The sequence below is a fragment of the Caretta caretta genome, chromosome 1 (genome assembly GCF_965140235.1).
Source record: "Caretta caretta isolate rCarCar2 chromosome 1, rCarCar1.hap1, whole genome shotgun sequence".
In the NCBI taxonomy this organism is placed as follows: domain Eukaryota; kingdom Metazoa; phylum Chordata; order Testudines; family Cheloniidae; genus Caretta; species Caretta caretta.
Genome location: NC_134206.1, coordinates 267,338,661 through 267,467,528, shown reverse-complemented (window position 1 = coordinate 267,467,528; position 128,868 = coordinate 267,338,661). Strand labels below are relative to the sequence as shown.

General features: G+C 41.0%; 3 protein-coding genes across 5 annotated transcripts; 2 read left to right on the top strand and 1 right to left on the bottom strand.

The window, feature by feature from the left end:
* Positions 1-13,107: 13,107 nt before the first annotated feature.
* On the top strand, positions 13,108-36,187 carry ACTR6 (actin related protein 6). Of its 2 annotated transcripts, none has more exons than XM_048835473.2 (11): positions 13,108-13,256; positions 15,927-16,044; positions 16,568-16,636; positions 18,099-18,222; positions 20,487-20,622; positions 20,703-20,759; positions 22,136-22,234; positions 22,419-22,497; positions 25,462-25,633; positions 26,751-26,889; positions 36,082-36,187. In XM_048835473.2, exons 1-11 carry the CDS (start codon positions 13,189-13,191, stop codon positions 36,110-36,112), a joined length of 1,092 nt encoding a protein of 363 aa, XP_048691430.1. In that variant the 5' UTR covers positions 13,108-13,188; the 3' UTR covers positions 36,113-36,187. The 2 variants fall into 2 exon arrangements, with proteins under 2 accessions (XP_048691430.1, XP_048691429.1); XM_048835472.2 differs by lacking the exon at positions 36,082-36,187 and adding an exon at positions 29,505-30,671.
* DEPDC4 (DEP domain containing 4) lies at positions 34,022-55,419 on the bottom strand. Its single transcript, XM_048835471.2, is given in 10 exon segments — positions 34,022-36,194; positions 38,414-38,492; positions 42,158-42,283; positions 42,519-42,661; positions 47,395-47,621; positions 49,956-50,142; positions 51,884-52,029; positions 52,582-53,002; positions 55,217-55,382; positions 55,384-55,419. Coding segments are annotated over 10 exon segments (1,707 nt in total). The 3' UTR covers positions 34,022-36,018.
* SCYL2 (SCY1 like pseudokinase 2) lies at positions 55,303-108,578 on the top strand. Of its 2 annotated transcripts, none has more exons than XM_048835470.2 (18): positions 55,303-55,516; positions 60,725-60,929; positions 72,192-72,349; positions 76,404-76,548; positions 77,871-78,020; positions 78,998-79,219; positions 80,654-80,770; positions 81,439-81,564; positions 82,471-82,647; positions 83,916-84,038; positions 85,863-85,976; positions 89,861-89,993; positions 93,601-93,719; positions 94,909-95,009; positions 95,782-95,848; positions 95,977-96,066; positions 97,779-97,898; positions 101,172-108,578. In XM_048835470.2, the coding sequence occupies exons 2-18, from the start codon at positions 60,753-60,755 to the stop codon at positions 101,820-101,822; spliced, it is 2,790 nt and encodes a 929-aa protein (XP_048691427.1). In that variant the 5' UTR covers positions 55,303-55,516; positions 60,725-60,752; the 3' UTR covers positions 101,823-108,578. The 2 variants fall into 2 exon arrangements, with proteins under 2 accessions (XP_048691427.1, XP_048691426.1); XM_048835469.2 differs by having other exon boundaries at positions 55,303-55,520.
* The last annotated feature ends 20,290 nt before the right edge of the window (positions 108,579-128,868 follow it).

Here is a 128,868-nt window from a genome sequence, read left to right as displayed (position 1 = left end):
GGAGCTTTAACCTCCCCTCCCCAAGTTCTAATTGTCTATTGCCATGATTATATATATATTATCATGGTCATCTCCCACAAATGTCCTAATGGTTGGTCACGTGTGGAGTTGGAAAACTTTCTTTTATTTCATTCACACCAGCAATACACAGTTTTGTTATATTTCAAGGCAGCATGGAATTTCCTTATACTCCTCCAGTTCTGTTTTTAATACAGCTTATCTCAGTAATGGACCAAAATGAAGCTTTTAGACCCTTTATTTACAAACAGTACTTCTTTCCAACTGGAAACATACAAATAAAAAAGTTATCTACACCAGGAATACCATGCCAAAAGAAAAAGAAAGATATACAAGGCCCAAAGAAAGATATCATAGATATAACCTGTAAACTTGGCCCTGATAAGAACTACTGAGGAAAAACCTCTTCAGTACTTCAACACTTATAGATACTTGTGCCTCTGATAACCTGAATTTCCCAACAATTACTCAAGTCCCAGACTTTTAAAAAAATCTGCTCTTAATCTTACTGAGGCTTTACACAGGGAGATTAAATATATAGATAGATTACTTCCTTTCTTTGGAGACCAATTCACTCTGTCAACAAGCCATCTGTCAACAACCCCTATGACCTGAAAAAGAGCTCTGTGTAAGCTCCAAAGCTTGTAGCTTTCACCAACAGAAGTTGGTGCAATAAGATATTACTTCACATACCTTGTCTTTCTAACAACCCATCTTTTCATTCTAGAACTTCCCCATCAAAAAATATACAAAAAGGCATCCTGATGACCTTGGAAAACACCTTAGTTAACTAAATAAGAGTACTTCAGTACACAAATTGTCTATGGCAAAATTGGCAAGTTTTAAAAGTGCAACCACAGCACCAGTTGATGGCACTTCTAGATTACATTCTAGGAATGCAGAGATCAGTTTTATCACACATCATACTACAGTGTTCAGGAATCTCAGATTCTTGAATTATTGGAGACATTTTATTCTATTGACCGTTAGGAAATCTAGATAGAGTAACATGTTCTGGTTGAAGTAGGTGGAATTGCTGGTCTGATGCTGAAACTACATTTTTTGTATGTCCTAAAAAAGAGTGAAAATATAAGTTTGAGTTCAGTATAACACTATCAAATAAGCATGTGTGATGTGAAGTAGTGATTGAGTTGGCTGTGGTGGGAGAGGGAGGGAAACATTAACAAAACAGTCAGACCATACCAGTCTAAATTAAACTAACTAAATTGCATTTTCCCCATTTCATACAGCCTGAGCATAGAAAAGTTAGCAATAGCCATGCTGACATTTTGCCCCTCTACCACTAATCTAGGTATTGTATGTTGTCAATAAGATGTAATAATGACAAAGCTGGGAAATGATAACTTGTGTATCTGTTGTATATTAAGAACTCCAATGGGTAGCTGAAAGTTTGGACTGTAGTATAAGAATGCTAAAAACCAAAAATATGCCACAATTATAACTTCAAAAAATATTTGTGTGTTTCTGTTTTCTGTATTTTTTTAAATTAATTAATTCTGATAGCACATATTACTTTGGCAGTTGAGAGGCATGTTAGGAAATCAGCCCACATTTTAGAGTGCCTTTTATTTAATGTTAACAGAAAACCAGAAACTGCTGAACTGGAAAATAGACTTCTGATAATTCCAGTGACCTCCTTTCAAGGACCAAAAAATAGATCTGTTAGAGCAAGGATTAAGGATGCTGCCATTAAGTCACTGACCTGAGCACATAACAAGGATTGCTCTAAAACCAGAATGTCTTGCATTCTGCTGCCAATCCTGGCTTGAAAGAAGAGATCTCTGTTTGTCAATCATATGGAAACATTTTATATCAGTCATTTTCTAAGGCCAGTATTTGCAAAAAAGTCAGTTATATTAAAGAGGGATGAGAATATTATAATGCTTTTCTTACATTACTGGATAACAACAAAAATGCAAACTATGTTAAACTAGAAAAATATATATAAAATCCATCATACTGGGATTGTACTCACTTGGAGCTTGACATGGACTTCAGTGAAACAAGATCTGCTCATCCACGAGCCACAAGAAATAGCATTACCATTCTTACAGTATTTGGGGTAAATGGTCTGCTTGTAGGCACTGAAAGGTTTAATATTGTAGCTCTGTGTCACTTTTGGGTTACCAAGAACAAAGCACTTACCTCTATTAGAACTAGACATACCTCTCTGCTCCTGCTCACATCTGCACAACAGAACAAAAAGGGAAAGACAGAAAATTAAAAATGGAATTTATGCTTTTGTCTATCTCTAAACATTTATTTCTAGATATTTCTATTATAGTAGTGCGAATTCAAAGCTATAAAAATACACCCCTGTAACAACGCAGCCTTTGGCGGGACACTACTGAGAGTATCAATTTAGGACAAATTGCTTGGAGCAGGGCAGTCACAGTCCAAGGCTGAGGATCCTTTACATTTAAGGCACACCAAACAGAGAGGACTTCCATTTTACCTCACTGGCTAACCAGAATTCATACAAGCAATTCCCTCAGATACTCCAGTTCCCTTGTATCACCACCAGCGCCACTACTTATGGGGATGAATGGTTATGAAAACTAATACCCCAATAAAAGAAAAAAGGTTCTCTCGATCCCAAAGGACCAAGTCCCAGACTCAGGTCAATATACAAGTCAGATCTTACCCACAAATCACACTGTTGCCACTCCTTTAGAATCTAAAATCTAAAAGTTTATTCATAAAAAGGAACAAATATAGATGAGAGCTAAAATTGGTCAAAGTAATCAGTTACATAGAGCAATGGCAAAGTTCTTGGTTCAGGCTTGTAGCAGTGATGGAATAAACTGCAGGCCGAAATCAAGCATCTGGGGTACATCCACAGATTTGGATGGGTCATTCAGTCCATTGTTCAGAGCATCAGTTTGTAGCAAAGATCCTCCAGAGGTAAGAAGTAGTATTGAAGCCAAATGGAGGGGCTTCCAAAGTTTTTATATCCTCTGCCATGTGGAAGGACCCCTTTGTTCTTACTGTGAAAAATCATAGCAGCAAGATGGAGTTTTGAGTCACACGGGCAAGTCACATGTCCATGCATGACTCAGTTTGCAGGCAGCAGCCATTGCTCACCTGCTACCTTGAACGGCCCCATGAAGGCTCCTCAGATGTTGATTAGAGTCTCCTGAGGTCCATTGTCAGTTAAGTGTTTCTTGATTGGGTATTTACTCAGAATAGTCCTTTCTCAAGAAGCTGACCAAATGCTTCACTGATGCTACTTAGAATCAAACACATTGAGATACAAGTATATAGCCAATATTCAAAACTTCAAATACAAAAATGATACCGGATACAGTCAGCATAATCATAACCAGCAAATTACAACCTTTTCATAGACACCTCACTTGACCTCCTTTGTACAAGATTTTAATGTCAAATTTAAGTAAGTTTTTAGCCTATAAAGCACACTGAATGTTTCCATGAGCTCCCTTTTTATTAAATATTCCAGTAGAAAGATTTCTAAAAAACATTCCTCGGTTGTCATATGCCATGTGGAAGGCAATTCCCTCAGATACTCCAGTTCCCTTGTATCACCACCAGCGCCACTACTTATGGGGATGAATGGTTATGAAAACTAATACCCCAATAAAAGAAAAAAGGTTCTCTCGATCCCAAAGGACCAAGCCCCAGACTCAGGTCAATATACAAGTCAGATCTTACCCACAAATCACATCTGCACAACTGGTGGTGCAACTATTGGTGCAACTATAGGACCTTGGTTGCAACAATGATCTATACTGTTACAGTTCATGTCAATGACGTCACAGCCCACCTATGACTTGTCTAGAATGTCTGTAACTTCCTTTCAAATTTCCCAATTTACAATTACAGTTAGAAACTTCAGGCTAGACTCACAGTGACACAGGGCCAGAAGGGGTCAAGGAACTTGCAGGCTAAATGACCCAAATTCAACCTTTAAAGACATGTTAGAGAAGTATCTAAATGGTAATTAGGGCTATTCTTTATCAATAGTTAACATAGCCTTGTTAAATAGACTAGAGCTTTGAAATGCAAACCTGTATTGTTAGAGAATTAAAGGGAATACTAATTGTATGAGAAAACAAGGAGGAGTCCTTGTGACACCCATAGAGACTAACAAATTTATTTGGGCATAAGCTTTTGTGGGCTAAAACCCTCTTCATCAGATGCATAGAGTGAAAAATACAGTAAACAGTATATATATTACAGCACATGAAAAGATGGGAGTTGCCTTACCAAGTGTGGGGTCAATGCTAATGAAGCCAATTCAATTAAGGTGAAAGTGACCTATTCACAACAATTGACCAGAAGGGGTGAATATCAAGAGAGGGAAAATTACTTTTTGTAGTGCTAATGAGGCCAATGCAATCAAGGTGGACATTGCCCATTTCCAACAGTTGACAAGGTGATGTCTACCTTGATTGCATTGGCCTCATTAGCCTGCAGTGCTTGCTGATTAGGTGTTTTGCTGAAGCTGTGAATTATGTGGTGCTGTAAGGATAAGACCTTTTCCTGTAGCCATATTGTAAGGCCTAAGGTCTTTGTCTACAGCTCTAATAAGAGGTTTCAGAGTAACAGCCATGTTAGTCTGTATTTGCAAAAAGAAAAGGAGTACTTGTGGCACCTTAGAGACTAATAAATTTATTTGAGCATAAGCTTTCGTGAGCTACAGCTCACTTCATCGGATGCATACTGTGGAAAGTACAGAAGATCTTTTTATACACACAAACCATGAAAAAATGGGTATTTACCACTACAAAAGGAGCAGCAGCCATTAACTAAGAAGCAAGAAGTCACATCCTCACATTCCATCTAAATTACATTAAAACAATGTAATATCAGGCTTCTAAGAAGGTGATCCTGTCCTAATAGCACCCACTATCACCAGATAAAGAAACAGAACTTAGGATGGTTACAGAAAACTTAGTTTGATAGCATTCTATCTGGCAAAAAAATCACTTATCTTTATTGTTTTATCTTGATGGTCCCTATCGTTTGTCTGTATGATCTCTGTCTGGTTCCTTGTTTCTGTCCAATCCTAACATATTGTAAGAAAATTCTCTAGCCCGTCATACCCCACCACCTTAATTGATTTACACCTAGCAAAATTAATTATATAACAGACAAAAAATCACTTATCACAGTTGTGGTTGTGAAATCCTCATTTCTTTATTGTTTTATCTTTGTTAAGGTATATAAACTGGGGTCCAAAAGGAAGTTCTTTGGTAAAGTTAGGTGCCTTTCATCTGGAGCCCTAGGAACTGGGAAAGGGTGGGGGTGCCTAGATTAACCAGGTTATGCCTTGAGCCCTAGGAACTAGGTAGAGGTGGACATTTCAGTGCAGACCTAATCCATTGTGGCTACACATACACCAACTGTGTTTTTCACAGGTCAGTGTATATGAAGTTGTGATTTTCCTTGCTGTCCCCCAGCATGGAGTGGTAGGGGTAAGGATGCAGCCCATGATGCCACGTGGTATGGTGGGGGTGGGGAGGAAGAAGTGACCATGGAATTCTCCAAGGACTGCAAAGCATTTGGAATTTTTGGACCTGCAGGTTAGCCAGGACATGCAGCTTTTGGGATTGCTGCATGAGAAGACCCATTGTGTCCTGATGCATGTATGTCCTCTCCTTGTTTTATTGGGACTCCTGGGCCTTTCTACTGTCTGCTCTTTCCTTTTTCATGCTCTTGACATATTGAAGATGTGTCTAGGCCCTCTAGGCCCTTTGTTCATGGTCCAATGCAGCACTGCCTTGAAGGATCTTGCTGAACATGTCCTCCCTACTATTTCTACTTCTTTCTCCTCCTCATAATGGTCAGATTTTCTGCAGGTATGAAAGGGGCACCCCTCAAAGCCAGGATGCCAAAAACTGTTGGTAAAAATAGACAGATGTACCACTGGATTTATAATCCCAACAGAAGGAGAAAGATAAGTTTCAAAACTCCATCTCCTTATTCCCACGAACATGTTTAACAGGAAATGTTTATTGACACTTCAGCCTTGGAGCACCTTGGCACAGGACCACTCTCTAACCCCAGCCATGGTGAGTATGGTCCACCAGGGGTAAGGAGGGTGAAATGATTTTCTATTGTATGCAGCAATAAAATTTCAATCCCTATTCCACGGATAAGAGTATAGGGAAATGGCACTGGACACTGGCACTGTTTTCCACAGGTGGTGGCCATTTTTGCTGATATCTCACTCCTGAGGGTAACAAATTTACAGAGACCACAGCTGTTATTTGTGTCCTGAAGCAGCCCAGGCCAGTATACCACTAGCCTGTTTATGGCAATGGTGCCAGCCAAAATGATCATGGAATGATGTGGGAAAGCATCCTATGCAGAGGAAGAAATAAGGCAGTCATCCGTAGAAATCTTCGGGAGAAGATTGCAGAGTATCTCTCAGCAGGATAAAAGGGACCTCCTTAAGCATATAAACAAAGTCCTCTGCATACCCCCTCCCATCCACATAACCCAACAGGGGAATGAAAAACAGATAACAACTCTACCTCTGTTTGTTGTACTTCTATCTCTTCTCATAAAACAATGAAAATTCAGTACCTGTGTCTTGTTAACTTGGGGTAGGGCTTTGCTCCATCTTCAAACGTAAATATTGTAAAGAAAACTGCATGCACACCCTTACCTGTGGCCCCTTCCTCTTCATCATGCTCGTCCATTTACTTGGCTGGTGGGACTGGCTAGACTCTGGTGGAGTCTAGAACAGGTCTGGTTCATGATATGGAAGGACGCTTCTGCTGTGTCTCCCATCTCCTCCTTCTCACTGTTCACAGCAGGGGTCTCTGTCTTGGGCTTCTCTTAGGTATCCACAGTGGTTTTGGGGGTCCTGGTGGGCTCTCTGCCAAGTATGGCTGCAGCTCATTGTAAAAGCGATAGGTCTATGGCTCAGCACTAGATCCATTGTTGGCTGCCCTGGCCTTGTGGTATGCCTGGTGAAGTTCCTTCACTTTCACGTGGCACTGTTGCTGATCCCTATCGTACCCCTTTGCCTAAATCCCCCGTGCAATCTCTTTGTAGATGTCCATGTTTTTACACCTGGTCCATAACTGTGCTTGCACAACCTCTTTCCCTCACAGGCCCAGGAGATCCAATGCCTCCTGTACACTCCAGACAGAAGCCCATTACTGCATTGAGCTGGCATGTTGGGTTGTGCAGCTGCACACAAGGGTGAGCTCACCAAGCAGGGCAATCAGGAAAAGGCTTTCAAAAATATACACAGGGTGTATGTCACTTCCGATCTTTGTGACTGTGAGGGAGTGGAGTTCACAAGTGTGAGCAGATCGGTCACTTTTGGGCACTATGGGACAGGTGCTGAAGGATTTTTAGGGTCAAAACAGGTCACAGTGTCTACGCTTGCACTGCCTTCACCTCAGTGTCAATCATGGCTCTATGCCATTCAGGGAGTTGGTTTTACTGGGTTGCCATAACAGGGCACTTACACTGACTGGAGACAAATTTGACCATAGGCACACGCACAAATAGATCAATGCAAAGCAACTTATGTTGACCTAACTGTATAGGGCAGACCAGGCCTAAGTCCAGGCTCCAGGAAGGTGTCTTCTACTGCACTCTTGGAGTTAGGCGCCTGTGCTGTTTTCAAAGAAGACTGGAAGAAGGTAGACCACCACCCTTGTAACTCTTAGTCCAGTGGTTAGGATATTCACCTGGAGTGTGGGAAACCCCCAGTTCATGTCCACTTGAGGGGGAGAAGGGATGTGTCACATGTGAGTGCTCTAACCACTGGCCTATAGGATATTCTGATGGGGGGCTCCCTCAATCTCTTCTGTGGAAGCTGTTCCACTGTGAATAAATAATTTAAAAAGTCACTGGCCCAGATAGAGAGTGAGAAACTGCAAGGAGAATGACTCTGTAGCCTAGTGGTTAGAGCACTCACATGGGAGACCCACGATCTAGTTCCCCTGCTTCAACGGCTTTTTAGTGGAACAGCTTCAACAGAAGAGACTGAAAAAGCCCCACATGAGAATATCTTACAGCCCAACATTTAGAGCACTCACCTGAGGGGTGACAGAACACTGTTCAGATCCCTTCTCCTGAGTGGGTCTTCAGCTGGGGGTATCCCTCATCCCAGATGAATGCTCTAAACACTGGGCTAAAAGTTGAGATAGGTCCTCCTCTTCCCACCCTCCTCCACTTGTTTAGTGCAATTTTATGTCTGGGACCAATCTGGTAGATGAGCTCTGAGCATGTTTAGCAGATTGGGCCCTGCAGATGAGTTAGATGGAGGAACTCCTACCTTCCCTTGGTTCATGCATTGTTCTGGGGCTTGGGCATCTGGACACCTACAGTGGGCCTGCAATGCACATGTGCAGGGCCATAAACATAAGTGCCTAGGGAACTTTTTGCTGCAGAACCTTGGGGGCTGAGCAAGTTTAGGCACCTACAGGGTTCAGTGGAAGATAAGTTGGGGTTTTATGAATCCCAGGGGGGCCTGATTTGGGGATTTAGTTGCCTAAAGTTGCAATTAGAGACGTAAGTCCTTTTGTGAATCTAGCTCCTCATGTCTGTGGTTATAACTGTATAACCAAATGGTCAAAAGCATTCATCTTCATACTCTACCTCAAAACAAGACTCTGTTTGGTTACTGTTTGCATAGCCTAATCACTCATTGTTTGATAGTTCTCTCAAGTTAATGCTTTCTAAATATTATAGGAGATACATGATTTTTAAGGTGGTTACTGAACACTACTGTTGATGAGAAAATATATTTTAAAAAAGGACCATATAAAGATCTTGATGAGCTTCAGATATAAACTATGGAAAGCGAAGTGCTATAAGGAATACACAGGTGCCATACTTTTATATATTCCTCTTTGTTTCTTTAACATTTTCATCACTGAATGTGCCAGGCAATTTAAATTTATGGGATATAAATTCTGTTTGTGGCCTAGTCTACACTAGAAAAGGTTTGCTGTTACAGCTATACAGGCAAAACCTCCTAATGTAGACAAACTTCTACTGGTTCCTCAAATGAAATAAGGTATATGTGACAAATATAATTGCATCTACATTAGGGGCTTTTGCAGATATAGAAATGTAAAAACAAAAAAATCCTAACCCTGATTCTCATTAGTGTACTGGCCACAGTTTCTAGTGCAGTCCTGGCCTTGGAGACTGTCAGGGTATGTCTACATGGCATTTTGGAGCAAGTGGAAGAGAGCCTCCCAGCCTACCCAGCCCAGGTAATCAGATTTGGGCTAACTGGGCTCATGCTAACCATCTCAAAATAGCTGTGTAGACAGTGCTTTGAAGTTATGATTCTGGCTGGAGCTTGAGCTCTGAAGCACACCTTCCCTCCCTAGATTTTAGAGCCCAAGGTGCAACTTTAAAGCACTGTATATGCAGCTATTTTTAGAGCACTAGCAGAAGCCTCACTAGCCTGTCTGTTGACCCCAGCTGGTAGGCTCGCTCCCACTCAGGAAAATATGCTGCATAGACATACCATCTTGTGTGTGCCAAGGATTGCATTACTGCACTGTATTTATCCCTTTGGTGCTATCTTAATTTTGCTGCTCTTGGCTAAATGTTAACCAAGTTGAAGGACTGTTCCATAACAGCAGAGGCCAAAGAAAACTGTACACATCCAGCACTGATAAAATAAAGCCTGTGTAATGCTGGCAGACCAGGTGCCAGCTCATGTCAAGGCCCCTAGGTCTCAGCTGAACACTGACAAATACATGACTGGAACCAATATGGCATACCTGTGTGTTAGTATTGTTAAAATAACTATTAGAGTTAGACAAATTTGCTTAGTGTTTAGACTTTATGGAATACTCGTAAATTGTATTTATGTATTTATTTCACTTATATCATCTGTATCCCATGTTATAAGGTAATAGTGTTTGTTCCATGACTATTGCTCCGTAATGGCAAACCACCAGTCAGAAGGGAAGTATTATCAAATTTGCAAACTGCATACAATTAACTTAGGCTTGAATAAAGACTGGGAGTGGATGTGTCATTACACAAAGTAAAACTATTTCCCCATGTTTATCCCCCCCCTCATTCCTCACACATTCTTGTCAACTGCTGGAAATGGCCCACCTTGATTATCACTACAATAGGTTCCACCACCACTCCTGCTGGTAATAGCTCTCTTTACCTGATCACTCTTGTTACAGTCTGTATGGTAACACCCATTCTTTCATGTTCTCTGTGTATATAAAATCTCCCCACTGTATTTTCCACTGTATGCATCCGATGAACCGATCTGTAGCTCATGAAAGCTTATGCTCAAATAAATTTGTTAGTCTCTAAGGTGCCACAAGTACTCCTTTTCTTTTTGCGGATACAGACTAACATGGCTGCTACTCTGAAACCTGTCATTATCAAGTGTGAAATACTAGTTTGCCACAGGAGGCGTTATCTCTTATTCAAGAAAAAAAGACCCATCAACAGCAGATGAACCACTGTGGAACATCAGAGGACAAAAGACTTTGCTGATTGCTTCCCTCACTGCCCAAAGAAGAGGTAAGGACGGAGCAACTGAATTCCTCCCAGAAACTGAGCTCGCAACATGAAGCGGAAGAATCGAAGGAATAAAAGGCCCTAACAAGCAGTAACTATCTTGTATGCTGCTTGAACTCTAAGGGGCCAGGATTACTAAGCACAAGCAAAAGGATATATAGAGCTTACTCAGAGAAGTATCTATTACTTTTTGTATTTATATATGTTTTCCTTCTTTAACCTTGTAAATAAGTTATCTTATTTTCTTTTCCTAGTTAATAAAACTTTAGATCGCCAATCCTATAATAAACTACAGGCACGGTTTTTGGTGTGAGATCTCAGGTGCAGTTAACCTGGGGTAAGTGACTGGTCCTTTGGGACTGGAAGTAACCTGAATATTTACTGTGATTTTTGGTGTAAGGGACCATCTATCACAAAGACACTTACCTGGGTGGCAAAATAGATCAGAGTACCCAAGGGAAACTATCTGTGACTCCATGTTAAGGCTGTTATAGTGCTTAAAGAGTTTACGGTTGATAATTTGTTGGTGAAGTCTAAGTATAGAACTCTCAACCAATTTGGGGTTTGTGTCCTGTTTCTTAAAAGTCTGCCCTGAGGTTGGAATCCATGCTCTTGTGCCACTGCAGGACAGCTTGATAACTTTTAAAGCCCAGATCCTCAAAGATATTTAGGCTCCTAACTTCCATTAAAATCAATGTTGTTTGCAGTATGTTGTAGCCATGTAGGTCCCAGGCTATTAGAGCAAGAAGGTGTGCGAGATAATATATTTTACTGGACCAACTTCTAGTCCAACAAAATATATTACAAGTTTCAGAGTAACAGCCGTGTTAGTCTGTATTTGCAAAAAGAAAAGGAGTACTTATGGCACCTTAGAGACTAACCAATTTATTTGAGCATCCGATGAAGTGAGCTGTGGCTCACGAAAGCTTATGTTCAAATAAATTGGTTAGTCTCTAAGGTGCTACAAGTACTCCTTTTCTTTTTGAAAATATATTACCTCACGCACCTTGTCTCTGTTGAAATCAAGTGGAAAGACAGAGGGATCAATCTTGACCCCACTGTACATAATAAATGGCAAAAATTCTCACTGACTTTAATAGCAGACGGCCCAAAAAGAGAAGAGTTTCATAGAACAGCAATAGTAAGGTATCCATAGTAAGGTATCCACTCAAGTGACAGAAAATCTGTAAGGGATTTTAAACTTGAGTATGTTCCTTTAAAAAAAAAAAAGGCAACAAAAAACCAGAAAGTCAAGACTGATCTTTCCTGGTTTTCCTGGATAATTTTTTGTTGTCAAAGGAGATGTATATTATGAGCAATCAGATCTTAATCTAAAGCAGAGATATTGAATCCTTTCCCCCATGAGTTACTTGAGAATATTAGTTAAACAGGTATTTAAAAGTTTGCTTCATATTTGTTTTGTTAGCAATCTGACTCAAAGTTCCTTTCTCCTTCTACTGCTCTGATCCTTGTCTCTTGATGTATCAATGTCAGTAGCACTCCACTAACCAAGATCTGCCAAGATAAAAAAAGACCTAAATTTCTCTTGTTTAAAAAAAAAGGGGGGGGGGAATTAACAGAATCCTTTCAATCATTCTTTTTTCCATTAAGAAAAAAGAATCAATAAGAGCAGAAACTCACTTTACCTTCTACAGTTCTCCTTTAAAGCTATTCTAGTTTGTAAGTTTAACTACATATTTCTTACCTTGCAGTTAGTGACAACAGTAGTTTCATTTAAGATATTAAAATCTTATCACCTGCCCTGTATCTAAACTGCTGCAGAAGCAATTTTTCCCCCTTTAAATCTTATTTTCAGAATTTCTCAAGTGCCTGCTACCCTACTCACCCCGACCTTTGGCTGAGTTGCTCAAGTGTCTTTGATGCTATACCACGGAGCAGCGAGTCTCAATTGTTTTCTCCTTAATGCAACGGATGTGGTTACTTGCTTGTGTTTCCCTAGGTTGTTTTGTGGCTGAACCAATAATATCCTCTTCGCGCTGCGGAGAGGGATTTACACCCATTAGCATCAGGCTACTTTGCAGTCTGCCTCTCCCCACCTCTCCCCCATAAAGCGTAGCACAGAGATTTCACCACAGACGCGTTTATATCAGGGACGCCCAGGGAAGAAGCGAGCGGGCTGAGGGGCGACCCGGTGCCGCTCTCGCTGCCGCTAGAAATCCCAGAACAAAGTCCCCACAAGCGGCGGCGCAGCTCGCGGGGCGCTAGCAGCGGCTGGGCGGCGAGCCCCGGGGTGGGGTGGAAAGACTCTGCACCCCCGACCCCGTTGTGCCTCCCCGCCCGTGCGGACGCAGCGCCTCCTTCCCCAGGTAAAGCTACAGCAGGTGCAGAGCCGCGCCCTCGCGCGAGACGCATCAGAACCAGAGGCGGCGACTCTTCCCCGCCTCCCCCCAGGCCGGTCCTCTCAGGGCTTTGCCTCCAGTGTCATGGCGGAAGGCGGAACTGAACACCACGTGTGATCAGTCCTCTCGCGCGAGGCGCGCGGTCTCCCCGCGGCAGCCCTAGGGCTGTGGCAGGCGCCCGCCCGGAGTCCTCCTGCTCCCCATCATGCAGAGCGCACACGGCCCGCCGCTCAGACTCTATGGTAAGGACAGATGAGCCGCCCGCCGACGAGGCGGAGGCGGGGCCGGAAAGAAGATGGCGACGCTGGTGCTGGATAACGGCGCCTACAATGCCAAGATCGGCTACAGCCACGAGCATGTCAGGTGAGACCCGGCACCCGCCGCCGAGAGCCCGGACGGCTGCGCTGCGCTGCTCGGCGCCACGCACGGAAAAGAGCCGCCGCCGCCGCCGGGTCCCTGCTCCCGAGAGAGCCTGGGAGGGCGGCCCGTGCCCCTCAGGCTCCGTTGGTCTGTCGGCTCTAGCTCCGAAAAGTGGCGAGGCGGCTCCTGCTGCAGGCCCGGGCCCGGCCTGTCCCCCTGCGCTGCGGGCTGCCGCTCGGCCCCGCAGGAGGAGCCTGTGAGCCCGGTACATCCGCCCCGGTCCTGAGGCTGCGGCCATGCCGCCTCTCCGAAATTAAGCGTGAGAGATGCGATTTCTGAGTAAAGTTGTGCCCGACTCACGGGAACATCCACGGCTGAAAATAAAAATCCTCCCAGGTCAATGTTCTGTCCCCAGACGCCCCACCGCGCGGTCGCAGACTTTTATGTTTCCCGAGCGGCAGTGGGTCCCCGAGGCCCCGCCCCACTCCGCCTCCGCCAAAGCCCTGTCCCCGCTCTGCCCCCTTCCTGGAGGCTCCCCACTCCCGCTTGCTCCTCATTGCCCTCCCCCAAGCGCCTTCCCCACCGGCCAGATAGCTGACTGGAGACCCTGCCCCCAAACAGCTGTGGCTGGTGGGTGCTGAGCACTCCCTGTTTTTTGTCCCTGAGTGCTTGAGCCTGGCTGGGGGTCAAACCTCATGATTTTTGGGCCAATCTCATTATTTTTGGGGTCCGACTCATGATTTTTGATCTCATGAAGTTGGCAATACAGCTGCTGCTGCCTGCGTCGCAAGGGGAATAAGTGCTGTGGCTGCGGGTGGGGCAGTCCAGGAGTGGGAAGGCTAGGGTGACCAGGTGTCTGGTGTTTGACTGGAACACCTGGTCGAAAAGGGACCCTGGCAGCTCTGGTCAGCATTGCTGACCGGGTTGCTAAAAATCCAGTTGGTGGTGCTGCTTAGCTAAGGCAGGCTAGACCCACTGCACAGTGCCCTGGAAGCGGACAGAAGTCCAGCTCCTAGGCGGGGGGGCATGAGGTTCCACGCGCTGCACCCGCCCCGAGCACCAGCTCCTCACTCCCATTGGCTGGCTGGCTGGCCAATGGGAGCTGGTCCCTACGGGGGAGAGCAGTGCGCGCCATGGAGACTCCTGCCTCTTCCGCCCCCCCCCCCCACCTAGGAGCTGGACCTACTGGCTACTTCCAGGACGCAGCGCAATGCCCCAGGACAGGTAGCCAGCCAGCCTGCCTTAGCCCTGCTGCGCTGCTGACTGGGAGCCACCCGAGGTAAGCCCGTGCCCCAAACTGCTGCCCCAACTCTGAGCCCCCATCCAAACCCAGAGCCCCCTCCTGCACCCCAAAACCCTCATCCCTGGCCCTACCCCAGAGCCCTCACCCCTTTGCACCCCCATCCACACCTTGAACCCCTCATCCCCAGCCCCACCTCAGAGCCCCGATCCCCCCAGTCTCAACCCACAGCCCCCTCCCGCACTCCAAATCGCTCGGCCCCACCCCCTAGCCTGCCGCCCCCTCTTGCACCCCAAACCTCTCATCCCAGCCCCAGCCCAGAGCCAGCACCCCCAGCCCAGACCCCTCACACCTCCCACATCCTAACCCCCTGCCTCAACCCACAGCCCCTTCCTACATTCTGAATCCCAAGGCCCCCAGCCTGGAGCCCCCTCTTGCACCCGAAACCCCTCACACCCAGCCCCACCCCAGAGCCCACACCCCCAGCCAGAACCCTCACCCCCCTCCTGCACCCCAATTCCCTGCCCCAGCCCAGAGCCCCCTCCTGCACCCTGAACCCTTCATTTCTGACCCCACAGCCTGCACCCCCATTTGGAGCCCTCATCCCCTCTGACACCCCAGCCCCAGACCAGTGAAAATGAGGGCGGGACGGGGAATGTAGTGAGCGGGGGACAGGGCCGTGGGGAAGAGGCAGGGCTCGGGTGTTTGGTTTTGTGCCAGTAGAAAGTTGGCAACCCCAGGGAAGGCTGAGGAAATTCTCAAAGCAGGAAGCTCCCTTCTTCTTAGGTTTCACACAAAGTGTAGCAACAGCTTTCACACCCCGGTACTGGAAAGCTTCAGTTAGTTAACCCTGTACCTTGCCAACTAAAACATATCTTCCAGAAAAAGGCATCCAGCCTTGAAGACATCAAGAGATGGAGATTCCACCATTACCTTGGCAGTTTGTTCTAATGGGTTAATCACCTAAGCTGTTTAAAAAAAATAAAGTGGAGGGAATTTATTTCTAATTTGGTTTTTTTTTCTTGCTTTAACTTCCTGTAGTTATTGAATGTGATCCTTATCTTATAGCCTTAAGTGATCTTTTCATGTATCCTAGGCTCAGACCATTGAGTGTCGGGCAACTGCCTCACGACAGTTTGCAACAAAAAAAAATGTGATTGTTAAGGAAGGAAAACGTTCTTAACCTGTGGTTGGAAGTTTCTGTAATTTCATTTAGCACCTACTGTTTGATTCTACATGTTGTCATTGGCAAGACAATTAAACAATCTTGTGGTGTTGCGGTAACCAGGGTAACTGCTACTTTCTAAAAAATACAGTTACAGAATATTATGGAAAAGGAAGTATTTATGGAAATGATGTGAAAATGCACAATATGATTTTTTTATATCATATATGATACAATGTGCAAGAAAACATTCTTAACTTTTTTTCAGTGTTATTCCCAACTGCCAGTTTAGATCAAAAACAGCACGTTTGAAAACTTTTACAGCCAATCAACTGGATGAAATTAAAGATCCCTCCGGACTCTTTTACATTCTCCCTTTTCAGAAGGTAATTAAGATGCTTTATAGTTTTAGCAATGCAGTCTGTTAAAGGCTGTGGGTTAAGCAATATTTATGTTTATTACATGCAATATGTTACAACTGTAGAGGCATAAATAATATTTAAAACAAACATCAGATACAGCAGTGTAGCTTCAGTATCAAGCATGAAGTCTGGCTTCTATAACCTGCTACCAGATACTAATTTAGGAAGCATGATTCATATTATGGTAAACTTACTATGCAATAATTTAAACTAAACGATAGAGAACAACAGAGGTACAGTATCACTTATCTTTGGATCTTCTTGCTTGTAGCTGCACAACATTTACCCCTTTAAATAGGTTTGGAAAGGCTTCCATAATCTTAAAGAAGCAGCTCTTATTTGTGAATTTTGTTAGATTATCAGTCCATCTAACAATTACTGATGGAAGCCTGAAATTTTGCAGATTTGAAGTAGTTAATAAATATGCAATGTTGTCTAATAAATAATGTCTTCCTCCCCCACCCCACCCCCCTCAAAACTTCCACAGGGTTACTTGGTGAACTGGGATGTTCAGAGACAGGTTTGGGACTACCTTTTTGGAAAGGAAATGTATCAGGTAACTAAAACATTTAAGATACAAAAATCTATAAATACAGATTCAAAACAATTAATAGAAGTAATACAAAAATATTCAAAATCACAGATATAATGGTGAATTCACCAATTTATGAATTTTGCAGGAGTATTCAACAAGGACTCACACCTAAAATTTAGAAAATTGAGTTACATATGATTTTGAGCTCAGTTCACTCAGGCCATGACTCTGCAAACTAGAGCCCATGTTTAACTTTACTCATGCAAGTAGTTTTGGTGACTTGAGTAGGACTAGTCACCTGAGTAAAGTTAAACGTGTGTTTGCAAGATTGGCGCTTCAGCTAGTAAAAGTTACTTGATAATTGTTTTCATAGACTTAATTAGTAAACTTACTTGAAGAGTCAGGTTTTGTTGCATGAAGGAGACAGTTACAAAAGTAGAAGAAGGGCTGAGATTTACATTGTGACAGTCTCTTGTAGAATCAAGTAGCCATTTTCTGCGTATTAATTTCTCATTTTTATGACGAATAAGTTGAATTTATAAAGTGTATTAATAGAATATTATTTTGCTCACCACACCAACATGGTTTAGCACGAAAAGAGTGTGAGCGACTCTAGCCTTCATTTTTTTTCATAAGAAATAAATACAATGTTGTTAACTCATAAAGCTGGTCTTTACAGTACTTAAAGGGGAAGACGTTGGGGGCGAAATAACTCCTCAAAATATCTCTTTGTATAGATTTGGGTGGGAAAATTGGGCTTGTTTAAGATTTTAAACTACTGGGTTCATTAAGGATACTCATTATTGCCATGGTTTTGGTACTGGTTTGCAGAGTGAGCACTAAAGAAAGGAACTGTTGACCTGTGTGTTCTAGTTCCCGTTATGGTGAAAGCACCTTAGTGAAGGCCTGTTTTAGAAAGTCTGAGAACTGAGTAAGTGCAGAAAGAGCAGGGGTGAAATCCTGGCCTTACTGAAGTCAGTGTGAGTTTTGCTGTTGACTTCACTGCGGCTAGGATATTACCCAGGTTACTAGAGGAGCCAAGCTTCTATACAAGTGGCAGTTCTGAAGATAAATTGTCTCCTGTAGTTAGTAGGACTAGGGTAAAGTTTCTTGTATACACTTTAAATACTCTTTTATTATTACCCATTGAAGTGCAGAAGAAAGATAAAGGTATAGGTTGTTCTTAAGAGCCACAACATTAAAAATAAGGGCACTGGACAGGGAAATGAAGGAATTCTGTCCTGCCCTGAAAAATTTTAACACGTGGTGTAGAGTGACAGTGCACATACTGTTTCTTGTTAGTTTTTTTTTTCCCCCCTCAAACCCATGTGCCACAAGCAGCAAGTAGCAATGATATCTATAATAGGCCAGGGGGCAATTTTATAGAGCATGGTGGTTGTTACATACCACAAAATGTAAGTAGTATGGATAGTGGTTTCTAAAATGTTGTTTGGGAACATAACTTTTTTTTTTTCCCCCCTAGGTGGACTTTGTAGATACAAATATTATTATTACTGAACCTTATTTTAACTTCAGTTCAATACAAGACTCTATGAATGAAATTTTATTTGAAGAATATCAGTTTCAAGCAGTTCTTAGAGTAAATGGTGAGTATATATTTTGTTGCTCTGCATTAATGTGCTCCAGACTAACTTCCCAATTTAAAAATAATCTGCCAAGAAAATTACTTCATTTATTTCCCTGACTCTGTAGAGCAGTATGTAACTTTGTATTTTTGTAACCTATATTAAATTGTGCATACACATCTAATGTTTGTTCTGTATTCCTCTATATTTGATACTTTAGTGAGAGGATTCTGATATGTAACAGCAAGAAACACAAAGTGAAATAGGGGGAAAATCAGTGTAGGTAGAAAGTCACTTTTGTGTTGCAGCTCCTTTCTGTCAGGGTTCTGTTTTTAAGTTGGCTTCTGATGACAGGAATGTTTGAGACTTCTTGAGATGAGGTAGTATGTGAAAGAGACTGCACTACTGCTTGTTTCTTGGCTAGATTTGTATGGAGTTTCTGACAGTTCTCATTCACTTTTCAAAGTGGCCCATGAAATACATTGCCACAATTATATAATACGTCCTATCCTGCAGAACACATGAAATTGGTGACATGACTCCTCATATAGTGCCCTTTCTGATGATGATATAAAAGTAGGGGAGGGATGACTTGGCAGTGCATGTGAGGAGGGTCTTTGTAAGCAATTCAGTCACGTTTTAAACAAAATTCAGTACTGGTAGTGTTATGCTGAAATTATAGGAAAGATGTGTTGCTTTCTTTTTTTAAAACTGTCCTTGAAATAATAGTCATCTATCTTAGACTTGAACATATAAAATAAATGTTTTACCTTTTTCTGAGGAATGTTTTATAGTTGCAGTTTTCTTTGTTTCTGAAAAATATTTCAAATATTCAGGGGTCACTGAACATAGACTTAATATAAACTATTCTTGTGAATTTATTACACATAGGACACTGTGGGCATGGTCATCTTTTATTGACATAAATGGGAGCAGAATAAATAAATGGGCCCTGTGTTTGTATGTTTCCTCTTTGGAAGTACAGTAGAACCTCAGAATTATGAACATCTTGGGAATGGAGGTTGTTCATAATTCTGAAATGTTTGTAACTCTGAACAAAATGTTATGGGTGTTTTTTTCAAAAGTGTACAACTGAACATTGACTTAATACAGCCTCACAGATAAGGTAAGAAAACTCCTAATGCAGAAATCACTACCAGTCAGTACCACAAATACTCAATGAAAACTTAGGGGATGGACAGTGTGGTTCCTCAGACCACTTTTAATTCTTTTTTGAAAATGTCATCTTGAGATTGTCAGTTCTTTCAAGTGGGAAAAATAATATTTTGTTTTGCATGCTCTCAAGTGGATTTCTTTACATGTATTTTAAAAAGGTAATGCAATGGAACTGTTAAGAGCTTTAAACAAGATCTTAAAATGCCAAATGGAATACCACAATTAAAAGATGGGATAGAGATTTATTTCCTTATCTTGATGCTTTTCAGTTTAAATAAATGCAAAGAAGAATCTTTTTGTATACAGAGTGAAGACCACTTGTAATCTCACTTTTTCAGAATTTTTTTAGATTAATGAGGTAAATAATTATAGCGTTCAAATATTACCTCTAACTGAAAATATAGCTTCCTGGTCAAGGAATATGTGTGGAAAGCTGTATAATTGTTGTACAACAAGCATTTTAAAAGGTATGCTTCCCTTCCAACATCCCCCATTGAGTTTGTGTAGTGTTTCTATTAGAATTGTTGTCACATTCCACCCCAGGAGTGACTGTATTTCAATGCCTGATTAAGTTACTCCTTTATATAAAGCACTGTGGGAATGAAAAAGAACCTGAAAATTGACCAGCTAGACAAATTGATACTAGAAATATGGCATACATTTTTAATAGTGAGTAATTAACCATTAGAACAGTTTACCAAATGTGGTGGATTCTCCATCATGGACAGCCTTTATATCAAGGTTTGATCTTTTTCTGAAAGATATGCTCTAGGAATTGTTTTTGGGAGGTTCTGACAGGAGGTCAGACTAGATGATCAAAACAGTCCCTTTTGGCCTTGGAATCTATGAATCACCTGGGCACACTGCAGAATCATTCTACTTGGGCTTTTGGGAAGGACAGAGCTGGATAAAGTCTGTTATATTTGAGAGAAGGTGGGGTATTATGTTTGATTAATTTTGGCAGTGGGTGAAATTACACTACTGGAGCTATTCTGTATTGAGTTACCAAAGATCTGCCAAAGGCACCTAAAATATGGGATAGGTACTATATCTATTTAGATACATTTTAGATTTATATATAAATATGGGTTGGCATTTTTGTGTTTCAGCTGGGGCTCTCAGTGCACATAGATATTTCCGGGACAATCCATCCGAACTATGTTGTATCATTGTGGACAGTGGCTACTCCTTTACACATATTGTACCTTACTGCAGAAGTAAAAAGAAGAAAGAGGCAATTATTAGGTAAATTGCCTTATTTCTTTAAGGGTGGCTTTTTTTGATACGTCTGAAGCGAATAATGACAGATTTTTATTTTTTTTTAGGATTAATGTGGGAGGAAAGCTCTTAACCAATCATCTAAAGGAGATCATTTCTTACAGGTAAAATGTGCTAACTTTAGACACTTGAGGCCTGGTCAGAAGCCAATTAAAGTCAATAGACGTCTTTTAATTAACTTAATTAGGGGTTTAGGATTAAGCCCTTTTTGAGGAAGAGGAAAGCCTGTAAAATGACATCTTGAGCTTCAGCTACCATTTTAACACCTTAAGACTCTAGTTCAGCAAAGTACTTAAAGTAGTTGCATAATATTAAGGATGTCAGTAGTCCCATTCAGTGGCATTACTTGCGTGCTTCAAGTTACACATATGCTTAAGTACATTACAGAATCAGGCCCTATGACTTTTTTTTGAGATGTCGTCATAGTAATAAAGCTGTAGCCAGATTTCCACTTAACAAATAAGATGGCCCAGCTCTGAGAAATTGACAGTTTAATTCCACCTGAACAGTGAGTAGAATTCACTAAGGCAGTGTTTGTAGGAAGGTTCTAGATGGGTTGTAGGGCCCTAGGTAAACATACACTTCCCCAGCCCAGTGTGGAGGAGATGCCCTGGGAGGAAGGGGTGCAGTCAGAGAGTGCGCCTGCCTTGCAGTCACCCCATAGTAGTGGCTTCTGTCCCACTGGGCTGGGCCTGACGCCCCGTTCTGGGTGTTGTGACCAGGTGCATGGGGTTGCAGTGCCACTCAGGTCTGGCTCTGCTGTCCCTCATCCATACCACTCGCTCAAATACCAATTGGCCAGAGTGTAGCCCAGTCTCACAAGGCAGATGCTGCTGCTGCAGAGAAAGTGTGTGGCAGGCTCATTCTCCAACCTCTCCTCTTTTGGGGTCTCTCTTCTGCACTGGGTGGGGATTAGGATTATGGTGCCAGGGTGGAGACGTTTATATGTAATGGTGAGTCGCAAAAAAAGACAAAAGGCAGTTGGTGAGTCACCTTCGTAAAAAGTTTGGGAACCACTGCACGAAGGCTTGCATCCTGTATTGGGATCTCCTGTGATGGACCCTTAAGCCTGTGCAGGCGTCTTTGCTAGGAGAACCGGATGCAAGATCGTGGCCACACTTCTTAGTGCTGATGGCTTTATGTTGTTTGGATTAAAGAGTAAACCATAAGGTCTTTACTATCCAGATGTTCAGAACATGGGACATATTATTTTTGTAGTTTTGCATTTATGGAATTGCATCGCAGCTGATTTATTAGAATACACATAACTGTCCTATAAAATTAAAAACTTTAAAGAATACCCTCTCATTTCTACATGTCAAAACTGCTTATATGTAAGTTAATGTAAACCTCTACATACTAAAATGTTAACTTCTTGCAATTTGAAAACTATAGGAACTGACCAATAGTGAAAAAGAATAATTATAAATACTATATGTTCAGGCGATCTGTTTTCTAACTCTTCTTAATTTTTTTATAGGCAGCTACACGTTATGGATGAAACTCATGTAATTAATCAAGTGAAAGAAGATGTATGTTATGTGTCTCAGGATTTTTACAAAGATATGGAGATTGCTAAGTAAGTTTACTATATTGCCAAATTTGAAAGGAGGTCCAAGTAATCTAATTGGGTAGAGCCAAATCCTACCATCCATATTCAGGTAAAACTCACCCTTAAGTCAAAGAGACTCTTACCTGAGTATGGCCTCCAGGATTTGGCACACTTTAGCTATGTTCTATTCTAAGTTTGTTGTCTTTTCCAGGTTGAAAGGGGAAGAAAATACAGTAATGATAGACTATGTTTTGCCAGACTTCAGCACAATCAAAAAAGGGTTTTGTAAGGTAATTATGACTGTCAGCCTTTTCTGAAATACTCTGTTTTCCTCTTCTTCCTTGATCGTGAGGGGGGAGGGGTGGATTTTTTTTTTTTTTTTTTGGTGGTACTGACTGGTAGTAATTTCTGCATTAGGAGTCAATGAGTAAAATTTTCCAAAAAAATGTAAGTGACATAGGGGTCCAAGTTTAACGAATTTTCAAAGTCATGTAGATATTCTCAGATATTTTATCCAACATTTGAAAATCAACTGTCATACCATAGGCTCAGTATCTCAATTTAACCCTGTATTTCTCATTCCAGTGAAAAATTTGAAGTATGTTATATCCTAATTTTGATTACCTTCTCAAAACTGTTGCTTGTTATATGGTTATGATTAAGGCTACGATTTAGTCACAGGTATTTTTAGTAAAAGTCATGGAGAGGTCATGGGCAATAAACAAAAAGTAACAGCCCCTGACCTGTCCATGACTTGTACTATATAAATACCCTTAACTAAAACTTAGGTGCTCGGGGGGAGACTCCCTCCACTGCTGCTCCGGAGGACAGGGCGGCCCGGGGACCAGCCCGGGACCAGCTGCCTGGGGCCAGCCGACCAGTGGCCGGTGTGGCTGGTCCAAAGTCTGCCTGAGCTGCTCAGGCAGCCCTGGGGACAGCCAGACTTGTCGGTGCAGAAGTCACAGAGATCACGGATTTTGTGACTTTCCATGACGTCCGTGACCTTCCTGAAAGACTTGTAGCCTTAGCTATAATTAGGCGTGGCAGAATTTGATTTTCATTTTTTTCTAATATGATTTTTAATGATATTATTTTTAACTTTTTATTTTTGCAGTTGGGAGTAGGGTTGGGGTTAGGGCAGTGCTGACAGCATGGCTGCAGGGGGCTCCCTGTGCAGCCAAAGGGCCCAAGACGCCAGAGCGCAAGGTGCAGGGGCGGGCTGTGGTCGGCCTGGCCTGATGGACCAGGGACCCCTGCCCAGAACTGTAAGCAGAAGGATGAGGCTCTGGCTGTGTGGGAGACCACCCCACTGCTGCGCAGTTCCTGCCCATATTCCTGGCTGGTGAGTGAGCAAGTGAGGCTATGACAGTGGAGCTGCAGAGGGCTCGCTGCATAGCTGTGGAGCCAGTGACATTGGATCCCTGCAGGCCCATGGTGTGGGGAAGGCTGGGGTCCTGGTGGGGCACAGCAGACACCCTGGGACAGGGCTGCAAGGAGGAGGACATGTCCCTGGCTGCTACTGAATGGCTCCTGCCTGGGGACAGAGCCATTCGAAATGACAACTCCTCCCCCTCCTCCTCCTTGCAGTCCTGGTGGGGCATCTCTGCTCTGTGGAGTCAGGACTGCAGTTTTCCCTGAACCTTGTGCCTGCAGGGATCCCTTGTCACTGGCCCCACTCACTCACTGGGCAGGAGCTGGTTCCCTGCAGCCGCCAGCTCATCCTACTCCTTGCAGTCCTAGCTAGGGGTCACTGCTTTATTGAGCCAGGACAACTGCAGCCTCCCACACACCTTGGGCATGCAGGGATCGGGTCTCACTGGCCCCACTGTTGTGCAGGGAGCCCTCTGCAGTTCTGCTGTCATGGCCCTCCTCCCTCACTCCCATGATAGTGGAGCTGCAGATCCTGGGGCCAGTGACACCCAATATCAGCAGGTGCAAAGTGTGGGGAAGGCTGCAGTCCTGGCAGGGCAGAGCAGAGACTCCCAGCTTGTAAGTGAGAGGGGTCTGTGCCATTGGGGCTGCAGAGGGCTCCTTTCATTGCCCCAGAAGCCATTCAGCAGCTGTGTGGCCTCCCACACAGCCAGGGGCTTGGGCGCCTCCTCCTTGCAGTCGTTATGGCTAGGAGCCTCTGCTCTGCCTTGCCAGGACTGCAGCCTTGCCACTGTACCTTGTGTCTGCAGCAATCAGGTGTCACCAGCCCTGAGACAACACAGGGAACCCCCTCACTCACTCCTGTAACAGCAGGGCTGCAAAAGGCTCTCCTCGTGGCTAGTGACAACCGATCTCTGCAGGTACCCCAACTGTTAGTGACTATTTTTCTTGTTGATTTCAGTATTGTTTATTTCAGTGTATCAGCTGAAATGATGTTTGCTGACAGTTATCAATTTTACAATCCAATGCTGCCAAGCTTAGTTAAATATAACTTCCTTGGCTGTAATTTAATAGTTCTATATCAAAGTGTAGTCATAAGGCACAATTCTGATTCTGATATCTTTCAGCTGTTTTCATATGCTATCCTGAGAAGTTTTGCTACTTCCTAGAACTCAGACGCTTACCTTGTAGTCAATATGTGTTTTGGATGAATTTTATTAGCATGATTACCAATAGAAATTGAGATAATTAAGGAAGGGATACTGTCTTCCATTATAGTGTCCTGTTTCTTTTGTTCATAACTCACCTTTTAGGGCTGAAATTTTCCATGCCTGTACTCCATCCTATGGCAATATATTTTTCACAAGGATCCAAATATCTTTTTTGAGTTATGAGGGTGAAAAAAATGTTCTCCTGCTAGAATAACACAAATCTAATACTTAGACTTTGCAAAATTGCTTATTAGTAGTGTCATTTAGAGAAGTAGAGTAAAATTTTCAAAAGTACCTAAGTGTGCACTAATCTTGCTTAGGCAAAACTGCAGGTGTCAGTGCAGAGGCTGGAATGGGGCTCCCTCAAAAATGCAGCACCAAAATGCTTTCATGTTGACACCACTGTCTGCTCAGTATGGCAGTAAAAAGTAAACATCGGACACAATTCTCATGCTTAAAGACTAGAGTAAGGGATTACAAAGCATTCTGGAACAGATGTCCGCTCCCAAAGACTTGTGCATGATACATGACTCAATCTATAGAAGATACTACCTTCAAAACATCCATAACAGGTGAAGAATATGTAAACTATGAGATCAGATAAAGTTGTTACTCTTGTGTATGTTCTTCCATTTTTAAGAGGTAGTTATCCTTCATGTCTGCCTAATTTAGCCAAGGGAAGAAATGGTGTTAAGTGGAAAATACAAGACTGGGGAACAAATACTTCGTCTAGCAAACGAGAGATTTGCTGTTCCAGAAATTCTCTTCCATCCTTCAGATATTGGCATTCAAGAAATGGGAATTCCTGAAGCCATTGTTTATTCAATTCAGAACTTGCCTGAAGGTATGGTGGTTGCAATGTTTTGAAATGTATTCTTGAAGTCTGAATATTTTTGTTAGAATCCAAAGTGTATCAGAAGCTTAGCATACTTTGTGCCAGGCATTAAAGAACTAAAAATTAATTAAAAGTGCAACAGTTTTAACTCCTTGTGAATGTCCAGAGCTCTTTTGCAGTTTCCTGTAGTATTTCCTGTTGTGGAAATGCTTGCTCACTCTGGTAAGCTGATTGGTTTCTGTTTGTGCTTCAGATAAAGTATAACAATATGGATGGAAACCTCATGAGTTCATTTTCCAGTACAAAACACAACCACATTGAATTCTTTCCTCTGAGGATGGAATCCTCATAGCTGCACTTGAACTTAATTTCATTTTTATTTTAAAATGCCTTTAGTGTTGGGGGAGGAGGGAATTCATGCTGGCCACAATATGCTGGCAAATGAGGCCACTGAATCTTAAAAATGAAAACTAATCACCCCTCTGGCTGTGTTGTGTCTGTGGAAGCAACAGTTGTAACGTGCATTATCATGTTAGTAGGTGTGTAGATACATTTCTAATGAATATGGCCAAACTTCTGCAGGGGAAAATGTTCATGACTATGTGGTGTCACTTCACAGCTGTAGCATCAGAGCCACAAAATTACATTCATTCTAAAAATATGAAAATTAAAATCTCTTGGACATTGATACTACTGTATTTCTTTCCCCTAAACTGGGCTGTTTGAGAGTGTTCATGAAATCCAACATTTTTTTAATAATAAATTTCTAAAAGACAAATGTTGAAAGCCACACAAAGCAGAGGGACACTAATGAAAGTTTTCTTATTTAAAAAGGGTGCAGTTCATCAAATACACCCATCACACAAGAAAACTAGTTTCACACTTGTGATTATCAGCTTATTAGTGGAGCCTCTTGATATATGCACATTCTGTGGCTTACAGTTATCCATGCAATACCCTTTCTCTAAATATAACCAGTATGTATTTAATATATGTAGAACATTATCTAAAGCATAGTTAAAAACATTAGTTTTAATTCTTGTCCACTTTAACTTAAAGTTCATGAAGAAATTAGAGAATCTTAAGCTGTTATCACTAAATACATATGTTTTGGTTTTGTTTAAAGAAATGCAGCCTCACTTCTTCAAGAATATTGTTCTGACTGGGGGAAATACCCTTTTCCCAGGCTTCAGGGATCGAGTCTACTCTGAAGTTCGATGCCTCACTCCAACTGATTATGATGTTTCTGTTGTTCTGCCAGAAAAGTAAGTCCTAAACAATATAAATAAAAATGCATCTATTTTTCTGTTTGGTTCTCCTAACAGAATAGAAATTGTAAAGTAGAATTCCTTCTGTTAATTAAAGATGCTTATCTGTGTCATCTTTATATTCCATCATTTAACTTAATCTGTTCAAGTGGCCCAAAACTGAACCAGAAGGATGTTGTAACTCAGTACTTAAAGTGCATTTGCAGAGCTATATTGTGCTTGCTGCAATCCTGCAGACACTTACTTGTGTGCTTAAGTTTACTTTTGTGAGTAGTTCCATTGAAATCAATGAAACCATCCACAGCAGCAAAGTTAACCAGTTGCATATGTGTTTGCAAGATCCGGGGGATTATTTTCACATCTCTTATTCTGAAGAATTCCTGAGTGTTATAAACATTATACATACCATATCACTGATACCTGCAGCACTTCTGGGATTTGGAGAGTAGCAACGGGGTGGATGACTGACAGTGTCAGGAGTTGCCAGGGCAGATATTCACCTCTCTTAAAATCATTATGGAAACATTAATGTCTGCGCAGAGTAGCGAGAATGTAGGTTCAAAGTCTCATCCTAAAGATTCCCCCACCAAATAAATACATTGTATGGGAATTTTATCTACTGTGGAAGGATGGAAGGCCAGCTCGAATTTGAACCTTAGTTTTGAAACATTCCTTTCAACCAAATGCTTAAACACTGTATCATACCCACTGGCTCCAAACCAGTTTTATTAGTACAAGCCATTCACCTTTAAAGAATAACTTGATCAGATTTTTTTTTTTTTTAAGTTAGCCTTGTAAATGTGAAGTGTGTTGGGTTGTTTTTTTTTTTTTTTAAGAGGAAAACATTCTCTACCCATGGAAATTAGTTATTTGGCCTCTTTGAGGAACCTTAAAACGTGATGATCAAATAACTGGTACATGTCTGATGTAATAAAACAGTTTTAAACGGAAGCCTCTGTATTTCTGCTAAACGTGTGATCACTCTCCTATACAGTAACTCCTCACTTAAAGTCATCCTGGTTAACGTTGTTTCATTGTTACGTTGCTGATCAGTTAGGGAACATGCTCATTTAAAGTTGTGCAGTGGTCCACAATTATGTTGTTTGGCTGCCTGCTTTCTCCACAGCTGGCAGCCTCCCTATGCCTCCCCGCCCCCCCCCCCCCCCCCCAGCACCTCCCACCCGCCGGCAGACCCCACGGATCAGCATCTTCACCTTCCGCCTCCTGCACACAGCAATCAGCTGGCTTGTGACATTTAGGAGGCGGGGGGGAGGGGGGGGAGAGCAAGGACTCCATGCACAGGCTCGTCCCTGCCGTGCCTCCTGAACACCGCAAACCAGCTGATTGCCCTGGGCAGCGGGCGGGAGGGAAGGGGAGCCTGCGCACCGAGTTCTCACTCCTCCTTCCTGCCTCCTAAATGCTGCAAACCACCTGATTGCCTCGGGCAGGAGGGAGGGGGGAGAAGCGAGGACTCGGCTTGCTGCGTTCAGAAGGGAGGGGGGAGGAGCAAGGACACAGTGTGCAAAGTAAAGGGGGAGGAGGTGGGGTGGGGAGGGGAGAAGAGGCGGGTCAAGGGTGAGGGCTTGGGGGAAGGGGTGAAGTGGGCGGGCTGAGGGTTGAGTGATGACAACCCTGACAGGGAACGCAGCTCTAAAGTGATTAAGGGAGTTGGTCATCTGATGACTTGCTATAAAGAAACTTACCAAGAAAAAAAAAAAAAGGAAAGCAAAACAACAATCTCTAGATATGTTTTTTCGAGTTCAGAAAGTTCAGCAAGAGGAGCAGCCGGATAATCCACCCTCTTCCACTCTCTGACTCCACCATTTCAACCAAGCTTCATACTCAGCAATGATGATTGTAGTATTAAATTGCTTGTTTAAAATTGTTTAAAACTTATACCTGTATTAAATTGCTTGTTTAAACTGTATATAATGCCTTTTGTCTGGCAAAAAAAAAATTTCCCTGGAACCTAACCCGCCCTTATTTACATTAATTCTTATGCGGAAATTGGATTCGCTTAACGACGTTTCACTTAAAGTCACATTCTTCAGGAACATAACTACAGTGTTAAGTGAGGAGTTACTGTATAGATCTGTGATCTAGCTATATAAAGGTTCTTTTGTTTAATAGAAATCCTGCTCTCGCTGTCATCTAATGAGTTCTGATACCAATTCACCACCATTCTTTGGCCCAATTAAGTTGTTCTGATTTCCTTAAATGGACACTGTCATTTTGAAAATATCACTTGGGTGAGGTATAGCACCAACAATGAACTTGTAAAAGTTTTCATCAAATATTTGCTGCTGAAGCTCAATGCAGGACTCATTCCCCTTTCCTAAAAAATACATGGTTACCAATTTAAAATTTTCATAAACCCACTAAAAAGATCTGGAATACTCTGAGTCAGGCCCCCACTGCATCTTTCTAATGAATGCAGTTTTTCAGCAGATTGTCCTGATGTATAGGCATAATGTCTTCTGGTTTTACATTTTGTTAATGGTTGTGGCTAATTTCTAAGTAAAAGCCCTAAAATGATGATCTCACTTTTTCAAATTACTACATAATTTGAAGTATTTAAAACTAACGTGTGTGGTAACTTTTTTCCCCCCCAGCCCTATTACTTATTCTTGGGAAGGTGGAAAGTTGATTTCTGAAAATGATGATTTTGAGGATATGGTAGTAACTAGAGAAGATTATGAAGAAAATGGACACTGTATTTGTGAAGAGAAATTTGATATTTAAGTGCCACATTTGGATATATAGTGATACTCCACTGTTTCACTTTGAATGGAACTTATTTGAACTACAAATTATTTTATGTAAATTAGAACTGTGTTCTAACTTTCTTTCCTATAATTAGGAATGTACAATGAATTAGTGCAAATAACTTTATTTTCACAGATTTTAAACTACCACTGAAGACTAATATGTTATATATCACCCTTTGTCATTTTATCTTTAGATTCTGTCCTTACTAAAATTTTTCAATAATTGTGTTATTTTACTTTAAAAAAGTGTTAAAAAAACTGTTAATGGCATGAAACAAAAATATTTGAAGATTAGTGTAAAACAATTGTATGGAAATGAAGCTTTAGTCTAAATTTTATTTTCTCTTCCAAGATGAATGCTATTGTCTTTTACTGAAATAGTATGCAGAATAATCTGCATCAAATACTCTTTAACCTGGAGCTCATTTTAACATGTCCTGGGAGGAAAAAATCCTATGAAAGGCTTACTTTGACTGGTTGAAATTATCTCAGTGAATGGCTAAACAATGGTTAAACTCAAAGTGTAATTATTCCAGTGTGGACTGTACCCCAACTTTCTGAATACTTTTCTTTTTTATAAGTTTAGGATAAGGCTATAGAGCAGCGATTAACCCTTTGCACAGCTCCCATATATAGTTTAGAAAAAACAATTCAGTCTCCAGATTAACTTCTTTGTTAGCCTTCCAGCACTGACTCTAACTCTGCCCTTTATTTTGACTACTGGACTCACATTTGAATATTAAATTATAAAAAAAAAGTTTGAGTTGTATATAGTTCACCAACATCTCAGGTCTCTATTTTAATCCTTGTCCTTCCATACCTCCCCCTTTGTTCTCCCTTGCTGTTGCATTTAATTTAGATAGTTAACTTTCAGATATAGACCCATCAGCTGTGTCAAGTGCCATGAATATCCGCTATAGATGTATTAAAATTAAACATACTTCCAATTGGCCTTTGCAAAACATCTTAATCTAACTTTCTCATGTAATAAATAATTTCATTAATTTGAAATGTATGTCCTGTTTCCTTTTTTTTAAAAAGAAAAAATTGCCTGGACTAGGCTACACTTTTGCATTTTGGATGCAATATATTGTAGCATTCTTTCCTTGCCGCATCTCAAGTATTGTATGTACCAGAAAGGAAGAGGATCCTTGGTTACTGAACAGAGTGCATGTGACTTTACAACAAAATACTAGAAGTGATTTATGGAACAATCCAGTAATGGTAGAGTGAGATCTACTAATTTAATTCTGTTTAAAGAACATAAATGTCACTAAGATGGACTCTGATCTTCAGAGAGATATGGTCCATTTGAGGTGGTGAAAGGGTGGGCTGGCTGTTAGTGGAAATGAGGTGGCAGAGTTTTAAGATTGGAGTGGAGGGGAAAGAGTGAGAAGGAGATAAAGTAGAGTTTTGGGGTTTTTTTAATTGAAGTGAAGATACATTTACCATTGAAATAAACTGACATTGGAGGCCAGGGCATAGGCAGTTGTGAGCCAGATCTAATGCTGGAGCAGCCAGCGTGACTACTGGAGAACCCCAGGAAAGGCACAGCACTAAGAAGTCCAGGGCAGTTCTCCCTACTTCTCATGAGGCTTGGATCAGCCAAGCACCCACGTGGGGTGCAGTAGGTGCGAACCACAGCAGCTGTGCTAGGCCTGGAGGGTTATTCCATCTCCACCTCCTGCATGGGGAGGTGCTGTTCGTTTCTCACCCACGGTACTGGCTGCTGGGCAGGTAAAAGGGAAGTAACTAAATGATTCAATAGAGCTCTGAGTAGTATCAGACTATGATTAGTGATTCAAGGCGCTATGAATGATTACCCAGTGAGGCTAGATCAGTTAGCAAAAAAAATCAAATGGGTAGGAATCAGATGGTCATATAAGCATTCAAAAAATTATACATCAATTACAAGGAAGCATGTGGCTACCATTCAATGACAGACAATTGCAAATAGGTGGATTAACAAGGCAAGCAAACCTTAAAGTCCAGAAGAGTCAGCCAAGAACTGTAACATGGGGAGAGAAGCAGGGCTTAAGTGACGGTGATTTCCTGTCAAAACTGAAAAGTCTTAAAATATTGATTCAAAGGCCAGAATTTGTCATATTTGATGCACTGCCTCTGGGTTGCAAAATGTTTTCTGGCTCTTGACCCTTTAAAGGGAGGAGGCAGGACTCTGCAGAAGATGGAAATGACATGGCAGAGCAACTTGTGGGCCACTAGCTGGGTCTGAAGATCTGGGTTAGGTATCTACATACTCTGTAGGGTTTCATTGTGCCTTCATTCAGAATTGCTACTTTATACAACTTGTAGTTAATGCTATTTAAAAGCAGGCACTTGGGGACAAAACGATGACAAGACAAGAATAGCAAAACCTCTGTTTCCCCAAGGAGTCAAAGTGGGAATCTAGGCAGGAACATCAGATTCCATTTTAAAGTGTCTTCCACAGCTCCATTTTATGTGCAGCCTAAGACTTCATTGAGTTCTGAATTAACAAATCTGGTTACAAGGTGAAGGTTAAACTGCATGTGAGAATACTTTCTTCTACCAAGTAGTTACAAAACACAGTCTCACTTAAGATCTTAAACATAGTAAGTACACTAGATATTTGACATTTTAAAGTGTGTAGTTTGTGGATATCTGGTATGATCTGCATTTGTAAGCAGATGTCAGGAGTGGCAGAAATGAGTTTTAGGTGAGACTTCTAAAAAATTAGGAAATGTAAAAATACTGTTTCCATAGCAATAGGTACTCAGCCCTCTTGCCAGCAGCAGAACGTTATCCATCACGAAGGCTAAGTTTTTGTCATGGATCTTTTTTGTAAAAGTCATGGACAGGTCATGGGAAATAAACAAAATTTATGGCAGCCTGTGACCTGTCCTTGACTAAAAAAAATATCCCTGACAGAAGTGATAGGTGGGTTCAGCAGTGCAGTGCGTGGGAGCTCTGGAGTCCCCCTACCCCTGGGCTGGGCTGCTGTGGGGATCCCCTTGTCTGGGCAGATGGTAGCTGCAGGGTCCCCCAACTGCTGGCTCTGGCTGCAGCTGGGCAGCTCTGGGGAGTCCCTGCTGCCCACTGGGAAGATGCAAGGGGTCTGCCTGCTGCTGGGCAGCTGCAACGGGTCCCCCAGCTGCCTGCTGTGGGCCATGGCTGGGCAGCTGCATGGGATCCCCCCCCCCCCAGGTTTGGGGCTGGGAACTGTGAGGGTGGGGCTGGTTGGGAGTTCCAGCTCCAGGGCAGAAAATGTCACAGAGGTCAGTGGAAGTCATGGATTCTGAGACATAATTGTAGCCTTTTCCATCAGTATTGAGAGAAGCTGTTCTTATAAGTTCTCATTCTTTCCCCAACACCACCCCAAAACTGCAAACAAGTGAAAAGTCCTGGGATAATTACTTTATTCTAATTAACATATTTGGTAGCTGCCATGGCGGGAGTACGTTCTCACTAAAAAGATGCAAAGGCAGTATTCCTTAACTAGGTAGTTCTGCCACAAATATTGGTAAAGATAGTTAAGCACTTTTAAAAGTCTAATATAGTTCCCTTGAATGCTGGTGTATGGTTGAAATTATAACTGATGGTGAAAAACTGGAAGTGTACTAACTTATTTGTTGCCTGGCTCCCTTCCCCCAATTGAACCCATCTTCCTACTTCATTTAGCAGAAAGCCTCACAGTTAACATTGGGAGACTGCTTTTTCCTCCCCCATAGAGGACATGGCTCAAATGTTGTAGGACCCTGCTAAGTGCCTAATTGGGTAAGGGCCTGATTTTCACAGGCTGAACACCAAAACTGCACTATAAAAGAATAAACAGGAGTTGTAGGAGCTCAACACCTCTGAAAAATGAGGCTCCACTAGTATAACATTCTCACTGGCCAAGATGTTACATAAGATTAGTTCACCCCACTGCTCGGTAGAAACAGTAAGTTCCTACAAAGGTAAAGCAGACCTTAATTTTGAAATTAAGTGTCAAAGCAAAGCCACTGAAATAGCTTAAGGAAAGATTTATTCCATGGGTTATTGTTTTACTGAATTAGTAAACTATAGACCCTTCAGATGTATAGTAGTAATCTTGCTCATATAATTGTAAGTGATTTAAGTAAATGGCAACTTAAATGATCTGACCCCTTTTTAAAGTAGCTTAATGTGCTTTTGGAACTTGCAGTGTCCTGGAAAGTGTACTTGAGCAGCTCTGGCAACTCTTCCTAGATTTTTTTAGCTGTAGAAAGTGTAATGCCCTGTGTAGTATGTCAACCCCTTAAATAAGTGGGATGTGCCACTTCCTCTTCCAAATGTGTCGACACTACTTGTTGGTTTGGATTTGAGTCAGCTGACAGTGTAAGCTTTTTCCAAAATCACGACTTTGTTTTGTAATTGACACTCCTTAAAATTTGTCATTTACAGAGGTTTATTTGTACTTGTATTAAGTAAGTACATCATTAAAACTTGTTTAATGTGAAATTTAAGTCATAATATAAAACACTGATCTTTTCCCAATCCTCTTACACAATTCTTTATAACAGCGATACATTGACAATTTTTAAATTCCTAATACAAGATCATTCCAGTAGATCTACCAATTTAAGGATAATTTTTTTTAAAAAGTGCACATACGCAATCTACTCAAGTTCCAAAACCTTCCTCAAAAACAGCTGTGCTGCAGCCCAAGATGTTAGGTTGTCTCTTTATAAATTTTAGCCATTCTTATAATGTATATTTCAAAGCTGGTGTCTAAATCATATTTTTTCCAAAAATTAATGTTTCATAGCATTATAGTAGAAGGTAGAGAGAAGATAAAGAACTGAAGCTATACCTCACACACTCTCCCTCCTCCCCATAGACTTTTGAGGTCATCATAGATAAAGTAATCTACTCAACTTTTACTCAACATTCTGCAAGTTTTTAAATCAGAATTTTACAAAGCACAAGCTGTGCATAAAAGGTATAAATCAGGCTATGTTTGAAGCAGCAAATACCAAGGACTCAGCTGCCATAGCCAAAACTAAAATAACTGAAGAAAGTTACTTCAGATTTTTCATCAGTTTAACAGGAATCTAACACTAAGGGTGTGTAAGACATTTCCACAGGTTGCCTCATACTTTATTGCCTCATACTAAAGTGTTTAACTGGTACATATACACTTCAAATATATCAGTTAAGGCAATTATTTAAGTCTTAATAGGACAATATAATTTAAGAATTACTCAAAGAACCATTATGGTAACACACTATACACAGCTATAATCTGGAATCAAACATTTCTGTATCAGACATTTACTACACAAACCTGCCCATACCTGTCTCTATGGTGTAGAACAGAGCCCAGCGGTGGGACTGGGATCCTATAGGTTCTGCTGCCATAATAACTTTGTCATGGGTGAGACTGGGTGGGTAAAAAAACAACAATCCACACAACTGTGGTAATTTGCAAGAAAACACTTCAAAACTTTTAATACTTAAATTTAAGTGAGGGATAGAAAGATTTGATGTCTATTATACCAGGAGTTTTTTACAAGTATTTTTTACATGGTTTAAGCAAGAGGTGTTATTCTTTTGGTGGTAAAATTGTGGCTGAATTCCATACTTTTTTATGTAATATATTTGACAGGTTTTTTCCCTTGTAGAATAGAGCAATCTGTCTCTCTTGTGAGTTCTAAGGTGGGAGTGGGATAAAAATGCAAGAAACAATGGGGGAGTGGGTGGGAGTGGGATTTAAAAAAAAAAAGTACCGTGCAGGGCTCTAGTGTACACCAACATAAGTCCGTTTTCTGCAGCACACAGTTACAGTTATATCTGTGCCCTATAGATCCCTGAGGCTTGTCCTTGTGGCAAGCTAGGATGTGAACATACAGCACACTAGATTGCTGCATATTAATTTTCCATGTGGATGCTGCTATGGTGCATTAAAAGTTCCATAGTGCACTTTGACATACTCCCCAACTAATGCACTGTATGCACACCAACTCTCCGTGTAGATAAGTCCTAGAACTAGATTAAATTTATGAACTACAGCCATACTAAATTTTAAATACTTAGAAATTTAGTAACTCAAACTTAAGTCAGAGTAAAAGTGCTTTAAATGCAGAATTTCAGTCAGACTATTAACTCAGACAGTTTTCACAACAGAAATGTCACCAGACTCTAAACTTAGAGCAGCAATAGAGGCCCAGCATGCTTACCTACTGTAGAAAAACAATGTCTAATATTGGGGTTGTTCAAAAAAATACGACCCTTTAACAATTAATGCTTATGAAAAGGAGTCCTCTTCATAAGCATTATGTCAGCATTCTAAAAACGATAGTTGATGAGGCTCATTTAAACATTCCATTACAATGCAAAACCGCATTCAGTTTCAAAATCACTACAACAGTGCTACAGAATGATGCTTTTGGAATTCTTTAAATAGCTTCTTTTTCTGCTTCAGAGAAATGGTGGGATTACTGTCCATCTCTTGAATCAACTCTTGAAGATGGTGCCTTGTTTGTTGCTTTTGGTCTTCAAATTCTTCAGGAGTCAAACGCTGACAAAAGGTGAAGCCTTAATAGGAAAAAAGGTTTGAATTATTTTACAGACATTACACTTTTATATATTTAATAGCAGAATCATATAAATGTAAGGCTGGAAGGGAGCTCAAGAGATCATCTAGTCCAACCCCTGATGCTGTGGCAGGATTAAGTAAACCAACAGGTGTTTGTCTAACCAGTTCTTAAAAACTTCCAGTGATAGGGATTTCAAAACATCCCTGTATGTTCCAGTGCTTAATCATCATTATAGTTAGAAAGTATTTCTTAATATCAAACCTGAATCTCCCTTGCTGCAAACTGAGCTGATTAGTGCTTGTTCTGCCCTTGGTGGATGTGACGAAATTGATCAGCAACCTCTTTGTAACAACCATTTGTGTATTTGAAGACCTATGCCCCCCCCCCCCAATCCCCCGACAGTATTTTCTGCTCTAGATTAAACGTGCCCAGTTTTTTCATCCATTCCTTATATTTTCTCTTATTTTTGTTGCTCTCCTCTGGATTCTTTCCAATTTGTTCACATCTTTCTTAAAGTGTGCTACTGGACACAGTACTCCACCCGAGGCCTCACTAGTGCCAAGCAGAGCTGAACAATTACCTTCTGTGTCTTACATATGATCCTCCTGTTAATACATCCCAGAATGACATTTGCCTTTTTTGCAGAAGCACCACACTGTTGACTTATATTAAATTTGTGACCCACTATAACCCCCAAATCCTTTTCTGCAGCACTAGCGGAGGAATCCTAGCTGGGACAGGTGCAGCCCCTGGGCGGTTTCGAAGCTCTTGAGGGTGGGGCCATAAGAGACCAGGAGGGGATTGGGCGCACTGCCGTGTTGGGGGGTTGCGCCACATAGGGCTGGGGTTCTGATCCTGGAAACGGTGTAGTGAAGTTGTGTCTGCGCAGTGTGGCTCTGCGGGTGCCGGAAGAGGGTGGAATTGTCAGTTGGGGGCTGGGGAGCGCCGGGCGGGCAGAGCAGGGCAAACCCCAGGCCCCGCTCCCTGGCTGGAGCAGGGCAAGCCCCCAACCCCTGGCAGGAACTCGAGGGATGGATAAAAATGTCTGATGTGCTGGAAGCAGCTCGTGGGCCATAGTTTGCCCACCCGAGAATAGGATAAGGCCAGTGCTCATCTGCTTCAAGATACTGGTTATAATCCATGGGCTGAAGTAGAGTCTGGATCTGCTGGGCGGATACTCAGAAGCCTAAGACCCACAGAAAAGGAGAGTTCCTTTTGTTCTCCCTACACAAAGTCCATTTAATTACAGCTTCATACAGGGTAAGAGGATTTGGTTAATAGTGTTAGTACAATCTAATAGTTTTATTAAATGTCTAACAAATGTATAGAACAAGATAGGGCCATGTACAGTGTTACCCAGTTCCCATAATTTGTTTCTCTTTGGTGCTTTAGTATTTAATACCTACAATGCCTGAATTTTCAATACAAAAAAAGTAAGTATAGTCAAAAGCAGTAGCTGAATAACCAGATGACCGAAATAGCAAAGTGGTTAAAGAACAATTCTGGAGGAGGACATTTTTAGAAGCAGGGTCAGAAACAAAGGAATTAACTGGAAAAAAAATATCTATTCCCTGACAAATATTAATTAAAATATTTTTTATACATACTCTAGCCTCAGTTATGCTTAGGAATTTAAGGATTCCTGCTCATCAAGAAATTGAAGGACAGTATTCTTGCAAGCAAAAAAGAATCGACTGGCCTATGCACGAGACATCTACGGGTGCAGCAAAAACCCCAAAACCTTTGAATGCTAGGATAATTTGTGCATGCCTCATGGTAGAAGCATGATAGGAACACAGTCAAATGAAATCTTCAGAGAAACCAAATTACAGGCAAGTAATTTTCCCTTTTAATAATATGCTAAGTAGAAAAGTGAACCAAACATTCTACCAAAATAATAGTTTATATGTTTTTAGCCAAATCTTATTTTACACTATTTTCTTCTGAATTTAACTTTGTGAAGGAAATTACATAATCAATTACAGGATTGAAGAGAAGTTAGAATATGGCCTCGGTCTCCATTTAATGCTATGCTTTGTTTTAGGTGGGTAATAATTAAATGAGTTAATGAATTAAACCACTTAAGGCCCTACTGTCAGTATAACAGAGAGGATGAGGAAATCAGGAAAAGCATTTTACCGTAAGTTGATATGCAGTGCATTAAACTTATTTGCATGCAACTATTCATATAAAAATGCACAATATCAGACTTTCTACCTGAACTGGCATCAGGATCTTGTCCTTCCAGCAAACTTGTAAGTTTCTTGCCAGTTAGTTCCAACAGAATTAAAGGGGTCTGCACAAGAACAGAATTTTCAGATGTTCAGTTGGTGTTTATACAGTTCATTATAAAACCATACTTACACAATAGGCAAAACCCCTTAAAGATGGAATTAAAGTTGAGTATGTAAATGGGCACTCCTGGTACATATGTTTTAAAAACCCAGAGTAAATCGTTAGAGTTTTTTTTTTAAATTCAAGAAGTAGTAATGTACAATAGAACCTCAGAGTTATGAACACCAGAGTTACGAACGGACCAGTCAACCCCACACACTTCATTTGGAACCGGAAGTACACAGTCAAGCAGCAGAGACAAAAAAAGCAAACGTACAGCAGTCGTTCTCAACCAGGGGACCGGGGCCCCCCAAGGGGCCATGGGCAGGTTTCAGGGGGTCATTCAAGCAGGGCCAGCGTTAGACTCCCTGGGGCCCAGGGCAGAAAGCCATAGCCCCACCACATGGGGCTGAACATTGGGCCCTGAGTCCTGCCACTTGGGGCTGACACCAAAGCCTGAGCTTCGCAGGGGCCCTTGTGGCATTGGGTCCCAGGCAATTGCCCTGCTTGCTACCCCCTAATGCTGGCCGTGGCTTTATATGCAGAAAATCAGTTATTGTGGCACAGCTGGGCTGTGGAATTTTTATAGCATGTTGGGGGGCCTTGGAAAGAAAAAGGTTGAGGAACCACTGCTATACAGCATAGTATTGTGTTAACTAAAAATAAAGGGACAGTGTTAAAGATTTGACAAGGTAAGGACACTGTGCTTGTTTCATTTAAATTAACATGGTTAAAAGCAGTATTTTTCTTCTGCATAGAAAAGTTTCAAAGCTGTATTTAGTCAATGTTCCGCTGTAAACTTTTGAAAGAACCACCATAACGTTTTGTTCAAAGTTACAAACCACCTCCATTCCCGAGGTGGTTCGTAACTCTGAGGTTCTACTGTACTTTTAAACAAAGTTAAAGGTCATGAAAATTAGTGACAGAAGGACCAGCGTAGTTTTGTTTTAAATGAAACCTTAGGCTCAGATCCTGCAAACATTTATATGCTTAACCTCACTGGTTTCAAGAGGTCCACTCCTTATAATAAAGTTGTGCATAAGCTTTCATGAGCTACAGCTCACTTCATCGGATGCATACTGTGGAAAATACAGAAGATGTGTTTATACACACAAACCATGAAAAAATGGGTGTTTACCACTACAAAAGGTTCTCTCTCCCCCCACCCCACTCTCTTGCTGGTAATAGCTTATCTAAAGTGATCACTTTGGATAAGCTATTACCAGCAAGAGAGTGGGGTGGGGGGAGAGAAAACCTTTTGTAGTGGTAAACACCCATTTTTTCATGGTTTGTGTGTATAAACACATCTTCTGTATTTTCCACAGTATGCATCCGATGAAGTGAGCTGTAGCTCATGAAAGCTTATGCTCAAATAAATTGGTTAGTCGCTAAGATGCCACAAGTACTCCTTTTCTTTTTGCGAATACAGACTAACACGGCTGTTACTCTGAAACCTATAATAAAGTTAAGCATGCACATAAAATGTTTTCAGGATCAGGGCCATGTGCTGTAAATTTACAACAATTTCAGAGTTTGGTTTCCTAGTAAGATGACTTGTTAGCTGGAATCATTAATAAGTGAGTCTATATTGCACTACTTAAATTTCTGGTTGTTTTAGGGGTGGTGATAAAAATACAAATTGTTTGGGTGACCTTAACTTTTTTTTTGTTCAGAAAGTATTAATTTTGTATTTCCAGACTGTCAAAAGTTCAGACTGATTTAAAACTGCATGATTCTTTTAAGGAAATCTGTTCTTAAAGTTCATCTGCTCAGTCTTATCTACAACTTAAGTTAGAGAAACTAAAAATCTTTATTTATTAAAAAAGGATTTAAATGTTGGGTGACAGGTATCCTTAAAGATAGTAAAATGGATGGGAACTGCCACGTCAGACCAACCCCACCTGTTAGTGTCACGCTTCCATTCTGGTCATGTGTAGAAGGCTTCAGTAGGTAAGAAATGCAGAAATGTCTAAACAAGCTAATCCCCTCCCCCCACACAGGCCAAGATGATAAATTAAAGGTGAAGTTTCTAAGCCAAACCATTCTGGAGGTATGACAAACCAAATAAATTACAGGAAAGTATCCCAGAACTGAAACATATTTTATCTTCCAAGCAGCTTTTTAAAAGTTTCTCCCGGAGCATCCAGAAATATTCTATCCTGGGCTAAGATCCTGCAAGTGATATTTCAAGCAAGTTGGTCCTTTCTGGCCAAAGCTTGAGAAGTGTGGTTTTTAACTCAAGCTTATCATGGAAAAGTAGTAGTACCTCTCTCTGTACATAACCTTACACTAATTCAGTTTGGCAACATTTCAAGATAGCATTGAGTCAGCTGCTTAAGGCCTCAATACTTCAATGAATTGTATGGGGGCAGGCCCATTTGACTTTAAAAGGGCTCTGTGTGGGTGCAGAGGTCCATCTGTGTGCAGCTCTTTGCAGCACTGGAGTCCAAGTTCCTATAATTGCAGCGTTCTAGAAAAGCAAGGGATGTGCCAAAGTAAGTGATTCTATATGTATGGGGGAAGAAAAGAGGGTTTGGGAGATTAAGTACTGATCATCATCACCATGCATTTCCCTTCAAGGGGAATAGATTCCTTGCTTAACTCACAAGGTTTGAAAGTTCTACTAAGCATCTCAAACCTCTGATGTTTATTTAATTCTTTACCTGAGAAACAGATATCTCACACAGACTGTCTTTCCCTATTTCTAGTTCTTGATAATTTCAACTGAATCAGAAATAGTGCAATAGCAGCTTTTCCTATGTTATTTTAATGCTTCCATTTCTGACCCCAGCTGATACGAAATAAAAAGGGACATGTGAACATTGTGTTCCTCAGACAGTGGGTTGGTTCAATATGAGGATTTCCCGCCCCCCACCCAATATACACTATCGAGAGAATATTTACCACTTGATTTTCACCATTTTCAGGCAGCTGAGATGGAGTTTGAACTACCAGACATTTTCCTAGTTGTCTTTTTAATTAGTTTTGCAACTGGAAAAATAACTAAAACAAATACTATAGTTTTAAATATGCGTTGGCTAAAATCTGAAAAAAATTAAATAGCTAGAAAAGTACATCTTTTCATATGCAAGGTATAGTTGAATGTAATTGAAAAAGCTATGTAAGTATTTCTGCTTATTCACAATGGATTTATCATTGACAAATGGGAAAAAATTGATTTACCTACTGGGTTTATATTAACTGCCAAAAGTAAGTAAGATTTTAAAATACTAAGTTAATTCCTGGGGCTGAAAGACGCTGCCAGTATGTGCTCAGCCTCTGCAAAATTTCACCTTTGAAGGACTCCCTCTAGATAGCACTCAAAGTACATTAGCTGGTTTCTGCAGGGAGTTGTTTCCAACACTGCTTTGCTAGAGAGAGAAGTGCTACAATGAGCCTGCGAATTTGAGAGTGGGGACAATGGAAGTAGAGGCCGATGATTTTAAAATTTCCCCTGTAGTCCGGAAAAACTGAACTAGTCTGGAACACTTTCTGGTCCTACAAGACACTGTAGCTTTTACAGGTTGCCATGACAGATACAAAAAAGGACATTCATATAAAGCTGCTTTTTGACAATTAACAACTAAAAATCACAAGGTCAAAGTTTGTCAGATGAGAAGGAAATACCTTGAAGAGTTCAGTATGATTCTTCATCAGTAACTGGATTAGCTGTTCAGTCTGTGTTTTTGACAATCCTTTATTTTGTAAAATGGCCTTGGTAAAAATCTTGATGATCACTGATCTATTATCAAACTGTAAAACAGAAGAATAATGACCTGGATTAGATTTGCTTGCAGTTATTCTAGGTGTTAGTTATAAATAGGTGACAAAATCTACACTGTGAAAAAAATACATTTAAGTTAGTTTTAAAAGCATCAGGCTGAAATGTAGTAATGGGTCAGTTTCTATGGCTGTTAAAAGAATAAGTCTATTAATGTTACTATAGGGGAGTGATAATTTCTACATTACGTTTCAGTGCAATACTTACTTGTTTTTGTAACGTGTAGCCCTCAGGTTCTGATGCAACAACCATAAACATCAGTAGCCTACGCAGTTCTTCTCGGATGTTCGGCACTAGTAATCTTAAGTAAAGCTGCGATGCCTCCAGGGCTTGGGCTATTTTTCCATTCTCTGCAATGTTAGTGAAATATTGTATATAGTGCGGTCTGCTGCTTTGAACAGAATCAAGAAAATGTATTTAAATAGGAGTCAATTTCTGATTCTAGGCTAAAAACCATGTAGCCTTTGTCTTAGAGCTAGGCAAGTAATACATTTTTAAAATGACATCCCCTGGATATTATGAAGCCTTAAATGTACTAGATACAGAACCTCCATTTCACCTTTTTCATACAGTTTGTGTTTTCCTACCTTTGACTGAATCCTTAACTGCTCCTTTATATGATGTGATGCAACATGACCAGCGTGCCTCACTGTTGCACCATTCCTATTGCTGATGAGCTTTTTAAACCACCAAGCTACACCCATTTTGTGGTAAAGGGACATGACAGGAATCAAACTCTTATATAGCATTCTTCATCTGTAGATCTCAAAGCATTTGCAAAAGTAAGTATCTTTATCCCCATTTAACAGAGGGGGAAACTGGCAGAGAGAGATTAAAGTCACAGCAGGTCAGTGGCAAATTAAAAGGAGACTGGTCCATAAACCAATTATTTTGAGGGAGAGCTAGGGGGAGAGCTTTTCTTGACCTGCTGCTCACAAACCAGGAAGAATTAATAGAGGAAGCAAAAGTGGATGGGAATCTGGGAGGCAGTGACCATGAGTTGGTCGAGTTCAGGATCCTGACACAGGGAAGAAAGGTAAGCAGCAGAATACGGACCCTGGACTTCAGGAAAGCAGACTTCGACTCCCTCAGGGAACTGATGGGTAGGATCCCCTGGGGGAATAACATGAGGGGGAAAGGAGTCCAGGAGAGCTGACTGTATTTCAAAGAATCCCTATTGAGGTTACAGGGACAAACCATCCCGATGTGTCAAAAGACTAGTAAATATGGCAGGCAACCAGCTTGGCTTAACAGTGAAATCCTTGCGGATCTTAAACATAAAAAAGAAGCTTACAAGAAGTGGAAGATTGGACAAATGACCAGGGAAGAGTATAAAAATGTTGCTCGGGCATGTAGGAATGAAATCAGGAGGGCCAAATCACACCTGGAATTGCAGCTAGCAAGACATGTCAAGAGTAACAAGAAGGGTTTCTTCAGGTATGTTGGCAACAAGAAGAAAGCCAAGGAAAGTGTGGGCTCCTTATTGAATGAGGGAGGCAACCTAGTGACAGAGGATGTGGAAAAAGCTAATGTACTCAATGCTTTTTTTGCCTCTGTCTTCACGAACAAGGTCAGCTCCCAGACTGCTGCGCAGGGCAACACAGCATGGGGAGTAGGTGGCCAGCCCTCTGTGGAGAAAGAAGTGGTTAGGGACTATTTAGAAAAGCTGGACTACACAAGTCCATGGGGCCGGATGCGTTGCATCCGAGAGTGCTAAAGGAGTTGGCGGCTGTGATTGCAGAGCCATTGGCCATTATCTTTGAAAACTCATGGCGATCGGGGGAAGTAACCGACGACTGGAAAAAGGCTAATGTAGTGCCCATCTTTAAAAAAGGGAAGAAGGAGGATCCTGGGAACTACAGGCCAGTCAGCCTCACCTCAGTCCCCAGAAAAATCATGAAGCAGGTCCTCAAGGAATCAATCCTGAAGCACTTACACGAGAGGAAAGTGATCAGGAACAGTCAGCATGGATTCACCAAGGGAAGGTCATGCCTGACTAATCTAATCGCCTTCTATGATGAGATTACTGGTTCTGTGGATGAAGGGAAAGCAGTGGATGTATTGTTTCTTGACTTGAGCAAAGCTTTTGACACGGTCTCCCACAGTATTCTTGTCAGCAAGTCAAAGAAGTATGGGCTGGATGAATGGACTATAAGGTGGGTAGAAAGTTGGCTAGATTGTCGGGCTCAACGGGTAGGGATCAATGGCTCCATGTCTAGATGGCAGCCAGTATCAAGTGGAGTGCCCCAAGGGTCGGTCCTGGGGCCGTTTTTCTTCAATATCTTCATAAATGATCTGGAGGATGGTGTGGATTGCACTCTCAGCAAATTTGCGGATGATACTAAACTAGGAGGAGTGGTAGATACGCTGGAGGGCAGGGATAGGATACAGAGGGACCTAGACAAATTGGAGGATTGGGCCAAAAGAAATCTGGTGAGGTTCAACAAGGATAAGTGCAGGGTCCTGCACTTAGGATGGAAGAATCCAATGCACCGCTACAGACTAGGGACCGAATGGCTAGGCAGCAGTTCTGCGGAAAAGGACCTAGGGGTGACAATGGACGGGAAGCTGGATATGAGTCAGCAGTGTGCCCTTGTAGCCAAGAAGGCCAGTGACATTTTGGGATGTATAAATAGGGACATAGCCAGCAGATCGAGGGACGTGATCGTTCCCCTCTATTCGACATTGGTGAGGCCTTATCTGGAGTACTGTGTCCAGTTTTGGGCCCCACACTACAAGAAGGATGTGGATAAATTGGAGAGAGTCCAGCGAAGGGCAACAAAAATGATTAGGGGTCTGGAACACATGACTTATGAGGAGAGGCTGAGGAACTGGGATTGTTTAGTCTGCAGAAGAGAAAAATGAGGGGGGATTTGATAGCTGCTTTCAACTACCTGAGAGGTGAATCCAAAGAGGATGGATCTAGACTGTTATCAGTGGTAGCTGATGACAGAACAAGGAGTAATGTTCTCAAGTTGCAGTGGGGGAGGTTTAGGTTGGATATTAGGAAAAACTTTTTCACTAGGAGGGTGGTGAAACACTGGAATGCGTTGCCTAGGGAGGTGGTGGAATCCCCTTCCTTACAAGTTTTTAAGGTCAGGCTTGACAAAGCCCTGGCTGGGATGATTTAATTAGGGATTGGTCCTGCTTTGAGCAGGGGGTTGGACTAGATGACCTCCTGAGGTCCCTTCCAACCCTGATATTCTATGATTTTCTTTGAAAGAATAAAAGCAACTAGAATTGATGTGTAAGCGCATTGAGACTTGTAAAAGGAGGAAGTATGAATGAGGGCTGAAAGCCAAAAGAAGAGAGTGAGCAAATATAGAAAAGACAAGAGCATCAGAAGACCAAGGTGAAGGAAAATATGGAGAAGTTGACAGATGAGATAACTGATAAATGACAGTTTCCAGCTGCCTCAGAGGTTTAATCACAGATCAGGAAGAGTTTTAAATTTTTTTTAAAAGCTTTATTGGGATGCTTTAAGGAGAACGTGTGTTAAAAGCAGTAAGGGACAAGTGTTGTTAAAGTCTATGGTCTTAAAGACTATGATGCACTTGACTCCGTGCACCTACATGCATACTCTAACCGTGGTGCCTTGTTTATTTTAGGGGTAACAGTGGTAGTGGTGGAAGGGGGTTTGATTTGTGTTTTTGTTATAGTTTCATTTTAAAAAAAGATTATTTCAGCCTTCCGTTAACAGTGCAAAAATAATTTTTGAAATCAAGCTTGCTGTGAGTTCATGGAGATACTAGTTTCAGCATCTGTAGTGCACACACAGCAAAAGTAGGTTGTCTTCAATTGGCTGCAACAGTGATTGTGTGAGCATGTAACAATCTTTCCCCTGCCCCAGGCCAAATTTGCCATCTGGAATAGCCAATAACTAAATTAGGCCAGGTCCTGCAGTCCTATTGAAGTAAGAGATCAATGGCACCTTTATCTGAGTAAGGGTTATAGCACAGGGCCCTTTGTTAGAAAGCATCGCCCAGCAGAATAAAGATTAATATACAGGCAACCCTAGGCAACTCTAAAGCCTGCACTTTGCAACTAGTGGTAAAATAAGTATAACCCCCTCCTAATGTATGTATGTATGAGATGTGCTTCTTGTGTAGACTGATGGGCAGCAGGAGACAATCAAAGAACTGTGGAATGCATAATATATTTAGAAGTGAACCTTTGTTTAATTATTACATTAGGACCACCACCTGTCCAAAATGAAGTTGAAACTAAGCTGGGCCTACATTAGAAACTGTTCCCCAGGCAGATTTTAACTGACTAAAGTTTGGGAAGTGACACAGAACTGGCACAAATTAGCGTGGCATGTTCACAGAGCATACTGTTTAGCTTAAGAGGAGATTTTAAATAAAGGGGGAATAATGAGGGAGCTACAGCATGGAAAGCATAGAGTTCTTTCAATGATTTATGTCACCAGCCTTTTCCTCACCTCCCTTTATGTGAACGTATGGTAGGGTATAGTTCCTTTTTAACTAAACTAATGATTTCAAATTAGTAATCAGGGGTTGGGAATTTACTAGTCTCACCACAGATTCCTTTTTATGCTCCCTTTATTTATTTTAATTAAAAAGGGTCTCTTTGCCAAGTGTCAGCCCTAGGGAGGAACATGCTCAATGTCTTCAGTATCATCACGGAGCTCATATGACACTAAGCTCTGTAACGCATCTCTGAAAACGGAGCATTAAGGTAACATTCTATACATTCTGCAAGTCCTAAGGAGTACAAAAAAAGACATACTCACAATACAGTTTCATTTAAATCCAAGTTTAAGGTAACCCTTGCTATTATTTTGTTTTGGGAAGATTTAGTTGTTTGCCATAAAGGTTGCAGAATCAGGAAGAACTTATCATACCCTGAATTGAATCTTAGAATTAAGAGAACTTTTCTGGTCCCTTACCTTGTTAGTTTATTTTCTATTAATAGAAATGTGAGTCCATAAGCTATGAATCCCTCTTTTGGTTGACAGGGAAACTGTATCAAAGTGATTCTACTCATAAGATGTCTGTATTAGTATTAAGTTAATAAAACAGTTTTAATTTCCGTAATGCATAAATAAAGATTATGCACTTACCTATAAGTTCAACAATTCCTGAATGAATATCAAGATCATGATTGTTGAAAAGGGGGTCCCTCACTTGATTATAATATTTTGCTATCACATCAAAAAGTGTCTTCTTGTGCATATTCAAGAGACTTGGTTCGTTACTGATTTGAAATAACTGCTGACCAACCATCACTATTAGCTGGTCTGGAAAATACTCCAAGCATTCAATTGCTGCACAAAGCCATTTGTCAAGCCTGGGGAGAGAAAGTTAGTTTTAGTACTTACATTTAATGCTAGACAAAACTTTATTTAAGCTATAATTCAGAAAGAATTAACCAGACACGTATAACTACATGCATATTTGAACAACAGCATCATACCACTTATTTAATAAGCAATTAAAGAATGTAGTGGGATGCTGTAGCTATAAGTCCAATGAACTACTGCTGCAATTAACAACCAACTTTTGCCTCCCTAGACTACAACAATATGGCTGAAGTTTGCCTTCCCTCACACAAAGGAAGCCACAATGGTGCAGTCTGTCACAAACATTTCAGAAATGCAAGTTGTGACAGTGCAGTCCTGCCTTGTCTGTTTCAGCCGTCACAAGGGAAAAAAGGTTATCCAGCTACATAACCAACTCAGGGGCTGAAACGTGAAAGGAGCAAAGAAACTAGACATTCAATTTAAAAACAAAAATGAACACTTAAAACCGTGACAAATGAAAGGAAGCCAACAACTAACTAGGAAAGAACAAGAAATAAGCACTAAAGATTGCCACTGCAGGCAAAGGCATCATACACATATGGTTCCAACACCATCAACTGCCTGGGGCAAGAGGAGAGATAAGGTGGGTGAGGTAATCTCGCTTATTGGACCAGCTTCTGTTGGTGAGACAAGCTTTTGAGCTTACACAGAGCTCTTCTGCAGCCAAGACCTGAAAAGCTCTATGTAAGCTCAAAATAGTCAGTCTGTCTCTCACCAACAGAAGTTGGTCCAATAAGTGAGATTACCTCACCCACCTTGTCTCTCTAGTACCCTGGTTCTAACACAGCTACAACGCTGCATGCGGTAAGAAGGGTAGCAACTCTCTTCTTGTAATGTTAGGTCCCACAAGGGGACAATTATGGCTCCAATAGGAAATATTCTTCTAGATCAGCGATTCTCAAACTGTGGGTTAGGACCCTAAAGTGGGTCACGACCCCATTTTAATGGGGTCACCAGGGCTGGCTTAGACTTTCTGGGGCCCAGCGCTGAAGCCGAAGCCCAGGGCCAAGCTAAAGCCAAAGCCCCACTGCCTGAGCCAAAGCCAACTGCCTGGGGCTGAAGCCCTTGGGGTCAGGCTTCAGTCCCCGTCCTGGGATCATATAGAAATTTTTGTTATTAGAAGGGGGTCATGGTACAATGAAGTGTGAGAACCCCTGTTCTAGATGGTTCATGGCCAAGTGTGGGTATATCCCACATCCCACGTGGCAGCATAAGCAAAGGGAATACCAATAATTGTTTTTCCAAGCATAAGTAACCTCACTATAGGCTGCCAGAAAGCATGCAACCCAGAGAGAGACACAGAATTGAAAAGGCACAGCTGAGATCCTGATTTCAGTCCATTCTCTCTAATATTCTGAGGCACCACTTCAAAGCAGTATGGATCTGGAAAATACCCTTGGTTAGTGGGTTTAGGGATACCGATACTGGAACTGTAATCAACTGTTTGAATATACCATGAGTTCTCAAATGGAACTATTGCTGAAAGAGAAAAATAGCTCAGCTTAATTTGATTTTAAAACTGGATCTATGCTACAGTTTTAATGGGTTTTAGATGGTTGAAGACACATATTTTTACAAAATTGACTTCAAGACCAGAGGTGTTTCTTGGAATCAATTCAGGCCACCTTCAACCACCTAAAACTAATTGGAACAGCTAAACCAGTTAGAAACTAGCAGCAACTGGAGCTTCGCTGGTTACTTAACTCTCAATGCATTTTGCTTTGATTCTCAAACATTTTCCACATGAACAAACAAAGACTATTGTAATGCAGATGCTTTTTGGGGGATAAACAGACTGACCAAAATTTATCAAAAAGGAACCAAAGTTTGATGACTTCTCCTGAAGTGAAACCACACTAACTTTTCAAAACATGGCTCAGGATAAGTGCTAGCATAATGGCAGACTAATTCCTCTTATGAGTTGACCTCAGGCCACTCATATGCAAGAGGCTGGGCCTCAACACATCATTCCAGGCTACAAAATGAAACTTTTATTCAGCTGTACTGCCATGTGGTAAAACATGACATCAACCCAGATGTGATCAACAGGAATAGTTTAGAAATACTGGAAGGTTTGGAAAGGCAAACAGACTGGCACCAAATTGCCACATCTTTCTTTCTTTCTGTGGCACAATGACCCTTTTGTCACAGCAGGGGCTTTCCCTTGCTATCTGTAACAATGGCTGCTCCATTTGCTTTACTCACTTACTGCACCTCCACTTCAAACCACCAAGAAAAGGACTGTATAAACCCCTTTGGGATACCTCAGTTATGAAAGCCCTAAAATAAGTTCTTATAAAATATATATTTTTATAACTAACTCGGGCAAATTCAGGCTGCATGTAACCTCTCTGTCAAGGAAAGTATTTGAGATAATCAGATCTTCTTCTTTGCCAAGATGATCATTTTTCCTCTTGTTTGGAGACTCCAAAATATTTTCCAGGACTGGAAGATCAATTAACTGCAGTAGCCGTAACAGAGTCTGTTGTTTCCAGACATCATCTATAACTGGGAGTACAAATAGGAAGATGGAAAAAATAAACCAGAAGTCAAGGTTACTGGGAACAAGAGTAGGTACACATAGCATGTATGTAAATATATAAAAAACAAGAATTTTTGCTTGATTTGAAATAAAATCAGCCCAGCTTACAATATATTCATTAGAGGTAAATTATGTTATTTTATTTTTGGGGGGGGAAATGTCTTAAGAAAACTGGGAAAAGGCTTTTAAATATTTTTGTGTCTAAGTTATTACTTTTTATAACTATCTGCTCTAACATTTAATATACACAGAAACAAAATACATGAGAATAAATACATTAAAAAAAGGAAAGACCCTTATAACCAAAAAGACTCTCAACCGGTTGTGTTTTTAAGAGGGGCAATGTAAGCTTGCATATCATATATCCATCTGAAAATTTGGTATGGGCTATTTTATATGAGTCCCTAAGGTGTTTAGAGAGAATATTTTTTAGTTTTTTCGATTTGATTGCTGTGTGCATTTAGCACTACTCTGCATAGAATCAGTTTCACTGTTTTGTTGATAGTTGCACTGTAGTCTTGTATGCTTTTGAGAGGAGTTCACATGAATGTTCTTCCCCAGGCTCTGCAAGAACTGCTAGTGTGTGGCATTAGCAGTGTGACTTGGGCTCTTTCTTCCTCGACTCCTGCACAAAGAAGCCTGGGATATGTGCATGGAGGCAACATTTGGTAGGGCAGAAGGGACTAGGAGAGAGAGTCTCCCCTCAATCACAAGACTTCTGGATGGGGCTGGGAGCCAGGAAAGCCTCTTTCATAGCCAGACTACACAACAGGATTCAGGAGTACATGGTCCCTCAGCTGGGCCAGGGAGAAGGAAGTGACAGCCCCCACCTTATCCCTTGCTCCCAAGACTGGAGACAGTAGGAATAGCAGCCAGAGGAAATTTCCCAACAAAACCCTCTCTCTGGATTTAGGCTGGGAAATAGTGAGGATTATCCTCCTTCACCTACACAGGAGCAGGACCAGGAAAATAGCAGCATCCTCTGTCCGTAACCCTCTCCTCAGAGGCACGAACAACCTGGGGTCAAGAGGGACATAGCAGTCCAGGCAGGAGATAAGAATCACTGAGTCTGGTGGGTGGGAATCCACTGCATTTTTAAATGAATAGTTGAGTTGTCCCCACCCCACCTTTCACAAATGTCTAGTGGGTGTTATCGTAATTTGTTATTTCCTAACATAGCAAGAACTTTGATGGGCCTTTGTCATATGGATTTTAAATGCTTCTATTTTCAAGCAAACAATGAAAGCTTAAAGTTTAAAGCTTTTGTAATTTATTAAACTAGGGCCCAATCCTGAAATTCTTATGGAAGTAATCTAAATTACATAAATAGCTACACTGATTTATTGTACTAACTGTGTGAGTAAGGGCTCAAGGATCATGCTCTGAATTCTGTGCAAGTCATTTTTAAAAATCTTGGTTTCAGTGCAAGAGTCACTTTCTGCAACATCCTGGGCACTACTTAAAAGATTTTTTTCAACGACAAAAGTAGCAAGATATACAAAATTCAAATAATAATGCAAGGAAACGATATTTCAGCAAGATGTGCCAGTACTCTTTCTAAGAGGCTGGAAAAGGGTATATTTCTAATTTTCAAAACATCTATTATTCATTGCTTGTTTCAATAAACAAATTATAGTTTAATGTTCATGAATACCTTGTGGTAATATTAAATAGCACAAAATATATTCTATTTATAAATATAATCACCTTTTTTTGAAAGTAGACAGACTGGTTCATTAACTATGTTCTTTAAAGGTAAAGATGGATGTACATTTATAGTTTGTAGAAGTTCCTCTATCCTTTTATCAGCAACTTCTAGTGCTAAGGGATTTGAAATTGTTTCACATTTCGCTCTGTTATGAAAAAAGCATGGATAAGTTGGAATTATTATTTGTATTATCATAGCACTTAGGTGCTCATTGTGTTAGGCACAGTACAAACACAGAACACAGATTCTAAGCTTTTTGGAACAGGGATTATCTAAGTAAAAGACAAGAGACAACAGATGGATACAGACAGATGGAGGAGAACAAGAAAAAGCCAAGGGTGCTCTGCCTGGATTAGAACAGGCTAGAAAACAAGAATTCCATTTCGTGAAAAATTTTGACATTTGTTTCTGTTTCTGATGCAGACTGAAACCAAGACCTTTCCTTTCAAGTCCTAATGTAAATATTTTAGTCACCTAGTATTTTCACTAGATAACGATCAAGAAATGTTTTTTATTCTTCCATAATTAATATCTTGCCTTTGAATTGGGTCTCAGATTTTTTCAAAGCAGGGATGACATCTAAACAGAGTGTCTCCATGGAGCACCTCTTCCCATTCATGATTGTGTAAGATGGCATTGTTGTTTTTATTGGGCCCACATTTTAGACTCTTTAAACGTGTATATCTGCATTACTAACCGTGAAAGTTTTTTCGCCTTAAGTTCAAGTATTTCCTCAGGGGACAAATTCTCAATATATTCTTTCCGTTTCAATAAAAGAGGAGAAATATGGCTGTCCAGAAATCTATAAAGACTATTACTTGTGTCTTCAAACTCTAGCTGTCTCTCATTCTTCAATAGTTTTGGTCCAACTGGTTCAAAAACCTTGTGATCCATCAGAGCCTGGCACAGACGGACTCCCTTCAGTCGAGAAACATCATTACTACTTAAGTACATACTGTGCATAAGATAGCCCAGCACCACATCAACAGCATTGGAGCCAGTAAAGCAGTTTCTGTACGTTTTTAGATGTTGTCGTCTTCTTTTTATTTCCACCTGGCTTTGAAGAGCATGAATAATGCCATTCCATAACCGAGTTGCTTGAAAAGGATCACTGCTTCCTGCAAAAATATTTAAACATTCATGTTACTAAAACATTATTTAAGTTTACATACTGCAAACGCTTACTGTAACATTTAAGTGTATTATTTTTAAATTTTCCTTTTGAAAGTGAGTTGGCTACATTCTCCAGAAGTGAAATTTAACTTTTCAAAGCACAGCCAGAGATAAGTGGTAGCAAAATAGCAAACTAATTCCTGCATTGATTTGACACTAAATCATACGCAGGCAAGCTTATGCCAGGAAAGGAAAACAAGAACATGCTAAATAAAAAAAATCCGTTACTTTTATCTATAATAATAATTCCAACAGATTCTTTTCATTTTAACCAAAAAAAATCTCAATGTAAGACCGTGCACCATCAGATACTAGTTTAACCATAAATTCCTTTATTAAATCCAAAAATCCAAGGGGAGTTGCTCTAAATCTCTAAAAGCCTAAATCATAAGCAACTACTACATTCAAACAGCAACAAACATTCATAAGTATTTGATCAAGATACTCAAGAAAGAACTAAATCCATGGGTGCTTAGACACATGTTGGTTGGCTCCAACTTGGTTAGGCATATACTGTATTAGCAATGAACTCTTTTCAAGACCTTCTGACAACTGCTAGCAGAGCCACCTTATATAACCTACAGAAATATTTTTCTTCTTTTTAAACTATTTTAACCCTTTATATCCTACAGTATCCAGGGGTTCTGGAACAATTTTTATAGTGGGGGTGCTGAGAGCCATTTAACCAAACTGTAAACCCTGTATATGACGGAAAACACTTCAAGCGAGGGGGTGCAAGAGCACCCCTAGGTCCCGCACCTACTATGACAGTATCAAAATACCAGTCTAGGTACTGACATTGCAAGAGCAGGCAGCTGCACCCAGCATTACAAAGAGAGCTCAGAAAGGGGTACGTTATTTCCCCCAGGATAGGGGTGCTGAAGGCGGAAACCACATATTTGGTTGTTATTACCACTTCAAGCCAGGGGCTGCTGCCACACCTCCAGCATCCCTAGTTCCAGTACCTTTGCCCCAGGAGGGCAGTTCCAAAGACGCTGCCTTCACCTCCCTCCTCCCCCACCCCCCTGCTGTGAGTCTCTCCTTATTCCAGTAAGACCAAAAGGCCTGACCAAGACTAAGACTCTCATAATCTCCCCACACCCTTTCCTGAGCAGGGCTCAGACGCCCCCATGTGCACACCCACAGGGGCAGCCCTCCACCCTGGGCAGGCTCAGCTGTCCGGGCTCTCACAGGCTGGGCCAGGTATACGGTGACCAGGTGTCTGGTTTTTGACCAGTACGCCCGGTCAAAAGGGATCCCTGGCAGCTCGGGTCAGCATAGCCAACCAGGCAGTTAAAGTCCAGTCAGCAGTGCTGCGGTGCCAAGGCAGGCTAGTCCCTAGTTATCCAGGCTGGCACTGCACTGCACCTTGGAAGTGGCCAGCAGGTCCAGCTCCTACACAGGGGGGCCACGGAGCTCTGTGAGCTGCCCCCGCCCCGAGCTTTGGCTCCGCACTCCCATTGACCAGTTCCCGGCCAATGGGATCTGGGGGCGGGAGCGCAGGGGATGCAGCAAGAGCAACAGATGGAGTCTTCCTGGTCTCCCACCTAGGACCCAGACTTCTGTGCACAGTGAGGTGCCAGGACAGGCAGGCAGCCCGCCTTGGCCCCTCCCCCCACTGACTGGAGCCACCCGAGGTAAGCCCACGTCACAGCCCTGAGCCCCCCCAACCCTTTCAGCCCCACTCCAGAGCCAGCACCCCCAGCCCGCACACCCTCCCGCACCCCAACTCCCTGTCCCAGACCAGAGCCCCCTCTCGCACCCTGAACCCCTAATTTCTGGCCTGCCCCAGAGCCCAACCCCCAACTGGAACCCTCAACCCCCTCCCCGCCCCCCAACCGCCTGCCCCAGCCCAGTGGAAGGGATTGAGGGTGGGGGCATGCGGTGAGCGGAGGGGGCGGGGCCTCGAGGAAGGGGCGGGGCGAGGGTGTTCGGACTGGAACGTCGGCAACCCCAGTCGGGGCCCCCGGGGCTGAGCGACAACAGCAAAACCCAGCCGGGTTGAGACCGCCCGCTGCGGGGCGCGGGCCACACAGACCGGCCCTTTCGCAGGGGCAGCCCCGGCCCGGGACGCCCGACCTCCTCCCTAGGGCCCCTGGGCGCTGGTGGGGCCCTTAGGCGGCGGGAAGCCGACCAGCCCCAGGCCGGGGCGCCCTCACCTGCGCCCCGCCGCCGCCGCTGCTGCGCGCCCAGCTCGCTCTGGCTGTGGAGTCTCCTGAACCGCGGAGTCAAATGCGCCGCCATAGCCAGCCACCTTCCGGCCCCGCCTCCCGCGCCGTGACTTCCGGCCCCGCCCGGGCTCCATGCCGGAAGTGAGGGAGCGCAGGGGGGCTGGTGGCCCGGGCGCTGGTTCGGTCGCCATGGAGTAGCCGCGCGCGGGGCGGGGGCCGAGCCGCGGCTGGAGAACGCGACGCGGACGGACAGACGGCGGGACACGGCCCCCGCAGCTTCCCTTAGGCGTAGGTGAGAGGGCGGCTGCCTCTGGCCTAGCGACACCGGGAACCCGCTCGACTAGGAGGGGCCCGGGGCCGGCAGCCGGGGCCGTGTTTTGTGCAGGGCCGGAGCGCCGGGCTGGGCGGCTAGTCACTCACTATAAACCGTTGGCCCCGGGGGCGGAGGAGGTGGGGGCTGCAGGCGAGGTGGCGAGCAAAGCTCTGACAGGCGCTCCCTGCGGGCAGCGATACGTGGCTTTGTTGGCAGGACACGCCAACACCCGAAGGGCTCTTGTGCCTGTGAGGCTCGTGTTCAGCTTGTCCCCGCTCTCTCCCAATCCCCTGCTGGGAGCCTATAATGAATAACTTGGTCTGTTGTCTCTCCACTTGGTAGCTTGCAGGGTTTGGGGTTTTCAGCCTTGCCCTGTGGCACAGAACTCATGATGAAATAAGGATATGCTTTGCCCTGTTATCGTTGGTACTTTACATGATCCATAATATTTATGATTTTCAAAAATGTGCTTTGAATTGTTTTTACAAGTAAAGGAAGGCTTGATTGTAAGGAGAATATTGGGTGCTACTGGGTATCAAAAATACCCCACTGAGACCTAGTTGCTCCTGTGCTCCACTGTTGAGCTGGTGGCGAGTATTCTACTTCTTGTAAAAAGAAAAGGAGTACTTGTGGCACCTTAGAGACTAACCAATTTATTTGAGCATGAGCTTTCGTGAGCCACAGCTCACTTCATCAGATGTGTACCGTGGAAACTGCAGCAGACTTTATATACACACAGTGGTTTCAGAGTAGCAGCTGTGTTAGTCTGTATCAGCAAAAAGAAAAGGAGTACTTGTGGCACCTTAGAGACTAACCAATTTATTTGAGCATAAGCTTTCGTGAGCTGCAGCTCACTTCATCCAATGTAAGCTGTAGCTCACGAAAGCTTATGCTCAAATAAATTGGTTAGTCTTTAAGGTGCCACAAGTACTCCTTTTCTTTCTACTTTTTGTAGGGTGTGTATCTAGCCAGCTCTGTGGAATGGCACTTATGATAGGGTGGAATTAGGTCTTTCAGCTCCCTGCTCCCTTGCTCACAAGTGGAGTATCAGCCTTTTCCCGGGCGGTGTCGCAAACCAGGCAGAGCACTGATACAGCCATGGGGGATGGGTGGCGTTGGTTTCACACAAACATTCCCCCCTGTCCCCCACATGACCACAATAGAAAAGAGAATAAACTAGCTCAAAGTGATTACTCAAATGAAAACTGAGGAGGAGTTGGAGGCTTATTTGTTTTGGCTTTATTCTTATTTTCAGTATTCTTAATGTTTCCGTGTCTTGTGCCACTTATTCACGTGTTAACCTGAGCAAAATTGTAAAGCTTCAGTTCTGCAAGCTGATCTGTGTAGGCAAACACCATCACGGAGCCCCCGCTGACTATAAAGGGGTTCCATGGAAGCATAAGGGCTCCCCCACACCCACCAATCTATAGAATTGGGTCCTGTTTTTGTATAGATATTGTACTCAAATGTCAAGAAGAAGAACAGTTCTATCTTAAATATTTCTGGAGTGCCCACTCCTTGTTGCCTTGAGTATTATAGTTACTAAGATACTGCAGTTTTCTTGCTTTTTGTCTCTTCTACGTTTTAATTTAAAAGCGTAAAATACTGAATGCCTTGTGGATGCTTGACATTATTGCATCATTGTCTTGTGATTGTTTCTTTTTCTATGTATAGTAGCTCAATTTTAGACTTGAAAATACTGCTGAAGAAGCTGATGTTAACTTTCATATTTTACATACAACTGTTTTGACTAATCTGTGGTATTGAAATTGTCACTGCCCAAGTTAAATTCTTTTACGTACTTCCTCCATGTGGATTGTGTCTCTAGATATATTATTTCAACTGACATTTAATATGGTGTAATTGAAACTGGTAATAAACTATTTTTATAGAACAAAACCCATCTTAGATTTCAGTCAGATTGTCCACACAAGGATTTATAAAAATGTGTCGGCAGTATTAACAGACGTTAATTTATGAAAACAATCTGCATGCTGAGAGATAAAGTTGGCTAATTATCTCTCTCCTCTGCTGAATTAGTCAATGGTTTAACTTTGTGCAGTGCCAAGTTGGGAAGGAGCATGTTTGATCATGCATACCAGGCCTATTTGTAAATCCTCACTCTTGATGATGATTTTTTGTTAGTATCTTCCCTTACTGCCTTCTCCAATCTTTTCAATACAATTACCACATGGAACTGCCACCTCTAGCCGAGAATGCTTCCTCCAGTTTAATTGGAAGCAATTTCATTCATTCTTCCACCTCTCAACAGAGAGACTCTTCTTCAAACTTAAGCATACATAAGGAATTTGATCATGTAAAGGGGAATATGAACAGGAACTGTTTACTTCATACTTCCAGTGTAATCAGGTTTTTAAAGATGCCCCTCCCTTGTTGTGACTTCAAAGGCAAAGACTTGTGCTAGTGGGTTAATACCAGAAATAGAAACTGACTGTTCTAGTTTTATTGTCCATGCTGAATGAAATACAAAAGTAAGTAATATAAATGGCAAAAAAATAATTTAGGTCTAGTTTACTTAGTTTTAACAAGCTTGAGGTAACACTAAGTATTCGTTTAATTCCAGTGTCACAGACTTACCTTAGTCCTTTGCCCACTATGTCCATTCTGTACCCTGAGATTCTGTGTTGCACATCCTTGGGAGTTACAGTTTCTCTTTTTTGAGCCAAGACCAGTAAACGTGGAGTCCTATATGCTATCCTTCCACAGTGAGAATCCAACAGAGTGCAGCTAAAAAGTTACCAGTATAGCTCTTATGATATTGATATACTAGTGAAGGATCAAGTTCTGTGGGGTTTTGAGCAGTGCCACCCTGTTGATCCCAGCAGGGATAGAGTGTGCTCAGGACCTTGCGTGACTGGGCCCAAATTTACTTGCAAGGCATTTCAGAAATGGAGACACTTAGAAGGGATTAAACTGGAATATATTGTTTCTGCTTATCTGAATGAAATCTTCAGTTGCAGAAAAAGCAATATCAGGAAACAAATACTATATATTTTTATCTTGGTATCTGCTTGGGGCCTGATTCTGTAGTCCTTTTGCATGTGGAGCTCCCATGCAGAATGGCTGTAGAATAAGGTCCTGAAGGACTACAGATACCAGCATCTCTTTATTTCAGGCTGTCCTATGACCTATGAGGCAAGGTATTTTTCCATACTTATCAGGTAGGCAATGCTTTTCCTTAGCTTGGGGAGTTTAGATGTAAGAAATCAGTCTTTATCTTGGCTGACACAACTACAATTTGTATAACATCTTACCTTAATGCAATAACACACAAGGGGTGTGTGTGTGTGTGTGTGTATATATATATTATAATAAAGTAAATGTCTCTAACTTATTTTCACTAACCTCTCCAACAAAGCATTAACACTCTACAGTTTAATACTCTGAAATAATTGTCTTCCTCATTCCTTGGTCTCTCTATTCCTGTTCAGTAGCTAGTTGAACAGGAAACTTCTGCTGTATTGGCGTGGTTCTGTATCATGAAATTTGGTTGCTTCAGATGGAATTTATTTACCAATACTTAACTCTTCATACCTAAGTAATTAAGGCCCTGGTCCTGCAAATGCTTACACACATGCCTAACTTTATGCAGTGGGTAGTCCCACTGAAGACACGGGGGATATTCATGAGCTTAAAGTTAAATGTTTATAGGACTGGAACCTAAGTAGTTAACTCCCTTCCTTTCTACAACACGTTTCCTCCAACCAGCACAAGTAGGGTGAAGTGTTCAGCAGAAATTAAAAAACTGAAAAGGATTACAAATATAACAATTATAAATTTAGGGAGTATTGTCACCCAGGAGGTGTCGTCCCCTCCCCCCACAGTACCCTCACCCACAATTCTAACCTTTAAAAACAAATTACTTAAACTCACTTACCTGCAGGTGATCAAAATGAAATGTAACTTGCATGAAACAGCTACAATTTTTAATTTAATCCTAGTTACCTCATTCTTTGATGTTGTGTCCCCCGCTTATTTCTATCACTTGCTTTTCATAATTTTGAAAACATCTGCTATATCACCCCAAAATACCCTCTCTTCCATTTGGAAAACACAGTGGTGCTCTTTAGGATGGTGGGTGAAATGGTACTCTGAATCCATGTAAATATGTCTTAAATGTCAAAGAAGATGGTAAGAACTAAATGTACTAAACCACGCCATGAAGCTAATTGGCCCGAAGTTAATGACTTAGTTATTGTAAGAATAATATTGTGGTTACCTAGGTATGTGACCAATAAGGCTATAAATTTAAACAATACGTCTGCACACTCTTAAATATTCCGTGGTGCACTATTTTCAAGTTTGTTTCACATTTGTCTGGTGGAGAAATGAATATTTCTCCATGCCCTCTCTTTGAAACAAAGTTGGAGGCTGTCTTAATTTAGAGTTTGTTTTTGGGTGTTCTATGTATGTTAACTGTTAGTAGCCATTAATTTCTCCTTGTGTTCCATCTTCACCTCATTTCTTACTGCAGGTAGGGAACAAGACAGATATGTCTCTCTCCCAGTTTCAGTATAAGTTTCTTGTCCTATTCCTTCAATAGCACACCCAGCAGCAGAAAGATATTCATATTCATGGTTTGAGCTGCTGGATAGTAGTGTTTTCTTGGTGTCTCTGGCAGCAGTTGTTTGTAATTAACTACCTCAATTAAGTGAGGAAATAATAGTAATATATAGTACAGGTGAAAATAAACTTAATTCTAAACCAGACTCTTGCATCTCTTAAATTGCATAACCATATAGAAGCACTAATTCTAAAGGAAAGCATAGAAAAAGCATTTCCTCCACTTTCCCTGCAGGAGCTGATGGACTCATTAACACATCAGAACAGAAAGTGTTAGTAACATCTGCAGTTGGTTTAGGTAAAACACTGAATTTTGAGCGTGGGTTTTGGCAGGTACAGTGAGAGAGCGAGGGCGCATTTTTAAAATGCCTTCAGCGTAAATATACATTTATACTGTTGATGATTTGAGATCTTAGGCAGGTTTTCTCTTTTAAGAAAAAAATAAAGCTTTACTCTTCCCTTTTAAAATATAGATTTTCCATAGCTGGCTTTGTGTTCTGTGTTTTTAATAACATGCACTCATGTAAACTAACCATTTTCAGTACCTTCCGTTAACAGAAATGGAAAGAATTATGATTTTTCCCCCCTTCTGTTTGTAGGCTAACGTGATAGCATATAATTGGGACAATGGAGTCTATGCTGAATAAGTTGAAAAGTACCGTTACAAAGGTAACAGCTGATGTAACCAGTGCGGTGATGGGAAATCCTGTTACCAGGGAATTTGATGTTGGCCAACATATTGCCAGTGGTGGCAATGGGCTTGCTTGGAAGATTTTTAATGGAACTAAAAAGTCAACAAAACAGGTGAGATCTCAGGTGAAGGCTTGTGGTTACATTAAAATCATACTTGAGGAATAACAACAATTGCATCTTTTGTTAGGAACGGTTTAGAAGAACATTTTGTTCAGTAAACTGTTGCTAGCTTTACAATTTGTGAAGTCAAACGAAGACCGAAAAGGTAGCCAAATGTGTTAATTGATTTAAGGTTCCCACTGCTCATTTCATCACAACAGACAGACACAGTTTAGTTTCTGGGTCAATAGATATGCAGAAATTGAGCAGTAAGAAATGTTAGGTATGAGCTATGTTGACCAAAGGTATGTGGGGGTGGCCTCATGCTAACTGCCTTCACCATGCCTGTTTCAGGTCATTGCTGTTAACCCCTCATTCTCATAAACACTACATTCACTCAGGGGCGGCAGGATTGTCTAATTTTTGGTGGTGCCCAGAATGAGAGCAAGTCCCACCACACCCCCACAGCTGCCTTGTAAGCCGACAGGTATTTTTTTAAACAATGTAAAAATGGCCTGGAACAGGAAGCGTTTAACAGTTTCCCTATATTGCACAATATCACTATTGTAAGAAAAAATTATTAAACTAAGAATATCAACTTTATTAATACTCTTTTGAATACAGAAATAGCCAAGCACTTTTGGATCAATAACCCTCAAAATACAATTACAGTGCTTAATAGACGGGATAACTGTTCTATTCCTTTAAATTGCAATGGATGCGGCTGTGGGGGCATGGGGAAAGGTGGTGTGCTGTGGGGGCATAAGCTATGGCACCATGGGTATCTTTAACCTGGTTAATCGGCTTAATTCCCTGTGGAGTGGCTTAGGTACATTTTTCAAGTCTTGATTGGGTGTTCTCACAGTAGAGTCTGCATGATTTGGCTCCAAACGTGGTAAAGCAAACCCTGACTAATGTTTCTGCAAACTGTTTTGCCACTAATATGGCTAAAAGTACACTGCCAGTTCCATGTTACAAGGGGTCAGCATTTTATTGCGTGATGATTAGTTGTATTTGAATAATAGTGACATGATTATCATTAGTCCATATTTTAGCCAGTCATCATGTCAGCATTCAATCTGATGCTGCAAAACAAAACTAATCAGTGTGGTAAGTACTTTGTGTGTGAAATGGCTTCCAACAATTATTTAAATATAAGAATCATTTATTGAAGGATGTCTTTTTCCAGATGTTTGTGAGGAGTTACACTCTTTGGTAGACTCCTTCAGAACATTGCTAAGATATACAACGAAGTGCAAGATATATTGTGGTTATTAAATTTCATGCTATCTGTTCATTCGTAACTTACTGTATTCCTTTGTTCTGCCAGTCCACCCTTCTGGTAACTTGTGAGTGGCTGTTTGTCATCTGTGCCAGTGACATCACTAACTTCCCCAAAATGATACATGAGTGTCCTGTGTTTCAAATACTGCTGACAAAAAAATTTGGAGCTATTCCTTTCTTTCCACCACAAATAGGTATTCAGTATTCAAATATAGAGTCTTTGGCCATCTGGCTACAGATTCACTTTGTGGCAATATACATAGTTTAGAACCCTTTGCACAGAACTCTTGAGTTTTCATATGGGAGAAGCAGAACTGATCATGTCTCTTGTTCCCTGGATAAGTGGAAGTAAGGTATATTGTGGAAGTGGGTGAGATAGAATTATGCTTTGAACTGTGTTGGCCTACCTCAGCTCTCAGTTTAAGTTAGTTTCTAAGTACTGAGCACTCTTGAAAATCTCATCACTGGAGTCTGGAAGGTGAATGCTTTTAGAAATGGTATTGTGGCACTCTAAGTGGAGGAAACTTATTGCTGCCCTCCTGGATCTGCTGTCTGTCCTGATTTACAAGGATGTTCATATTTTAATATTTGATTATCAGGTTTTTGCTTGCTTGCTGTCTGGTTTACACAAATAAATATGTGAGATAATATATGTATGCATGTGTGAATATTTGTGTATATGTATTATGAATCGTCCTATGTAGCACTGTGTGTGTATACGCACGCACACACATATATAAAAAATTATTTAGGCCCCAGAAATTTTTTTGGTCAGCCCATCTTAGGATTTGTTGTTTGTTTACTTCATATTGCCTTGAACGTCCTTTATATATATATTATATATATAATTTTTTCCTGGCCTAAGGAAGCGCTAGTTCCCTCCCCTCTTCTTAAAATGCAGTCAGGAAGGCACAGATAGGGATGGGGGCACTTGAGAGAACTTTCTTACCAAACCACCTCCTCCATCTCAAGGGTTAGCAAAATGTGTAAGGAGATGATCATCTGGGCACTAGGATCCCTGCTACACCTAGTTTCTGTTCCTCATTCAGAGAATCAGTTAACTCACACAATGTTGTTGGAATCTTTAGTTTAAAAAAAAAAGTCAAGTAAGGAAGGGAGATTAGTTTCAAAATAATCACAGTTAATGAGGCTATTACTAAAACAACATGCAAGGAAATGTAATTTAAAAAAGACTCCAATTTTAAAAGACTTGTGAAAGAATAGGAAGATGGGGCATCTCTTTTGGGGGAAAAAACAGATGATTATTGGAATGCTAACCTGTGTCTTAAATAGAGAATTCTCTTTAATTGAGGTTCCAGAAAATCTTAGTAGCACATCATGTAGTCAAATGCTCGGTACGTGTTCAATTATTGAATTGAATGATTTGCCAAAGTATATCTATTACACCCCCTCAAAAAAGTACATTGATTAAAAGAATATTAGTAAAGTTGCAAAGTCAAGCATTTAAAAGTTAGGAAATGCCAGAATTAAGGTTGCCTGTGCAACGGAAATCTGGTCACCTTGTGCGTGTACATTGTGATACATTCTTTAATTACATGATGGCATACTATTTTTTCTCACAAGACCGCTGCCTCATTCAGTGCATAGGATGGACAGTTCTGATTTAATGAGTAGATAATCAATATTTTTTTCTCCTCATTGTTCAATGTGTAGCCCTAACCCTTATTTACTGCATGCTATTCAAACCTTTCTCTGAAGACAGAATTATTAATTTCCTTATAGACCTCTTTGGCACTCAGCACTATCATAGCTGAGTCTTTCATAAAGAGTAAGGAGTTTATTTTCACAACACCCCTCTCAGACGAGGCTGTAAATTATCACCATTTACAGATGGAGAACTGAGACACCGTGAGATTAAGGTCAAAAGTATCCACTAATTTTGGGTGCCCAATTTGAGGCACCTAGAATCTGATTTTTTTTTCCAGTCTTTAGCATTATATAGCATGTTATGTTCAAAGCACAGTCCCACCAACTTAAATTGTGTCAAGTGCTCAACACTTCTGCTGTTAGATTCTTGGGTGTCAACTCAAACATTGAGAAAATGAAACACACAATTAGTGCCCACCAGTGAAAAGTTTGGATTAAGTGACATGCACAACAATGTATAGGAACTCTGTGGCAAAGTCAGGGGTAGAATAACATTCTCTAGGGCAGCATTCAACTGCCCTAACAGTGAGACCATCTTTTCTCTTCGTGCAATCCCTTGTGTCATTCTCTACGTACCTTCCAACTTTCAGAACAAATGAAGCAAGGGTCCCACAGTCAAGGCTCCTTCACTGCACAGCCTTGATCCATCCTCAGAGCTGGTCCATCCTGTACACTGAGTGAGGCAGGGGCCCTATGGAGGGTGGGGGGGGGGGGGGAAGGGGCAGCGGAAGCATGTGATCGTGTAATTACAGACTATCATGCATAAATGTGGGGGTGGGGGCAAATTAGAAGCACTTTACCTTCATAGGCAGTCTTAATTCTGGCATTTCCTAACTTTTGAATGGTTGACTTTGAAACCTTAATTTAGTGTTTAATGTTTAATTTTCAAGGTTTTTAAAAAAACGAACTGAAAGAACAAATTCAGTCACGTGGAATCATATTGACACTCATGTGGGTCGTCAGAAGGGTTGGGACCTTTAGCTCCACCACACCGACCACTGCCACTTGAGCAAAGAGAGTAATTTATAGCAGTAGTAGGTTACTGCTGGGGGAATTCTGTGCCAAAAAATTAAAAATTCTGCGCACAATAATTTATAATTCTGCATATTTTATTTGTCAAAAGAACGCAAAATAAACATGCCAGTTTCAATTATTTTGGTAATTTATTTCAAAATACCTGTCAGCAAGTATGTCTGTAGCAATACAGACAATAAAAAAGATTCAGGAAACGTTTTTTGACAAATAGATTCTTTACTAGGCATATTAATAAAGAACTTTGAGTAATAATTCTTTAAACTACAATACAGAAATGTATTTCCTGCACCCCTCAGAAGCAGTGCAAAGGCTTGGGGGAGTCCGGGGTAATGGAGGAGCGGAGGGAGAGGGAAGTAATTGCTGGGAAGGAGCCTGAATGTGAACTGGGAGGGTTGTTGTGTGTGGATGGGAGAAGTATGGAACTGTTTGGGGTTTTTTTTGTTGTTTTTTGGAGCAGGGGGGAATGAAGGGATTGATAGGGTGCCTTCCCCATGCAGTCCCTGGCTGACCCCAGCCTCTCTGCATCAGGCACATCTGCCACTGTCCCCATGTGTCCGTCCCCCCCACACTTAGCCAGCCCCTTCCCCCATCCCCATGTGGCCCTGCACCCTCACTCAAGCACCTCCTCCCCCTTCCCTTTGTGTCCCTGCACCCTCACTCCCATTAATCCCCCGCCCCCCCCGTAGCCCCATGTACCCCACATATCTCATGCCTTTTGACCTGGCCCCATGGGAACAGTGCTGTGAGGAACGCAGACTTTTCTCTTCCCTATTCACAGCTCGGGCTGCTCCCGCCTGGGATCGGCTGCTCTCTCTTCTGACACCACAGCGGTCCCTGGTCAGTGAAAGGCATAACTGCAGCACTTCTCATCAAAATGCATTATCTGCTGAGGAAAAAAAATTCTGTGTGGCACATGAATTCTGCACATGCGCAATGGCACAGAATTCCCCTAGGAGTAAGTAGGTGGTCGATCTCTCCTCTGTGTGAATGAACCTCTAGGGCCTCTGTGTGAATGAACCTCTAGGGCAGGGGTCCTCAACCGTTATCTTTCTGAGGCCCCCTAACTTGCTATAAAACCTCCACGGCCCATTGGTGTCACAACAGCTGATTTTCTGCATATAAAAGCCAGGGCCAGTGTTAGGGGGTAGCAAACAGGCCAGTTGCTTGGGGCTCCATGCCACAGGCTTCAGCCCCACATGGTGGGGCTCAGGGCCTCAGGCTTCAGTCCCATTCAGTGGGGCTTCGGCTTTCTGCCCTGGTCCCTAATGAGTCTCATGCTGCCCCTGCTTGACAGACCCCCTGTAACCTGCTTGTGGCCCCGCGGGCAGGCCCCAGACCCCTTGTTGAGAACCACTTCTCTAGAGGGGGATAGAACACTTTGCCATTGGATTTCACACGCAAAAGAGAATGGTAAGACTTAAGTTTCATTCCAGGCTTTGGAGGAAGGGTGTGTGCTCCAGTGGGCACAGATTCTTCTGTCCAGTCCTCTCAAGTGTCATCTCTTTTGCCCCATCCCTTCCAACCTGTCCATGTCCCATTCCTGTTCCTGTCCCACACCAGGCTCTTCTTCCCTGTCTCATTCTCTTCACTGAGCCAGTCCCACTTTCTACAGGCTTCTCATCCCTACTCCAGTTGTCTTGCCCCATCAATCCCTAGTTTCACCCTTCTGGACTCCTCCTCCCAGTTCCAGTCACATTGCCCACCCAGTCCTAATTTCCCCTCCTCCCGGCTCTCCATCTGATCTATCTCCCCAGTCAGTTGCTCTCTCCCCAAGTTCCCTATCCCCTCTGGCTTCCAGTCCGTTTTCCACCCTGGGCTCCTCATCCACTCTCGGCATTTATCCACCCATATCTTTGTCCTAGTCTACTTGTCGAGCCTGTTTAAGCTCCTCTCAGTAGGGTTCTAGTCCCAATCTACCGTCTCCATCAACCCCCTGACCCCCCCGGCCTTATCCCAGTCTACTCTGTAGGTCCTGTTCTTGTAATCTCTGCATCTAAATCAAGCAGCTTCCTCTTCCACAGTGCCTGGGCCAAGGAGGGGAATCCTTAAGAGCACAGGAGAGAGAGGCTTCCTGCTCTGTTCTGGTGCCTGTGCCTGGACCTAAACTTGGACCCAGCAGGGTCTGCAGCTGTCCAGAGCTATAATTACAGGGAGAATCTTATGTTCTTACCCAGATTATTGGTGCATTTGGCACACAATCCTAAATTTTCTTTTCCTTCCTTCCCTCAAAATATTTTCAGGTCACTTATGGGGTTTTACTAACATGTCTGTGCGAAGAGAAGTGTGTTCTCTTCAGCAAAATATTTTTGCCTAACATTTCCTCTTCTCTACTAGAATATCTGGGGATTGACTTTGCTTGCATCATCGTGCTAATGCTGATACATTGTCTTCAAAAATCAATTTCCATTATGAAATTTAAAGAACTCTGGACAAAGAGTGTCTCATTTTAAATAAATAATAAAAACAAATTTAGCACTTTAATGTGCATCCAGACACAAAGAAAGTGCTGCTCGTGCAGTCTGCAATTAATGTGGTTGTACACCACTTTGTGTAAGAAGGGGCTAGATTAGAATACAAATTTAAAGCAAAATACCATAAAGATTTTTTTTCTCTTTGGTTCATGAATCTTTAAAATATTTTTAAACATTTGCCTCCATGCTATGGTAGAAACAACAGTTACAGATCTAAAACTATTAGTTTTATTATTGTAAAGAAACTTTCTTATTGGTTTGGGAGAGAACTCCTCGGTATGTGAATTTGGTTTTTTTATGTCCTTGTAAAATCCTATAAAGATACATGTTTTCTATAGAGTTTCAGCAAAGAAATTACGTAAGATTGCAACAAGTATTGACTTATTTTGGCAGTCAGAGAATACCCAAAATATTATGGACAATTCCTTCTGTACCTTTTAAAACACATTTGTTACTACAAAATATTAATGCTCAGATAATGTTAGAGGCATCATTAAATGGGCAAAAAAACAACAACCCAGAAATGTACTGGTTTGTGTGGAGATCCAGGTGTCAATCAGTAGTCTTCTTATATATGTTCACACTTTGCTGTGTGCTGGAAAATGGCACACATCTATTTAGTTTTTTACTTATATTTAATAATATTGAGTAAAAATCAACATACAAGAAAAAGCAAATATTAACACTAGTATTTACAATTTGTTAAAGTGAAGTCCTCAACAAACACCTTGAACAATTTTAAAGACAATTACTTGTCAAATTTCAGTGAAATCTTCCAGAAGAAGAGTTTCTGGCATAGAAGCTGAATTTTTATGAAGCAGTTATACAGCAACCAAAAAAAGACCCTCAGAAATTATTATTTTAATGTGTTGTACTGGGTTTCTTTCTATATACTGCTTGTCTCTTAAAAAAATTAAGTTATTGTGCAACTACCCTGGGAGATTTAACTTGAAATGACCTTTATAAAATATTTGGCAACTACATTATAGCGTTTCTGTGGGGACTTAAAACATATCCATCTTATATTGTATGTTGTTTTTGCCGTTGCTGCAATACTTCTAGCCTGCAGGCTGCTTTATTACTTCTAATATTGTTATAAGAATAAAAGACAGATTGACAGTAAATTCTTTAATGTCTCTTTTTCTCTGGTAGGCTCTCTGGTAAAAGTTGGTTATCTTCCTGGATTATCATCCCCTTTGTTGGTTTATTTTGTCTCCTTTCTTTAAATATCCTTTCCCAAACACCTAAACTGATTACTTTCTCTCTAATGGCTTGCATTCTGGATTAGACAGACATCTTAGTTACTTATTCCAGGCCCATCATTTAAGTATCTGAACTCCTTGGGAACTTCTGAAGCAATTTGTTTTCCCCACTCTGGCCTCTTTTTTGTTGTTGGTTGGAAAGAAGGTTGGCATTGGTTTTTAACTCTGCCATAATCACTGAAGTTTTTGTGAATTACATAATTTTAGATTAGAGAGAGGCATCTTCTTTTAAGGAATACATTCATCCCTGTGTTATGATATCTATTATTTAGACATATACTTGACATAACTTGAATTTCCTGTTGCTTATATTATCTCATTTAATTTTTGATAACCAACTGAAGTCTTCCATTCACCTTTGCTCAATGCAGAAATTCTTATAACAGGAAGAAAAAAGTAGTAATCAAAGAATTGTATTTTTATTTGGGGCCTAGACTGACCATTTAAATATACATAAAAATTCAGTTTATAATTTCTTTTGTGATTAGCCAATGTTATCCCAATGTCTGACTAGATTTCAATGAAGTCTGTTACATTTTGCTTACCTATATGTTTCTTTAATTGTATAACTGTATAAAATATACCATTCACTTCCTCTCCCTAAACTATTGTATAGCAATCATGGTCCCTTTCCAATGGTTATTGCATTTTGGTAGTGGATGAAATTGTCTCTGAATGTATATAGGATATAATCCTTTAAATTAGGCACTTTACAAATACTGTATATAAGATAATAGGCATCTGTTGATTTATAACTTAATTTTGAGTCCGCAAAAAGGACTATATGAATAATTTGCTATTCTAATTCCCGATCTACCAGCTGCCCACATACCCTTACCCGTCTCATCACTTACACATTGTTCTTCTTAATACAACCTGTCCATATTTTATATTTACATACAGATATAGTTATAGTGCAACATATACAACTGGAAAAAAAAAAAACCTAAATTCTGAGCTCAGTTAGACTGGACAGTTGCTCGGTAACTGAACCTGTACTGTGTGATGATTGGAGGTCAGGAGGCTCTATAAGTCACATCTCTGTGTATCTATGTTCTCACTGATATATCTTGAAGTAAAATAACTACCGTATTTTATATAACAAAGTCCCACAGAGTTTAAAGCTTCGTCTGAGTAGCCTATTATAAAATGCAATAAATAAAATAATAAATAAAGTTCACCATTACACATTTTTCCCCATGCACCCCCACAGAGATGTCTCATGTACTCCAGAGGTATGCATACCACAGTTTGGGAACCCCTGGTTTAGAGCAATGGTCTCCAAACTGGGGTGCGCGAGATGATCCCAGGGGGTGCGCGGCAGGAGTAACGTCGCCGGTTGGCACTCCGCCGTTTTTTTTCTTCGGCAGCAGCTCTGCATGTCTACAGCTGGTGTTCCCCTCCAGCAGCCTGCCTGCAGCAGGTCTTCTGTTCTTCTTCCGTTGGCGGGGCATCTGCGGCAGGTCACCCTGCAGGTGTGCGAGCCAAAAAGTTTGGAGACCACTGATTAGAGGAATGTCTTGTACTGCTTTTGCGAAGGGGTTAAGTGCTTTGATCAGCTATGAGAAACTCAAGTGTCTTTGGTCTCCATTCTGAATGACATTGAGCTACTGAACTGTATTCCAGAAAAGAACACGGTTTGTTTTCTGTCCCTTTGCTGTGAGGTAAAAAGATGAGGGGCAGTCAGAAAATAACTAAGGTCTTTTCTACAGATCTCAGAGTAACAGCCATGTTAGTCTGTATTCGCAAAAAGAAAAGGAGTACTTGTGGCACCTTAGAGACTAACCAATTTATTTGAGCATGAGCTTTCGTGAGCTACAGCTCACTTCATCGGATGCATACTGTATGCATCCGATGAAGTGAGCTGAAGCTCATGAAAGCTCATGCTCAAATAAATTGGTTAGTCTCTAAGGTGCCACAAGTACTCCTTTTCTTTCTACAGATCTGTGTGCAAACTCTTCTGGTGGTATCTGCCATTTAGGCAGAGCTTGGGTGTGTTTACTGCTCCTTCTGACACACTGATTATAACCATGTAAGCTGTATGTACGCTGCAGTTTCTGCTATTGTTACTGTAGTAAAACAAATTATACTGTAGCAGGCTGACACGCTGAATATGCATATTCATTAAAATAGCACTTGTACCCAAATTTACACCAACAGTTGCCTCCTTGTCTTATCTTTGGGCTGAAACCTAGCATTTTGGATACAAATTAATATTGGTAAATAATATAAATTCTAGTTTTATATTAGTTTATATTTTATGAACATATTTCCTTCTGTACAAGGAGCAGACATTTATAGAATAAAAATTCATTAATTGAACTTCTGTTTGGATATTGGGAGTCAGGAAGCAACGGATAAGGGTTAATTATCCCCCTCACCTCTTAATTGCATCACAACTGGAAGCAAGGTCCAGGCCATGTGATAACACAAGAAAAGTTCCAGAGATAATGTGCTCTCCTCCTTATTTCCCCTTAATATTCTTAGCAAAAATCCTAATTTATCAAACTCCTTACTTTTTTGTTGAATATGACCTACCAAATTAGGTAGTCCTCCCCCAAATTAATTTTTAAGAGACAGCAAAACATTCTGAAATCAGTAGAACTTGCATTTTCTCGTCTGAGTAATTTTTTTTAAAAAAGTTGAGTAAAAGAAAACGCTAAGGAAAATACTGTTTAGGGAAATAATTTATTCTTTCCATTCTCTACAATGTGCTCAAGAAAAAATACAAATGTCAATCCTAACAAAGCATCATTCCAACAAATAAAGTAAGTGTATTCTCAAACTATTTAAATTGCCAATACCTGAGCTGATTTTGAGGTGCTGAGTATCCAAAACTCCCATTTATTTAAGAGCAGGCCTGCTGCTGTCTTCAGATGTGCTGCTTAGTCATTGCATAAGTAGCACTGGTACCATTAACCATAGGTGCCGAGTTTCTAATCTGCCAGGAGGTGCTCCCCCAGGCTCTGCCCAGGCCCCGCGCCCACTCCACTCCTTCCCCCAATGCCCCACCCTGCTTCTATCCACCCCCGCCCTGCCTCTTCCTGCTCAGTTCCGCCCCGAGCACGCTGCGCCCTCTCTCCTTCCCCCTCCCACCCAGTGCCTCCTGACGCCACGAAACAGCTGATCTGCAAGAGGCATAGGGAGGGGAAGCCGCTGATCTGTGGCGCTTCAGATGGTTGGGAGGTGCTGGGGGAGTGGAAGGCTCTGATATGGGGGCTGTCGGTGGGTGCTCAGCACTCACCATTTTTTTTTTTTCCTGTGGGCGCTCCAGTCCCGGAGCTCCCACGGAGTCGGCGCCTATGCCATTAACACAAGCTTGTGCTAATAGTCAATTCATTATTTTTTATCAAGTATGTAGCAGTAGTTTATTGGCTCAGGAGAAATATATTTTTGAATTGAAATAAAAAAAAATCATGTTGATAGTAACTGAAATAAGTTAGTATCGCATTTGGCTATGGATGTATAATGAACTGCTTTCTGCTTTGGTGGATCATATTGTATTAACTTTACTGTGTGGCTTAGGTAATACTGACTGAGTTGCTTATTTTTAGGAACTTGCTGTTTTCGTCTTTGATAAAAAGTTAATAGACAAATATCAGAAATTTGAAAAGGATCAGATTATTGATTCTTTAAAGCGAGGAGTTCAACAACTAACAAGGCTTCGACACCCTCGACTAGTTACTGTTCAACATCCATTAGAAGAATCCAGGTAAATTTTAGTAAAATTGTAAGTATTAATTTTTTGCTGGACGTAGAGGTCTGGGGCATTTGGAAAAATGTACAGAAATAATATCAAAAGATATGGATTTGGCAAATAGAGAAAATAAAATAAAAGTAGGTCATATGTCACCATGTTCTTGTTGCACTGTTGCCCAAAGAGTCACTTTTTCTGATATATTCAGAGATATTAAAGGTACAGTATGTACTGACTTCAACTGCTAAAATATTCATTAAAACAAAACTTTCTTTTGCGCAGTTATACTTCACTTTAAAGAGAGCTGAAGTCACAGTAACTGGCAAAGCAAAGAGCTTTTCTTGATTTTTGGTTTATTTTGTTTTGGATTCTACTTTGTAAAAAAGTCATGAATAATGCTATGTTTTTCCACCCTCAGTTCCCCACTCCTTTTCCACTCACTTTGCCCGAACTACAGCAGGAGACCTTGCCCATGCTTAAAAAAAGTTAAAATTATAGGTGTGTGCCAGCTTCCGGATAGTTAAGGTAGAGAAAGCTTTACGGTTTGAGGTCAATTCTTGTAAGTGATCTTGTATCTGCATAGTTACTCAGATTCCCTTGAAAGTTAGTGTATCTCATGGGGCGCTGGGGTAGGGATAGTGATATAAATTTGAGGTCATTTCACGAAAAAATTCCTGAGAGGTAGCCTCCTTTGGGGAAGCAGTATTGAAAATGTTGTTTAACAAAGTTAATCTCTACAGATAGGCTTGAGCCTAACACTCATGCACAAAACTGATTATCTTGTGTATGTGCATGATACCCAAGTGGGTTATTAGTCAGCTAGTTTTCACATGATCTGGATGGCTGAATGGGACATGCTATGGCTATTGAATATGAGCAACACCTAGGCATTTTAATCTGGAGCCTGCTCTTGCTAGAAATCTGGAAATGTAGTAGTCATGTTGCTACAATCTGCCTTTGTCAAAGAGGTCTTTTGTTATTTTGGGAAAATGTCATCTGAGTACAGCAGAAAATTCAGAAGGTGCTCAGACTATTTTTGAAAAGAAAATTAATTGTATATGCAAATGCTTGCTGGGAGGGGGAACTAGGGGGCAGAGGAATAGAGAAGGAATGGGGGAAAGGGGTTTGGGTTTGTGGTAGGGGGGATAAATTGGGGTGAGTATGAGGGGAGAGAGGTTGGGTGGTTCAGGTGAGGGGAGAGGATGGAGATGAGAGATGGAACACTGGGAAGGGTGATATGTGGGGTGGGTGTCAAGGTGAGTGGTGGGGGACGACCTGTCAGCCTCACATCCTTCTCTCGTGTGTGTGTGTGTGTGTGCGCACTGTGATCTTAAGGCAACACAAATCTAAACCTCTGAAAATCAGAAAATACAAAGTTAAGGTATATGCCATATCTTTCAGGTGATGGGAGGCTGACTTGCAGGGGAAGTAGACTGGGTGGGTCAAAGGCATAGCTGGGGAATCCTGGCTGAAGCAGTTGGGGAGTCCAGCTGGGTGGTGACGCATAGTGGCAGTATGGGTCCTGGTTTGATGTACAGCACTGGGTACATAACTCAAGGATGCATGCGCCCCTCCAGTAAGCTGCTGCCTGTCATATATATGCACCCTCAGAGGTCACCAGACAGCAGGAAGCAACATCTTACATGCTAATGGCTTCCCAAGTGCTAGTGGCTTAATGGGACAGGAATGGGAAGGTGAACTTGAAATGGCGGCCTGGGAGTACAAGAGTAGGGTTAGATGTAGGTGTATTAAATGTTGGCACAGCTTGGCAGAGCTGTGATAATGATATGAGGAAATCTGGGGTGGGAGTCATGACCTTCTGGAGGTGTGTGAATCCCTTTGCCTGACCCCTGAGTGTAATCTAAGGAAAGAGGTGCCTATGTACCCTGAGGGATCCGGTATGCCTCATTTCAGCACTTCATTGTGTAGGTTGTGTCAGTAGCAGAGCCCAGCTGTCTTCTGGCTGTGGGGATTGTCATCAGTTAGGTGGGAGATGAGTGTGGTCTGTGGTTTCAGTGACGGGTAAGAGAAAGGATAGTATTAGATGGCATCATGTGCATATGGGTAAAGGTTGTAAAATTTATCAGATATGGTGTTTTCTGTGGAGTAAGCTAGGTGTTTGAGTGTAGGGCAGATATAGATAGCTCCTGTTCAGTACAGTAAAAGAATGTGTGCTATGGGCTTATAGGTCAACGCTCAATGAGAGTAGAGTTAAGGTTATATGGGCATGAACCTTAACTCTGTATTTCCTGGTTTATATAAGTTTGTAGTTTTGGAACAGTATTAAGTACCACCAGGCACTTAAATCTGCTTTTTGTTGGTGAATAGGAATAAAAGATTGAGTGACTTTGTCATCCCCTGTTCTGGTCTTACCTAGTGGGTCAGTACAAAACTGAGTTTCTGTAGAGGCAGTTTTGTTATATTTAAAAAAAAAAAAAAAAAAGTGCAGGGTCAGGAGGAGCCAGGACCTATTGGTTTAATTGGAAGCCTGACTAACACCAAGGTTGAGCATCTTCAGTCAGGTTTTCTGACGCTTATATTTATTCTGCTTTAGGATTCTTGCTTCTTCACAAAGGTGGCGGTAGGGAGAACTGAAGCTATGATTCTTAATCTTTGAGGGTGAGGAGCCAAGGATCTTTCGTGTTTCATCAGTTTTGTTTCTTTGGCCTTATTGTACTTTAGAGAGCAATTTCATTGGCTTGTGAAGTGTACAATCCATTAAGTTTTATCCTACTGCATAGTGTTCCCTGTGATATTTTTGAATGACTCAACAAATACTTAGTTTTTTATTTGTTTGCATGAGACTTTATCACCCTGAGTAATATATTCTGATTGGTTTTCTTATGTCTCGATTTTCCTTGCTCAGGTGGAGGCAGTGTTCTTATTTTCTCATAAAGAGCCTGCTAGTTCTTTCTCACAACAGGCTCAAGTGTTACCAACTAGTTAAAGCTTTTCCCTGTCGACTTTAGAACAATTGAGACTTAACCCACAGCTCTTAAGTTGCTACGGCTGTTCCAGGCGTCTTAAGAACAGTCTGCCAATGCTACCTGAAGCCTATACCTGTGAGGCAGTGTGGGCAGCACACTTGCTGGCATCATGAGACTGATATGGAGAGTTAAGAGTCACCATGATCCCCTGCTCCTTGACAGTAGCTAGAAGGCTTGTAATTTTGTACATATACAAGTGTACTCCTCTTACAGCCACCAAGGGAGAGGAGACAGGGAAGAGGCTAAATGAAGGGCCATTTCAAGCATAGTCACAGGGAGGCAACCTCGTTTATTGAGAGGATAGGACGTGAACGTTACAACACAATGTTAGAGGAGAAATGAAACCACAGAGGGAAAGAGGAGGTGGGGACATGGTGAGGGATGAAGGGAGAGAGTAAATGAAGACGCAGTTACGCTATGTTTATTGTGCACTTGTTTTGATGAGTGTTTCAAGCATTTTTGCCATAAAAAATTGTATACTTTGTAGTGTCACTAAATATTCAACAATTGCTTCATTAATTGTTGGTCAGCACATATTCTCCGCTCTGCTGAATTTTTTATTTTCAGTTATTTTCTCTGCCTACCACTATGAACAAGGCTCTAGTTTGGTGCTGACTTTGGTCTCATAGGCTTTGACCCTAATGTTCTGGTTTATGGCTGACTGGTGTACACAAAGGCTGCTTTACTCAGAATCTTATCAATCCTGGTCCTAACTAAGCCTGATCCTGCAACTTGTACATGAATTCCTACTTTACACCTTTGTTGTGTTGGCTCAGTACAGGGAAAATATTCGTATTCTTTATCAAACACTATGCACACTTTTAGTACTATATACAGAGTAGTAAATGCCTTACTCTGACCAATACCACTTTCTGACTTCCAGTGTGCTTCCAAGACATCTTGTTACAGAATTAAAATATTTGAGATGCTATTCTTCAAAAGCTGACATATAGCATTGTTTAAGAAATATTGATTATTGTGGTGATATATCATGTGAAAGTTATTTTCTGTAATTCAAAATCATGACCAAGAGCTTATTAAATGTATTTACTGGATATATTGGATACCTCTTCCCTTTTTAGAGATTGCCTGGCATTTTGTACAGAGCCAGTCTTTGCAAGTTTAGCTAATGTTCTTGGCAACTGGGACAATCTACCCTCTCCTTTACCATCTGATATTAAGGAATACAAACTTTATGATGTGGAAACCAAATATGGCTTGCTTCAGGTATGTTAATGGTTTTATCTTTATTGGTTTACAAATTTAAGCCCTAATCCTGCTAACAGCTATGCACATGTTTACCTATATGAGTAACTGTGGATAAAGATAAGCATGTGGGTAACAGTTTGGTTAGGAATTCTGGAATTATTTATCTAAAAGCACAAGACATTTCTATCAGAGCATTCAGGATTGATAAGATTTTTTTTTTTAATTCACAGCTGATGTAAGTGCATTCAACTCCATTTAAGTCTATGGTGTTAAACCCAGTTATATTAGTGTTAACTTTTTAAAATTTACTTATAGGTTTTTCTATAATGGACATCACTATAGTATCTGATCACCTTAAATACATTAATGAATCTATCCTTACAACAGTCCTGTGAGAAGGGAACTATTATCCCTATCTCTTATGTAGGGAACTGGGGCATGGAGAAGTTAAGTAACTTGCTCCAGGTTGCTCAGGAAGTCTGTGGTGATGCTGAGAATAGAACATAGATAGCCTGAGTCTAGCTCTATCCAATGCCTTACCCCATACTGTTTTTCCTCTTGCCATCCTTGGCAAATTTGGTCTATTTTCTTCTCCTTGAGAGAGCGGTTTAGTGTAAGTCCATCTCCTGGAGGAGAAAAGCGAGGTGAGGGCACAGAACACTGTATTAGTTCCAGACATAATACATTATAGTGGTGCTGATTATCACTGAGGTATTCAAGGAATTGCTGTCAATTCCATTACATACAGTTTTTCAGGGGTTGTATATTTTTATAATAGTTGATTTTAGGTTAAATACTATCCTACAAGGTTTCAGCCTGGAGTTACCCTTCTGAAATAAAAAAAAAAATCACCTGTGGGCCATACCTTTTGATAAGTAATCTGAAGACCAATGATGGTGATCATAAAAAAGTAATTTTTCGAGACTACTTTGCATTAATATTTGAGAAGAGTAAGAGATGAACCAAAGAAACGAGCAAACAGCGGTCAGTGGCTCCCCATTCAGCCAACTCATCTGGTGAACATTCAACTCATCCTGGGCAAGTGGGTTTTTCAAGCCCTGTGATAGTTAACGTGGCATTAGTAACTCCATGAGCAAGTTCTCAACCTGAATTTGGCTTGCTTGATACATGTTTAATTTTTTTCAAAAATTTTAGAGTGAAATTTTTTCTTCCCTTGTGGTAGATTGGCTTGACTGTTCCTTAGTTAACACATGCCAGTTGAGCATGGGAAGTCAGACTTTGCTGTGATAAATGACACCTGATAATTGATGTAAATATTTTGCAAGTGTTTTGAAAGAATATATGCAAAAAAACTTGAAATAATCTTTCCTCGTTAACAGGTCTCTGAAGGTTTGTCCTTTCTGCACAGCAGTGTGAAAATGGTCCATGGAAACATTACTCCTGAAAATATAATTTTGAATAAAAGTGGAGCATGGAAAATTATGGGATTTGATTTTTGTATTCAGTCAACAAATCCATCTGAACAAGAGGTAATAAGGCTTTATTTTTGTCTGCTTTTTACTTTAAATGTAGATAGTGTCTAAAGCAGGCTGCATGATCTACTAATTCTAGTACTGTATCATGTACTAATTTCTCTAAACCTCTTTATTTAAAAAAAAAAAAAAGAGGGGAGGCTATATGACATGATAGGTCATCAGCCCTTTACTTCTGGAGGTCTGAGTTCAAATTCTGCCTTGAGTTACAACTGAAAATGAGTTTGAGCTGGCATCCTTAAATTAGGGATTGGGTTCTAGTCCTAGTATAGTGGTCAGTGAAAAATTCCTTGTACTGTACTTTAAAAATGAGTGTGATTTCATCCTTGAGCCCCATGCACATATGTTGCAGAACTACTACATGCTTGATAGTTGTTGCTTAACAGAAACTTAAGAGTGGATTAACAGGGACTAAATAGTTCAGGGAATTAGTAATGGGATGTGACATTTGTCTGTGCAGAGTACAGCATCTACATCTACTGGTAGGTCAGTACAGGAGGATGCCACCTTTTCCCCTAGTGCAACGTTTTTGAGGCAGCAGGTCACCAGCCACTCTTGGCACCAAGATAAACCAATAACAGCCCAATGGACAAGGCTACCGTCCTGCCACAGAGTGCAGTGTTCCTGGTATTACTGGCAATTCTTATCCAGAAATACATTTAATTTCATAAAGTAAAACGAGTAGCATATTTTCTGTAGCTCTTTTTCTAAAGATTAATTTATGCCTAAATATATAAACCATACTTTGAAATGTTCATCAAGTTTCATAATTCTATATCATCTTGGTGTGATATCTGCAACAGTCAAAGCATAACCATTTAGCCTATATAGCCACTTAATCACTTTTGCTTCACTGTGTCCCTGTTGTTTTACTTATGATGAATTTGAAGGAATTTGACTGCTTGCTGCTTATTCAGTAATTTTCAATTTAAAATCTTCAACTGCTATATTTTCTTTCACTGTTGTTCTTACAGCTGAAGTTCCTATGTAAAGAATGGGACCCGAACTTGCCATCCTTGTGTCTTCCAAATCCTGAGTATTTGGCACCAGAATACATCCTTTCAGTGAGCTGCGAGACTGCCAGTGACATGTACTCTTTAGGCGCTGTCACGTATGCAGTATTTAATAAAGGGAAACCTATTTTTGAGATCAACAAGAAAGATATTTATAAAAGTTTCAGTAGACAGCTAGATCAGGTATCTACTATACTTAGCAATATGTTCTGAATTTGATTATCACTTTTTAAATGTCTCAATGTTTAAAAGCAATTGCTACTTTAAAAAAGAAAAGAAATGGATATCTCAATGTAGTATACAACATCGAGAGCTACAATATAAATGTAGTTACAATAATAGGTCACATCATACATGCTACCTCTTTAAAATCAGTCTTTATAAAATACTTAGAATAAAAATAGATGCATAATTCAAATTGCCTGAATAAACTACTAGTGCTGACATTCTACCTGGGGCTCCTTATGTCTCCATATGCTGCTAATAGGGGATAGACATATGATGTGCCACTCTGACTGTGAGGAGAGCAAACAGGATATCAACCACAGGACAATGAACAACTGTGTTAGCATGTGAGAATTGCTGAGTTTAAATAAAAGGTGGTGAAATCACCCACAGGTGAGAAATTGTGGGTGACTCCTCCCTTCCTCCCACAGTTGAATTGGAAAGATGCCCTCCTCACTTATCTTCAGAGAAAAAGAAATTAACTTTTCTTTCTCCACCTCCTGTCTGCTGGAGGAAGAGAAGAGATGCTGAGTTATACTGATGTTCCTTAGGGCTTGTCTACACTGGCAATGCTAAAGTGCTGCCGCGGCAGCACTTTAACGTGGCTTGTGTAGTCACGGCAGAGCGCTGGGAGAGAGTTCTCCCAGCGCTCTAAAAAAACCCCCTCCACGAGAAGCATAGCTACCAGCGCTGGGGCACTGTTTACACGGGCACTTTACAGCGCTGAAACTTGCTGCACTCGGGGATGTTTCTTCACACCGCCGAGCAAGAAAGTTGCAGCGCTGTAAATTGCCAGTGTAGACAAGTCCTTAGTCACGTTTAAAGCTCTATCATGACATACAGATCACAATGCACTATTAAAGAGGCCGTGAGCCATACAGTTGAGTTCCTTTGCGCTACAGAATTAGGCTATGTCTACACTACCACTTACGTTGCTCAGGGATTTGAATATTCCACCCCACTGAGCGACATGTTACACCGACATAAGCGCTATATCAGTGGGAGAGCTTCTCCCGACAGTAAACCTTTGCCGCTCGCAGAGGTGGTTTCATTATGCCGACAGGGGAGCTCTCTCTCATCGGCATAGGGCATCTTCACCACACACGCTGCCGTGGCGCAGCTGTATCAGTACAGCTGTGCCACTGCAGTGCTGTACGTGTAGACATGGCCTTAGTAAACTCAGGCTTTAAACCAGTGCCAGCATGCAGTGCCTCTGTAAGAAAAGAGGTAGGAATGACCACAGCTGGAGTTTGTGCTTGCATTTATAAAAATTACATTTTCTAAAATTTGCCTGTTTAAAGTAGAACTAAGAAGGCATCAAATCAGTTGTCTTAAAATGAGTATGTAGAGTTTTCTGTATTCATGGATCATGTGCTTGAATTATTTGTACAGCTGAGTCGCTTAGGCTCCAGTACACTTCAGAATATACCAGAGGAAGTACGTGAACATGTAAAACTACTATTAAATGTAGCTCCTGCAGTCAGACCAGATGCAGATCAAATGACAAAGGTGAGTGCCTAGAAAATACTGTAGCTGCACGAAACAGGGCTAATAATGTGTGATTAGAAGCAAATAATATATGCACTTTTTTTAGCTGATGCTCTTTTCAATTGAAATTTTAAAATGTTTAGTTATTTTCTGTTGTCCTTAAAGGTACTACTTTTCCTTTTGTTTTATGACTCTCACATTCACTTTATGTATTGAAGCAGGGCTGTAAATTCTCAGGGAGGTAACCAAAGACTGGGTAGTCTAGGAAGTAGCCCAATAATGTAGAAGTAATAAGTATACAGTACTTCTTGGTAAGGTTGCTCTTTTATTAAAACTTGTCTTCATTCTTCGAGCTTTTGTAATGCAATAAATAATTCTCTTCCATATAAAATAAACCAAGTTAGACAGATCATATCAACCATACAAATATTATCAGTTTTTCCTTTAAAAAGCTTGGCTCAAACAGTCAGTTGTTTTAATGATGAAGTTTACCTGTCAGTCACAATACTATTTATTGTGTAAAAATGTACTTTTCTATTTGTTAGATGTAGCCACTTAACGATAAAAGCATGTTGATTATAATGTATTTGAGAAGATAAATTAGATCATTATTTTACATATGTTACATTTACAGTAGTATTGGTGGTGGTTTCTCGCAAAGATCACACTTTTTTATCCTTTATTTTTAGGTACCTTTCTTTGATGATGTTGGGGCAATGACACTCCAATATTTTGATTCTTTATTCCAAAGGGATAATCTTCAGAAATCACAGTTTTTTAAAGGGCTACCAAAGGTTCTACCAAAACTGCCAAAGGTTTGTTTTCCTTTATCTTTTATCATTTTAAAATAAAGAGTATTGGAGTCTATGCACGTCCGTTCTATAATGGACTGCAGTGGGATTGGTAGAACATAGTAGGGAAGAAGAAGAGGTATGACAAACTCATTTTATGTGGGAATACCCTGCAGCTGCTGATACTCCTGGAGATAAGAAAAAATGTCAACCTTGAACTCTCATGGTAGCGAAATTTGCCTTGAAGAGTTCGCTTAACTCCTCTGGGTTCGTCCCACTTGGAACAGAAGATCTCTTCCTCCCTAAGTTCCCCATTCCCATTGCTTTACAATCCACATCTTTCAAGTCCCTATCCTTCCAGTGCAATTGGACTTACTGAATTCTTTTTTTAGAGCTAGTCAGTGCTTCTTTATTGCTGAGTCATGCAAAGCTTTCTTCCCCAAGGGGGCTTGGCCCATTGTGCTTTTCATTCTCACAGACAGCTTGGAAAGCTAGAGACTGTCAGTCCAAATTTCTTCTCCTGTATGGCAGGTAGATGGTATGATAACACTGGCCCCATCCCCTTCCCTTTTTTGTTAATCTTAGTTTTTATAGTCCCAAAGAAAATAAGAAGGAAAAAATACTTGTTTACCACATAGTCGAATAACAACATTTGTAGCCCGGGTGATTAAATTTCTACATCTTTAATTAAACTTTCTTTTTGAACTATTCCGTTTACAATCCTACTGCAGGAAGATCTAATGTTGAGTAATGTCTTTTTTTTTTTTTAACTTAGCAAGTTTACTCTTAAAGTAAGGTTCAGGACTGATTGTTGCCTTTGTCTACTACTGTATAAACCTGACTTTTATGAAGAAAATCTTGGCTGAAATAAATTTAGAAAATAGTATTTTATTGCAATGCAAAGCAACCACACCTCTTTGTCTTTCTCAGCGTGTTATAGTGCAGCGGATTTTGCCTTACTTGACTGCAGAGTTTGTGAACCCTGATATGGTACCCTTTGTTTTGCCTAATGTTCTGTTGATTGCTGAGGAGTGCACCAAAGAAGAGTACATCAAGCTAATTCTGCCTGATCTTGGCCCTGTTTTTAAACAGCAAGAACCAATCCAGGTAGATTAATGTTGTTTTCAAAGTTTTTCTCATTTTTTCCTTCAAGGTTTTTCCTGACAAAATCCTAATCAATCTTCTATTTATTTCCTTGTTCCAATCCAACACAAACTTCCAAACCTCAGTTCTGCTCTGTAGCTGTCCAGAGAGATCAGTCTTGAGTGAAGCAAGGCATTTCGTCCTCTGAAATGCACTGAGCCCATTGCCTCTGTAGCACACCTGCCCTTGACTGGTCTGGAATGCAACTTTAGCATGGCAGACCATTCGCTCTCTGAAGGGGCAATAGACCTTTCATTAAGCGTAATATTGTATTGATATGGTGAGTCTAGAGTAACAAAAATCAGACTTGTAATTTATCATCAGGCCTGTTCTGAGCAGGACTAAACAATACTGGATAAATTTGCTACCACTTTTTTTTTTTTTTTTTTGCTGGTATTGACAAGCCCAAAGAGGGAACATAGGAATCTTTGGTAAAGGTTGACCCCCTCTGCCCCCCCCCCCAAAAGAACTTTCAGATGATTAGGTGGTAGTATGTCTGGCTATCTGATGGTGTATGTCAAATGTCCAAACAGACACTTCCTCAACCCTTTCTGTCTTCTTTAAAAGCTGTTGGGTTTTGAGATTTTTATTACAGGTTCTAGTGTTGCTTTTCAGAAGAAGAATGAGGTTACCTTGGTGAAGTATTTTGCTTGGGGAATTACACATTTTTATGTCAAGTTTGGTTTCACTTTAGGAATAAACCTATTTTGTGCCAATAGTGTCACTGTAATGCTGTGCTCCTTCAGTAAGGTCCAACTTCTGCCTTCTAATGCATATGTGCAACTTCAGTTGAAGTAATTGGGAATTGCACATATGCATCAGAAGGCAGAATTTGACTGAAGGTTTCTTTGGAAACTAGTGATTTCCATAATGCTATGTATGTCAAGAGTGTGTTTCTATAGCTCAAGTTTAATAATGGACTACTTTGGAATTGTGAGACAAAAGTCCACAAGGCTTGTGGGGTTTTTTTGTTGTTTTATAAAAGGGTCAGTATATTTGTTTTAACTTTTATTTGCTGTTTCAAAAATCCAATAACATGTCCAAGTGTCTATTTTATCTTCCATGCCTTCAGGCTAGCAACATGGTGAGTGTAAATACCATTGACTCTGTTATAAGAAAGCTTTTGTTAATGTTTCAAAACTATATTGCAATAATAAACTTCAAATTGAAAGTGTAATGTTACAGAAGTAAAATCTGTGGTATTCATAACATTCTGTTGTCTTGTTTTATAGATTTTGTTGATTTTCTTGCAAAAAATGGATTTGCTCCTAACCAAGACTCCACCAGATGAAATAAAGAATAGTGTTCTTCCAATGGTTTATAGAGCCTTAGAAGCACCTTCAATTCAGATTCAGGTGCAGTAACTATGGTTTTTCTTTAATAGTGTATAAAACTTTCCTCTTTGCTGTGAAGGGATACTGTCAAATTATGTATACCCTACAAGAGAGGTGGGCAAACTATGGCCTGTGGTACCGTTCTGCCCGGCCCTTGAGCTCCCAGCCAGGGAGGCTAGCCCCCGGCCCCTCCCGCGCAGCCTTGGCTCACCATGCCATCAGCGCTGTGTGTGGCGGGGCTGCGAGAGCCGACGGGTGTAGTGTATTAAATTGCTCCCCATAGGAATGTGCTACTTATGGAGCACCAGGACTGGCAGCCTTAAGTAATACACCATAAGTAGCACATTCCTACGGGGAGCAATTTAATACACTACACCCGTGTAGGGAAGGCTGTGCCTCCCCAAACAGCCTGGCCTCTGCCCCCTTCCACTTCCTGCCCCCAGACTGCCCCCCTCAGACCCATCCAACCCCCCCCAACCGCCCACCCCGGGACCCCACCCTCTATCCAACTTCCCCTGTTCCCTGACTGCCCCGACCCCTATCCACACCCCCACCCCCTGAAAGGCCGCCTGGGACTCCCTGCCCCTTATCCAACCTCCCCGCCCCCTTACCATGCTGCGCACCAGGACTGGCAGCTATAAGTAGTACACTGTAAGTAGTACATTCTTATGGGGAGCAATTTAATACACTACTCCAGCCCTCCATACAGTTTTGGAACCCCGATGTGGCCCTCGGGCCAAAAAGTTTGCCCACCCCTCCTTACAACTTTTCTCTCCTTACAAGAGGAAGTTAAAATTTGTGCAACATACCTGCAGGTTTATGCATTAATTCCAGAATATGTTGTTGGACTTTCTCCCTACCTGACTAGAAAGAGATCAGTTAATAAAACATGGGTGTTTGCCTAATCATGCCAGATGTTGTTGATTCACTGTTTTCCAGTGTATGAAAAACTTCTTCAAGCAGAGTGACACTTTCTGTTCAGGCCTGTTGCCTAAATAAGTATTTAATGTATTTTTTATTGCTTTATTATCTTTTGCCTTTTGGAATTTACTTTTTGTGTACTGCCAAACTCCAGTTATCCAGAAGCCTCTCCAAAATCCTTGGATAAATGGGGGCTTCAGCCCTGCAAAGCCTAGAAGTCATGGGGGAAAGTAACTGACCTGTGGCTTAACTAGAATTTTAGATAACTGGAGTTAAATTAACCAGGTTTTATCTGTCTCTGTATCTTAGGTTAGTTTTACTATTTATAATTTAGTCTAAGTAATTATTCTAATTGGATACTTCTTTACTGCTGAGACACTTTTTGTAGTAGTCAGGTGGCATTTTAGGTGCTGTCACATATGTTGTTGTTGTTGTGAATTTATTTTTCATGTAACAAATCAAGTGAAATATATATTTTAATTCTTTGCTTTTCTGTGATTAAAAACTAGCTTTCTGTAAAGTACTGTTTTGTGAAAATGTAAGCCTTTTTCTTGATCCAGATATTTTGAAGTTATGATACTAATGTAGCTCTTTTCATTCAAAGGACTCTTCAGGCATGAATCCTCAAATTATGCTTTAGCACTAGTCGTAGTAGTACTAGTGTAGTTTTCATTAATATAGCATGTAGTAATGGTAACTGAATGGTGGTTCTATAATATAAAAGTATATGTTTTTAGTAAATCAGACTGCTTGAAGTTCTAGCTTTTTAAAAATAAGTTGGGGATCAATTAGGTGACCACGTTTGTTTGTTGAAGAGGAGTATTGAGAACGTTTTAACTAATATTTTTGCTCTTACAGTATATATATTACTAATTTTACTGTAAAGTGAAGTTTTTAAAAACTCCTGTGGTTTTTTGCTTACAGGAACTTTGCCTTAACATAATTCCTACGTTTGCCAACCTAATAGACTACTCATCAATGAAAAATGCATTAATACCAAGAATTAAAAATGCATGTTTGCAAACTTCCTCTCTTGCTGTAAGTAAACTAATGTTCTTGATCTCTCCATCCCCTACTCCCAAAACATTAAAATAGTGCTCAGATCATTTTGGCTTTTCTGTTGTTTTAATTATTATCAACATGCTGCTGGAAAGCAAGAGCCTGGTACAGAAAACAGAGCAACTCCTACCATAATAGTATGCATTCACTTCAGTTTTTTCTAAAAGTATTGCTGTTTGTTCAGAAACCAATATGCAATCACTTGTGTTTCAGTGATGCAAAACTTTCTTTTGTTTTTATAAAGAACTGTTCTGGATTTTCTTTTTATATACTTCTTTGTTATATGAGAAAACTAGCTAATGTGAAAAGTAATTGTCTAGTGCTCCTTGATATGAATTATATAAACTTTCAAAGTAGTTTTCTGGATTTCTCCCCCTATTCCCCATTTTAGATATGTCCTGTCAAAAATGTGAATAATTGAAGTGATTAGGTATTCTTGAATTCAGCGTTGAGTCTGTTTGATAAAGTAATATGCCATTTCAGTTAAGTAGATTTCACACACACTTTTTGAACTGCATTAAGCCTTATTTGATTCTCTGATTAGAATGAAGAGATTTTTCAAAATGAAGTACCCATCAAGTAATTTAGGTACCTAAATATGGACTTAGGATCCTAACTTTTAGACACCAATTATTAAAAAAAGTCCTAATATTTGTTTGAGCCTTATTTATGTTCAGAAAAGGTTTTTGAAGCAAAGCAGCAGTGTTTAAATCATCCTAGCAACCATTCTTATTCTTTGAGCAAATTTCTTATTCTCTGAGGAAATCCAAGACATAAGCTGTGATGTGTGGGAAGGAGTCCTGCAGGATACTGCAGGTTCCTCCAGTTTCTACATTGTGACTTGTACACACTTATGGTTCTGTATCACTCTCAATGACATCTGTTTAATTTAGTAAACTACAGCAAGAATGTATTGTTCATGATCACTGCAAAGGCAATATCACAACAGAACACTAAATTCTATCATAGTGTGTCTAGTGCATAATATCAAGTGTAGAATTAGTTTAATTCTAATACACTTTCTGTTGGGGGACTATATCAAACACAAGTCGATGAACTGTACTGAAGAGTAGTACAGTCTATATTTTCCCACTCTAATTTTTGATAACGGAAAAGAGCTAATATCAGAATTGGTCTCTTGCAAAATGGAATATTTTCAATGTGTTGTTTTTCCCCAAGCAGGTTATGTTTAGTACTGGAAATTAAAATAAACTTGCTCTGACATTTCAGCAAAACAAATGGGTTGTGGAGGATATACATTGTATGGAACATGGAAATATTCAAAACACAAGACCTGGTAGTAATGGGGGACTTCACACACATATCTGTTGGAAAAGTAATAAGGCAAAACACACAATTTCCAATAAGTTCTTGGAATGTATTGAGGACAACTTTTTGTTTCAGAAAGTGGAAGAAGTAATGAGGGGGACAGCCATATTAGACTTGATTGTGACCAACAGGGAGGAATTGAGTATGAATCTGAAAATGAAAGGCAATTTTGGTGCAAATGATCATGAAATGATAGATTTCAAGATCCTAAGGAAAGGAAGGAATGAGAGCAACAGAATAAGCACATTGGACTTCAAAAAAGCAAACTTTAACAAACTCCCAAGGGAAGAAGGTCCCAAGGGAAGAAAATCTAAAGGATACAGAAGTTCAGGAGAGTTGGCAGTTCCTCAAGGAGACTTTATTAAAGGCACAACGGCAAGTTATTCTAGTGTGAAGGGAAGAATAGTAAGAGGCAATATGGCTCCATCAGAAACTCTTTGATGACTTGAAAATCAAAATGGAATTCCACAAAAAGTGGAAACATGGATGAATTGATAAGGAGTAGTACAAAAGAATAGCATAAGGATGCAGGAACAAAATCAGAAAGGCTGCACAAAATGAGTTACACCTAGCAAGGGACAAAAAAGGCAGTAAGGAGAGCTTATTTAAATGCATTAGGAGCAAGAGAAAGATGAAGGAAAGTGGTAAGTTCTCTACTTCGCGGGGAAGGAGACCTAATAACAGATGACATCCAGATGGCTGAGTTGTTTAATGCCTATCTTAATGCTGACTGGATACTCAACACAATTAATATTCACAACAAAGAGGAAGGAACACAAGCCAAAATAGGGAATGAACAAGTTAAAGAATATTTAGATAAACTAGATGCATTCAAGTCAGCAGGGCCTGATAAAACTCATCTTAAGGTACTTCAGGAATTAGCTGAAGAAATCTGTGAACCATTAATAATTATCTTTGAACACTCATGGAGGATGGGTGAGGTCCTAGAAGACTTGGAGAAGGGAAAACAGAGAGTACCTGTCTTTAAAAAGGGGAGCAAAGAGGATGGGGAATCCAGTCAGCTGAACCTTGGTACCTGGAAAGATACTGAAATAAATTATTAAACAATCAATTTGTAAGCACCTAGAGTAAAATAAGGTGGGTAGATGAATGGTTTTGTCAAAAACAAATCATGCTAAAAACCTAATTTCCTTCTTTGACGGTAACTGACCTAGTGGGTGGGGTGAGGTGCAGAAGAGAAGCAGTAGATATGATGTATCTTGATTTTAGTAAGGTTTTTGACACAGTCTCAAATGATATTCTTATAAGCAAACTTGGAAAATGTGGCTAGATGAAATTACTATAAGGTGGGTGCACAACTGTTTGAAAGACCATACTTAGTTATCAATGATTCACTGTCAAACTGGGAGGGCGTATCTAGTGGAGTCCCACTGGAGAGTCAATCCTAGGTTCAAGTACTATATTCAATATTTTCATTAATGACTTGGATAATGGAGCAGAGTGTGTGCTTACAAAATGCAACCTGGACAAATTGGAGAATTAGTCAGAAATCTACAATTCAAGAAAGAAATTCAATAAAGACAAGTGCAAAGTATTTCACTTAGGAAGGAAAAATCAAATGCACAACTACAAAATGGGGAATAACTTGTGAGATGGGAGGACTGCTGAAAAGGATGTGGAGGCTATAGTGGTGCACAAATTGACCATGAATCAACAATGTGATGCAGTTGTGGGGGAAAAAGCTAATATTTTGAGGTATATTAACAGGACTTGTATGTAAGAATGTGTTCTGCTCGGCACTGTTGAGGCCTCAGCTGGAGTGTAGCATCCTGTTCTGGGTGCCACGCTTTAGGAAAGATGTGAACAAATTGGAGAAAGTCCAGTGAAGAACAATAAAGTGATAAAAGATTTAGAAAATCTGACCTATGAGGAAAGGATAAAAAAACAGGGCATGTTTAGTCTTGAAAAAAGAAGACTGAAGTGGGGACCGTAATAACTGTCTTCAGACATGTTAAGGGCTGTTTATAAAAGAGGACTGTGATCAATTGTTCTCCATGTCCACTGAAAGGAGGACAAGAAGTGATGGGCTCAATCTGCAGCAAGGGAGATTTAGGATACATATTAACTATAAGAGTAGTTAAGTGGTGGAATAAGCTTCCAAGAGAGGTTGTGGAATCCCCATCACTGAAGGCTTTTAAGAACTGATTGGACAAACACCTGTCAGGGATGGTCTAGGTTTACTTTGTCCTGTTTTAGTAAGGGGGCTGGACTTGATGACTTCTCAAGGTCCCTTCTAGCCCTACATTTCTGTGGTTCAAGATGTTATTTTTACAATAATGTTTAATCATAACTGTGTATTAGAGGACTTTGGGGTCTATCTATTTCAATTTTGTAAAAATGTAGTTCGTCCAGTTATTTTAGTCTGTCTTAACACTTTTGTTAAAATGTAAGTTTAAATACAAAAATCTTATCTGTTTTTATAAAGATTTAAAATTCATGTATTTTAAAATGTTTATTTTTAGTCAAAAATAGACGTTAGAGATGCTACTTAACTTCTGTTACATATTTAATAGGTCCGCGTGAACTCGTTAGTGTGCTTAGGAAAGATTTTGGAATATTTGGATAAGTGGTTTGTACTTGATGACATTCTACCCTTTCTACAACAAATTCCATCCAAAGAACCTGCAGTGCTTATGGGAATTTTAGGTAATGAATATTTAATTTCCCTTCTTGTTAGTTTTGTTGTTGTAATCTCTATATGGCATATTGGAAGTGCTGTATGTGTTCCATGGCTAACAATTTATGTAAAAGCCTATTAGCTGTTTTGGATTTCTCAGAGATTTTCTTTTATTCCAAATTGTATTTCCAATGCTTCTCTGTTCGATGTATTTGTAGTCTATGGGCTCAGTTCAGCCACAAGTATCCTCCACAGCTGTTGACCTGTGGATCTTCTATGGGTCCTTTGGTTTCCACAGCTGCAGAGAATCTGCCGGAGAGCACTATAAATCCCTGTCACCTCCTGTTTCCTCTTCAGTAGTGAAGCTGTAAAATTGGACTTTCCAAATAGGTTTGCTGTCCAGCAAAGAATCCCCTTACACTGTCCAGTTGCATTTCTCTTAAGCAGTTTCTTTTGGGCTGGGTTCTCTGATCCACCAAGTTTACTTTGTGACACTTAAGTTATATAAAATTAGGTCAAAATGACTGGAAAATGTCCCAGAAGAATTCCTCCTCTGCAGAGGGGAATCTTTATTGCTATGGGTGGCTCCACCACTTATATCGCCCAGAAAGCAGCGCAGGGGTATATCTGGAGGGGCATACAATGAGGCTCAGCTATGACTGATCTCAGCTGGCTGAGAATAAGGGAGTCATAATTATCTCCCTGTTGATGTCCCATCTGCACTGTTCCCAAGCTCTGCTCAGACACAGTGGAGAATAAAGCCTTAATCTGGGAGTGGTATGTAGAAATAAACTCTGAAAACCTCTTGATTAATACAGGCCTAAGCTTCCAGAAGGAACCCCTCCAGAAAGCAAGTAGACAGCAAAACTTTCACGGTTGCCAGGGGCAGGTTATGAACTCTGAGTATATGGGTGTCACTTGGGTTCAACAGCCACAAGTTACCTTGAGCCACCCAGTTACTCCTTTCTTTTGTTCTGAATGTTAGAAAGTCAGGGTACCATTTGAGGGGGGGAGGGGAACCTTCCTCCCCCTCTCCCCCCCCGAGTTTCGTACAGGAGGCGTGCAAGTCCCCAGGTGGAGCTCTTAACTACAGGTAGTACAGAGGTGAAAGTGGGCTGTTATAGCATACTGGTAAGAAGTGGCCACCGGTACGGGCCCGTACACAGCTGACGGCAGTGCTTTAACGTCGCTCCCCTTTTGCCGACAGGGAAGCAGGGGAAAAGGGGCAGTTACCCTGGGGCCCAGCGATTTAAAAGGGCCCTGGGCTCCCAGCCGCTGCTACTGCAGCAGCAGCAGGAGTCCTGGGCCCTTTAAATCTTCACCGGGACTTATGTGGTCCCATCACCGTAGTATCAAAGTGCCTTACAATGTTTAACTTTTTTCTATTAAACACAAGAAGGTATTTTTTCACGCAACGCACTGTTAACCTCTGGAACTCCTTTCCAGAGGGGGTTGTGAAGCCCAATACTATAATGGAGTTCAAAAGGGAGCTAGATTGATTCATGGAAGATAGGTCCATCAATGGCTATTAGCCAGGATGGGCAGGAATGGTGTCGCTGGCCTCTGTTTGCCAGAAGCTGGGATTGGGTGACAGGGCATGGATCACTTGATGATAACCTCTCTATTCGTTCCCTTTGGGGCATCTGCCATTGACCACTGTCAGAGGACAGAATACTGGGCTTGATGGACCTTTGGTCTGACCCAGTATGGCTGTTCTCATGTTCTCCTCACAGCCCCTCGGTGAGGTAGAGCAGTGCTGTTATCCCCATTATACAGAAGGGGCACTGAGGCACATACAGACTGAAGACCAGATTTTCAAAGGTATTTAGGCACCTAATGGGATTCTCAAAAGTGCCTAGAAGGTTAGGTGCTTTGTAAACCCCACTAGATGCCTAGCTGCACCTTTGGGTTCCTAAAAGCTTTTGAAACTCTGTCCCTAAGGCACTGGCCTGAAGTCATACAGGAAGTCCATGGGGGGAGTAGAACCCAGGTCTTTCAGGGGTAGCTCCCTATCCAGCAGACCAGCCTCTCTCTCTCCTGCATGCTGCAAAAAAAGAGGACTCTGATAGATGGGAGCAAAACCAAGGTGGCCAGCTCTCTGAGACTCCAGCAAATGGTCCCAGGTGATTGGGATGAATGTCATGGTTGACAGCATGAAAAGCAGCACAGAGATCAGGAAGGATGGAGAATGAGAGTCAAATGAGAGGAGATCACTTAATTTCCTAGAGGTAACAGTTCTGCCCCATGCTGGGTTGTAGCGCAATGGCTGCTGTGCAGTTTTACATTTTAAAGAAAAATAATTATTTGTTCTGAGTTTAATAAAAGGAAGGAATCAGAAAGTGTCATATAAGTATCAGATGTGTTTATACCTCAAATTCTTAGGGTTTTAGCTGTATCCAGGCCAATTCCAGAACAAAGGACAAAAATTGCATCCACGGAGTCCATAAAGTCAACTATTATTATGACATTGATTTGTATTATTCACTGGGGACCATCTGTGTGCTCAGCAGTGTTCAGAATATGCCAGAAAATGTTGTCCCTGAGCCAATGTGTATAAAATGTGTAGCCCTGGATAAGATGTCTTAGATATTTTAAGTATGAAGTGTATAGTTATTAAGCACATGTTAATATCTATGATTGGAGGCACTGGTGGCAATAGAAGTTTTACTGGATAAAGGACTAGAAGATTTGACCCTCCAACTTTCTTTCAAGAGGAAGAGCTGCCCTGAGCTCCTGTACCTGTTTATTTTCTTTTCCTGCCTGCAGTGGCCATGATATACTTCCAAAGTCTCAAATTTTTTCTCAACTTGAAAATGTGGAATGTTCTTGCTGTTTGGTTTTAAATATTCTCCAGTGAGAACTGCAACTCAGTCACTGTAGTGTTGTGTCTAAGACTTTTCTGGAAAGTAACTAGCCTTTAAATGGAAGTAGAACCCCTAGAGCCCCAGGCAAGTGCAGTATAAACTCACAGGGCCTTGGCCTAGTAAGTTGTTTCCAAAATTAAATCATCTCTTCCGAGCTTGGTGAACTGCAAAAAAGTGATAGAAAGTAATCTAGATTTTTCTACAATTGTTTCAATTGTTGTATTCATGAGTTAGTAACAAAGTAAGAATATATATTAAAATTTTAAACCTAACCAGTGTCTAAGTGACTTGACACAAGATGTGAGAACATGTTAGTATTAGAGCTGAGTGGGTCTAATACTTATTTAATTCTCTCTTTTATATAAGAATTAGATACAGTGCTCTTATCAAATAATTTCTAAATTATCTGCCCCCAAACCCTTTACAAATCCTAGAGTTTTCAGGTGCCTAAAGTCCCACCACCACCATCAAAATCTGAAATGCCGCCCCTGTTAGGAAACCATGTCTTTTTGTACCCAGGTTACATTGGAGTTCAGTACTTCAGTCCTTCACCTTTGTTTTTTCTAGTTTTGTGTTTAGTTGCAAATCAGTTTCTAACGAATTCTAATTAATCAGTTTCTTTATGTACAGATTTTTCCCTGGTAGTCTGACCTCTTTGAGTCCTGTGTTCAGTTTTATTATCAGTACGTACAATATGTATAGTTTTCTTGGAGCTCATTCACAATATTAACTACTAAACTACTGATCTTGCTATTTTGATGTTCTATACCAGGTATTTACAAATGTACATTTACTCATAAGAAGTTGGGAATTACCAAAGAACAACTTGCAGGAAAAGTATTGCCCCATCTAATTCCTCTTAGTATTGAGAACAATCTTAATCTCAATCAGGTATGAACACAGTTTTAATTGTTTTTGCACACTTTTACCTAATGAGCTGGTCTAGAAGTAGATACAAAATTAACATAGTTCTCTGACAAAATAGTTTATATGTTAGTGCATTTCAATGTGACTATAATCAATGATAAATGCTTACAGTGATATTGTCAGAATTGATAGGCTTAAAGAGCAATATTTGTATAGTGGATCCGGTCAATAATTCTAATTTAAGATTCTAAAGATGATGTTTTCATCGCTAAACCTGTTGCATCCATTAGTTATCTTAAATTAAAGCTGCTTCTAGAATATTTTCACTACTATTTGCCAATAAAATCCAGTATAGTTTAGTGACTGAATTACATACCTTCAAATGTAAGAAATTATCAGCTGACAGTCTTGACTTATAGTTAATAGAGGCACGAGAGAGTATGTAGTTCAGAATAACATCTAACAGACCTACATTTACTTTCTGGCATTTTAGAGCATTTCTGGTTTTCTAGCCAGAATGTCAGCACTCAAAAAAGTAAGTAAATATTTCAAACCGTGGGACTAAAAATAGAGGAATTGAAGTCAGCATGTCACTTCCCTGATCCATACTCCTTTTACTCATCTGTTGTTTTTACACAATGATTTATTCAAGAGACTGACTACAAACCTGTCTGAGTTTGCAGATGATGCATGTAGAATATAAACACTATGGAAAAATTTAAACAAGATTAACGTTATAAGGCTGATGGAAAATGTTACATTAGGAAACATACGATACCATTCAAATATGCCATAAAATATTCAGGACAAAATGTAATGGGATTTAATCAAAGCATCAGAAACAAAAGGGCCATGGAGTAATATTGTGATGTCTTCTAAATGTCCTGGTAATTTAATTAACCACCTAACATTAAAACAGTACAAATCAAAAGCTAGAATGCATTCTTAATGTTTCCACTCGCAGCTTGTTTACAAGTGTTGCCAGTAGTGTAGCAATGCAAATATATTGCTGTAAAAAAAACACACTTAAGAAACGTGAATTTTAGAAAAATTCCTGTATCTGTGCACACCTGATATAGGTTTTATACTGAACAATTGTTTAAAGTTCTATATAGCTGGATTTCTAGCAATAAAAATGTTAGAACACAATACATTTTTTATATTTTTACCATCACAATGCAAAATCTTAACTTTTCACCCATTTCCTTTATAGTTTAATTCCTTCATTTCTGTCATAAAAGATATGCTTAGTAGATTGGAGGTTGAACATAAGACCAAACTTGAACAACTTCATATTATGCAAGAACAGCAAAAGTAAGTGTGTGTGTGTGTGTTGTAATGAAGTTCAGTTCCACCTGTATGAGCAAATGTGAAACACCTCTAGTTGTAGCAGCACATGCGGTAGAGCCTTGCTAGTTCCTAATTCAATCGTTGATCACTCTCACAAATGGACAGTCTTTTTCCCCACCACCACTTTCTCAGCAAAGATTTGCGTCCTGTATTGAGGTCTTGTATTGCCGCTAAAAATTAATTAGTTTTATAAAATATAATACAGTACTTTTTCAGTAATTGTACAGTAATAAAATTAAACCACATTTTTCAGTGGGATTTTTTTTCCAGTTTCCTAGCTAATTCATGCAATATGGTAATCCACTATAGATCTCCATTATTTAGTACAGTTCTGGAGTATGAAAATATATTTAAACAGTTGTTGAGGACTGAAAAATTACATTGGAGAAAATTTGAGTTCTTTCATGAACAAAACTTACTGAAGACTCTAGGGATATTGTATGGGATTTACCATGAGTTTAAATCAATTTAACTAAACTAGCTATACATATCTATTCCTGTTTAGGAAAGAAACAAAGAGTATTTGAAATTGGCATTAAATAACTCACTACAATTTTAAATACTGCCTTTTCTAATCTGTGTCTCATGTATGCACGCTCACTCTAAATACAACAGTGCTGTGATAAGAGAAGTTTTCTTTTGTGTTAATTCTCGTAGAATTATGAACTTTGCTGAATTAGGGTCATTGCTTTGACTGGGATCCATCTTTTTGTAATATTTGTACTCTGTACTACAGATCTTTGGATATAACTAATCAAATGAACATATCTGAAGAGACAAAATCTAATAGTACAAGTAATCAGGTAAGAGACAATATTTTGCATACACACAGGCATCAAATTTGAAATGATCTCTGCAATATTTGGTTTATCTTAATCATAAATTACAAAATTTAAAATTGTTCATGGATAATCTTTTTCAATTTGAACAGATTGACAAGGTGTTTAACAGTGCTGGAAATGACGTTCCAACTAGTAGATCACATAGTAAAGAAAATGGGCTCTCATCAAAACAGAAAAAGGTAAGCTCTTTTTCTGAAGGTGTTTTGTTATCCAGATGTGTTGGAAGCCAAAGGCCTGTGTTGTTTGAAAAAGTATGCATGTAAACACCTATCATACATTTTAATGCTTAAAGAGAATAACTGATCAGTTTTCCTCAGCACTGCACTCTGAATGTCCACATGGTGATATCACACATCTGATGAAGTGAGCTGTGGCTCACGAAAGCTCATGCTCAAATAAATTGGTTAGTCTCTAAGGTGCCACAAATACTCCTTTTCTTTTCACATGGTGAGGAGCATTGAGAAATGTTTAAATTCTTCATTATGTTCCTGAGTCTCTTTGAAACAGTTTTACCGAAAACTGACATTGTTTGTGACACCAGCAGTATAAGCAGCAAGTAATATCAACTAATTTTTCCTACTTCACCACCAACAAAACTTTATAGCAAAATGTAGGTAGTTGATTTGCGTTTTCTATTACATTACCTCAGGCAACCTTAACCTAAGGTTACTAAAGAGGATGTAGAGAAAAACCAAATGCTGGATTAGGAGGCAGAGGCAAATTTTAAAAAATTGAGACCGCAAACATGATGGCAAAAAGCTAAAGGAGGCAAAAAATGAAAGGAACCAGATTGCTTGCTTTTAGAGTTGATACTCTATCTGAGGTTTTTTCAGCTACTGAATAATTATATAATTATATTAGTAGCCAAAAGAAATTCAGAAATATAATCTTCCCTCCCCCCAATTTTCTGAATCATCTCCTTCATTTGAAATAGATTGAAAAGGAGGTTCCCGCCCATCATCAACAAAAATTAAATTTAAATCCTAAAAGCTTTCTTCAGCAATCTCAAAATATAAATACAGAACCCTTTGAAGAAGAAATACATAAATTATATAATTCTGTAATTCGTTTGAAGGATGGTAGTAGCCATGTTGGTCCCAGAGAGATGAGAGGTAAGAACATAAAAACTGCAGAGTTCTTTTTCAGATCTGGGGAAAGCAGTCAGAGTGCCAACTGTTAGTTTATATTTAGCCCAGACACTCTGATTTCTTTCATCAGACCTGAAGAACTCTGTGTAGGTCAAAAACTTGTACCTTCCACCAACAGAAGTTGGTCCAGTAAAATGTTACCTTACCTACCTTGTCTCTGTTTTATATTAATGACACACTGTTGAGTTCAAATGACAATCCACAGATACAAACTTAATTTTACAGTAAATTGGTAGTTTAGATTTGACTATCAAACTACACATACATTATTCTCAAGAAACACCAATTCTTCCAAGAAACACCAATTACAACTTCACAATTTTGTCAGATTATATTAGCTGATATTTCTCATTTATTCCTTGAAATAGAATACCTACATAAAATATGTTGAGTTTTTTAAAAACCCAGCAAATTATGGTTCAGAGATAAGGCAGCTGTGTTGTGATAGCCATTTCTTCGTACTCGGTGAGAAATTATGTAGGCAGTGTTAGTTTTATGATATCCTTAATTCATTTCCTTGCTTTTTAGCTACTTGGGTTTTCTAAATGTGGTGGGTTTTTATGATAAGTTTTTGTCACTTAGCAACATTAGCTAGTTTTGAAATGAAGTTTATTTTTGGAATAAAAAGTATGTACTGTATCATTAAATAGCTAGCATTATCATTTAGATTTCATATATTATAAATGAAGTAACTAGTCATGAGACATACTCCAATGTTAATGCTAATGCTTTGTGTTTTAAAGGTATCACTTACACTTGAAGAGAAACAAAAGTTAGCAAAAGAACAAGAACAGGCACAAAAATTGAAAAACCAGCAACCACTTAAGCCTCAATCACATGCAGTCACAGCTCCAGTCAAACAGGTGAGAAAAGATCTCTACTGAACAGTTTCCATGGTAACCTTGCCCCTATCTCCTTGCAAGTTCTGTATGTGTTATGAAAGTGATCATTTTCTATTTCTTACCTTCTTGATTTACTGACTTCCCCCACTCCCTGTTTTCGTAGTGTCGATACCATAGAGTCAATGTAGCTAAATAATAACAAATTGTGTTTGTGTTCTGCCCAGTGCCTCAAAATCAATATTAATTATATTTATTATTTATGACGCAGTAGTGTCCAGAGGCAACATCATGATTTGGAGTCCCATTGTTCTAGGTACAATACAAGCTTACAGGAAGACAGTCTCTGACCCAAGGAGCTCACAGCCTAAATAAATAAAAATAAAGGGAGGGAGGAGGACAGGAATGCAGCACATAAGCAAAGCAGAGTGGTGGTTTGCATGCTGTTCATTACACTTTTTTAAAGTCGTGTCTGTGTAAGGTAGGAGGAAATAAGTTAGCAAGTGTGAAGGAAAAGGGATAGAAGGATGGGAGATATTTAAGGATAAAGAATCAAAAAGGTGATTGGGAAAGAGGGAGGACAGAAGAGAGCAAGGAGCATGGAGGGTAGGTAGAGCAAGGCTGGCATCAGAGAGGTTCTGATGAAGATGAGATTGGAGCAAATAGTCACTCAATAAAGGAAAGAATGTCTGGAGTTCAGTCTACAAAAGCAAAGCCTGCTGATATCACTGACAATGGCAGATTTAGAGTAAGTGGGGCCCTGTGTGCATTTTCAGGCGACCCCTCCCCCACCCTCGGGACTCAGCGAAGAAAAAACATTCTCTCATATCTTCTCTCACCCTCCACCTCTTTCTTCATTCTTTTTTTTTCTTCATCCTCCTATATTATAAGTAATGGGAAGTAAATGAGAAAGTTTGGTTGTGGGGTGCAGGCTCTGGGCTGGGGCAGGGAGTTAGGATGCAGGAGTGGGGAGGCGCTTACCTCTGGCGGCACGGCTCCCAGAGTGACCTGTGCACACACCTCTCTGGCATTGGCTCCTAGGTGTGGGGGGCCAGGGAGTCTCCACACACTGCTGTCCGCAGGCACCACCCCCGCAGCTCCCGGCCAATGAGAGCTGTGGAGTCAGTGCTTGGAACGGGGGCAGTGCACGGAGACACCCATACACACACACACCCACAGTTCCCGGCCAATGAGAGCTGTGGAGTCAGTGCTTGGAACGGGGGCAGTGCACGGAGACACCCATACACACACACACCCCAGGGGCCACGGTGACGTGCTGGCCGCTTCTCGGAGTGAAGCAGCATGGAAGAAGGGAGACAGAGCGGGCAGGGAACCGCCTTAGCCCTGCTGCTGGCACATCTCTGCGCGCCCCTTGGCGGGAGAGGGACAGTGGGTCTCTGTATGCAGGCAGAGGCAGTGCGTGGAGCCACCTCCCCTCCCCTGCTAGGGACGCGCAGAGACATGCCAGCAGCCAGCCACTTCTGGGAGCGGCGTGGGGCTACCAGCCACGGCATGCAGGCAGCCTGCCTGCCTGAGCCCTGCTGCACCGCCAGCCGGGATTTGGGGGCAGGTTGTCAGATATTTGTCCTGCACTTTGGGGGCCCCCCTGTCATTGGGGGCCCCATGCCACCACATGGTTTATTCCAAGGTAAATCTGCTCCTGATCACTGATGTCCTGAGGTGAAAGCCTCTTCTGGCACAGAAATCTGGTTCTTGGGTGCTTTCAATATCTCCTGGAAGAATATTCATGGACCCAGAGTTGGGGTCTCATTCTCAGCCTGCTTCTTGCTTGGGGAATCTGTTCTGGGGTGCTGTTTCATCCCCTGTCAGTTCACATGACTCCAGAAAGTTTCTTTATTGTTGATGTCTGGTGATGTACAACAGAGGAAAAAAACCCAGCTTGATTTTTAGGTACAAGAAGAGCTTGCAGTGGTGGTGTTTGAAAAAGTTACATTGATTTGTTTGTGGCTGTTGTTGATGGTAGATACAAACAAAGGATATTTTCTGGCTATCATCTTGCTTTCAGAATATTACAGCAACCTTTTCTTCATTTTGGTGGGATAATCAGAACATGATTTACATATTAATGTAAATATTTTGTGTACCTTAATTTTCTTTAAAAGTTTAATAAATCTCATTAAAGTAATTTCATTTAAACGTAGCTTCGCCTCTTATGTGAGATTAATTTAAACTCTGTTCAAAGTAGAGCTGGTCAAGAAAAGGTTTAGTGAAAAACTCTGGGCAAGAGGACTTGTTTCGTTCCCCATTTTTTCTAACATGGGGGAGGGAAGGAGTGCTGAGGGGGGGAGGGAGAAGACCTTTCTGTCTTTGTCTTCCTTCCTTCCTTCCTGACACACCTTCTTCCTGTGGGGTAAGTGGGGAGGAGAAAGAGTGGGAAGGAAAAAATGATTTTTTCCCCCCTACCATTACTGAATGAAAAATATTATTGAAAACCTTTCTGTGCAGCGCTAAACTAGGATGGACTTGTTTTTTTACACCCTTTGATCTGCGTATACCCACTTTGCTTATCAATGAATGTCTCCCATATTTACAACAGTGGGTTTCAGCACTCCTGTTTCTATGGATAAAGACCATAAAACCAGATCATAGTTATTCTTCATATTTTCAGTCTGTGTGCAACTTCTATGATTTCAGACCAATGTATATATTGGTGCAGCCCAATGCATTTTGAAGAGGACAAAATGCCTGTCCTCAGATAGGAGCATGCAACTTTTATTGACCTCAGTAAGAGTTGTACATACATCTGAAGGCTAAATTTAGACCCATATAGAAAATGTGCAATTTATAGTGTAGAATATTGATTTACTGAACATATGCTTAGTGCATCTTTTTCAAAACACTAAAGGATCTCAGGGCACATATTTCATAGAGATATTTTTCAGCATGATACTGTATGTGAGCATTTAGCCATGTGACTCACTTTGACTTTAATGGAAACAATTGTGTTCAGATCCCTCAAGCTGTGCTGAAAATTCTTCTCAAGTAGTCTCAGAAGTGTTAGTTTAGAAAAACAGTGTTTGCCAGACTCAGATGCCAAATCTGTGGAACAACTCAAAAATCTGAGTACCAAAATAACCAAATTGTCCTTGTATAAGGTAAAGAAATTAACTTTTATGCCAAGTTTGAGGGAAACATGGAATAGAAGTAATTTCAGCTTCTGAAAATTGGGGTTTAAAAGAGGGCCACTTGTATCTTAACTGCAGAAGCAATGTAATAAAGTGTTGCTAGTATGTCTGGAGCAGCAAAAGCACATAACTACACTTGTATGTTTTGCAGACAAAGGATTTGACAGATACCTTGATAGATAATATGTCGTCTTTGACCAGCCATTCCATCAGCAAACCTAAAGTTGCTTCTTCAAGTAGCTTCTCTTCTGTCCCATCTATGACTGTTGGAATGGGATTTTTATCACCTATTGAGAGCACAAAGCGAAACATAACAAATGGACTAAATACTAATATGGGATTTCAGACTTCTGGATTCAGCCTTGGGGCAGGTACTACAAACCAGAATTTCTTCAGTAGTCCAACTGCAACTGGAATGGCCAAGATGAACATAGTACCAACTGCCAACATGCCAAACTACAGCCCTGTGAGTGCTACATCTGGAGTTTCACAGCCGACACAACACAACAGATCCCCAGACCTTTCTGCTTTAGATAGTCTTTTTGGTCCTCAAAAACCCAAAGTTAGTATGAACCAATTGTCACAACAGAAACCAAACCAGTGGCTTACTCAGTTTGTACCCCCTCAAGGTTCCCCGGGTGCAAGCAGTTCTGTTTTGGGCCCACAGATGAACACTCTAGGACAACCTGGTTTTGGTATGCAGGGTAATCCTTTCTTTAACCCTCAGAACTTTGCACAGCCAACAAACACCATGACAAACAGCAGCTCAGCTAGCAATGACTTAAAAGATCTTTTTGGGTAAAATGTCTTGCTTTCTTTTTCAAAGATTGATACAATTTGAATGATGGGTAAGCTGATTAACATCTTTGTATGACTGATAAAAATTTGACTTGAGGAAACTTTCCACCTGGCAAAATAAAGACTTGCACCAGAAAAAGATTTTTTTTTCAGGCTGACCTGGTAATGCAGTAGAATCTCATAATTGTCAAGCTGTCTTATGTGATAAATAATCTTGGCCCTTTTTCCCCAACTTCAGGGTTTTAAGTTTTAAGTCAGGATACATCAATCTGCATACATCCATTCATAAAAGCAGAAGCTAAATATTTCATAATTGTTCAGAGATTTGTTCTGAATAGCTTTTGGATTTGTGTAATTTTACTCCATAAATTGAACAAAAATGGTTAAGTTGTAACACGCTAATTTATATTGTTTAGTGCCCCCACAATACTCAAGTCTCTGTTCAATATGTGCTAAATTCTGATGGGGTGTAGATTTGGATAGCCTAAATTTGGCATGACCCTAATTTGTACTATGACACACTATGGGAAGAATCAGTTGTTATGTTGCATCCAAGAGGCTGTTTTTTTAGCCGTGTTGAATGAAAATATTTCTAATCATGTATAAGAGACTAAGGTTTTGAAGGGAAATGTTTTGGCTTTCACTTCATCTTGTTAGCCCTGGTCTACACTAGGGCTTTAGGTCGAATTTAGCAGCGTTAAATCGATGTAAACCTGCACCTATCCACACGATGAAGCCCTTTATTTCGACTTAAAGGGCTCTTAAAATCGATTTCCTTTCTCCACCCCTGACAAGTGGATTAGCGATTAAATCGGCCTTGCCGGGTCGAATTTGGGGTACTGTGGTCACAATTCGATGGTATTGGTCTCCGGGAGCTATCCCAGAGTGCTCCATTGTGACTGCTCTGGACAGCACTCTCAACTCAGATGCACGATTGTTTGCCGTTGCTCTGACGCAGGGAGGGGCGACTGATGACACGGCTTACAGGGTTGGCTTACAGGGAGCTAAAATCAACAAATGGGGTGGCTTTACATCAAGGAGTATTTCAGGCAGGACTTCACGGAGGGTTCCAATAAGAAATGGTGCACCTAAGTTATTGTTCTTATTGGAACAAGGAGGTTAGTCTGGCCTCTGATTGATACATGGATAGATTTACCTCGCTGCACCTTCTATGTGAGTGACTGCAGTGTGATCTAGAGAAATGAGTCCCCTAGACGTGGGGCGAGGGGGGGGGGGTTTGCAAATGAGTACAAAACAAATCTGGTCTATTTCTTGTTTTGATACACTCCACCTACCTTTTACATCTTTGGCTGGCAGCAGACAGTGCAGAAGGACTGCATGCCATCCACATCTCATGGCTGCTCGGCAGAAGATGGTACAATAGGACTGCTAGCCATCCTCATCTCTTGCCTGCCCGGCAGAAGATGATGCAATAGGACTGCTAGCAATCCATATCATCTGCCTGCTCACCATAAGATGGTTCAATAGGACTGACTGCAGCACTAAAGAGAATAACTTGATCAAGTCACTCCAGATTTAGTCCCTGCACCCATGTCTGCCCAGGCGCTCCTGATAGACCTAACACAGGCGACCAGGAGCACCTGGAACATGACGATGACGGCTACCAGTCCTATTGCACCGTCTGCTGCCACAAGGCAATGGGTTGCTGCAGCTGTGTAGCAATGCAGTTCTGTGTCTGCCAGAACACAGAAGACATAACAGTGACAGTGAGCTGAGCGGGCTCCATGCTTGCCGTGGTATGGCGTCTGCACAGGTAACTCAGGGAAAAAGGCGCGAAACGATTGTCTGTCCTTGCTTTCACGGAGGGAGGGAGGGAACGGGGGCCTGACGATATGTACCCAGAACCCCCCACGACAATGTTTTAGCCCCATCAGGCATTGGGATCTCAACCCAGAATTCCAATGGGCAGCGGAGACTGCGGGAACTGTGGGATAGCTACCCACAGTGCAACACCCCAGAAGTTGACTCTAGCCTCGGTACTGTGGAAGCACTCTGCCGAGTTAATGCACTTAATGCACTTAGAGCATTTTCTGTGGGGACACACACACTCGAATATATAAAACCGATTTCTAAAAAAACGACTTCTATAAATTCGACCTAATTTCGTAGTGTAGACATACCCTTAGAGAGAAAGAAGGATTAATACAGCAGTAGTGTTCAACAAGAATAAGGTGATGATGGTGATCATTCTAATTCTCACTAAAACAGAATGGAGATTTTTGGGGTGAAATTGTGATATTAACTCTAAGCAAGTTTGGGACCCAGAAAAGCACTGCTCCAATAGTCATGCTAGATTATAACTTGCTTCGTGATTTTTGATTCCCAATTTTTAGCACCAGAGCAAGAGCCATGTACCATTGATGTTAAGACTTTCTAAATCCTGCTTAAAACGTGGCAGGTATATTGTAAGTGAAATATTTCTGTTTTAGTGGCTAAGACGATCTGCCTCAAAATTGGATATATTTTGCGTAGTTACATGGAAACGTTTTGGGTCACTTAACATTTTCCATCTATATTAGACTGAAGAGGACTGCTCAAAACTAGTGCTGTATAGTTATGTGAAAAAGCAGTCTGCCATGATTGCCTTGATTTAAAATGAAAAATTATTCAGATTTTTTTCTGTCAAACTCTTACGAAGGACAAATGCATATGAAGTGACTTCTCAAAAGCAAAACTGTAAGTACTAGAATATATTTGGTGACTAGATAACTATTTTAAATCCTTTTAATGTATTGCTCCAAATTTAATAAAGTTCTCGAGAAAATTAAGCAGTAGTTTCTTCTGCTTCCAAACAGGTAGATGTTCAGCTTGCCTGTGATAGAATCTCTGGTCTGACAGTTTTCTACTGTTTGGTTTTAACTCTTTCTTTCCTAGAAAATTCAGGAACCTTCTTGTGTAATATTTAGAAGACTATAGCTGGCTATTTTGAGAAGGGAAGAACTAGTTAACTTTTCTTTATAGAAAACTTGTACTTTATTTTTCAAAGCCTTTCTCTAATAATATTGTTCTTTCATTTGCTGCTTAAGAAACCAAAGGGCCTTATGCTGTAAATGTGACTTGTATTTTTGTTAAATTATATTTCCACAGTTTTAAGCAGTAAAAATGTTAAATGTATCGTTTAAAAAAACCTGTGTATTATAGCTGCTGCCTTAGTCCTTTTGTTTTAAAATATCTGGGATCAGTGAATTTTTTTTAAATGCACATTGTATGTGCTGTTGATATTTTTGGTGGATATTGTAGGTTACATTGAATTAGCAGCATAATTTAAACGATACTAGGACAACTGAACATTTTCGATACATATATGGTTAATGACCTTCTATACTGTGGGTGATCCTAATGTCTCTCTTTTTATATAAATGAACTTGTGCATCTGATTTCTGAGAGATGTACTTTATTAGGGCAATCTAAGGCAAGACTTTGAAGAATTACTTGAGTCTGCATTCTCCTGAATTATGTGGGAAATAAAACAGTGTTAAAAATGACCACTGTTAATATAGTTTATTGTAAAATCTGATATTCAAGGTAGAGATGCACTCAAGCCAAAAAATTCTAATCTGGATTTTGAGCACTCCCGTTCTCTTGATCATCCCACACAGAGAGTTTGGGGGCATTCAGATTTAGGATTTTGGTTCAGCCTATTAGAGAGAGAGGACAGTTGCAAAATTTGGAATTTTGGGTCCGTGGTTTTAGTTGGGCCAATCTCCAATTCAAAGTATAGGGTAGTTCTTTGTAAACTATTTTTATGTCCTGTAGGGTTTATTTCTGAGAGAGAGGAAGATTGTACACAGGTAATATACTGGATAAATGTTTCTGTCTGGCTTGAATAATTTGAATTTTTTTCTGTGCAGCACTTTGGTGCAAAATTTGTTTTCCCTGTGAAATGAGGCATAGCTTCCAAAATCCAGAGTTCTATGCCTCCGCAATGCTTCTTGGGCTCTGTAACAAGAGGGAGTGTTTATGAAGCTGACTCTATCTCCTGCTGCTTTTGCTCACCTCCAAGCCCCAATGACAGGTTGAACTGCAGACAGTAGTATATCATGCGGTCAAAGTTAATACTACTGGATCGACAATAACATATATATCTGGAATCTGCAGAGGTATTAGGGAAAGGATGGGGGAGAAATACAGAGAGAATGTTACAGAAGATGGTCAGGCCTGCCATTTTCCTAGTGAAGGAAGGACTTCCATGGGTTCAGACGTAAGTCGGGAAGATGGGTCACACCTATACTGCCCCTTCTTTATTTTCTGTATCTGCTTTTTTTCTCCTCTCCATGCATTTAGCCCTCAAATAGAATGGAAATTTTGGTTTGAAATTGATATTACCTCTAGGCAATGTATAAAAATATTTATATTTGTCTCATCAAAATAATCATCCACTGTAAAATAAATGGTGTTGTTTCCTTGAACAATTAATGCAGGTTCTACGTTTCTGCCCTTAACACTGAAATGAACTTAAAAATATGTGCAAACATTGCATGCATCAAGTACATTTGTTTAGGTAACTCCCCAATCCTGCACTTACATCTGTGCTATCAGACCTCCATTGACTGCAATAGAGTTCTGCATGAGTCTGGCTCTTAGTCGAGGATTGCAGTCCAGGTGTGTTATAACTCATTTTGTTAGAACTGAAAACTGGAGTCAATATATCAAAGCTAAAAAGGGACGAGGGAACAAGTTCCCTTTTGATTCACTTCACTGCCACTTTTTTAGTGTGAAAGACAAACTATAAACACTGGGGAAATACAGATGTATTTCCTCTGTGTGCAAGCATTAGTTGTCCTCCTGCTGTTCTCTCATGCAGTGTAAATTAGTGACTATAAGCCTAGTCACAGGCTTCTGGTTCAGACCCTTTTGTACTCTAAAGTCTGGAGAATACTGTGGAAAAACAAACAAAATCAGTAAAACAAATTAGCCTTTTAAATGGGGCCACAGTATTTAACAGGGCTTGAAGAACCTGTTCGACTAGGGCTGGTAGAAAGTTTTCCTGGGCAAGTGAACTGAGTGGGGGCCATGCACCTGCCGACTCCTTTCCTGGGAGGGAGAGAGTTGAGTAGCTCCTGAGCGGGTATCTTTTTCAGGAATCCAAGAGTGGAGGGAGGGAACAGAACTGCTGCTGCTGCTTTTCCCATAAGGGTGGGAGATATGGAGTGGAGTCACCTATGTGGAAGACCAAGGACCTCTTGTATATGCAGAAGGGTAGTAGCATCAGAGGAGCCTTGCAAAAAGGTACTGAGGATCCATTATTGAAAAGGAGGGCAAATTTAACTGGGGGAATGGGTAGAGTATCTGTTTACTATTGGGGGCACAGCTGGCTGTTGTGAGGGAGGGAAGATGTGGTAATGTGAATAAAACGGATGTGGCCTTGGAGTACCAGGGTCTTGAGGGGTTTGACAGTACAGGTACTTTACACTGAGGCTGAGCAGGCTTGGTCTTCGGACAAATAGGTGTCAAATATTTCAAGCTCTGTATTGAAACACATTTTTTTTTCGTTAAAGTCTTGTCTTCCTAGCGACCTACATTGTTGTGACACGTTACTATTTTGCAACTTTCTTAAATACTGCATTTGTCTTTTTAAGTTAGAAAAATATGGCAAGGGAAAGATGCATTTGCTGATGATTTTGTATCCTGCTTTGTACGTACATGTATTTAGATGCCATGATACCACTTGTATTGGTTACATTTCACAGTGAGAACAAAAATGAAATGTGAGAGTTTAGACTGAAGTCAAATGTCACCCATCTGCCATGTGTAAAAAGATGATTTTCTTTCTTTATGATTTGTGTGTAAATATGTTTAGTATGCCTATATCTACCTGAATTGCAGTAGAAAGGGAATAGCATTCCTTCCTCAAGTAAGCTTATGTACACTTGATCTCAGTCTTGGACTTGAGAAGTGACTTATTTGTGAGTGTTTTTGAGTTGATTGGCTTGTGCAGTTCAAGGTTAAAGAAATACCCTGTAAAAATGTTTGTGTGTGTGTAACCCTGTGTCTGTTTTATGTTCTCTGCAGTGTGAGATGCATTTTATTTACTAATAATTTCTGTTTTGAAACAGCTTTCTGGGTAAATTCTTCCAAACTATCTGGTTTGCAATGAGATTCTGCTTGTACCTCTCTTTCCAATAGGATTTGACTGATGTACAAGGAAGTCACATAAGACATTAGAGACTAGGATTAGTACCCCCAAGTCCCCTTAGTGTTCCAGTCCTTGCAACAAAATCAATAGAATAAATGGGTCCCTGATATTGAATTGGAAGTGGTTTGTTCTCATAAGTGCTAAAATTCAGGCAGTTCTAACCACTGTACAGATCTTCGGGCTTGAAGTTGTAAATCAAAACTGCTTTAATGTATTATAGTGATCTCAGGCCTTGGGCAAGATATTTAATAGAGTATTTGTTTACTTGTCTAATTGTACAGTCGGTATTTAATGGCAGTTTTATGTTTAAAGCATTAAATTCTCATGAAGTGTGTGAAGTGATGTTACTATAGTGTCAGCTGCGATTCACGATCAGCAGAACTGTCATAGCATGACATTGTATTTTGGTTTATTGGACATCACAATTCTACAACAATAAATTTATTCTTGTATCAGCTTTTAGATCGGTAATCTTATAAAACATAAAATGCACAATGAAAGTTTAAAGAAATTCATACGACTTTGTACTGTGAATGAAAATGGTGTAGTTTTGAAATCTGAATGAGGTTGCTTACTAAAATAAATGAATTTTTCATATTTTCATGTTGGAAGTAAAAGTGAATATTTTTATTCCCAGCATTCCCTAAAAGCAAGCAATGCTAACCTATGTGGAAAACTTTAATTATCACACTTTTTTGTTTGCACCTCCATTTATCCAACAAGAAGGGCATAATACAATCCCGGAATGATGATTAGTCCTGGATTCAGTTTTTCTTCAAGTGGTTGCTGCTGAGGCATCTGTGGATTTGGAGCATATGTTGCACACATGCACAGAACGGACATCATGAGATGCAGCAGAGATGCAGCAAAGAGCCAGAGAAGACGTTTGAAGAATCACAACCAATCTTTGGAAAACATTCACGAAAATCAGAAAAATTAAATGCTAATTTTAAAGTTTTGTCTCCTCTCTCCACCATTGCATATTAATAAGGGCCATATTCTGTCATCTGTCTTCCCAATGCAAAATTTCTATTGATATTGTTGCCCCTTTTGAGCTGAGCAGCTAGCCAGTATTTGGGTTCTTGGGGTTCTTTCTGTTATCAGGAGAAATTAATGAAATTCCAGGTATTTGTGTATATTCTTTATAAATAACATGATTGCACCAACAAAGTCCTATTTCCCTAAACACAGCAGAAACAAACAAGAGCCCATTTGCTTGTTTACAATTCCAAGCCTCTTTCCAGCCAGCACACGGTCCAATAAAATCTTACTCTGTGGCTTCCTCCCAGGGCTTCTCTCGCTGTGTCCTGGCTTTTTCTGGTGGCTTTCAGCTTCTCATGTATACAATCCCTGGCTTTGCAATCAGCCCTCAGAAAACAACTCTCTTCTCCTGTTGTTTAGGGCTTATCTACACATACAGCTGCAACCACTGCTGGTATATTGTGTTCAACTCTGATGTCCACAATTCAAGAAGGATGTTACTAAATTGGATTAGAAAACATGCTTTGTAGAGAGAGAGTAAATTCCATCTATTTAGCTTAACAAGGAGAAAGCTTAAGGCAGTGGTTCTTAACCTTTACTGCAACCTTTACTTTACCTTTGGTTCTCAAAATATGTTCTCACACCCCTTATCAAAATCATTGAAGTAGGTCAGTTCTTTAAACCTAGCTATATCATAACTGTAGAATGAAAGAGAGAGAATTATAATTTTACTGCGAAATTAAAAATATAAGAATACATGAAAAATTACACACTTTAAGTTTACCAGCTCAGTGACTCTTCTGCTTTTGCTTTTGTTCAATGATGTTTGAGAAACAAGGAACGTTTTTTGAAATAGCCACACGCATGTCCTCACTAGTGTTTAGGTGGTTTCTGGCCTTTGTTTTGATGTGTAAGAGTGATGAAAATCCTATCTCACACAAGTGTGTAGTCGCAAATGACACAAGGATCTCCAGCGCTGTCTTTGCCGGTTGTGGAAATGGTGCTAGTTGACCACACCAGAAATTCTCAAGCTTCATTGTCTCAAACTCCATTCGGATTCGGCCATTGGCTCATAATTCAATGAGATAATCTTTCATCAAATCACTATTGCTGATGGAATCCAAGTTAAAAAGAAATGGATCCAGTATCCATTTCTTTGCCACATCAAGATCTCCAGTGGAAAAATATCCTTGGAAAGAGTCATTCAACTGGTGCAAATGCTTTGTCACTTCAGTTGCAATGGTCATTCCTTCATTTTCTGAAACAACTGTTTCTTCAAGAAAAGGAAAGTTAGTGAAATTTCTTTTCTCAACACACTTTATTGGAACTGGAAGTTTATGAATAAAAGCAGATAATTTCTCTCCGGCCGTTACCACGTTCATCCCAGTTCCTGGCATAGATGTGTTGAGTTCATTTAGGTGTGTGAATACATCTGCCATGTACGCTAGGCAAAGGATAAACTCTCTATTTTTGAAGTCCTCAACTAAATTACTGCTTTGGTTACAAAGAAACTGACTTATTTCTCTGCTCATTTTTGTCCCTGTGCTTAATTTGTGTTTTCCATGATTTACCTTCTAAAAAAATCTGGTATGTCTCACAGCCCCAGAAAGGGCATCTCACACCCCAAGGGGGTGCATGAACCCCAGGTTAAGAGCCACTGGCTTAAGGGTGATTTAATTATAGACTATAAGTACCTACATGGGGGAAACTATTTGATAATGGGGTCTTCAATCTATAACAATCCAGTGGTTGGAAGTTGAAGCTCGACAAATTCAGATGGGAAATCAGCTGTAAATTTTTAAGTGTGGGTAATTAACCATTGGAACAATTTACCAAGGATCATGATGGACTCTCCATCACTCAGTTTTTAAATCAAGATTAGATGTTTTTTTCTAAAGGGTATGATCTAGAAAGTATTTCTGAAAAGTTCTATGGCCTGTGTTATGCAGGCAATCAGACTACTCACCAGTTCTCAAACTGTGGGTTTTGACCTCATGGGACTCAAGCCCAAGCCCCAGCTCCACTGCCCGACAGCTTCAGCCCTAGGTGGCAGGGTTCAGGCAGCCTTAGGCTTAGATTTCCCCCCTCCTGGGGTCATATAGTAATTTTCATTGTCAGAAGGGGGTCACAGTGCAATGAAGTTGAGAATCCCTGGACTGACTATCATAATGGTCCCCTTCTGGCCTTAGACTCTATGTTCTAGTCAAGACCTAAATATTAGTTCTTTGAGTGCTTGCTCATGTCGATTCCATTCTTGGTGTGTGCACGCCCATGTGCACAGTCGTAAGAGATTTTTGCCTTTGTGGTATCCATAGGGTCGGCTGTGGTGCCCTCTTGAGTGCCATGCTCATGCATCAGTATATTAGGCACTGCCAGCCCTACACCGTCTCAGTTCCTTCTTACCGCCCATGGTGGTTAGTCAGAGCACCTTTTCCCTTGCCTATTAAGGGTTAGCAGTTCTTTCTCTCTGGTCTTTGAGCCTTTGGGCCTTGTAAATAGTTTGATTACGTCTCATTATGCACTTATCCAGCAGGCCCAAGATGATGCTGGCTTCGGTAGAGCAGTGTTACAAGCCGCGTGACCATGAACTCTGAGCCCGCCTCAAGGGATACTGCTTGTGAGTCACCTACAATGGAATCGACATGAGCAAGCGCGTGAAGAAAAAACGGTTACCTACCTTTCATAACTGTTCTTCAAGATGTGTTGCTCATGTCCATTCCATTACATGAGGTAGAAGTGTCCTTTATTTTGTTTTCATGGTGCTCATGGGAGAAAGGATTGAAATTAACACTAGGTACTGTTTGCATCTGCTTCACATTCCCCTGTGCAGCTACACAGTGGAGGCCCTGCGGCAAAGTTTAATGCACACCAAAGTCTTCCAAGAATCCTGCAGAGAGCTCTAAGAAACTTTCCTGCAGATACTCTCCTAATCCTCTGCCAAAGGTTCCTTAGCAGAGCTGCTTTGTTTTTTCCCCCATTGTAGGAAACTGCCGCACCAATCAACAATTACTTCTACAGGAACCAAAGCAGGACACAAGTGAGCAATATATGGAACTGGTCTGAAGCGGCTCGCATGCAGGATATGCACCCTTGCATCTTCAGTTACCCTCAGTAGTGTGATTTCAGCTTTGATTCCCCTGACTGTGGAAAACGGTGCCAGTATTCAGAATAGTGTCCCTAGGCACTTGTACTGATCCCCTTTTGAAACCACCCAGACCCTTTGACCCATTTTGCACTGCCCTCCTCCTACCCCTGGGCCAAACTCACCATGTTTAGTGCTCTGGCAGTGCTGCGTGCTTGCCAAGGGAAAGTGAGCAAGAGGCATGGTTCAAGACTGAGTGCACACACAATACTGATGTGTATTGGTTCTGCAGATGTGCCCTGGAGGGCCAGCTCCTATACACCAGTGGAGCATCTCCGTCAGATAAGGAAGTGAATGAGGAGGAGTAAGGAGGACATGTTTTGCAAAGTACTGCAGTTGTCAGATCAGGCCGATTAGTGAGCACAGAGCATGGAGAAAGATGATAAAAAAAAAAAGCAACTAGAAATGGATAACCAGGAGAAGAGATGGCCAGGAGTGGATAATAAAGCTCCTGGAAGACCAAACAGAGATGCTAAAGTCCCTGATTGTGCTGCAGGAGGAACTCATGCATGCTCAACTCCCTCTGTAGCCCATACAGAACTGCCTTCCTTGTCCTTCCCAAACTCCCCACACACGCATTCCTCTCATGTTCCTGGCCCATCGCAGTACCCTTTGCACTCACCACAGGGACATTTTCCATTATGACAACTGGAGTTGTACACAGCTGTGAGAGCCTCACTTCAGTGAGTGCTGCTCGCTGTCATGTCTCTTGTAAGAAATGTTAATCTGTATATTGCTGTTTAATAAAAATTGTCTTACAAAGACAGCAAATCTTTATTTGTGACCTGTACAGGTGGTTCTGAATTTCTGTTGCAGACCGTGGCAGTTGGCATATTTGCAGACTACAATTAATGCTCAGGCAGGAATCATTACAGTGGTCTTTCAATGTGGCAAGTAAACAATGCCTGGCTCAATTCATTACAGAAAGACACATTACTGGGGCTCATTGTCAAAATGCTGCTTCAAAGCTTCCCTGATTCTAATAGCTCTCTGTTGAACCCTCTACTAGCACATGGTGCCTGGCTGCTCAAAATCAGCCACCAGGTGATCGACCTCAGTGCTCCACCCCTGGGGAAACTTTTCCCCCTTGGCTTCACAACTGTTGTGCAGAGCACAGCAGGCTGCTATGGCCATGGGAATATTTTCCTCATTCAGGTCTAACTTGACAAAAAGGCAGCGCCAGTGACCTTTTAATCTGCCAAACACACATTCCACGATCATTCTGCACCTGCTGAGCCTATTGTTGATGCGCTCTTTGCTGATGTCAAGGTTTCCAGAGTAAAGCTTCATGAGTAAGGCTATGTTTTAGTCACAGGTATTTTTAGTAAAAGTCATGTACAGGTCACAGGCAGTAAACAAAAATTCAAAGCCTGTGACCTGTGCATGACTTGTATTATACCCCTGACTAAATCTTTGGAGGGGATAGGAGATGCTCGTGGGAGCAGTCCAGGGGGTGCAACAGGTGCTGGTGGGAGGGTTCTGGGGGGCACTGTGAGTGCATGACCTCCATGACAAACTCGCAGCCTTATTCATGAGCCATGAGAGTAAGGGTTAGGCTGGTTTCCCTAGATCCTGCATTTCCACATCCTCTATTGGAATCTTCTGGTCTGGAAAGAAAGTCCTTGCATGCAGCTTTCTGTACAGGCCAATGTTTCTGAAGATGCATCATGCACCTTCCCTGGCTACCCTGCATTGATGTCAGTGAAACCACCCCAGTGATCTATGAGTGCATGCAGTGCTGTAAAGAAGTAGCCCTTTCTGTTGATGTGCTCCGTCGCAAGATGGTCTGGGGCCAAAATTGGGATGTGTGCCCCATCTATCGCCTTGCTGCAGTTAAGGAATCCTATTACCTCATTGCCCAGAGTCACAGTCCTTTGTAGCAGAAAGCAATTAATGGCCCTGAACACTTGTATCACCACAACTCCCACAGTGGACATCCCAACTCCAGACTGATTTGTGACTGACTGGTAGCAGACTGGAGTTGCCAGTTTTCACACACAAATCACCACTCGCTTTTCCACTGTTAGACCAGCTTTCGTTTTGGTGTCCTTTCACCACAGGGCGGGGGGCGAGCGCTGCACAGAGTTCAAGGAAGGTGGCGTCGTGCATACAAAAGTTCTGCAACCACTGCTCATCATCCTATACCTGCATCACAAACCAATCCCACCACTCAGTATTTATTTCCCGAGCCCAATAGTGACAGTCCACCAAGTGTAGCTGCTCCATGAATGCCAACCTCAGTCTTGAATTGTTTCTTTCCATGGTACACAGGAGGGCAAGCACCATGGATTCCTGTTCAGATTCACAGTTCATGAAATACTGCAGGATTAGCCACATTGTGTTCATAACACTCATCATGAGACTGGAGAGCAGTGCAAGATCCATGCTTTTGCGTAGAGATAGCGGGCACAAAGTTTACAGGGGCAGTTGAAAAACGGCACACAACACAGAAGCTCCTGGCATTATGGGACAGATAAAGCTGCATCATGGGCTGTGATCCATTCCCAGAACTCCTAGTGGAGGAAGGTGATGATTTGCATCATGGGATAGCTACCCATGGTGCATTGCTCTCTCTGCCGGTGCTAGATCACCAACTGTGGACGCACTCTGCTACAGAAAGAGTGTTGAGTAAACATGCAGAAGTGACATAATTACAGTGGTTTCTGATCGTCGATGTAACTTAAGTTGATTTAACTCTGTAGTGTAGACATGGCTTTAGTCTTTGAACTGAACTAATTGAATAAACTGAAATGAACAAAATATTCTCTGCATGTGCAGGAAAGATTACTGCTGTTAAAAGCTGGTTTTGCGCTTCAACAAACTCTGGTTCTAGGTGCTTAGCTAGTGACTTCCATCAGTTTAATAGTTTGACTTTCTTTAAAATTTTGGCAGCAAACATATACTATTTGATTTGATGAAGCGGGAATTTTTTAATATTATTTTTGAGGCCGTTTGCCTCAGTTTCCCCTACTCTTTGCATTGCTACCCAGTTGGGGCGGGGGAGGGGGAAGGTTTGTTTGCTCTCAAGGCAAACTAAGGCTTTGTCTACACTGACAACTAAATGACCAAACTTTTGTTGTTCAGAGGTGTGAATAAAACATCCCCTCCCCCCAAAAGACACAAGTTTTGCCAACAAAAAGCGCTGGTGTGAACGGCGCTTTGTTAGCAGGAGCACTCACCTGCCAACAAAGCTACCGCCGCTAGTTGGGGGTGGAAGATTTTTGTCGGTGGGAGAGCTCTCTCTCCTGCCGACAAACAGCGGCTACAATGTGGGCCTTTTAGCAGCACAGCTGTGTCACTTAACGGTGCATAGTGTAGACAAAGTCTGAGGGATATAGGTGTGTGTGTGTCAGTTCCTTGTCTGATTGGAATGAATAGAATAAATAAAACTGGCTGAAACTGATTAACAAGGTGCCCAGAAAGACAATGCAGGCTCTAATGACTCATTGATTGACACGCTCAGCAGGGAAGCTGAGCAGGGACACCAATTTGAAGAAAAGGGCCTATGAGGTGGGGGAGTAAAGTGTGAGCTCTGGAAGAAGCTGGGAGCATTCACACCTGGAAGCTGACTAAGGCTATGTCTACACTAGAGAGCTTACAGTGGTGCAGCTATCCTGATGCAGCTGCACCACTGTAAGATCTCTCATGTAGCTGCTCTATGCTGAGAGCTCTCCTGTTGACATTATCAAACAACCACCAATGAGCAGCAGTAGTTATGCTGGCAGGAGAAGCTGTGCACACTACCACTTATGCTAGCGTAACTGTGTCGCTCAGGGCTTTCTTCATACTCCTGAGCGACATAAGTTTGGCCGACATAAGTGTAAGTGTAGACCTGACCTAAGGAAGAAAGTCTGAGAGAGACAGAGGCCTGGTCTACACTAGGTAATTAGGTCACTATAACTACATTGCTCAGGGATGTGAAAAATCCTCACTCCTGAGCAATGCAGTTAATAAACCAAACCAACCCCCAGTGTAGACAGCATGAAGATGACAGGATAATTCTCTCTTCAGCTTAGCTACTGCCTCTCAAGGAGGTGGTGTACCTACGCTTTCAGGAGAAGGTCTCTTGTTGGCATATGTAATGCCGTCAGTGAAGTGCTACGGCTGTGCCACAGCATTTTAAGCATAGAACAGCCTAGAGCCTGAAAATAAGTTCATTACAGCTTGGCTGGTGAATTGTGGCTTGACCAGAATGGACTGTGCTTAACCTTTATTACTCAAGGCTAACCTAAGGCGGACTTCCGATGCTGTGTTCCCCTTGACCAATAAATCCTACTGTTTTGAAAATGCTGTTTGGGTTGTCGCTGAAAATACTGCCTGGGGACCATTAGTCCCTGAAGAATGTACAAGTCTCTACTAGGAGATTATCTCAGTTGGACTTGCTGAGGGGAGCTGACGGTGTGAAGCGGGAGTGCTTGAGCCCAGTAGCTCAGTGTAGGCAGCAGGGAGGCTTTGTGGCCTACCCTGAAGGAAGAGTGAGACCCTTGGGGTCTGGCACACTAAAAGGGTTCCTCCAAGAGACCATTCCAATGCTGGGGCATGGCACAGATCCTGTGGTTCTCTGACACATGAATATTCACTTTTTGTGTTTAATTTTAAATGATTTTGATAGATTATAATAATTTTAGGCCTTAACATAGGTTGTCAGAATTTGAAATTTCATTTTCAATAGGCTGATTTTTTAAAAAAAAAGTATTTATTTTAAATTAAAAATTAAATTAAAAAAGTCATTATTTTTTTTTTAAATCCACCTTCAGCCCGTGTCATTGTGAACTCCCTTAATGAAAAAGAACTAGACTAAAACTCCTTTTGGAGAGTCAGTGCCATTTCTAACTTTGCCCAGGCATAGCTTCAGAGCAGCACAAACAAAAGACTCTACAATGGTTCTTAGATTTTTTTTTTTTTTTTTAAGGCTAGATGAGACCATGATGGCGATCTAGTCTGGTTGCTTGCACAACCCAGACCACAGAATTTGACCCAGTGATTGCTGTATCAATTTTAATTTGTGGGTGAGCTAGAGCATATTTGTTAGCAAGACGTTGAGTCTTAATCCTCCAATATAAACGATGCCAGTTCAGAATTCAAACCACAGTGTCTCACTTCAATAACACTTCCTAACCCTGGGGCTACCTGTACTTCCTTATGCAATAGCTGGGTTGGGGATTTTGTTTGTGTACCACAGGTTTTCTTTTCTCTAGTATTCAAAGCAGATGGATGCTTTACAAGAGCTGTTGCAATGATATACACTTTAAAAGACCCAGATCTGGGATTGGAGAAACACAGTGAACTAATATGCAGGGGGTTGGTGAATTATTCCATTGACTTCCTGTATTCTCAAATAGCAGCTATGGGTAGGTTTGAATTGAGGACTACACCTGCATTACTTAAAATAAATTTTCTAATAATCATGGGCGGACATCAGTATGGAAGACTATTTTCCCTTTGACGCATTTCCCCAGGGTAAAGGTGAAACAGAAATTGTAGGCAATTGTGAAGGAACCAGAATGAGACCATGTTTTGGGTCATCTTAAAACAAAAGCTTTTCAAAAGCACAAAGACCTGTTCCTTAATGATAGTTATCGAATCTGGGAAACAATGACACGTCCTGTTTCAGAATGTTCTGTGAATTCAGTGGAGAGCAATAAAACTACCATGAGATGTCACTATAACCTAAACAATTAAATGAGGATGCTGAACCTAATGCAGCACAGATTTTCAATCCTATTCAGTGGCTTTGTAGAAATTATTTTATCCGACTATTGTGTCTTGTTTATGTGGCTGAAAAAGGCCATGTTTTAAAATGTCATAGGAGAAAGCATGTGTGTATATTTATACAGAAAATGTCAAGATGAATTTGAAAACTCTTTTGATCTGTTACCTTGTCACTTTTCACCCTAACCTAACATGCAGGTCTAGTGTCTTGTGAGGAACTGCCAAATAGATAGTCACACATACTTCCTTTGGCAGCATGTAGAGGAGTACTTACACAGGTAGCCACCCTACCATAGGTATAAATAGCAGCCTAGAAGGTGAGGCACAGTTTTAGGTGGGTACAGTAAAGACACGCATGAAGCCTGTGGGAACATACCCATGTGTCTATCCTACACTGCTTTGTACTCCCCCAAGCAGTGCCTCTCCATCTACACTGCTACTTTTAGCAGGGCAGTGTCTCGTCTGCCTCCCCGCTCCAGGAGCCTTTTTTCCACGGCAGGGAAAGACTTGAGCAGCAGAGAGAGACACTGGGATGGGGGAGCTACTGAAGGCTTTCCCTGCTGCCTCACTCTACCAGAGCCCTTCATTGACCTATGTAGTTACACACTGTAGTGTGGATGCATTTTGCTTTTCACTGGTTCATGTCACTAAAAGTACTCTACATGCTGCCACCACTGCTGGTATGCAGTGTAGACATAGCCAGACACTCAGATTCTAGTGTGCAGTGGGTCTAAATTTTCAAGAGTGATTAATGATTTTGGATATTGAACTTGCCAGACCTTAAAGATGGCTTGATTTTTCAGAAGTCTCGAATAACCACCTTCTGAAAATGAGTTTCTTTTAAAATGTGTCTCAGATTGGACGACTCAAAAATTGAGGAACTATGAATCTCATCACTTGAAAATGTAGGCCAGATTTCTTCATATACTGTAGAGGTAATTTGCTTGCCTCCTTTTTAGCTGTCTTACAGTATTTGCTCAGTGTATTTGATTACATTGTAAGGTCTTAAAACTGCTATAAAACAACAAAGAATGTCTTTCTAGCATATATGTTTAGCATCTGTAAATGTGATTTGCAAGTTATCTGCCTTTAGAAACAGGATAGGAGCTTTTTTATTTTTGAGGAAGTTGAAGTATTCCATGTAATAGCATCCACATACTTTGGGAAGAGTACCTTTGGAGATACTTATTAAAAACACCTCACATATCAGCATATAAGATGCAAGGAACTTAGCATTAGTAGCTTCAGGTAGGTTAAATATTAAATGTCCTATTTATTCTATATTTGTAGTTAATAATTTATTAGTATCATGGCATTTTCTGTTTTTCCTTGGATAACTATGGCTGAATCTCTGATATTTGTGACCTGGTCAGGAAGCAGATGCTAGAGCCTCAGGATGAAGTCTTAGGGGCTGGGATTTCATCCAGAATTGTGACTTGGGTTGAACCCATGCAGGAAGCGTTGATCAAGTTGTAAAAAATAAAAGATCTAGATTCTGATCTCTGTTACTAGATTAACCTAGAGATCAGAATCCCAGTTAAAATCCACCTTCCGATATTGAGCATTTGTTCCAAGAGAATGGACTTTGTAGATTCATAGATTTCAAAGGCAGAAGAATGGTTTCAGAGTAGCAGCCGTGTTAGTCTTTATTTGCAAAAAGAAAAGGAGTACTTGTGGCACCTTAGAGACTAACCAATTTATTTGAGCATAAGCTTTCGTGAGCTACAGAAGAAATCATCTTCATCACCTTGTCTCAACTGCATAACAGTGACCCTAGAACAGTGGTTCTTAACCTTTACTGCAGCCTGCACCCCTTTGGTTCTCAAAATCTGTTCTCGCACCCCTTAACAAAAATAGTTGAAATAGGTCAGTTCTTTAAACCTAGATATATCATAACCATAGAATGAAAGAGAGAGAATTATATACATATAAACATAGGTTTGATTAAACAAAGTAGTTGTACTTACGTGCCTGTGCTTAATTTGTGCTTTCAATGATTTACCTTCTAAAAAAAAAATTTGGTATGTCTCGCACTCCCAGAAAGGGAATTTCGCACCCCCAGCGACTGCGTGCACCCCAGGTTAAGAACCACTGCCCTAGAATTTCACCCAGTAACTTTTGCATCAAGCTCAATAACTTCTGAATCCATTGTGTACATGATTATTTATCAATGTTGTGATTGAACTTAAAGGGCCCAGAACTGAGATGGCGCCCTTAGTGTGTTGGGTGCTGTATAGACGCACAGTAAGAGACCTGCCGCAAAGAGCTTATAAGGTGATAATAAATATAGTTAGCATATAAGTAGAGCTTTACATTTTCAAAAGGAAAAAACAAACAAGCCCTCATAGAACTCTTCTGAGGTAGGGAAGAATTATTTCCATATTACAGCTGGGGAAACTAAGGGCAGGTCTACACTACAGTGGGAATTGATGCTCTGAGATTGGTCCACCAAAAGTGGTTGATTTAGTGGGTCCAGTCGACCCCTGTACTTTACCGCCGACGAGAAGAGTATCATAGAATCATAGAATATCAGGGTCAGAAGGGACCTCAGGAGGTCATCTAGTCCAACCCCCTGCTCAAAAGCAGGACCAATCCCCAACTAAATCATCCCAGCCAGGGCTTTGTCAAGCCTGACCTTAAAAATATCTAAGGAAGGAGATTTCACCACCTCCCTAAGTAACGCATTCCAGTGTTTCACCACCCTCCTAGTGAAAAAGTTTTTCCTAATATTCAACCTAAACCTCCCCCACTGCAACTTGAGACCATTACTCCTTGTTCTGTCATCCGCTACCACTGAGAACAGTCTAGATCCATCCTCTTTGGAACCCCCTTTCAGGTAGTTGAAAGCAGCTATCAAATCCCCCCTCATTCTTCTCTTCCGCAGACTAAACAATCCCAGTTCCCTCAGCCTCTCCTCATAAGTCATGTGTTCCAGTCCCCTAATCATTTTTGTTGCCCTCCACTGGACTCTTTCCAGTTTTTCCACATCCTTCTTGTAGTGTGGGGCCCAAAACTGGACACAGTACTCTAGATGAGGCCTCACCAATGTCAAATAGAGGGGAACGATCACGTCCCTTGATCTGCTGGCAATGCCCCTACTTATACATCCCAAAATGTCATTGGCCTTCTTGGCAACAAGGGCACACTGTTGACTCATATCCAGCTTCTCGTCCACTGTAACCCCTAGGTTCTTTTCCGCAGAACTGCTGCCTAGCCATTCGGTCCATAGTCTGTAGCGGTGCATGGGATTCTTCCGTCCTAAGTGCAGGACTCTGCACTTGCCCTTGTTGAACCTCATCAGATTTCTTTTGGCCCAATCCTCTAATTTGTCTAGGGCCCTCTGTATCCTATCCCTACCCTCCAGCATATCTACCTCTCCTCCCAGTTTAGTGTCATCTGCAAACTTGCTGAGGGTGCAATCCACACCATCCTCCAGATCATTTATGAAGATATTGAACAAAACTGGCCCGAGGACCAACCCTTGGGGCACTCCACTTGATACCGGCTGCCAACTAGACATGGAGCCATTGATCGCTACCTGTTGAGCCCGACAATCTAGCCAACTTTCTATCCACCTTATAGTCCATTCATCCAGCCCATACTTCTTTAACGTGCTGGCAAGAATACTGTGGGAGTAAGGTAAGTTGATGGGAGATTTTCTCCCATTGACCCCCCCCCCCCATTGCGTAGACCCCGCGGTAACTCGACCTAAAGTACATCAACTCCAGCTATGTTATTCATGTAGCTGGAGTTGCGTAGCATAGGTCGACTTATCGTGGTAGTGTAGACATAGCCTGTGATACAAACTGTGATCCTAATCTCTAATGTCCAAGAACAATATTACTATTAATTCTGATTGTTTTGCTTGTGTTATCATGGCTGTTTTGCTGATGCAAGCTCCAGCAGGCAGAGACTATGATATGGTTTGTGATAGAAATATTTTCACTTAGGCTTGACTTTCAAAACTCAGAAGTAGTGGGGCAGGCTACTTGACTAATGAGTGTCTTGCATCATGCTACCTTTATGAAAGAGCTTCTAAGGTGGTAGGTCTGAATGTGTGCTTTTTCTCATGTGATGTCCCCCTCCCCTCCTTGGGATTTCATTTAATGTCTTTACTCCTGCTCTCTCTTGATGGCACACTAGTGAGTTCTGCTGTTGAGCTGTGAGATTTCACCCTTGGAGTTGATGGTTGCCATTTCTAAGAATTTCCTTTGTCAAGTATGTGGTTTGAGAAGAAAAATAAGGCTCCCTCATTCATATCCAAAAGGATGCTCTAGTGGGTTTTAATTCCCCATCATCTACAAGGCAAAGGAAAGAACCCACTTAGTCATGCTCTGCTCTGGGGGAGTGACTAACCAATTGTCTCTTGACCAGAGGATGTGCAGCTAAACCTTATAAGTAGACTGAGGGAGCTAAGTGGGTGGAGATTACAGAGGAGTCTCTCGCAGAGAGAAGCTCTGTAATAGGGTTTAATAGGCTGGATACAATGGAGAAAGAACACTACAGCAGCAAGTTAGGCTCCTGTAAGGGAAGCCCGGAGGTAGGGCCAGTAAGGGAACTTTAGTGAAGCCTGAGAAGGGAAGAAGGTCTATTAGTTTGACTATTAACTTGGACTTTCATTAAGGATTTGTTTGTGCTACCCCAGAAGGGTTTTAGAGTTTTATGTGACTTGACCAGAGGAGAGCCAAACCATAGAAAACCCACAGAGGGGATTGGGAGAGGATGCAGGCTGAGAGAGACCATTGCAGGCCAAGGAACTGGTCGTCATGGGTGAAGAGATGAAGTCCCTCACAATGCAGCATCCAGGTAGAAAGGGGCACCTAGAGGTGAGGACTCATGCTTACAGATGCAACTGGTTGGAAGCCCAAGATCAGCTATTTCCTCCTTTCCCCGGGCCTAGTCTGCCAGGAAAATGCAGTGTTGCCAACTCTCAAAATTGTACTGGTGAGTCTTGTAGTGTTTGATGTCTTCAGAAGCAGGGGCTTTTGGTAAAACAAGTGGTTTCATGAGAATCCCAGCTTCCACTTTTTAAAAAAAAAAAAAAAAAAAAGAGAGAGAAAAAAGGGGGTGGTGGTGGCATGTTTCTGGGCAGCCTGGTTACTAAGAAAAGCTTGAAAATATGCCCTGAATGCCCCCAAAGGCTCAAAAACCAAAAGACAAATAAAGTAACCATTAAAAATCCCTCATGGTTTTTAAGCCAACCTAATGAATCCTTGGGACCTAACTCTCAATTTTTTAATGTTTCTGCTTGGCAATACTGGAAAAACAATAAATGTAGAAATTTGAATCGGTGAAATTCAGCTTTTCTTGCTTTCTGTGTTTTTTTTTCATTTTCTCTCCTTTTTTCCAAATCATTTTTTTCTTCCTTTGTTTATCATTCTTTCATTTTTTCTACCTTTTCTCTGCCTGCTCCACCTCAAGTCTTTCGCATTTTGCTGTTTCCCCACTGTTTGACATTTTCCCTTTGCTCTTCAGCAATTCCATCCACTGACTCCACTATCCATCTCTTCCTGTCCTTCCACGGAACCCTGAGTGCTGCCTCTGTTCTGAGCAGAAGATGTGGAGCTGTGTTCCTGAGTTCTCCGGCTGACTAAAGTATATAGCAGTACAGTGTGCTGCAAAAAGTGTAGGTGTGTCATCCCTTAGGAGTAGCTCTCCTGACTCAAAAGGTGCTATTTTTATGTAGGAACATCCCAAGCAAGAACCTCACCTTAAGGTTCAAGACACTCATTGCTCTCTGTGTGTGTGCAAATGCCCTCATTCTTGTGTATCTGTGTATGTTGTACCATGTATAGGCCACCAGTACTCCCTCAAAGGGACAGCAGAGCGATCCGGCAAGCAGCCATCTCACTGCAGGTACCAGTGATGTCACCACATGCTTGGTCCCAGAATTCACATAAAACCAATCAAATATCAAACAAAGTTATTTTGTTCTTAATTTAAATGTTCGTATTACAATGTGAATAATACTTAGCACTTAAACAGCGCTTTGCATTGGAGGCCCTCAAAACCTTTTATATATATTGAAAAGACTCATCATACCTTATGAAGTGGATCGGTATTATCTCCATTTTACTGATGGAGAAACAGAGGCACAGAAAAGTTGAAGTAACTTTTGCACAGTCTCATAGTGAGTCAGTTGGGTTGATATTACAATTAAGTATTTATAAAATGCTAGAACTTTGTATATTTTACAGAAATTAAAAAGTACCTGCATTCAAGATGTTATAAACTACAGCAGACAAACATTGAAAGTGAAAATAACAAAGGATATCAATGGAATTGCATCTACCTACACATTGGGGTGAAATCCTAGCTCCACTGTAGTTAATGGAAAAACTCCCATTGAGCTCAATGTGGGGCCAGGATTTCACCTGTGATCTGAATTTGATTTTTTTTTCTTTTTTTAAATCAATGCCATCAGTGTGAAGTGAATTTTCCAGTCCTTTCAATGAAAACACGCGCACACCCACAACAAATACGATAGCAAAATAGCCAGCCTCTAGGTAAGTGTTACATAAGAATTGCCATGTTGGGTCAAACCAGTGGTCCATCTAGCCCAGTATTCTGTCTTCCCACAGTCACCAATGCCAGATGCCTCAGAAGGAATGAACAGAACAGGGCAATTAGAGTGATTCATCCCCTGTTGTCCACTCCCAGCTTCTGTTAGTCAGAGGTTGGGATACCCAGAGCATGGGGTTCCATCCCTGACTGTCTTGGCTAATAGCCATTGATGAACCTATCTTCACAAACTTGTCTAATTCTTTTTTGAACCCAGTTATACTTTTGGCCTTCACAACATCCCCTAGCAATGAATTCTAAACGTTGACTATGCATTGTGTGAAGTAGTACTTCCTTCTGGTTGTGTTAAACCTGCTGCCTAGTAATTTCATTGGGGAACCCCTGGTTTTTGTCTTATGTGAATGGGTAAATAACACTTCCTTATTCATTTTCTCCACACTATTAATGATTTTATAGAACTCTATCATATCCTCCCTTAGTAATTTCTTTTTTAAGATGAACAGTCTGTCTTTTTAATCTCTCTTCAAATTGAAGTTGTTCCATGCCCCTTATCAATTTTGTTGCCCTTCTCTGTACTTTTTCCAATTCTAGTCTATCTTGTTTGAGATGGGGCAGCCAGAACTGATCACTGTAGTCAGGATGTGAGCGTACTATGGCTTTATATAGCGGCATTATGGGGTTTTTTTTGCTCTTATCTATTCCTTTCCTAATGGTTTCTAATGTTCTGTTCACTTTTTTGACTGTCACTGCACATTGGGCTGATGTTTTCAGAGAGATATCCATGATGACTTCAAAATCTCTTTCCTAAGTGGTAACAGATAATTTAGATCCCATCATTTTGTATGTGTAGTTGTGATTGTTTTCTAATGTGTATTTGTGACAGTCTGTATCCCTATACTCGCCCTTTTTATAAAACTATAATGGATTTTTCACAAAGTATGTCTTGTGAGTAGGACCCTACCAAATTCATGGTCCATTTTGGTCAATTTCACGGTCATAGGATTTTTTAAATTGTAAATTTCATGATTTCAGCTATTTAAATTTGAAATTTAATGGTGGTGTAATTGTAGGTGTCCTGACCCAAAAAGGAGTTGTGTGTGGGGGGGGGCGGTCACAAGGTTATTGTACGGAAGGTGGTGGTACTGCTCCCCTTACTTCTGCGCTGCTACTGACGGCAGCGCTCCCTTTAGAGCTGGGCAGCTGGAGACCAGCAGCTGCTGGCCGGGAGCCCAGCCCGGAAGGCAGAACTGCCACCACCAGCAGTGCAGAAGTAAGGATGGCATGGTACGGTATTGCCACCCTTGTGCGTTGCTGCCTGCAGAGCTGGGCCCTCAGTCAGCAGCCACCGCTCTCTGGCTGCCCAGCGCTGAAGGCAGCAGCACAGAAGTAAGGATGGCCTGGCCTGGCATAGCATTGCCTCCCTTACTTCTGCACTGCTGCTGGCGGGGCGCTGCCTTCAGATCTGGGCTCCCTGCCAACAGCTGCCACTCTCCGGCTTCCCAGCTCTGAAGGCAGCACAGAAGTAGGGTGGGAATACTGCTACCCTCCTAAAATAACCTTGTAATCCCCTCCCACCCCACAACTCCCTTTTGGGTCAGGATCCACAATTTGAAAAATGCTGGTCTCCCCTGTGAAACCTGTATAGTATAAGGTAAAAGCACACAAAAGACCAGATTTCATGGCAGGAGACCGGATTTCATGGTCCGTGACACGTTTTTCATGGCCATGAATTTGGTAGGGCCCTACTTGTGAGGTATCATTTGAAAATAAATAATTTGCTGATCTTTGTTATCCTGGTAAGATATGTTTGGCAACATTGTATTTAAAGTGATAAGATTTTACTGTATGATATTACTGAGACATTCCAAGTTTTAGAAAAGAAGGCTCAAACCGGTTTCTCAAAGACAAAAGGCAAACTGATGCCTCAGTCAGGTGTTAACAAAATCCGGTGGACTATCACCTGATTAAGCAGCCATTCTTTGGCAGGAAAAAGTGTGTGGGTGAGCAATTTACATCTTGGCAAAAAAGCAGCTGGAAGTTCCTATCTCCCCAGACTTTGTCTCCTGAACCCCAGCTGTAGATGATTGTCAAAGAAGGGGAAAAGGATCAAAATGAGGAACAGCGGCCCCAAATCATCTCTACTCACCGCGTCAACAACACTTAAAGGACAAAGGAAGCATCATTAGATTGGGGGAAGATCCTGGCTGAAAGAATTCCAGCCAGTAAGACTGCTAGACCATATGGTGAGAGACACTTTGCTTTGAATTTACTTAGCTTGTTAAATTAGGTGTTAATTGCATTTTACTTTTTATTTCTTTGTTACCAATTCTGACTTTTATGCCTCATTACTTGTAATCACTTAAAATCTATCTTTCTGTAGTTTATAACCTTGTTTTATTGTTTTATGTAAACCAATGTGGTTGGATTGAAATGTTTGGGAAACTCCATTTGAGATATCAAGATTTGTGCCTACTTATGAAATGACAGACTTTATATGAGGTTGTGTTGTCCAAGAGGGTACTGAGCAGTACAAGATGCACATTTCTGGGGGAAAGTCTGGGCCTGGGAACTTGCTGGTGTGGCTCTGCAGTGTAATTCCTAAGTGGCTGGCCATAGCACTCATACCATATAGTTAGGAGTGATTTACATGCTGGAGGCTATGTGTGAGCAGACCAGGAGTGGTTGCTCTCACAGTGAAGCAGTGTCAGAGGCACTCTAGGTTGGTAAATTGAGGGAACACAGCTGTCCATCAGTGCAGATTGTACCCTGGGAAATGTCACAGCATTACTTTGCATTTATCAACATTGAATTTCAACTGCCATCATGTTGTACAGTCACCCAGTTTTGTGAGATCCCTTTGTAACTCCTTGCAGTCAGCTTTGGACTTAACTATCTTAAATACTTTTGTATACCTGCACATTTTGCCTTTTCACTGTTTACCGCTTTTTCCAGATCCATTATGAATATGGTGAACAGCACGGGTCCCAGCGCAGATCCTTGGGGACACCGCTATTTACCTCTCTCCACTGTGAAAACTGACCATTTATTCCTACTCTGTTTGTTTCCTTTAACCTTTAATCTTTTTAATCAGTTACTGATCCATGAGAGGACCTTCCCTTTTATCCCATGAAAGCTTACTTTGCTTAAGAGCCTTTGATGAGGCACCTTGTCAATGGTTTTCTGAAAGTCCAAGTACACTATATCAACTGGATCATCCTTGTCCATACACTTGTTGACACACTCAAAGAATTCTAATAGATTGGTGAATCGTGATTTCCCTTTACAAACAAGGCACAAAGTATATATACAGCAATGCAGTGTTTCATTATTGGTGGTTTTGACATTCTCATGCCCAGTATTTTTAAGGGGAACCTGCCATCCTGAAATCTAGTCAATTTTATAAAATGAGGTAGAAGTAATTTCAGTATTAAACCTGATCCTGAATCCCAGTGACAAATTTTGTGGTTTTACAAAGTTTATTGAAAAATGTCTGCGGTAAAAAGTTGAAATTTGGAAAGACCTGCATGGATTTATGCCGTGAATTTTAGCTATGGTGGATGTTCATTTGCTGTGTGGTTCTACCTGTACTTTGTCAATCCTGGGGCTTATTTGCTGCATCCCCTACAGCATAAGTATTTGGAATATGCTCGGGGCTGGCTGACTACTAGGCCTCTCCTGTATTGCATGTTTGCTGGGGGCTGATTAACTGCATGCTATTCTGCAATTGTAGGTTAGTCATGCTGAGCCTGGGGTTTCCTGTCATTGCCCTAGAAGCAGGAAAAGAATTATTTAAAGGGCAGAAGGAGACTATAACCAGAAAGAGTGAAGCATTTAGTTCTGCAGCAAAAAAGCCTTTCTGCCAACAATCTCTTCTTCATGAGGCTTTATTTTTTTAGGTAAAAGATGTCTCATCGATGGCAAAGGAAGCAAATACCTTATATGAATATGAAGGTTAAAAAAGCTCATCTCAGATTACTGACTGGCCTTTTAACAACTGAGTGAGACTCTGTCTTCCAAGAGGCATCTTCTCCACCAACTATGAGAGCAGCTTTTGAGGCATTCCAGGATTTGCCTCAGAGATTATGAGCCTTTAGTCATTATTTTGCACCTAGAGGCTTTCATGGAGATCAGGGTCACATTGTGCTAGTCATTTGTACAAAGAGCGAGAAAGAGAGTGCCTGCTCCAAAGAGCTTACCGCCTAAATAGACAAAACAGACGTAGGACAGGAGGGGAAACAGAGGTACAGAGAAGTGAGGTGACTTGCTTAAGGTCATATAGCAGGTCCATGACACATCTGGGAATTGAAGTTGAACCTGGATCTCCTGAGTCCCAGCCCATTGCCCTGTCCATTTTGACCATGCTGCCTTTTGTGCTATTCTTTAAATGTGGGAAAGATCTAATCTGGAAGTTAATGCCCTGTCTGCTGATCATCTGATTCGGCATCTACCATCAGTCACAGAGGCTGCTCATTTAACTTTATATCTTGAGGGATCAGGGGAATACTGGAAAGTATAAATCCACCTATTTTCCTATAT

Coding starts and splice junctions, on each gene's coding strand:
- SCYL2 (XM_048835470.2), top strand. CDS start 60,753: ATGGAGTCTATGCTGAATAAGTTGAAAAGTACCGTTACAAAGGTAACA. Junction 80,771..81,438: donor ATGCAGATCAAATGACAAAG/GTGAGTGCCTAG, acceptor CTTTATTTTTAG/GTACCTTTCTTTGATGATGT. Junction 95,010..95,781: donor ATTATGCAAGAACAGCAAAA/GTAAGTGTGTGT, acceptor TCTGTACTACAG/ATCTTTGGATATAACTAATC.
- ACTR6 (XM_048835472.2), top strand. CDS start 13,189: ATGGCGACGCTGGTGCTGGATAACGGCGCCTACAATGCCAAGATCGGC. Junction 16,045..16,567: donor ACATTCTCCCTTTTCAGAAG/GTAATTAAGATG, acceptor AAACTTCCACAG/GGTTACTTGGTGAACTGGGA. Junction 22,498..25,461: donor TCAAAAAAGGGTTTTGTAAG/GTAATTATGACT, acceptor TGCCTAATTTAG/CCAAGGGAAGAAATGGTGTT.